Source organism: Sinohyriopsis cumingii, chromosome 14 (genome assembly GCF_028554795.1).
Source record: "Sinohyriopsis cumingii isolate HCF-2022 chromosome 14, ASM2855479v2, whole genome shotgun sequence".
Lineage (NCBI taxonomy): Eukaryota > Metazoa > Mollusca > Bivalvia > Unionida > Unionidae > Sinohyriopsis > Sinohyriopsis cumingii.
In genome coordinates this window covers 120783641-120905536 of record NC_142974.1, presented here as the reverse complement: position 1 = coordinate 120905536, position 121896 = coordinate 120783641, and the positions used below count along the sequence as shown (strand labels likewise).

Genomic DNA, 121896 nt, shown 5'->3' with positions numbered 1-121896 from the left:
AATTCCCGTTTGTCCTTACAACAGCCATATGTTAACCCATAAGCGAAATGTTAATTCCCGTTTGTCCCTACAACAGCCACATGTTAACCCATAAGCGAAATGTCAATTCCCGTTTGTCCCTACAACAGCCACATGTTAACCCATAAGCGAAATGTTAATTCCCCTTTGTCTCTACAACAGCCATGACATGTTAACCCATTGGCGTAATATTAATTCAACTTTGTCACTATAACCACAGGTGCTCGACGCGAGCTTGATGTTAAGGGGAAAAAAAAGCAATCACGTAAAGGAAATAATCATACAGAGTGACAAAAATACCTTAGATTACCCCCATGCTCCGTTCTGACATAGTACCCGCTCTATCTTATATATTATGATAGAGAAGGTCCTGTGTCAGAAGGGTCATGTGGGTAATATCAAGTATATTTGTCACTGTATGATTTTTTTTTCCTTTAGATGATTTTTGTTTCTTCTTAACATCAAGCTCGCGTCGAGCACCTGTGACTATAACGGCCCATGACATATTACCCCACGAGTGTTTTGTTAATTCCCGTTTGTCAAAGAACATTCCATGACAATTTAACCCGTAGGCGTAATGTTAATTCCCGTTTGTCCCTATAACAGCCATGGCAAGTTAACCCATAGGTGTAATATTAATTCCCATTTTTGCCTATAACAGCCCATGACACGTTAACCCATGTGCGTAATGTTAATTCCCGCTTGTCCCTATAACAACCGCTGACAATGTTCACACATGGCGTGATGTTAATATTTAGAACATAGTGTCGTAAAATGGTTTTGACTGTTTACGGTATGTTTATTTACGGACAGCTAAACTCACATGACTGAGCGTGATGTCAATCTCAGAACAAACGTCAAGTTTCATGCTGGACGATTACTTTTTGTTTTAGCGATATACGTCGTAGTAAGTATTATTTTCCTGATACTTAAAGCTGTTTTTTTTTTTTAAATTTTAGGTTTTCTTTATTGTATTGACGATGTTTGTCCATAACTTGTTCACAAAACGTCTGAAATCAGATGTTAAATAGGAACTTCTTGTAATTGGTTCATAGTGACAGCTACCTCTTACCCTTCCGACCCCATTTTATATATTTATATTTATTTAAAGATATAACGATTGGTATACTTGTAATTTCTGCGAAGATAAATCATCCTCATGTCCTTTTCAGGCAGGTAGGGCTATAGATAAGGTCATTAAAGTTTGCGAGGCCTGGGAGAATTTAGCCCTACAACGTAAGACGTATCACTTAATATTTTTGTTTTGGTACTACCCCAAAACAGAATTATCGGGTGATGCGTCTTACATTCTAGGGCTAAGGAGTAATCAGCTACCATATGTTGACACAGTAGGATGTCGACGAATTGCAACTTTAAAATAGAAAGAGAACTCTGGCCCCAAAACCCAACCTAAATGTCAAAATATCATTATGGGGTTGGAAGGGTCAGAAAAATCGGACAACATTTAGTTTTGCAGTGTAGCACTGTGGTTAAGCTGTCGGATGGGACCACCCACCCCACCCCCCAATGATCCAGCTGTCAGATGGGACCCCCCCCCCCACCAATGATCCAGCTGTTAGATGGGACACACACACCCCATGGTCCAGCTGCAGAATTTGTTAACTTGGAAAGGGAGGGGTGGGGGGCATTGTCAGTTTGATGTGGGAGAATGTTCACTGGGCTCAGTTGGCTTACAAGATTGTTTTGCACCTGTAATAAAGAAATTGAATTTCATTCAAAACAGAATTTAAAAATGCAATGATGCTACTATTATTTGAATATAATTTGTTTACTTTCTCTATTCTCACACCCTGGCCTCCACCACCATTTTTGTAAGAAGTAAAAATAAATATGATCTTGGTACACTTTTGATATCAGTTGTCTTTCATCTTGTAGATTTATTTATACACACATTCTTTTAAAAATATAGAACCGTAATGAGACAAACCTATATGTGGCTGATATTGGTCACTTGGGTTTATTAAAGTGCTTATCAGTGCCTCTGTGATTAAGGATTAGGATTTCAAATGCAAATTAGACATTTCACTTATAAATGAAGTATGCTACACCTGTAAGTGAAATGTGAGTCATTCACTCACTGCACATGTAAGTGACATGCATATGTCTTGGGCATTTCACGTATAAAATATAAATCATTTACTTACTACACTTATATTTAAGATAAAAGTGAATTCTGCTAAATTCAGTGAATTTGGGTTTACAGATTTAACTCCCACCTTCTGCTCTCTTGACATAAACTTGTGTTCTTATAAAGTCATCACTTTTTAAAGAATACATACATGTAAATGGGACCATAGGTTCGAACCCGGGCAGCTGAGTCATACCACAGACTAAATATAAAAATCATACTAGCAGCTGCCTCACTTGGTTCTCAGCATTATGAGGTTGGTGTTAGGACTGGTCAGCCTGGTGTCAGGATAATGTGCTTAGGTGGGACATAATGTTACATATCTGCAGCATGATGCCCCAGAACTAGACATTGCTATATACTGCCACACTGCAGACAATGTAGTGATATGACTTAAAAATTGTTAAAGCTATGTTAAAAATCCAAATCACAGACATGTATCATATAAATGACTATCAGTAAGTTCTGATAAAAAAAATCACATCCATTTCAATTTAATGACAATTTGAGAAAAGATTTCTAAATTATTAGCCTGCTGATTTGAGACACCACATTTGAAACGACATTTACAGTATCAGATTGTTATATGAACTAACACAAATAAGTGATAACCACGAAGTATATTTCTTCACCGAGTAATAAATACAATTTTTCTTCCAAACATACATTTTGGGCAGAGATCCATTATCATCCATACAACTGAATTTGAAAGCAGGTTTCAACTCATCAGAGGCAGTTAAATTTTCTTTCAGAATCAGATACCCATTCTATTTGAGCTGGTAAATAAAGACTGCCCCTAATTCAATTGTCAGGATGCGAATCTAGGACATTTGTATACACTGTACTCTAATAAAGACATTTGTATACACTGTACTCTAATAAAGACATTTGTATACACTATACTCTTATAAAGACATTTGTATGCACTGTACTCTAATAAAGACATTTGTATACACTATACTCTTATAAAGACATTTGTATGCACTGTACTCTAATAAAGACATTTGTATACACTATACTCTTATAAAGACATTTGTATACACTGTACTCTAATAAAGACATTTGTATACACTATACTCTTATAAAGACATTTGTATACACTGTACTCTAATAAAGACATTTGTATACACTATACTCTTATAAAGACATTTGTATGCACTGTACTCTAATAAAGACATTTGTATACACTATACTCTTATAAAGACATTTGTATACACTGTACTCTAATAAAGACATTTGTATACACTATACTCTTATAAAGACATTTGTATGCACTGTACTCTTATGAAGATTGAAAGCACAAAACAAAATCGCCATAGACAGCATGTCTGTGTAACATAATTCCATCATTGCAGACTGCCATGGTTTAAATTCTAGCATTAGTCAGAATTATGATAGTATTTGCTGACAAAATCTTTCAACTCCTGATTTGTGCCTTTAATAGCATCTTTCTATGTCAAATAATGACAGTCATAATAAAATATAATAATAAATAATAATAATAAAGCCCACAGCCTTTCCATTAGTAAAACTAATGGGTTCTCGCAGTCTACAGCCTTTTTATTACTGAAAATAATGGGTTCTCCAACAGCAGTATTTAAAGGTCTCTCTCTGTGGGGAGTTTGGGAGTCAAACATTGTGTTTCTCTAAATCGGGTTTGGGTGTCGAAAATAATTATTCCTGTGACATGTCATCTTCTGACAGCTATGCAGTTGGTTATTGTATATAATGTATTCCCCAATTCATGCAGGGGGCCCCCGAATGTCCGAGTGGTCTAAAGCGCTCTCCATTACAGATCACTGCCATCTCACCCCTGTGTTTGCCTTGGTTCGAGTCTTGAATTCAGCCAATGTGGGTATGTGAGAAAGCTTGCCAGTAACTTCTCGTGGGTCGGTGGTTCTTTCTGGGGTTTTCCCATGTTCTTCCTCCACCATTAATACTGGCCACCATGTATAGCCTATCGTGTGCTGAAAAATGCCATTAAACCCCACAGCAAAACAACAACAACCAATTCAGGCAAAATAAATGTACATGTAGAGTGATGTTCTAAATAGTTTTTAGCTCCATAGGAGGACTGTCATCTGTTGTCCATCATCTGTCATCTGACCATCCACTGGGACAAGTTGTTATTGCTACTCCTCCTGAATGAATGGTTATATCTACATAGGGTTTTTTCTTGCAGACTTCCTTTTTTGTCTAGTTGATTGTAAATGGTGCCAATCTGATGTCCAATATGGCCACGATGGCAGCCATGTTGAAAATCTTGTTATCGTTGGATTTCACTGAAAGACCTCTTATGATGTCTAGTTGGTTCTGAATAAAAATGGCAACAATGTTACATCAAATATGGCCAACACAGCAGACATCTTGAGACTTGTGTTATTGCTACTTCTCTTGAATGTATGGTCTTATCAGCAATGGTGCCAGTCTGACATCCAATATGGCCATCATGGGAACCACATTAAAAACCTTGTAATTGCAACTCTACTTGAACAGAAAGTAACATTGATATGGGTTTTCACCAGAAGACTTCTTGTGATGTTGGTCTTAAATGAAAATAGTGATGATCTGTCATCCAGTATGGCCACAACAGCAGTCATCTTGAAAACCTTGTTATTGGGCCTTAAGAATGGAAAGTTATATTGAAAATATTATCTTTACTCATGTGTAAATAGTCATGTGTAAATAGTCATGTGTAAATAGATGGTTACAGGCATACATCCAATATGGCTAACTCATCTTGGCAAAAACTAGTTCACTGTGACCCAATTTTCATGCTTGAATGACTTTTATATTTTCAGGTTTTTTTTGCTACACTGTCAGTAAATTGTAAAATTTATTATGCATTTCCGGCTCAAAGACAGTAACTTAATCATACCAAAACTAATTTAATGTAAGCTAATTTCAATGTTTCATTGCTTTTTTAATTTTTAACTCTTTGTTCATTAGATGCTCATTTCATTTGCTATGTGGATTTAACTTAAAAGACTAAGTCAGATCAATTTGATAAAATTTTCACACTTAAGTGACTTGCTGTATAGCTACCTGATGTTCATTATACACTCAGTATATTTATGAAAAATGCATTATGGATGCATGTAAAGATACGGAATCCTACTATATGAAAACTAGGTCATAGTGACCTAATGGTTTTGGTCAAGTGACATTTCAGTTAACTGTTTCATGTATCCTCATTATATTGGAATTTTTGAAAAATAAACAACACCAACAAGTAGAATTTGTGACCGGTTTCCTTTTATTGCTTCATCAGACTAATTCAATATCATTGTTTACAATAAAATTACATCATTAAATATGTTCTATTTTTAAGTGATCAATGATATAAACAATATGACATAAACAAGATGACATCATAGCTTACATTTATAACCTAACTGTTTTATTCTTTAACGAATAATTGACATCAAATTATATTGGAACCTATTTCACCAACATTATGAAAAACTTGAATAGAGGCATCAAAAGGAAGGTACTGTAATTCTGACATAGCAAAACAAGGTCACTGTAATCTAATTTTCATGCTCGAATGATTAGTATTATTTGGCTATGTGCCCATTACATCCTCAATAACTTGTAGCCTATTTCATCTACTCATGAAAACTGGTCTATGGCTGTATCTGTTGGAGAACAATAGCGTATAGGTCATGGTGATCTCATTTTCAGGCTTCAGTGAATCTGGTTCCAGTATACCAGTATGTATATAGTGCTTCTGTTGCTGAATCGATTTGTGTTTAAGAGTTGTTTTTAGTTTGGATCGAACCCACATCTTCCCGCATATGAGACGGACAATCTAACCACTAGGCCACCGGAGTAGTCTGTGTTGGTTACATATTTATATATTACAAAGTTATGACAACTGCCTTCTGTTTCACTCAGACTGTATGCTCAATGGCCATTTGTTAGTAATTATGGATTAAAGTTTTGTCCATAGCCTCCATGTTGTGTTTTGGAAGAGATGCCCAACCATAGCCCGACCACTCCAGTGGCCTTGTGGTTAGAGCATCTGCCTCGGATGCAAGAGGTTGTGGGTTCGATTTCTGGCCGAGTCCTAGCAAAGACTTGCAAAAATGGTACTAACAGCTGCCTCGCTTGGCACTCAGCATTAAGAGGTTAGTGTTAGGACTGGTCAGCCTGTTTTCTGGATAATGTGACTTGGTGGGATATCATGCTACATGTCTGCAGCATGATGCCTCAGTGCTAGACATCACTATAAACTGCCACACTGCAGACATCATAGCAGCATGGCTGAAAAATTGTTAAGGCTATGTTAAAAATCCAAAATCACACACCCCCACCCCCACTCCCAACCATATCCTCATTGTTGCTTTGGTTACAAAGGCCAGCACATTGCCCTCGAACTTCCTGGATATTTGTTGTACCCTTAAGTATTTTAATGCCACATTTACCCATGTGGTCATATGCACTTAATGTGTTAACAGTGAACAGCAAAGACCCAGGTCTGGCTGTCATAATGTGCTGGCAGATCAGGGTCTGTGATGCTTCTTCATTCTACATAACTATATATAATTTATAGGAATCCACTTAGACCCTTATGTGCTGGCACATCAGGGTCTATGCTATATCTTTATTGTATGTATTATATAATATTCTATGTACATGTGTTATAAAATATCTGTGTATTAGATCAGGGTCTATGCTATATCTTTATTCTACGTATTATATGTATGATTTATGGAAAGCCACATAGACTTTATTTGCTGTAAGCTTCATGCTGCATTATATTGATTTAGAATTTAAAGGAAACTGTGAAAACTTTTATGTGCTGGCAGATCAGGATCTATGTGCATTCAATTTATTTAGGAGATAAATTGCATAGACTCTTAAGTGCTTGCAAGTCAGGATCTATGCTGCACTGCTTTCTATACATATGATGTAAATGAAACTGAAAAGTCTATTCTATGCTGGCAATTAATGCAATGTCAGATCAGGGTCTACAGTGTGTGTTGTTGGGTGTACACATGTATATTACTTGTCAACTCAGTGCAGAACATGTTGGATCACTCTTTGTACCAGAAGAAGCAGACTGGTTACAGCAAATGTTTCTTGTTGAGATGATACAGCTTGAGATAAAGATAGCCATGTATCATTGATAACATGTACTTATAATGTGGCATTCATTTCATGTACACTGAAGTTTACTGTGCTTATATAACAATGAGATTTTTAATGACTCATCATCAAAACTGAAACTGCAATTGAAACTCTAGGAGATTCTGTATAAGGGACCAAGCATTTAATCTTGTGGGTGGGGTCTGGGATTTTCTTTCCAACCAGGATAGTTTGTTCCTTTTTCTCTCATTTTTTCCCTGCAAATATGTGGATAGAATAAGTTCTATTTTGCTACAAATCAGTGTAAGAGTATTACTTTTATTATATTTTCATGCTTTTTGGTCACCTGCTCTTTTTCACCTAGCTATCCTAGGTATTAGACCCCCTTCCCACAAAGTAAATGGTTGGTCCCTAATCCATAAAAAAATGATGAGATATAAGGTCAGTCAGTTTCAGAAGTCATGATATTATTGAGGTCCCTTTCTCAAATATATTTATCTTTATTACATGTATTTCTAACTGACTTCATGTTCATCTTAATTATAGGTTTTTCTTCCAGATTTCATAGCTATCTTATTTAAAGGTTTATCTTCCTGATTTCATATTCATCTTAATTTATAGGTGTATGTTCCTCATTTTATAGTCATGGTGAAAGCAGAGTTACACCCCAGCTGAAAACAGAAATACTTTAGCAAGAATAATAAGTAACCAGTCACAGCTAGATCTGTACAAGAATAATAAGTAACCAGTCACAGCTGGATCTGTACAAGAATAATAAGTAACCAGTCACAGCTGGATCTGTACAAGAATGGTAAGTAACCAGTCACAGCTAGACCTGTACAAGAATGGTAAGTAACCAGTCACAGCTAGATCTGTACAAGAATGGTAAGTAACCAGTCACAGCTAGATCTGTACAAGAATAATAAGTAACCAGTCACAGCTAAATCTGTACAAGAATGGTAAGTAACCAGTCACAGCTTGATCTGTACAAGAATGGCAAGACTCAGTGTCAGATTTTCTGCTTACTCTGTCCATCTCATGCACCAGGGAGGAATCAAAATACCCAGTCATTCAATCTCATGCACTAGGGAGGGATCAGAATACCCTGTCATTCAATCTCATACACTAGGGAGGGATCAGAATGCCTAGCCATTCAATCTCATGCACTAGGAAGGGATCAGAATGCCCAGCCATTCAATCTCATACGCTAGAGAGGGATCAGAATGCCCAGCCATTCAATCTCGTGCACTAGGGAGGGATCAGAATACCCTGTCATTCAATCTCATGCATTAGAGAGGAATCAGAATGCCCAGCTATTCAATCTCATGCACTAGGGAGGGATCAGTGTCCAGTTATTCAGTCTCATGCACTAGGGAGGGATCAGAATGCTCAGCCATTCAGACTCATGCACTTGGGAGGGATCCGAATTCTCAAACATTGTGCAATGGGGATGAAACATCATTCACTAATTGGAAAGCAAATATGACAAAACATTTTACCATGAAAGTGTCAAAAATTCATTTATGAGTTTTAGAGAGAAACTGAAAGATGGATTTATATATTGTGTCATGCCATCAAGTTGTAGAGAGAGAGAGAGAGAGAGATGGATTTATATATTATGTCATGCATGTTTTTAGAGAGTGATAGAGAAATGGATTTAGATGTCTCAGGCGTTCAGAATTTAGAGAGAGAGAGAGATGGATTTAGATATTGTGTCAGGTCATCATGATTTAGAGAGAGAGAGAGATGGATTTAGATATTGTGTCAGGTCATCATGATTTAGAGAGAGAGAGATAGATTTAGATATTGTGTCAGGCCATCATGATTTAGAGAGAGAGAGAAATGGATTTAGATGTTGTATCAGGCCATTATGTTTTAGAGAGAGAGAGATGGATTTAGATATTGTGTCAGGCCGTTATGTTTTAGAGAGAGAGAGATGGATTTGGATATTGTGTCATGCCATCATGTTGTAGAGAGAGAGAGAGAGATGGAATTAGATATTGTGTCATGCCATCAAGTTGTAGAGAGAGAGAGAGAGAGAGTGAGATTTATATATATATTGTGTCAATCAAGTTGTAGAGAGAGAGAGAGATGGATTTATATATTGTGTCAGGCCATCATGATTTAGAGAGAGAGAGAGAGATGGATTTAGATATTGTGTCAGGCTATCATGATTTAGAGAGAGAGAGAAATGGGTTTAGATGTTGTATCAGGCCATTATGTTTTAGAGAGAGAGAGATGGATTTAGATATTGTGTCAGGCCATTATGTTTTAGAGGGAGAGAGATGGAATTAGATATTGTGTCATGCCATCAAGTTGTAGAGAGAGAGAGAGAGAGATGGATTTAGATATTGTGTCAGGCCAATATGTTTTAGAGAGAGAGAGATGGAATTAGATATTGTGTCATGCCATCAAGTTGTAGAGAGAGAGAGAGAGAGATGGATTTAGATATTGTGTCAGGCCAATATGTTTTAGAGAGAGAGAGATGGATTTGGATATTGTGTCATGCCATCAAGTTGTAGAGAGAGAGAGAGAGAGATGGAATTAGATATTGTGTCAGGCCATCAAGTTGTAGAGAGAGAGAGAGAGAGAGTGAGATAGATTTATATATATTGTGTCAATCAAGTTGTAGAGAGAGAGAGATGGATTTATATATTGTCAGGCCATCATGATTTAGAGAGAGAGAGAGATGGATTTAGATATTGTGTCAGGCCATCATGATTTAGAGAGAGAGAGAAATGGGTTTAGATGTTGTATCAGGCCATTATGTTTTAGAGAGAGAGAGATGGATTTAGATATTGTGTCAGGCCATTATGTTTTAGAGGGAGAGAGATGGAATTAGATATTGTGTCATGCCATCAAGTTGTAGAGAGAGAGAGAGAGAGATGGATTTAGATATTGTGTCAGGCCAATATGTTTTAGAGAGAGAGAGATGGAATTAGATATTGTGTCATGCCATCAAGTTGTAGAGAGAGAGAGAGAGAGAGAGAGAGATGGATTTAGATATTGTGTCAGGCCAATATGTTTTAGAGAGAGAGAGATGGATTTGGATATTGTGTCATGCCATCAAGTTGTAGAGAGAGAGAGAGAGAGATGGAATTAGATATTGTGTCAGGCCATCAAGTTGTAGAGAGAGAGAGAGAGAGAGTGAGATAGATTTATATATATTGTGTCAATCAAGTTGTAGAGAGAGAGAGATGGATTTATATATTGTCAGGCCATCATGATTTAGAGAGAGAGAGAGATGGATTTAGATATTGTGTCAGGCCATCATGATTTAGAGAGAGAGAGAAATGGGTTTAGATGTTGTATCAGGCCATTATGTTTTAGAGAGAGAGAGATGGATTTAGATATTGTGTCATGCCATCAAGTTGTAGAGAGAGAGAGAGAGAGAGATGGATTTATATATTGTGTCAATCAAGTTGTAGAGAGAGAGAGAGATGGATTTATATATTGTGTCAATCAAGTTGTAGAGAGAGAGAGATGGATTTAGATATTGTGTCAGGCCATTATGTTTTAGAGAGAGAAAGATGGATTTAGATATTGTGTCATGCCATCAAGTTGTAGAGAGAGAGAGAGAGAGAGATGGATTTATATATTGTGTCAATCAAGTTGTAGAGAGAGAGAGAGAGAGAGATGGATTTAGATATTGTGTCAGGCCATTATGTTTTAGAGAGAGAGAGGTGGAATTAGATATTGTGTCAGGCCATCAAGTTGTAGAGAGAGAGAGAGATGGATTTATATAGTGTCAATCAAGTTAGAGAGAGAGAGAGAGAGATGGATTTATATATTGTGTCAATCAAGTTGGAGAGAGAGAGAGAGAGATGGATTTAGATATTGTGTCAGGCCATCAAGTTGGAGAGAGAGAGAGAGAGAGAGATGAATTTATATATTGTGTCAATCAAGTTGTAGAGAGAGAGAGAGAGATGGATTTATATATTGTGTCCATCAAGTTGTAGAGAGAGAGAGAGAGAGAGATGGATTTAGATATTGTGTCAGACCATTATGTTTTAGAGAGAGAGAGATGGATTTAAATATTGTGTCAGGCCATTATGTTTTAGAGAGAGAGAGATGGAATTAGACATTGTGTCAGGCCATCAAGTTGTAGAGAGAGAGAGATTTGGATTTAGATATTGTGTCATGCCATCAAGTTGTAGAGAGAGAGAGAGAGAGAGAGAGAGAGATGGATTTATATATTGTGTCAATCAAGTTGTAGAGAGAGAGAGAGAGAGAGAGATGGATTTATATATTGTGTCAATCAAGTTGTAGAGAGAGAGAGAGAGGTGGATTTATATATTGTGTCAATCAAGTTGTAGAGAGAGAGATATGGATTTAGATATTGTGTCATGCCATCAAGTTGTAGAGAGAGAGAGATGGATTTATATATTGTGTCAATCAAGTTGTAGAGGGAGAGAGAGAGGTGGATTTATATAGTGTCAATCAAGTTGTAGAGAGAGGGAGATGGATTTATATATTGTGTCATGCCATCAAGTTGTAGAGAGAGAGAGAGAGAGATATGGATTTAGATATTGTGTCAGGCCATCATGATTTAGAGAGAGAGAGAGAGAGAGAATGGATTTAGATATTGTGTCAGGCCATCATGATTTAGAGAGAGAGAGAGAGATGGATTTAGATATTGTGTCAAGCCATCATGATTTAGAGAGAGAGAGAAATGGATTTAGATGTTGTATCAGGCCATTATGTTTTAGAGAGAGAGGGATGGATTTAGATATTGTGTCAGGCCATTATGTTTTAGAGAGAGAGAGAGATGGATTTAGATATTGTGCTAGGCCATTATGTTTTGGAGAGAGAGATGGATTTAGATATTGTGTCAGGACATTAGGTGATGACAGCTGATACATACCATTTATTGAGAAAGACACCCATCCATTGCCACCTTGCTGCCACCCACCCACCCACCCAAATTCACCTCACTTCACCTTGTCCTAACCATACTTCATTATTACAGGCATATTCTTTCATGCTAAAATTGATGTTTGGGAATGGAATGGCATTCTTTAATATATGATTTCTATATCAACATGACATTTTTAGGACATTCACATTATGAGGTATGTTTATTTTGGTCAACACAGCCCTTTCTATTAGATCTAAATTTTGTATTTTCATTGATGCATGTTTTTATTGGTCTACACAGCCCTTTAAATGGATCTTAATTTAGTATTTTCATTGATGAGTTATGTTTTTATTGGTCTGCACAGCCCTTTAAATGGATCTTAATTTAGTATTTTGATTGATGAGGTATGTTTTTATAGGTCTACACAGCCCTTTAAATGGATCTTAATTTAGTATTTTCATTGATGAGGTATGTTTTTATTGGTCTACACAGCCCTTTAAATGGATCTTAATTTAGTATTTTCATTGATGAGGTATGTTTTTATCAGTCTACACAGCCCTTTATATTAGATCTTAATTTTGTATTTTCATTGATGTATGTTTTTATTGGTCTACACAGCCCTTTAAATGGATCTTAATTTAGTATTTTCATTGATGAGGTACGTTTTTATTGGTCTACACAGCCCTTTAAATGGATCTTAATTTAGTATTTTCATTGATGAGGTATGTTTTTATTGGTCTTCACAGCCCTTTAAATGGATCTTAATTTAGTATTTTCATTGATGAGGTATGTTTTTATTGGTCTACACAGCCCTTTAAATGGATCTTAATTTAGTATTTTCATTGATGAGGTATGTTTTTATTGGTCTACACAGCATTTTAAATGGATCTTAATTTAGTATTTTCATTGATGAGGTATGTTTTTTTTGGTCTACACAGCCCTTTATATTAGATCTTAATTTTGTATTTTCATTGATGTATGTTTTTATTGGTCTACACAGCCCTTTAAATGGATCTTAATTTAAGATTTACATTAATGAGGTATGTTTTTATTGGTCTTCACAGCCCTTTATATTGGATCTTGATTTAGTATTTTCATTGATGAGGTATGCTTTTTTTGGTCTACACAGCCCTTTATATAGGATCTTGATTTAGTATTTTCATTGATGATGTATGTTTATATTGGTCTACACAGTTCTTTATATTGGATCTTAATTTAGTATTTTCATTGATGAGGTATGCTTTTTTTGGTCTACACAGCCCTTTATACTGGATCTTAATTTAGTATTTTCATTGAAGAGGTATGTTTTTATTGGTCTTCACAGCCCTTTTTATTGGATCTTATTTTGATATTTTCATGGATGAGATATATTTTTATTGGTCTACACAGCCCTTTATAATGGATCTTAATTTGATATTTTCACTGATGAGGTATGTTTTTATTGGTCTACACAGCCCTTTATATTGGATCTTAATTTAGTATTTTCATTGATGAGGTATGTTTTTATTGGTCTATACAGCCCTTTATAATGGATCTTAATTTGATACTTTCACTGATGAGGTATGTTTTTATTGGTCTACACAGCCCTTTATATTGGATCTTAATTTAGTATTTTCATTGATGATATATGTTTTTATTGGTCTACACAGCCCTTTAAATGGATCTTAATTTTGTATTTTCATTGATGAGGTATGTTTTTATCGGTCTACACAGCCCTTTAAATGGATCTTAATTTAGTATTTTCATTGATGAGGTATGTTTTTATCGGTCTACACAGCCCTTTATATTAGATCTTAATTTTGTATTTTCATTGATGTATGTTTTTATTGGTCTACACAGCCCTTTAAATGGATCTTAATTTAAGGTTTACATTAATGAGGTATGTTTTTATTGGTCTTCACAGCCCTTTATATTGGATCTTAATTTAGTATTTTCATTGAAGAGGTATGTTTTTGTTGGTCTTCACAGCCCTTTATATTGGATCTTAATTTAGTATTTTCATTGAAGAGGTATGTTTTTATTGGTCTTCACAGCCCTTTATATTGGATCTTAATTTGATATTTTCATGGATAAGATATGTTTTTATTGGTCTACACAGCCCTTTATAATGGATCTTTATTTGATATTTTCACTGATGAGGTATGTTTTTATTGGTGTACACAGCCCTTTATATTGGATCTTAATTTAGTATTTTCATTGATGAGGTATGTTTTTATTGGTCTACACAGCCCTTTATAATGGATCTTAATTTGATATTTTCACTGATGAGGTATGTTTTTATTGGTCTACACAGCCCTTTATATTGGATCTTAATTTAGTATTTTCATTAATGATGTATGTTTTTATTGGTCTTCACAACCCTTTAAATGGATCTTAATTTTGTATTTTCGTTGATGAGGTATGTTTTTATTGGTCTACACAGCCCTTTATAATGGATCTTAATTTGATATTTTCACTGATGAGGTATGTTTTTATTGGTCTACACAGCCCTTTATATTGGATCTTAATTTAGTATTTTCATTAATGATGTATGTTTTTATTGGTCTTCACAACCCTTTAAATGGATCTTAATTTTGTATTTTCATTGATGAGGTATGTTTTTATTGGTCTACACAGCCCTTTAAATGGATCTTAATTTTGTATTTTCATTGATGAGGTATGTTTTTTTTGGTCTACACAGCCCTTTATAATGGATCTTGATTTGATATTTTCATGGATGAGGTATGTTTTTATTGGTCTGCACAGCCCTTTATAATGGATCTTAATTTAGTAATTTCATTGATGAGGTATGTTTGTATAGATCTACACAGCCCTTTAAATGGATCTTAATTTAGTATTTTCATTGATGAGGTATGTTTTTATTGGTCTTCACAGCCCTTTAAATGGATCTTAATTTTGTATTTTCATTGATGAGGTATGTTTTTATTGGTCTTCACGGCCCATTACAGTGGATCTTAATTTGATATTTTCATTGATGAGGTATGTTTTTATTGGTCTACACAGCCCTTTAAATGGATCTTAATTTTGTATTTTCATTGATGAGGTATGTTTTTTTTGGTCTACACAGCCCTTTATAATGGATCTTGATTTGATATTTTCATGGATGAGGTATGTTTTTATTCGTCTGCACAGCCCTTTAAATAGATCTTAATTTAGTATTTTCATTGATGAGGTATGTTTTTATTGGTCTACACAGCCCTTTAAATGGATCTTAATTTTGTATTTTCATTGATGAGGTATGTTTTTATTGGTCTTCACGGCCCATTACAGTGGATCTTAATTTGATATTTTCATGGATGAGGTATGTTTTTATTGGTCTACACAGCCCTTTAAATGGATCTTAATTTTGTATTTTCATTGATGAGGTATGTTTTTATTGGTCTACACAGCATTTTAAATGGATCTTAATTTAGTATTTTCATTGATGAGGTATGTTTTTTTTTGGTCTACACAGCCCTTTATATTAGATCTTAATTTTGTATTTTCATTGATGTATGTTTTTATTGGTCTACACAGCCCTTTAAATGGATCTTAATTTAAGATTTACATTAATGAGGTATGTTTTTATTGGTCTTCACAGCCCTTTATATTGGATCTTGATTTAGTATTTTCATTGATGAGGTATGCTTTTTTTGGTCTACACAGCCCTTTATATAGGATCTTGATTTAGTATTTTCATTGATGATGTATGTTTATATTGGTCTACACAGTTCTTTATATTGGATCTTAATTTAGTATTTTCATTGATGAGGTATGTTTTTATTGGTCTACACAGCATTTTAAATGGATCTTAATTTAGTATTTTCATTGATGAGGTATGCTTTTTTTGGTCTACACAGCCCTTTATATAGGATCTTGATTTAGTATTTTCATTGATGATGTATGTTTATTTTGGTCAACACAGCCCTTTCTATTAGATCTAAATTTTGTATTTTCATTGATGCATGTTTTTATTGGTCTACACAGCCCTTTAAATGGATCTTAATTTAGTATTTTCATTGATGAGTTATGTTTTTATTGGTCTGCACAGCCCTTTAAATGGATCTTAATTTAGTATTTTGATTGATGAGGTATGTTTTTATAGGTCTACACAGCCCTTTAAATGGATCTTAATTTAGTATTTTCATTGATGAGGTATGTTTTTATTGGTCTACACAGCCCTTTAAATGGATCTTAATTTAGTATTTTCATTGATGAGGTATGTTTTTATCAGTCTACACAGCCCTTTATATTAGATCTTAATTTTGTATTTTCATTGATGTATGTTTTTATTGGTCTACACAGCCCTTTAAATGGATCTTAATTTAGTATTTTCATTGATGAGGTACGTTTTTATTGGTCTACACAGCCCTTTAAATGGATCTTAATTTAGTATTTTCATTGATGAGGTATGTTTTTATTGGTCTTCACAGCCCTTTAAATGGATCTTAATTTAGTATTTTCATTGATGAGGTATGTTTTTATTGGTCTACACAGCCCTTTAAATGGATCTTAATTTAGTATTTTCATTGATGAGGTATGTTTTTATTGGTCTACACAGCATTTTAAATGGATCTTAATTTAGTATTTTCATTGATGAGGTATGTTTTTTTTGGTCTACACAGCCCTTTATATTAGATCTTAATTTTGTATTTTCATTGATGTATGTTTTTATTGGTCTACACAGCCCTTTAAATGGATCTTAATTTAAGATTTACATTAATGAGGTATGTTTTTATTGGTCTTCACAGCCCTTTATATTGGATCTTGATTTAGTATTTTCATTGATGAGGTATGCTTTTTTTGGTCTACACAGCCCTTTATATAGGATCTTGATTTAGTATTTTCATTGATGATGTATGTTTATATTGGTCTACACAGTTCTTTATATTGGATCTTAATTTAGTATTTTCATTGATGAGGTATGCTTTTTTTGGTCTACACAGCCCTTTATACTGGATCTTAATTTAGTATTTTCATTGAAGAGGTATGTTTTTATTGGTCTTCACAGCCCTTTTTATTGGATCTTATTTTGATATTTTCATGGATGAGATATATTTTTATTGGTCTACACAGCCCTTTATAATGGATCTTAATTTGATATTTTCACTGATGAGGTATGTTTTTATTGGTCTACACAGCCCTTTATATTGGATCTTAATTTAGTATTTTCATTGATGAGGTATGTTTTTATTGGTCTATACAGCCCTTTATAATGGATCTTAATTTGATATTTTCACTGATGAGGTATGTTTTTATTGGTCTACACAGCCCTTTATATTGGATCTTAATTTAGTATTTTCATTGATGATATATGTTTTTATTGGTCTACACAGCCCTTTAAATGGATCTTAATTTTGTATTTTCATTGATGAGGTATGTTTTTATCGGTCTACACAGCCCTTTAAATGGATCTTAATTTAGTATTTTCATTGATGAGGTATGTTTTTATCGGTCTACACAGCCCTTTATATTAGATCTTAATTTTGTATTTTCATTGATGTATGTTTTTATTGGTCTACACAGCCCTTTAAATGGATCTTAATTTAAGGTTTACATTAATGAGGTATGTTTTTATTGGTCTTCACAGCCCTTTATATTGGATCTTAATTTAGTATTTTCATTGAAGAGGTATGTTTTTGTTGGTCTTCACAGCCCTTTATATTGGATCTTAATTTAGTATTTTCATTGAAGAGGTATGTTTTTATTGGTCTTCACAGCCCTTTATATTGGATCTTAATTTGATATTTTCATGGATAAGATATGTTTTTATTGGTCTACACAGCCCTTTATAATGGATCTTTATTTGATATTTTCACTGATGAGGTATGTTTTTATTGGTCTACACAGCCCTTTATATTGGATCTTAATTTAGTATTTTCATTGATGAGGTATGTTTTTATTGGTCTACACAGCCCTTTATAATGGATCTTAATTTGATATTTTCACTGATGAGGTATGTTTTTATTGGTCTACACAGCCCTTTATATTGGATCTTAATTTAGTATTTTCATTAATGATGTATGTTTTTATTGGTCTTCACAACCCTTTAAATGGATCTTAATTTTGTATTTTCATTGATGAGGTATGTTTTTATTGGTCTACACAGCCCTTTATAATGGATCTTAATTTGATATTTTCACTGATGAGGTATGTTTTTATTGGTCTACACAGCCCTTTATATTGGATCTTAATTTAGTATTTTCATTAATGATGTATGTTTTTATTGGTCTTCACAACCCTTTAAATGGATCTTAATTTTGTATTTTCATTGATGAGGTATGTTTTTATTGGTCTACACAGCCCTTTATAATGGATCTTAATTTGATATTTTCACTGATGAGGTATGTTTTTATTGGTCTACACAGCCCTTTATATTGGATCTTAATTTAGTATTTTCATTAATGATGTATGTTTTTATTGGTCTTCACAACCCTTTAAATGGATCTTAATTTTGTATTTTCATTGATGAGGTATGTTTTTATTGGTCTACACAGCCCTTTAAATGGATCTTAATTTTGTATTTTCATTGATGAGGTATGTTTTTTTTGGTCTACACAGCCCTTTATAATGGATCTTGATTTGATATTTTCATGGATGAGGTATGTTTTTATTGGTCTGCACAGCCCTTTATAATGGATCTTAATTTAGTAATTTCATTGATGAGGTATGTTTGTATAGATCTACACAGCCCTTTAAATGGATCTTAATTTAGTATTTTCATTGATGAGGTATGTTTTTATTGGTCTTCACAGCCCTTTAAATGGATCTTAATTTTGTATTTTCATTGATGAGGTATGTTTTTATTGGTCTTCACGGCCCATTACAGTGGATCTTAATTTGATATTTTCATTGATGAGGTATGTTTTTATTGGTCTACACAGCCCTTTAAATGGATCTTAATTTTGTATTTTCATTGATGAGGTATGTTTTTTTTGGTCTACACAGCCCTTTATAATGGATCTTGATTTGATATTTTCATGGATGAGGTATGTTTTTATTCGTCTGCACAGCCCTTTAAATAGATCTTAATTTAGTATTTTCATTGATGAGGTATGTTTTTATTGGTCTACACAGCCCTTTAAATGGATCTTAATTTTGTATTTTCATTGATGAGGTATGTTTTTATTGGTCTTCACGGCCCATTACAGTGGATCTTAATTTGATATTTTCATGGATGAGGTATGTTTTTATTGGTCTACACAGCCCTTTAAATGGATCTTAATTTTGTATTTTCATTGATGAGGTATGTTTTTATTGGTCTACACAGCATTTTAAATGGATCTTAATTTAGTATTTTCATTGATGAGGTATGTTTTTTTTTGGTCTACACAGCCCTTTATATTAGATCTTAATTTTGTATTTTCATTGATGTATGTTTTTATTGGTCTACACAGCCCTTTAAATGGATCTTAATTTAAGATTTACATTAATGAGGTATGTTTTTATTGGTCTTCACAGCCCTTTATATTGGATCTTGATTTAGTATTTTCATTGATGAGGTATGCTTTTTTTGGTCTACACAGCCCTTTATATAGGATCTTGATTTAGTATTTTCATTGATGATGTATGTTTATATTGGTCTACACAGTTCTTTATATTGGATCTTAATTTAGTATTTTCATTGATGAGGTATGCTTTTTTTGGTCTACACAGCCCTTTATACTGGATCTTAATTTAGTATTTTCATTGAAGAGGTATGTTTTTATTGGTCTTCACAGCCCTTTTTATTGGATCTTATTTTGATATTTTCATGGATGAGATATATTTTTATTGGTCTACACAGCCCTTTATAATGGATCTTAATTTGATATTTTCACTGATGAGGTATGTTTTTATTGGTCTACACAGCCCTTTATATTGGATCTTAATTTAGTATTTTCATTGATGAGGTATGTTTTTATTGGTCTATACAGCCCTTTATAATGGATCTTAATTTGATATTTTCACTGATGAGGTATGTTTTTATTGGTCTACACAGCCCTTTATATTGGATCTTAATTTAGTATTTTCATTGATGATATGTTTTTATTGGTCTACACAGCCCTTTAAATGGATCTTAATTTTGTATTTTCATTGATGAGGTATGTTTTTATCGGTCTACACAGCCCTTTAAATGGATCTTAATTTAGTATTTTCATTGATGAGGTATGTTTTTATCGGTCTACACAGCCCTTTATATTAGATCTTAATTTTGTATTTTCATTGATGTATGTTTTTATTGGTCTACACAGCCCTTTAAATGGATCTTAATTTAAGGTTTACATTAATGAGGTATGTTTTTATTGGTCTACACAGCCCTTTATATTGGATCTTAATTTAGTATTTTCATTGAAGAGGTATGTTTTTGTTGGTCTTCACAGCCCTTTATATTGGATCTTAATTTAGTATTTTCATTGAAGAGGTATGTTTTTATTGGTCTTCACAGCCCTTTATATTGGATCTTAATTTGATATTTTCATGGATAAGATATGTTTTTATTGGTCTACACAGCCCTTTATAATGGATCTTTATTTGATATTTTCACTGATGAGGTATGTTTTTATTGGTCTACACAGCCCTTTATATTGGATCTTAATTTAGTATTTTCATTGATGAGGTATGTTTTTATTGGTCTACACAGCCCTTTATAATGGATCTTAATTTGATATTTTCACTGATGAGGTATGTTTTTATTGGTCTACACAGCCCTTTATATTGGATCTTAATTTAGTATTTTCATTAATGATGTATGTTTTTATTGGTCTTCACAGCCCTTTAAATGGATCTTAATTTTGTATTTTCATTGATGAGGTATGTTTTTATTGGTCTACACAGCCCTTTATAATGGATCTTAATTTGATATTTTCATGGATGAGGTATGTTTTTATTGGTCTACACAGCCCTTTAAATGGATCTTAATTTTGTATTTTCATTGATGAGGTATGTTTTTTTTGGTCTACACAGCCCTTTATAATGGATCTTGATTTGATATTTTCATGGATGAGGTATGTTTTTATTGGTCTGCACAGCCCTTTATAATGGATCTTAATTTAGTAATTTCATTGATGAGGTATGTTTGTATAGATCTACACAGCCCTTTAAATGGATCTTAATTTAGTATTTTCATTGATGAGGTATGTTTTTATTGGTCTACACAGCCCTTTAAATGGATCTTAATTTTGTATTTTCATTGATGAGGTATGTTTTTATTGGTCTTCACGGCCCATTACAGTGGATCTTAATTTGATATTTTCATTGATGAGGTATGTTTTTATTGGTCTACACAGCCCTTTAAATGGATCTTAATTTTGTATTTTCATTGATGAGGTATGTTTTTTTTGGTCTACACAGCCCTTTATAATGGATCTTGATTTGATATTTTCATGGATGAGGTATGTTTTTATTCGTCTGCACAGCCCTTTAAATAGATCTTAATTTAGTATTTTCATTGATGAGGTATGTTTTTATTGGTCTACACAGCCCTTTAAATGGATCTTAATTTTGTATTTTCATTGATGAGGTATGTTTTTATTGGTCTTCACGGCCCATTACAGTGGATCTTAATTTGATATTTTCATGGATGAGGTATGTTTTTATTGGTCTACACAGCCCTTTAAATGGATCTTAATTTTGTATTTTCATTGATGAGGTATGTTTTTTTTGGTCTACACAGCCCTTTATAATGGATCTTGATTTGATATTTTCATGGATGAGGTATGTTTTTATTCGTCTGCACAGCCCTTTAAATGGATCTTAATTTAGTATTTTCATTGATGAGGTATGTTTTTATAGATCTACACAGCCCTTTAAATGGATCTTAATTTAGTATTTTCATTGATGAGGTATGTTTTTATTGGTCTACACAGCCCTTTAAATGGATCTTAATTTAGTATTTTCATTGATGAGGTATGTTTTTATTGGTCTTCACAGCCCTTTAAATGGATCTTAATTTAGTATTTTCATTGATGAGGTATGTTTTTATTGGTCTACACAGCCCTTTAAATGGATCTTAATTTAGTATTTTCATTGATGAGGTATGCTTTTTTTGGTCTACACAGCCCTTTATATAGGATCTTAATTTAGTATTTTCATTGATGAGGTATGTTTATATTGGTCTACACAGCCCTTTATATAGGATCTTAATTTAGTATTTTCATTGAAGAGGTATGTTTTTATTGGTCTTCACAGACCTTTATATTGGATCTTAATTTGATATTTTCATGGATGAGATATATTTTTATTGGTCTACACAGCCCTTTATAATGGATCTTAATTTAATATTTTCACTGATGAGGTATGTTTTTATTGGTCTACACAGCCCTTTATATTGGATCTTAATTTAGTATTTTCATTGATGAGGTATGTTTTTATTGGTCTACACAGCCCTTTAAATGGATCTTAATTTAGTATTTTGATTGATGAGGTATGTTTTTATTGGTCTACACAGCCCTTTAAATAGATCTTAATTTAGTATTTTCATGGATGAGGTATGTTTTTATTGGTCTACACAGCCCTTTAAATGGATCTTAATTTTTTATTTTCATTGATGAGGTATGTTTTTTTTGGTCTACACAGCCCTTTATAATGGATCTTGATTTGATATTTTCATGGATGAGGTATGTTTTTATTAGTCTACACAGCCCTTTATATTGGATCTTAATTTAGTATTTTTATTGATGAGGTATGTTTTTATTGGTCTACACAGCCCTTTATAATGGATCTTGATTTGATATTTTCATGGATGAGGTATGTTTTTATTAGTCTACACAGCCCTTTATATTGGATCTTAATTTAGTATTTTTATTGATGAGGTATGTTTTTATTGGTCTACACAGCCCTTTATATAGGATCTTAATTTAGTATTTTTATTGATGAGGTATGTTTTTATTAGTCTACACAACCCTTTATATTCGATCTTAATTTAGTATTTTCATTGATGAGGTATGTTTTTATTGGTCTACATAGCCTTTTATAATGGATCTTAATTTGATATTTTCACTGATGAGGTATGTTTTTATTGGTCTACACAGGCCTTTATAATGGATCTTAATTTGATATTTTCACTGATGAGGTATGTTTTTATTGGTCTACATAGCCCTTTATAATGGATCTTAATTTGATATTTTCACTGATGAGGTATGTTTTTATTGGTCTACATAGCCCTTTATAATGGATCTTAATTTGATATTTTCACTGATGAGGTATGTTTTTATTGGTCTACACAGCCCTTTATAATGGATCTTAATTTAGTATTTTCACTGATGAGGTATGTTTTATTGGTTTTCACAGCCCTTTATAATGGATCTTAATTTGATATTTTCACTGATGAGGTATGTTTTTATTGGTCTACACAGCCCTTTATAATGGATCTTAATTTAGTATTTTCATTGATGAGGTATGTTTTTATTGGTCTACACAGGCCTTTATAATGGATCTTAATTTAGTATTTTCACTGATGAGGTATGTTTTTATTGGTCTACACAGCTCTTTATGATGGATCTTATTTTGATATTTTGAGGTATGTTTTTATTGGTCTACACAGCCCTTTATGTAGGATATTAATTTAGTATTTTCATTGATGATGTATGTTTTTTTTTTGGTCTACACAGCCCTTTGTATAGGATCTTGATTTAGTATTTTCATTGATGAGGTATGTTTTTATTGGTCTACACAGCCCTTTATAATGGATCTTAATTTGATATTTTCACTGATGAGGTATGTTTTTATTGGTCTACACAGCCCTTTATAATGGATCTTAATTTAATATTTTCACTGATGAGGTATGTTTTTATTGGTCTACACAGCCCTTTATATTGGATCTTTAATATTTTCATTCCAATAGTTAAATATGTTGGTCTAGACATCTTACAAAAAATCCTACTATATGACCATTTCTGTATCTGAAGATGTAGCTCAAAAAGAAACACTTGGTTAAGATAGAGGTAACACACTTGTTTTGCACATATACAGTCACAGGTTTGATGCCTTGTTCTGACATTCTCAGAACTAATTGTCTAATCCAGAACATTTGGGTTTTACCTGAGGTTTTTCTGCTTTCCTTCCTGTAAAAACTGACTCTTTCACTGATATCTGAGCCGTTGTGTGGTTGAAAAGAGTTGTATGTAAATGTTTTGTTACAGATTTTTCATGGTTCTGTTATGGAAATTAAAAGTATACCACCCATACAGATGATGACCTCTTTGTAAAACTTCTAATTCTGTTAAAGAAAAAAATAATTTGGACTTTGACTTTTTATTTTCTGTGGACAGTTGTCTGACCCACAGATAGCTTAAACATAACTTCCTTGCTCAGATTTATAGAAAAGAAGGACCTATGATATCCGAAGGACCTATGATATCCATTGAAGTAAATAATTTATCTTGAGATAAAAGAGAATTTCAAACACTATTCTGACCCAAAATATAATCCCAGTCCCCATCCTTCCAGAACAATAATCTATCAGCCACTAAATTGGAACACGGGTACTAATCAGTGATCTAGAAATCCAACTGATCAGAAATATTCTAAGAATTAAAACCATCCTTTGTTGTAATATTTGTATAGATTTTAAGTCTTTTTCTATTCTACTCAATCTATGTAGTTTTTTTGTGGCACTTTTCCATCTAACACAAAATGTAATATAAAACAATCACTCAAAATCTGTGTTAATTCTTCGCCAACACAATAAACTTGTATAAAAACCATTTACACTATTGCTTTTTGACAAATATTTTTATTTAAAACATGGACACAAACCATTGTCACCATTGCTTTTTTAATTATTTCTATTTAAATCTGAAAAAGTTGTTTGATTACAGGTATCCTCTTGGTAATTTGTTATCACTGCTATTTCATCATAGTGCCTGTCATCACAGTGGCAATGCATGTGGAGCCCCCTGTGGTACTTTGTTATGATCACTGCTATTTCAGCATAGTGCCTGTCATCACAATGGTAATGCATGTGGAGCCCCCTGTGGTACTTTGTTATGATCACTGCTATTTCATCATAGTGCCTGTCATCACAATGGTAATGCATGTGGAGCCCCCTGTGGTACTTTGTTATGATCACTGCTATTTCATCATAGTGCCTGTCATCACAATGGTAATGCATGTGGAGCCCCCTGTGGTACTTTGTTATGATCACTGCTATTTCATCATAGTGCCTGTCATCACAATGGTAATGCATGTGGAGCCCCCTGTGGTACTTTGTTATGATCACTGCTATTTCATCATAGTGCCTGTCATCACAATGGTAATGCATGTGGAGCCCCCTGTGGTACTTTGTTATGATCACTGCTATTTCATCATAGTGCCTGTCATCACAATGGTAATGCATGTGGAGCCCCCTGTGGTACTTTGTTATGATCACTGCTATTTCATCATAGTGCCTGTCATCACAATGGTAATGCATGTGGAGCCCCCTGTGGTACTTTGTTATGATCACTGCTATTTCATCATAGTGCCTGTCATCACAATGGTAATGCATGTGGAGCTCCCTGCGGTACTTTGTTATGATCACTGCTATTTCATCATAGTGCCTGTCATCACAATGGTAATGCATGTGGAGCCCCCTGTGGTACTTTGTTATGATCACTGCTATTTCATCATAGTGCCTGTCATCACAATGGTAATGCATGTGGAGCTCCCTGTGGTACTTTGTTATGATCACTGCTATTTCATCATAGTGCCTGTCATCACAATGGTAATGCATGTGGAGCCCCCTGTGGTACTTTGTTATGATCACTGCTATTTCATCATAGTGCCTGTCATCACAATGGTAATGCATGTGGAGCTCCCTGCGGTACTTTGTTATGATCACTGCTATTTCAGCATAGTGCCTGTCATCACAATGGCAATGCATGTGGAACCCCCCTGTGGTACTTTGTTATGATCACAGCTATTTCATCATAACATCAGTATCCTCATAATGACAACCCTTTATGGGGCCTCTCTGTGATAATTTGTTATCACTGCTCTTTCATCATACAAACCACTGTCCCTGTAATGGCAGCACTCATCAGGGCCCTCCAGTCTAGTACCATAAAGATAACATCATCATGTACTCCAGTCTAGTACTATAGACACTTACATCATGTACTCCAGTCTAGTACTATAGACACTTACATCACGATACTCCAGTCTTGTACCATACAAACTAACATGATAGTACTCCAGTCTAGTACCATAGACACTTACATCATGATACTCCAGTCTAGTACCATACAAACTAACATGATTGTACTCTAGTCTGGTACCATACAAACTAACATCACGGTACTCCAGTCTAGTACCATACAAACTAACATGATGGTACTCCAGTTTAGTACCATAGACACTTACATCATGATACTCCAGTCTAGTACCATACAAACTAACATGATCGTACTCTAGTCTGGTACCATACAAACTAACATCACGGTACTCCAGTCTAGTACCATACAAACTAACCTGATGGTACTACAGTCTAGTACCATACCAACTAACATCATGCTACTCCAAACTAACATCACACTACTCCAAAAACTAACATCATGCTATTCCAAACTAACATCATGGTACTCCAAAGTAGCATCTTACTGCAGTCTAGTACCATAAAAAACTAACATCATGGTATTCCTTTGCCAGAAATGGATAACCAATGTTTTGCTGATTTATTTTGGAATTTTCAAAGTATCCATTTATTAACATGAATGATTGATCTTTATTAGAATATTTACTGTACTGGGACATTCCTAATCAATATGCATGTATCCTGAAATTTTATCAATGAGGGTATTGAGATAAATCAGTAAACACTGAATCAGATGACTATCATTCAAGGGAAGATATATGCATGTATTCAAATCATGTGATTTTCTGAAATGCATATAATGGAAATGTTAAAGGATATATTTTAAATGAAAGTGCATTTTAAACTCATTCATCCAGACAATAGCTAATGTTATTTATTGGAGAAGGATTAATGTTTTTAGCACACCATACATGATATACTTGCCATTGTACAACTAAGGAAAACAGCCATTGTTGAAGTGTGCTATTTTCATAACTGGAGTGTGAATGTGAAATTACTGCCAGTAAAGTGCAATTATGGTAAGGAATTTTTTCTATTATATGAACAGATTTGTTGTTTGGTTTGATAAGATTTTTAGGTCACCTGACCATGACAAAATTTCTGCGATATGACCCTGTATTTATTATGCATATTGTATCTTGCATCCATGGGCAAATGTGTCTTGTCACTAATGAGGCCATATCACTGATCCAGTTTTGATCCACCCTGGACTGTGAACTTTTATCTCAAGCTTCTGGATGAATTGGTTAATGAGCTGATTTCACCATGATTTACTGAGCTTGTTACCAATATGGAGGCCATAATTTTCACTAGATTTTGATCAAACTTGGAATGTAGACTTGTACATAATCGAGTTTTAGCATGAGTATGATTATAGGCAGATATGTATTTATGAGGTAATCTATTTGGCTGAACTTGTTTCCAGTCTAGAGAGTATTTTTGTTCTGATTTTAAGTAAATTTGTTCCCAATGAAGGGGCTGTTTTGTTTTTTCTCTGAATTTGAGTAAACTTGTTCCCATTCTACACACTGTATTGCTTTTCTTTGGACTTTCAGTAAACTTGTTACCAGTCTAGAGACCGTATTTTTTTTATCTGAGTTTGAGTAAACTTGCTCCCAGTCTAGAGAATATTGTTTTATCTAATTTTGAGTAAGCTTCTTCACAGTCATTTTAATGTATTGTTTATTTTTGGATTTTGAGTAAACTTGTTCCCAGTCAGTAGAGGCTGTATTTTTTCTAAGTTTGAATAAACTTGTTCTCAGTCCAGAGACTCAGTATTTTTATCTGATTTTGAGTAAACTTGGTCAATAGACTTTAATCAACAAGATGTTCGGTGAGTTTTATTATGAGTAAGATTGGTGCATATTAATAGAATTAAGCAGTTATAAATAACTTGTAAGTTACTGTATATACTTGCTTATAAGTTAAGTCCAACTGTAGACAACAAAGATTCTGATCTGTCATAGCATAATGCACCTGAATATCAGGGTCAGTGTTGTTTGTTCAACTGGTTACTCTAACAAACTGCACAGGCCAAGATTGGTTAGTGCAATATGCAACAGCAGATATGGGTCTGTGCAGTTTGCAGTTGGACTCGTCTTATTAGCAAGTATATACAGTATATTCAGAACAATTTTTATCCCCCTTTAAAATGTTTGAACACAATTTATCCCAGTGTTTCATGGATCACTGTGAAACTTGGTAAATTATATGGTCTTTGTGAAAAACCATTGCTTCTGTAATTTTGTTAGTAATACCCTTTTGGACTTGGTGTACGGCATAATCTTGTGAATCCTCTGGCCAAGCAGTTTTTATTGGATTGCCATGACACTTTGTATATGGTATGGCCATTATTTGAATGTGTCAGCAAAATCCTAATGCTCTCACAGTTTGGTTAGAGTTATTGCCCTGTATGACCTGATGCAGTAATACAAGAATATTGTCAGTCCAACATTTCTTGCTGATTTTATTTTCACTGTGAAACTTGGTACAGATTATAGTCATTATCTAAATATTAATATATCAACACACCTTTATGCTCTGATATTGGTTATAAGAACTATTTCCATATTTATATTAGTTGCTTCCATAATGTTTAAAAGTGCTGCTTCTATAATGTTTAAAAGAGTTGAATCCATAATGATTATAAAAGTTGTTTCCATGATGATTGTAGGATCTGTTTCCATAATGTTTAAAAGCACTGTTTCCATAATGTTTATAAGAGCTGTTTCCATAATGTTTAAAAGAGCTGTTTCCATAATGTTTGTAAGAGCTGTTTCCATAATGTTTAAAAGAGCTGTTTCCATAATGTTTATGAGCTGTTTCCATAATGTTTAAAAGAGCTATTTCCATAATGTTTAAAAGAGCTGTTTCCATAATGTTTAAAAGAGATGTTTCCATAATGTTTATGAGCTGTTTCCATAATGTTTAAAAGAGATGTTTCCATAATGTTTGTAAGAGCTGCTTTTGTAATGTTTATAGAAGTTATTTCTAAATTGTTTAAAAGAAGTGTTTCTATAATATTTATAAGAGATATTTCCATAATGTTTAAAAGAACTGTTTCCATAATGTTTAAGAGAGATGTTTCCATAGTGTTTATGAGTTGTTTCCATAGTGTTTAAAGTAGCTGTTTCCATGATGTTAAGGAGAGCTGTTTCCATAATGTTTATAAAAAAAAGCTGTTTCCATAATGTTTATAAGAGTTGTTTCCATTTGTAACATTCAGCTGGATGCAAAACACAATAGATTTTGTGAACACAACTACTCCTGCAGTATATTGCTTTGAGACTTGGTACTTTTGGTGGTAAATCATCACAAATTGGATTGCATGTTGACTGATCATTATATTCACAATATTTTCAGAAGACCTATTCCCTTTTTATATGTCTGCTATTTTAGCGTGCATTTTGTGTTATAACTCTGTCTGTTAATCTGTCCAATAACTGTTTTAATTTGTCCAATAACTATGTTATAATCTGTCCAATAACTCTAAGTTTGAATCTGTCCAGTAACTGTTATAATCTGTCCAACAACAATATTTTAATCTGTCCAATAACTCTGTTTTAATCTACTTAATACCTTTCTTGTTCCACGCTATAACTTCTGTTCTAAGGCACATATTAACTTTATTTCTAGACCTCATCCTTGACCAGTTTGTGGATGAATTTCAATTAATTTATGGAAGAGTTCAGTTGATATTCAGGTCAAGAGGCCAAAGGTCAGGTCATTATGACACAAGGAAAATCATTGACCAAAACTTTGTGGATGACTTATACTTAGGGTAGATTCTGGACTTGTAAGGTCAGAGGTCATGATCATGGTGAATATAGTAAGAAAGTAGTGGTTTTGGCACATAGTCCAGTTCAAGACCACATATGTTACCCAAGAGTCTCAGTCATTGAGATCCATTGATCAGTAATTTCTAGTCAGCAACCCCATACCCAATTATTGCCTACATGGAGGACTATTAAACACAGAGAATGTGCCATTCACGGTACTTGTCTTGACTCTGGACTGGCCTCCATCATGGGGTAGAGGGAATATGCATGCCAGGTGGGAGTGTGTATGTGTGTATATATATATATTTATATATATATATATATATATATATATATATATATATATATATATATATATATATATATATATATATATGAGCAAATATCAAATTGTTCCTCTGATTTATTATTGATGAAAAATCTTTCATCATAATGGCAATAAATTTGTCAGTAAATCATTCTAACAAAAGCATTGGAGATTTTGGTGTCCACTGGCACCAACTTTTTTATTACAGTTCTTCCCTGTTAAAACACCTTGTTATAATGCTGTTCTGAATACAGTGTGGTACTACTATGGTCCCCATGACCAAAATCATACCAGTGTATGGCCGCATGGGTTGAAAGAAAACAAGGTTCAGCTTCATTTTATATCTTCATATCCATTTCAAAACACCATTATTTAAAAAAAAATTGGGAGTGCCAACTATAACACAGTTTGGTATATTATGTTAGTCTCAGTATATTACAATTTTGTATATATTGCAGTCTCAGTGTAACAAGTTTTAGTATATAACACAGTCACTGGTCATGGACCCTGACTACACATTGTAACAATGGAGAGCTTTATTACTGGTGTTATTTACTTATATTTGTAGACAGTATACTCTAGGACCACTTAGACTATCTTCAGTCTTTCATCAGCTTTGATTATACAAGTTATTTCCTAAACTTTTCCTTATTGTGATGATGTCATTTATAATTTGTTAGTTACCTATTAGCTTTGCTTCACAGTTTTCAAAATTGTGTATATCATAGGTAATGTTGAAACAACTTTTTCTTACCTTTATTTTGGTGTATGATTGATGAGTGTAATATGGGTTATAGTGTATACATCTTGGCCTTTCTTAATGTACACCTCTCAAAGATTGCTAGCTCCACTTGGTCATTTTCACTTCCTGGACTTCAAAAGTAGATTGGAAAAAATGGGATAAATTTTTTGTACTTATATATATATATATGTTATATTTCATGTATTACACTTTCAGAAGAAGTTGTTAAAATGACTTTCAGTTCCCTTTATTTTGGTGTTTAATTTGTGGGTGATATTAGAGTTATTTGGGTTATTAAGTCTATTCTGTCAAATTTATTTTTCCTTATTTTGATAACTGCTAAAGTTAGTGTACTTTGGAATAGTTCAGGCTCATTTTTAGCACATTAGGGAGTTCACATTTTGATGGCTGCCTGCTTTAGATTGTGTCTGGTTTTCATAAAATTGAACATTTAAAGAAATTTCAGTTATGTTACATGAAATTAGTATAAGGTACATGATAACTCTAGAGTGGAACCCTAACATGAACTTCCTGTCTTCTGACACTATTCTGTCATTTTATTGGTTGTATTATTTACACATGCACTTCAGTTTAGTTTAAAACACACTTCATTTTCAATCAGCCATTTTGAGAATGATAATACAGTTGGACACAAAACATACTAAAGACATTTTTTTATACCTTTTAATAGAAACTGACATGATTATATTTAAAAAAAAGCACATGACAAAGTTCACATCCATAGTTATAACTGGAAGGAATATTGGAGCCCTGTGCAGTTCTGTCTAGCTTCACCCTCCCATGCTATTAATGGGATGATTATAATTTTTTTCTTACCATGTTGATTTCAGTATGCTTCTGAGAATTAAAAGGGGATGAATTAAGCACCTCTTTGTGTTTTATTTTTCATTTCTTTTATTTATATTATGTTTATTTCCATTTCCATTTTGTTACCAGGCTGGAGGAGGGGAGAAGAAGGAACACCTTTATAAGATTCTTGTCATTGGGGAACTTGGAACTGGAAAAACAAGCATCATCAAGAGATATGTTCATCAGTTCTTCTCACAGCATTACAGGGCAACTGTATCCTTGTTTATTTAATTCACAAATTTAAACATGTTTATACTCGGAATGGAAGCTGCAGATGGCCTAGTGGTGTAAAGAACATGGATAAGTGCTTGCCAGTAGCTTTTCAAGGGTCATTGGCTCTTTACAGGGTTTTCCTGGGTTCTTCTTCAACCGGTTATACTGGCCACTATGTACAGCCAGTCATGTACCGAAAAATGATGTGTTATACTCCTTATTCAGTGTATGCTTTTAGTTACCTCCACATCTGTTGTCGCTTATATTTCTAACTGTATTATCTAATTGTTTTTTAAAAATCAGTTTACTTCTTTGTTTTCTGTCAAATCCATGCTATCATTTGTTATGCACAAGAATTCGGGAAATATTGCATTAAAGGTTTTTTTTAAAAAATGTCCCCACAGCATGCTGTTATATTTCTAAATCATTATAAGTAGCACATACATGAATATCAACCTTCTATCTGTTTATTTGGTTATGTGAAATGAAAATGTTCTTGGTGTTGCTTATCATTTTATGTCATATTCATGAAACATTTTCTTTTTTATGTATCCAACATAAGGCAAAACACATCATTTTATGATGTTTTCCATCTGACTTTCTGTCTGTCATTGCACCTCTCGACATTTTTGTTTCCAGAAAAAAAGTTGAGTTTTCTATATACTGCCTTTACCGGACTTTGTACGTACAGTAGTTTGTATATGGGATAATGGAGAATCCTGTCAATTTTGGGGTGAAAGGTCAAGGTCATTGTGACTGAAAGAATACAGATGGTTTACCAATCATGCAGGCATTAGTGTCAGTTTTGGAGTAAAAATCAATGAAGTCAATGCAAATAAAATAATTAATGCACAGTAACAATTGTTATCCATCATAGAATGGGACCAAAATTTTGGATTGCTTGTATTTGATATAACACTGTTCATTTTGGGGTCAAATGTAAAGGTCATTGTAACTGAAAGAAGAAAATGGTCTCCAAATAAAAGTCTGACCACATATCCACATATCTAGATTTCCCTAATGGCATTGTCTCTTCTCTATCTCTCTCTCTCTCTCTCTCTCTCCATGCATTGGTTTAGCCTTGTGTTTTTTGTGTAGCTTCATGATGTCATTGTCTTTGTCAACTGCGTTCTTAATACATTGTAATTAATGTGTTCTATTTTCTCTGCATGAAATCAATGTAGTTGTCTGCGTGTCTTGGTTTATTTTAATAATATATTCAATTATCAAATTAAAAATCACCAAGACTACTAAAGAAAAACCTCTGACTCAACAATTCAGGAAGGTGTAGCACATACTGTACCTTCATCCCCACTGCTATCAGGGGTTTACAGCCTGTATTAGGGTTAAAGGAATTCCTATTGTGAATGAGAATGATGCAAACCATGAGACAAATTTATATCTTTGATATACAACCATTTATAACTGGGATTCAAACTGCAGAGACTCGGATGGGCTATCACATATTATGCCATCAGATCTGGGTCTATCAAGTTTGTTAAGAGCAGTCAGAACAAAAAAATACAATATAGACCCTGACATGCTGGCACTTTGTCTAATGGCACATCTTGGTGGATGTTGTTCACAGTTAGAATCAACTTATAAGTGAATATGTGTGGTATATATGACTTGGTCAGGTCCATACAATGAAGAATTGCATCTCAGAACATTGTTGTGTAGATATACTGGAAATAATATCAATATATCTAGTTCATAGCAACTGATGAATACAAAATTATGTTGTTTCTCTTGCATGATTGTTTTCAGCAACTGTATGCTTCTCTCCAAAGGTCCGGTGGTGGTTGGGTTTATATGTGGCAACTTTGAACTCAATTGTCCCATTGTGCCCATCATATCTCAATCAGATCACAAATTCTGGTGGTTGTATATCATTTCACTGCACACATATATTCATTTTCAAGATAATTTTCCCACAATATACCAGTCATTTTGACCTTGACCTTGTCCAGATCGGTGTAGATTTTGCTTTGAAGGTTCTTAACTGGGATGCAGATACAATTGTTAGGCTACAGCTGTGGGACATAGCAGGTAAGGAAATATTGTAGACACAACCATATTATATATGGATTGTACATGGTCTGATGTGTGCAGACATTTTGAAGACTTTGAATCGGTGGGATCAAAGTCTTTCCCTTGAGTGCTTTGGTAAATATTTTCACAGATCAGTACACCCTCACTGTAATGCCATTCCAAAAGTCTTTCGCTTGAGTGCTTTGGTTAATGTTTTCACATATCAATACACCCTGACTGTAATGCCAATCCAAAAGTCTTTACCTTGAGTGCTTTGGTAAATGTTTTCACAGACCAACACACACTCACTGTAATGCCATTCCAAAAGTCTTTCGCTTGAGTGCTTTGGTAAATGTTTTCACATATCAATACACCCTGACTGTAATGCCAATCCAAAAGTCTTTACCTTGAGTGCTTTGGTAAATGTTTTCACAGACCAACACACACTCACTGTAATGCCATTCCAAAAGTCTTTGCCTTGAGTGCTTTGGTTAATGTTTTCACATATCAGTACACCCTGACTGTAATGCCAATCCAAAAGTCTTTACCTTGAGTGCTTTGGTAAATGTTTTCACAGACCAACACACACTCACTGTAATGCCATTCCAAAAGTCTTTCGCTTGAGTGCTTTGGTAAATGTTTTCACATATCAGTACACCCTGACTGTAATGCCAATCCAAAAGTCTTTACCTTGAGTGCTTTGGTAAATGTTTTCACAGACCAACACACACTCACTGTAATGCCATTCCAAAAGTCTTTGCCTTGAGTGCTTTGGTTAATGTTTTCACATATCAGTACACCCTCACTGTAATGCCATTCCAAAAGTCTTTCCCTTGAGTGCTTTCATAAATGTTTGCTCAAATCAGATCAGCCCACCCTCACTGTAATTCCATTACAAAAGATTTCCCTTGAGTACATTGGTAAATGTTTTCACAAATCAGATCAACCCACCCTCACTGTAATTCCATTCCAAAAGTCTTTCCCTTAAGTGCTTTGGTAATTGTTTTCACAGACCAACACACCTTCACTGTAATACCATTCCAAAAGTCTTTCCCTTGAGTGCTTTGCTAAATGTTTTCACTCCCTTGAGTGCTTTGGAAAATGTTTTCACAGAACAGTATACCCTCATTGTAATGTCATTCCAAAAGTCTTTCCTTTGAGTGTTTGGTAAATGTTTTCATAAATCAGATCAACACACACTCACTGTAATACCATTCCAAAAGTCTTTCCCTTGAGTGCTTTGGTAAATGTTTTCACAGTTCAGTACATCCCTACTGTAATGCCAATCCAGAAGTCTTTTGCCTTGAGCATTTTCATAAATGTTTGCATAAATCAGATCAATCCACCCTCACTGTAATTCCATTCCAAAAGCTTTTCCCTTGAGTGCATTGGTAAATGTTTTCACAAATCAGTACACCCTCACTGTAATGCCATTCCAGAAGTCTTTCCCTTGAGTGCTTTGCTAAATGTTTTCACTCCCTTGAGTGCTTTGCTAAATGTTTTCACAGGTCAGTATACCCTCACTGTATTGTCATTTCCAAAGTTTTTCCTCTGAGTGCTTGATAAATGTTTTCATGAATCAGGTTAACACACCCTCACTGTAATGCCATTCCAAAAATCTTTTCCTTGAATGTTTTCATGTATCAGTACACCCTCAGTGTAATACCATTGCTAGGTGTCATAAAAGTAGACCATCATATAGGTGAGGGTGCCTTATATTGAGGCGATTTATATATGTAATTGTACTATTAACGACTGAAATGGGATGCATGGCCATAATTGCTTTATAAGAATGACAACATTATAAAGAGGTCCCTTATAGTAAGGGATTTCTGTGGAGACATTTTTCATGATTAGGTACAAGTTACATAAGATATGTACGAGAGACAAGCAAGAAGGAGTTTTGAAGCACAAAAATGCTGTAGCTAATAGCATGTGCAGCTTCATTGTTTGAGTCTGGCTTCAAACTAAATTATGAAACCAACTGAAACTTTTCTATTCAGATAAAAATCTCTGATAATAAAAACTTGAATAATTTTTGTAGCATAAATATTTGGTGCTAAATTCATTTTGTATCTTTAAATAAAAATTTATATTAAAACTCCTAGAAAGATTACAATTGCTATTTTAAAAATTAAATATCTGTCAGTAATCTCATTTAAAGAAGACAGAAAATCATAATATCCAAACTCAAATATCATCCAATAATAATATCCAAACTCGAATATCATCCAATAATAATATCCAAACTCGAATATCATCCAATCATAATATCCAAACTTGAATATCATCCAATCATAATATCCAAACTTGAATATCATCCAATCATAATATTCAAGCTCAAATATTGTCTAATCATTGATTCAGAATCCAAACTCGAATATCATCCAATCATAATATCCAAACTTGAGTATCATCCAATCATAATATCCAAACTTGAATATCATCCAATCATAATATCCAAACTTGAATATCATCCAATCATAATATTCAAACTTGAATATCATCCAGATTGGAGTACAAATGTACTAGCACGATTGCCATTACATTTACAACAGGAAGGAAGATCTAAATAAACATGTCAAACCTGTCAATAATGGCCATCCATGGGAAAATGCAAAACTGGTTTTTGTACACAGGTACCCTGTGTACACAGGTTTACCTTTTAAAACTGGTTTTTGAACAAATACCATGCACCATATATTATCGTTATTATTAGTAATATTGTTGTTGATATTATTATTATTATTATTATTATTATATCAAGAATGTATATGTGCATCATTCGTAAGTCATGAAATACATATATATGTTGTTCTGTTCCAAATTTTGTTCCACACAAGATTACTGTATGCTGCTCACTTCAATCTCTCTGACGATTTCAATTGTCACTTAAAATAATCACTAACCTTGGTTTGTTTTGTGTACAATGACAAAACAATAGTTTAAATGTTTAAATGCTGTTTGACAAGTTATATATGACTGTAAAACAGAAAACTGACTCTTTGGTTAGCTAACTTGTTCAAGTTCCACTTGGGGCCTCAAGTGGACGAGTGGTCTAAAGCACTCACCATTACAGATCACTGCCATCTCACCTCCGTCTGCGTGGGTTCAAGTCTCTGGTTCAGCTAGTGTGGGTATGTGAGAAAGTTTGTCAGTAGCTTCTAGTAAGTCAGTGTTTCTTTCTGGGGTTTTCCTGGGTTCTTCCTCCACCATTTATACTGGCCACCATGTAGAGCCTATCTTGTGCTGAAAAATGGCATTAAACCCTACAACAACAACAAAAACAAGTTCAACTTGAAAATGGCTGTTTATGCTTTAAATAATATCTGGACTAGCCAGTTGCCCAACTCACTGAAATCAAAAGACACTCAGCTTATGCGAGATGCCCATGATGAATAGGAAGTCATATGTGACTATATTGTATGGCCCATTAACCAAAACTTGCCTTGCCTTTATTGACAAGTTTTAAATATTAAATGACCCCTGACCCAAATGTAAAGAGATGTAACTAGTATCTCTTCTCAAAGGTGAACTTTGTTGTACTTCATATATAGCTTTAATTCACAGGCAGATAGATGAAGATATCAAACTATACCAGTTACACTGTGACAATGACTTCCATTTTGGTGTGATAATGCAACTATTTTTCCCACCATCCAACAAATGAATTGCCTCAGACTTTTACCCTAAATGTAAAAATTACCTCCCTTTTTTCAAATTTGACATATTGACACTTTTGAGTTCCACTGTCAATGTGACTAGAGTACAGAAAGTACAGGTGAGATAAGAAATGTTTGCACATTGATTGACATGATATTTCTTTGTCTAAACAAGGCCTTCTTGAATCAAACATTTGACTAGAGTAGACTGAGATAAATGAATTACAGGCAGTAAACACCCATGTATTACAGACAATAAACCCATCTGTATTACAGGCAATAAACCCACCTGTATTACAGACAATAAACTCAGCTGTATTATATATAACTAATACACCCACCTGTATTAAGATAATAAACCTTCCTGTATTATAGACATTAAACCCACCTGTATTATACATCATAGACCCACCTGTATTAAAATAATAAACCTACCTATATTATGAACAATAAACCCACCTGTATTATAAAAAATATACCCACCTGTATTACGGACAATAAACCCACCTGTACTATAGATAATAGACCCGCCTGTATTATAGTCCATACAAAGAGTTCTTTCCTTTAACAGATAGCAACCTATACAACATCATTATGTTTTTATGCTATTGTATTCTGTCTCAAGAAGAGTTTGTTGTCACTAACAGAATAATTATTAATTGTTTTTATTCAAGATAGTTTTAACCTCCTCCTCTTGACTCTCACCTTACTCTCTGGAATAAATATTTTATTTTTTGTCATTAATGGTGGTCAAATCCCAACTGCATTAAATATTTTTTTAAATCCAAGTGTGCCAGCAGCAAACATTTGATTCGTGATATCTTTGAATAATACCGATTGCTTGTGTGTTTGTCACCCGGCCTAAAAGGCAGGTACACCAGATGCACTGGTTGCTAGGGGGTATATCAACCTAACACCAAAGTGACATGGTAATAACTTGAACCAATGTATCAGCTTAAAATTTTCCCTGGGGGGTGACTACACCAGCTCAGCAGATGGGAGGGAATGTCTCTGCTTTCCTTCAAGTAGTTCTTTTTTCTTTCTCTTAAGGAAACTGTTTTGTTTGTTAATATCACTTTTAACTCTCTATTGGCTATGTCATTGCAAAGGAAACAGAAGCTAAATACTTTTTCCAAGGACACACTGAGAAAGCTAATCCAGGATGACATGAGTGGGATTCAAACCCATGACCATGGATTACAAGTTTAGTGCTCTACCAGCTGAACTACCTTGGCTCATTGAACAAACGTGTGTGTGTGTGTGTGTGTGTGTGAACAAACACTACTATCTTTTTTCTTACGTACTAACTAAAATTTTGAACTTTAACTGCCAGTATAGTTTCATTGATGATATGAATGCCTCCAGTGCATTTTTGTAGTTTTTTATTTGATTAATTTTTTTTAAAACAAGATTATTGTGTTAACATTCATGTGGACTATGCCCTCACGAGCATATTAAATCATGTGATGAGTTGACACCATGCTATAAATAATCTAAGTCATGATTCTGCCCTTCTAAGTGACTGCCTGGAAGTTTCAACAAAAGAATTATGCCTGTTGTCAGTTGCTTTAAAAATTAGTCAAAATCAAAGAGTTAGCTTGGCACTGTAGAGATTGGCACTGGTCATGTAATGAGTTCATACACATGATATGGTGCATGGTCATGTAATGATTTCATTACACATGATATGGTGCATGGTCATGTAATGATTTCATACACAATATTGTGCATGGTCATGTAATGAGTTCATACACATGATATGGTGCATGGTCATGTAATGATTTCATACACATGATATGGTGCATGGTCATGTAATGATTTCATACACATGATATGGTGCATGGTCATGTAATGATTTCATGCACATGATATGGTGCATGGTCATGTAATGATTTCATGCACATAATATGGTGCATGGTCATCTAATGATTTCATACACACAATATTGTGCATGGTCATGTAATGATTTCATACACACAATATGGTGCATGGTCATGTAATGATTTCATACACACTATTGTGCATGGTCATGTAATGATTTCATACACAATATGGTGCATGGTCATGTAATGATTTCATACACATGATATGGTGCATGGTCTTGTAATGATTTCATACACATGATATGGTGCATGGTCTTGTAATGATTTCATGCACATAATATGGTACATGGTCATGTAATGATTTCATACACACAGTATTGTGCATGGTCATGTAATGATTTCATACACACAATATGGTGCATGGTCATGTAATGATTTCATACACACAATATTGTGCATGGTCATGTAATGATTTCATACACAATATGGTGCATGGTCATGTAATGATTTCATACACACAATATGGTGCATGGTCATGTAATGATTTGATACACAATATTGTGCATGGTCATGTAATGATTTCATGCACATAATATGGTGCGTGGTCATGTAATGATTTCATACACACAATATTGTGCATGGTCATGTAATGATTTCATACACACAATATTGTGCATGGTCATGAAATGATTTCATACACATGATATCGTGTATGGTCATGTAATGATTTCATACACATGATATGGTGCACGGTCATGTAATGATTTTGTGCACATGATATGGTGCACGGTCATATAATGATTTTGTACACATGATATGGTGCATGGTCATGTAATGATTTCATAGACATGATATGGTGCTTGGTCATGAAATGATTTCGTGCACACAGTATGGTGCATGGTCATGTAATGATTTCGTACACATGATATGCTGCATGGTCATGTAATGATTTTGTACACACAGTATGGTGCATGGTCATGTAATGATTTCATGCACATAATATGGTGCGTGGTCATGTAATGATTTCATACACACAATATTGTGCATGGTCATGTAATGATTTCATACACACAATATTGTGCATGGTCATGTAATGATTTCGTACACACGATATGGTGCTTGGTCATGAAATGATTTCATACACATGATATCGTGTATGGTCATGTAATGATTTCGTACACATGATATGGTGCACGGTCATGTAATGATTTTGTGCACATGATATGGTGCACGGTCATATAATGATTTTGTACACATGATATGGTGCATGGTCATGTAATGATTTCATAGACATGATATGGTGCTTGGTCATGAAATGATTTCGTGCACACAGTATGGTGCATGGTCATGTAATGATTTCGTACACATGATATGCTGCATGGTCATGTAATGATTTTGTACACACAGTATGGTGCATGGTCATGTAATGATTTCATACACATCATATGGTGCATGGTCATGTAATGATTTCATACACATGATATGGTGCACGGTCATGTAATGATTTTGTACCTTATGTAGCTGAGTATGATTCTGGATCAAACATTTAGAAAAAAAGAACAAAGGTTATTGGCTCAAAGAAGACAAATGGTTTCTAATCCGTATCAAGGTAGATGAAGAATAGTTTTTGCACACAGGTTTCGGTTATGTACATAGAGGAATGTTAAACATGGGGGTGAGTGTATAATGTGCAGTTGATGGTCTATTAATACTCACTTAATACTAGTGTCTTTTCTTTTTCTTTTGATACCCAACAATTGCTAGTGTCTTTTCTTTTTCTATTGATACCCAACCATCATTAGTGTCTTTTCTTTTTCTCTTGATACCCATCAATTACTAGTGTATTTTCTTTTTCTATTGATACCCAACCATCACTAGTGTCTTTTCTTTTTCTCTTGATTCCCATCAATTACTAGTGTATTTTCTTTTTCTACTGATACCCAACCATTACTAGTGTCTTTTCTTTTTCTCTTGATACCCATCAATTACTAGTGTGTTTTCTTCTGCTATTAATACCCACACATTACTAATATCTTTTCTTTTTCTCTTGATACCCAACCATTATTAGTATCTTTTATTTTTTCAGGTCAAGAAAGGTTTGGTAACATGACACGTGTGTATTATAAGGAAGCTGTGGGAGCTTTTATTGTGTTTGATGTGACAAGAGCTTCCACATTTGAAGCAGTGACAAAATGGAAGAATGACCTTGACAGTAAAGTACAGTTATCAGATGGAACCCCGGTACCATGTGTTTTATTAGCAAATAAGGTGAGCCAAATCTGCCTTGTACCGTGTGTTCTATTAGCAAATAAAGTGAGCCTGTTTATCCTGTACCATGTGTTTTATTAGCAAAGAAGGTGAGCCTGTTTGTCCTGTACAGGTGAGCCTTTCGGCCTTGTATCATGTATTTTATTAGCAAGTAGGGTGAGGTTGTCTACCAAGCACCATTATTGTGTTTTAGTAGCAAATAGGGTGAGCCTGTCCGCCTTATACCATGTGTTCTATTAGCAAATAAAGTGAGCCTGTCTATCTTATACCATGTGTTGTATTAGCAAATAAGGTGAGCCTGTCTAATTTTTGCCATGTGTTGTATTAGCAAGTAGGGTGAGCCTGTCTAACCAGCACCATGTGTTTTATTAGCAGATAAAGTTAGTCTGTCTGCCCAGTACCATGTGTTTTATTAGAAAATAAGGTGAGATTGTCTGCTGTAGACTTGTTTACAGAGGTAAACAGTTTGAAAATACTGACAGTTTAATGTCCATTTTAAAATTGTTTATCTTTATTAATGGATATATATTAACTTCATAAATTTGGATAATGGAGAAGCTAATGCTTACGGTATGGGAATATTTTAGTTCAGATCTGTGAAAATCTAACCTATCACTTAGACTAGTAGAAATCCAACATCTCTACCACATATTCAGACTTATGAAAATCTAACAGGTCTACCATGTATTCAAATGTGTGAAAATCTAACATGCCTACCATTTCTTCAGACTTGTGAAAATCTAACATGTCTATTAATGTATTGAGACTTGTGAAAATCTAACATGCCTACTACCTATTCAGACTTGTAAAAATCTAACATGTCTACCATTTCTTCAGACTTGTGAAAATCTGACATGTCTACCATATATTCAGACTTTTGAAAATCTGACATGTCTACCATATATTCAGACTTTTGAAAATCTGACATGTCTACCATGTATTCAGCACTGCCATATATTAGATATTAAAGGTATAATTGGCATGAAGGCATCAGAGGATCTCTGTTTGGTCTATTGTGTCACAAGCTTGGTTTGTGTACTGCATTGCCATTTTGCACTATAGCTAAGATTGTTTTTTGAAATATTAGGTTTGAAATTTGGTACATCACAAGAAGCTTTGTCATTGGGGCTCCTATGTTGAGGTCAAGGTCATGGCCAGCATTGTACACTTTCCTTTATGCCTTACTTGAAAGCTTTTTAAGATGAAACTTGATATACATGTAATTGTATATTATTACTACAGTAAAGATTTTTTTTTTGCATTCTTGGATACAGTGTTTTCTCCATTAGAATGTTTGAGTTTAATGTCCTTGTCCAGAATTCTAATTATTATGTATTTCAAAGGCTGTGTTATAACGTTCCATTCATACAACATTGAATTAGTATTTCATTTGTGTGGTAAAATGAGCTCATTTGTCATATCCGTATCACCTGATTGCAGAAGCCAGGTAAGCAATAATGGCTATTCACTGAAAAAAGAAATGTGTGATAACAAAGGTACCAGGTTAACAAAAGCATGATAATTATACATTCATAATTGGTAAGTAGGACAAAGGCTTAAGATAGGCTCCAGGTAAAAAGGCTCCAGGTAAAAACGCATGATAATTAATTCATAATCAGTACTTTACTGGTAGCTGTTTTAGTGCAATTAAAACATGAAGGGAAATGCTTTCGTTTTGATTTCTGACTGTTATGAAAATGACTGAAAATCTGCCACTCAGAAAAAAACAACGTATCTTTAGATATAAAATCTGAAATAACATGATGATTAAAAAATGGGCAGCTGTAAAAATTAAGCATGGAATATATGCATTGTCCACAATTAGTACAATTTATCATGCATGACGTGATGTTTCCACGCATTATGTTGCAAACTGTTTATGAAGGCATTGTTTAGCAAACACACAGATGTCATTACCAGTGATAGTGATGCTGTTGATGATTATATTCCCATTGCTATGGTGCATGATACATTGTGCCTCCGTGGTTTTGGTAACAAGAATGTTGATTTCTCAGATTATGTTAATTTGATCTGTGCTGCCAATAACTGAGGATAATATAGGTCGTTAGTTTATTATACAAAGACATTTTCACATAAAAGTTATTTCTATGATTCACTGGCTAGTGCTAGTCATACACTGTAAGACATCAACCCTGATAGTTATGTTTTGGTGGTAGACCCCCAAAGCATAAATACCAGGGTCAATGTCTTACATTGTATGACTATGGCTAGTACATGTAAGTTGACACTTTTCTTTGGATGGATGGTAATTTAAACTTACTGATTTATCATTGTTTTTATCTTATATCATGTAGCTAAATAAAAAATGTATGTTGCTTTATAATTTTTTTTACTGCTGTTACATATTTCTTCTGACACTAATCATTGCAGTATAAATTGCTTACTACATGTTTGTCCAGTGTCATTGAAGTAGTAATGATGATAATTACTTTCTAAATCGACCTTGTAACATATATAAGTATACATTAACTTCAGGGGGAGATAATTTGATATTTCGCTGTAGTATACTAATTACCATATATATTCCATTATAAGTCAAGTCCAGTTTTAAACTGCAAAGACCCAGAACGCTCATCACATAATGCACCAACACATCTGGGTCTGTACTGTTTTTTAGGACTTGTCACTTAATGAGCTAGCACATCAGGGTCTATACTGTTTGTTAGGACTTATCGCTTAATGAGCTAGCATGTCTGGGTCTATACTGTTTGTTAGGACTTATCGCTTAATGAGCTAGCACATCTGGGTCTATACTGTTTGTTGGGATGTATCACTTAATGAGCTAGCACATCTGAGTCTGTGCTGTTTGTTGGGACTTATCAATAGAACAAACAGCAAAAGACCCTGATTTGCTGGCACATTATGCAGCAACTGATTGGGATCTATATTGGCTCCAGTTGAAGTCAACTTACAAGTGAGTATAAATAGTACAAACATTTGTCATGTATAAAAATAAGGGGCAATTTTGAACCCAAGGAGGTTAGGGAACAATCCTTGCATACATTTTTATATGTCATTTGAAAATAATTAGTTAAAAATGTTTTCAACATATTAATACAAAGATGGGACAAGAGTATAATACTATATTGTGACTTGGTTGTAGTTGTGTCAGTGCAGATCTTTTCAAAATCGTGTAATACCTATTGACATTTGTTCTTTTTGGTGTACTCGAAAATCCCTTGCAGTTTCCTTTGGACTATCAGAAAATAAGAGTTTAGAAATCATGTTATAGGATATTATCCTTTTGCATAGATTTATATGTCATGCATATTTAGTGTACTGTTATCCAAGAAAAGAATATACTGTAAGTAAAGTGCTTGTTGCTCATTCTTCCATGTGTATTTACTCATAAAACATTGATGAATTTGTAACAATTAAAGCCTGTGGGTTTGCATTCTTCCCTTTTGATGTCAAATACCATAAGGTGCATATTTTGTAGGTGACATACATTATTTAATGGTTTATAGTTTAGTCATTGCAAATCTACAGAGGTTATAATATAAAACAAGGTGATAATATTTTAGATGATTTATTTTAAGTTAGAGAAATAGACTCCTAAATCACTCAACTTTTCTCCACTTTTAAACACCACAAATTACTGTCAAGGACCACAAAGTAATTACTGTCAAGGACCATAAAGAAATTACTGTCATGCTATAAAGTAGTTACTATCCAAGACTCACGAGTTGGAAAAAACTGCAAAAACATAAACCTTGATCTGACATTGCATAATATGCCAACAGATCTGGTGTAGCAAGATAACCAGGTGGGATTTCCGGATTCACAACAGAACACTTTAGACGATGTTATCAATACATTGTTTAATGGACTTGAATGGGCAATTAATTATGAATAATGTGTGCATATATATAATCCAAATATTGGATTAATTAACATAAGAACGCACAGACTTAGTAATGAAAAATACAAATAAATTACTTTACAAAATACAAAGTCAGAGGGTGAATGGTTCACAGCGATTTCACAATGAAAAGATGGATACAGTTTACTCAACTAGTAAACAGTGGAGAATTTTACTCATGTAGTAAAATGAATTCACTCATGGTGAAATTATACAACAAAAAGGGACAGATATACAAACTATGTTTACACGCCCAAAAGATACAGTGGGTTTTATGAACCCAAAATTAGCCAACGGCTAATTGACTATATGTAAGGAGATACACTCCGTCATCAGCACACTTTATTTCAGCTCCACGGCTGCTACAGTTCAGCTTCACAGCTGCTACGGTTAATTCCTGTGGTTGGCTTTACAGCTTGCACCACGTCGACCTTGATTACTCCAATAACTTTGAACGCTCGGGTTACTTTGGTCACTCTAGACACTCTAGCCACTCTGGACACTCTAGACACTCCAGACAGCTCTACACACTCCGGACACTCCGGACAGCTGAAATTATATCCAGAACCATGTACTATACATGACACAGGCATATAAGGTCAAACATAATGACATTATACATGGTAAGTTATACAGATTACATTACCGGTACAATAATTACAAAACAACAGGTTCAGAAATAAACCTAACCCTGCTCGATAAGTATCCTACTGTACTAAACATTTCTTATAAATATAGCCTTGTATTACTAATGTAAATCCCTTGATAAGCTGCAAATAAGAATAGAAATATGTGCATTATACTGCGTAAACCAAAGCTGCATAACAAACATACAAAAAGAAATGTGGTAGTACAATAGTTATAACTTGTATACAAGAAATTAATAAACTTAACATACCTCTACAGCTGAAGATGTGCAGGTCCTTAAAGTAGACCGCTTACTGACAAGACTATCCTCAATGTAAAGAGTTTTACCTACGGTGAGGTATTTGTACACAGTTATATTCTGTGCACTGAAAGCATTCGGTCCTTCCCATCGAGAACACTTCGCACATGCAGCATAGGATGAACCGAACTCACTATTTTGAAATACAACACAATATTCATAAATCACCCTCAGGTATCACTGTATGAAAAAACGAACCAGAGTACATGGATTTAAAAAATAAAGAATTTATACTATTCCATGACATCTGGGTCTATCCAATTTGTTAGGACTAATGAGTACAACCAAAAGCAAAGATCCTGATGAATCAACAGAGAATGTCATTGCAAATCAGGGTCTGCGTTGTTGGACCCAACTTATCAGTAAATATTGATAGTAGTTGGTGAAGTGAAAATAACAAACTTAGCACAAACAATTTTAAGTTTTCTTCTTGTTTAGTATAAATGGTTTTAACATTGTTTTTATGCTTTTCTGTAATTTTGCATCATTTTCGTAACTGAATTTTTCAATGCAGGATTATATTTTATGTTTTATATATGTTTATGTTTTCACTGATGCTTGTGCATGTGTTCCAGGCTTGATACTTTGAATTACTTAATTATTTAGTGTCAAGCCAGACTCTTCACATCATGTTGTATATACTGTATATATTGTACCTAACAGATGGAAGGCCTCAAGGTAGATTAGTTCTGTAACTAATTGAGTTACCTTCTCTAAGTAAAGTCTTTATTATTATTATTATTATTATTTATTACTAGTATCTAATATCAAGCATAAAAGACTTGAACATTGCTTTTATTATATAGTATCATCAAGCATAAAGGACTTGAAGTGTGCTTTCATTATTAGTATCACCAGGCATGAGGGACCTTAATATTGCTTTCATTAGCTAGTATCATTAAGGATAAGGGACATTAATATTTCATTATGTAGCATCATTAAGGATAAGGGACATTAATATTTCATTATATAGCATCATTAAGGATAAGGGACATTAATATTTCATTATGTAGCATCATTAAGGATAAGGGACATTAATATTTCATTACCTAGCATCATTAAGGATAAGGGACATTAATATTTCATTATGTAGCATCATTAAGGATAAGGGACATTAATATTTCATTATGTAGCATCATTAAGGATAAGGGACATTAATATTTCATTATGTGGCATCATTAAGGATAAGGGACATTAATATTTCATTATGTAGCATCGTTAAGGATAAGGGAAATTAATATTTCATTATATAGCATCATTAAGGATAAGGGACATTAATATTTCATTATGTAGCATCATTAAGGATAAGGGACATTAATATTTCATTATATAGCATCATTAAGGATAAGGGACATTAATATTTCATTATGTAGCATCATTAAGCATAAGGGACATTAATATTTCATTATATAGCATCATTAAGGATAAGGGACATTCATATTTCATTATGTGGCATCATTAAGGATAAGGGACATTAATATTTCATTATGTAGCATCATTAAGGATAAGGGACATTAATATTTCATTACCTAGTATCATTAAGGATAAGGGACATTAATATTTCATTTTGTAACATCATTAAGGATATGGGACATTAATATTTCATTATGTAGCATCATTAAGGATATGGGACATTAATATTTCATTACCTAGCATCATTAAGGATAAGGGACATTAATATTTCATTACCTAGCATCATTAAGGATAAGGGACATTAATATTTCATTATGTAGCATCATTAAGGATAAGGGAAATTAATATTTCATTATATAGCATCATTAAGGATAAGGGACATTAATATTTCATTATATAGCATCATTAAGGATAAGGGACATTAATATTTCATTATGTGGCATCATTAAGGATAAGGGACATTAATATTTCATTATATAGCATCATTAAGGATAAGGGACATTAATATTTCATTATGTGGCATCATTAAGGATAAGGGACATTAATATTTCATTATGTAGCATCATTAAGGATAAGGGACATTAATATTTCATTACCTAGTATCATTAAGGATAAGGGACATTAATATTTCATTTTGTAGCATCATTAAGGATATGGGACATTAATATTTCATTATGTAGCATCATTAAGGATATGGGACATTAATATTTCATTATGTAGCATCATTAAGGATAAGGGACATTAATATTTCATTATGTAGCATCATTAAGGATAAGGGACATTAATATTTCATTACCTAGCATCATTAAGGATAAGGGACATTAATATTTCATTATGTAGCATCATTAAGGATAAGGGACATTAATATTTCATTATGTGGCATCATTAAGGATAAGGGACATTAATATTTCATTACCTAGCATCATTAAGGATAAGGGACATTAATATTTCATTACGTAGCATCATTAAGGATAAGGGACATTAATATTTCATTATGTAGCATCATTAAGGATAAGGGACATTAATATTTCATTATGTAGCATCATTAAGGATAAGAGACATTAATATTTCATTATGTAGCATCGTTAAGGATAAGGGACATTAATATTTCATTATGTAGCATCATTAAGGATAAGAGACATTAATATTTCATTACCTAGCATCATTAAGGATAAGGGACATTAATATTTCATTATGTAGCATCATTAAGGATAAGGGACATTAATATTTCATTATGTGGCATCATTAAGGATAAGGGACATTAATATTTCATTACCTAGCATCATTAAGGATAAGGGACATTAATATTTCATTATGTAGCATCATTAAGGATAAGAGACATTAATATTTCATTATGTAGCATCATTAAGGATAAGGGAAATTAATATTTCATTATGTAGCATCATTAAGGATAAGGGAAATTAATATTTCATTACCTAGCATCATTAAGGATAAGGGACATTAATATTTCATTACCTAGCATCATTAAGGATAAGGGTCATTAATATTCATTATCTGGCATCATTAAGGATAAGGGACATTAATATTTCATTATGTAGCATCATTAAGGATAAGGGACATTAATATTTCATTACCTAGCTTCATTAAGGATAAGGGACATTAATATTTCATTACCTAGTATCATTAAGGATAAGGGACATTAATATTTCATTATGTAGCATCATTAAGGATATGGGACATTAATATTTCATTATGTAGCATCATTAAGGATATGGGACATTAATATTTCATTACCTAGCATCATTAAGGATAAGGGACATTAATATTTCATTACCTAGCATCATTAAGGATAAGGGACAGTAATATTTCATTACCTAGCATCATTAAGGATAAGGGACAGTAATATTTCATTACCTAGCATCATTAAGGATAAGGGACATTAATATTTCATTATATAGCATCATTAAGGATAAGGGACATTAATATTTCATTATATAGCATCATTAAGGATAAGGGACATTAATATTTCATTATATAGCATCATTAAGGATAAGGGACATTAATATTTCATTATATAGCATCATTAAGGATAAAGGACATTAATATTTCATTACCTATTATCATCAGGCATAAGAGATCTTGACATCGCTTTAATTGTCTGTACATGTTTTCTTTCAGTGTGATCAAGCGAAGGAAGGTCTAGTCAGTAACGCAGCCCATATGGATGAATTCTGTAAAGAGAAGGGCTTTACTGGTTGGTTTGAAACCTCAGCTAAGGAAAACATTAATATAGATGAATCTGCTAGATTTTTAGTCACAAAGGTAATTAATATTAGTGTCATACAGCATTACAGATGTATACCCCTCTACATGTATTCACATTTATCATTGGAATATCAGCTAGGTGAAACAGTATATGTCACTCAGCTGTCTGATTGGTTGCAGCCGAATAAACTGATCCAATAAGATTGCTCATGATATTTATCCTTGGAATATTAGCTAGCTGAAACAGTGTATGTCACTCAGCTGTCTGATTGGATGCAGCCCAATAAGCTTATCCAATAAGATTGCTCATTACATTCACATAGGTAGAAGATGGGAATAATAGTTTCAACAATAACCTGTCTCACGAGTTTTTCCAATTTAAACCATTTACAGACTAGTTTTTCATTTAAACTCAAGACATGTAGGCAGCATGAAAGTCACCATATTGAATGCCTAACATATGTATCAAGCAACTTAATTGTTATTGCTTGCTTGTGTGTCACTCTTTCATTGTTCAGATAATATTGCTTGCTTGTGTGTCACTCTTTCATTGGTTGAGTGATACTGCTTGCTACAGGGAGTAACTCTTCAGGATTGATATTGCTTGCTTGTGTATTACACTAGTCTCTTTTATTGGTCATTTGATATTACTTTCTTGTGTATCACACTCTTTCATTGGTCAGATATTACTTGATTGTGTATGACACTTTTTCATTGTTCAGGTGATATTATTTTCTTGTGTATCACACTCTTTCATTGGTCAGATATTACTTGCTTGTGTATCACACTCTTTCATTGGTCAGATGATATTGCTTGCTTGTGTGTCACTCTTTCATTGGTCAGATGATACTGCTTGCTTGTGTGTCACTCTTTCATTGGTTGAGTGAGATTGCATGCTACAGGGAATAACTTTTTCATCTGTCAGAGTACTCTTATTAACACTGTTGTGATTAACTGCATATGCCAAGAGTGAAATGGATTGATGAGCCTTGTTGTGCAGACGTCCCCTTATAGAGCTCTTGTTTGATTACTGGTACATACATTTTAAGAACACATCTTGACATCACAAAGCATGTCAGTGTATGGTGCCTATCTGACCCTTGGTCTGACATGTAACCTAATGGTGCCTATCTGACTCTTGATCTAAAATGTAATCTAATGGTGTCTATCTTAGTCTTCATCAAACATTTAACCTTATGGTTTCTATCTGACCCTTGGTCTAACATTTTACCTTATGGTGCCTATCTGACTCTCGGTCTAACATTTTACCGTATGGTGCCTATCTGACTTTTGGTCTAACAATTTACCTTATGGTGCCTATCTGACTCTTGGTCGAACATTTAAGCTTATGGTGCCTATCTGACTTTTGGTCTAACATTTTACCATATGGTGTCTATCTGACCCTTGGTCTAACATTTTACCTTATGGTGTCTGTCTGACCCTTGGTCTAACATTTAACCTTATGGTGTGTATCTGACTCTTGGTCTAATATTTTACCTTATGGTGCCTCTCTGACTCATGGTCTAACATTTAACCTTATGGAGTCTATCTGACTCTTGGTCTAACATTTAACCTTATGGTGCTGGTCTTACTCATAGTCTTATTATCATGGACAGACAATTAGAATAGCATTTGTGCATGCTTTTCTAGAGCACTCATGACATGCATTGAACACTTGAACTCTTTCCTCAAGTACTGGCAAACACTTGCACTCAGATAACCATGCATGACCCATAAAATATTTATGCTAATGTTGTAATTCCATTACAGGTTTTACAGAATGACAGAGCATTGAAGAGCGATGAAGAAAAAGATAGGGACAGGATTCAGCTTGATGGTAGTGGCCAGAATGGAACAAAATCACAAAAGAAATTTGATTGTTGCTGACAGAAAACCAAACCTTTAGGATTTAATCAATTTACATCAACTGTTGTTTTTATGTGATAAATGATTACAAGTACTTCCATTGATAAATTAATGTGAAAAACTCATCATCCTGATGCAGATCATTGGGGTTTGTTACATGTGAGAGCATTTGGTGAATTTAAATCCCGGTGAAATTCCTAGAATAAAGACAGTGGCAGATGTATGCTTTTTATCTCACATGGTCATAGGCAAAAGTGAGCTTATGGTCTGACCCTTCATGTCAGCAATTGCTACTATCAACTTGTGAAAAATCACCAGACCAGTTTCAACAACACATGGCACAGAGCATCTTCGTATAAAAAGCCTTTCAAGAAAAATGATGCTGATTCACCATCAAATATGGCCACTGTTACTAAAATTAGAAAAACTTCAAAATGACTTTTCCAAACTGCTAAACAGAATCTGAGCATCCTGGCTTGTAGTTATACAAGATATGCTTATACGCTAACATATTTGGCCACCATTACTAAAAATACAAAACCTTCAAAAACTATTGTCCAAAATCTCTGAACAAAATTTACCAAACTTGTCAGAAAACATCCTTGCATGAAGATCTTTCAGGTTTATACCAATGCTGCTGCTCTAGCATCAGATATGACCACTGTTACTAAAAGCAGAAAAACCTTTAAATTAATTCTCCAAACCCTCTGAATAAAATTTGACAAGGCTTGGCAGAAAGCATATTTGCATGAAGACCTTTGAGGTTTGTACAATCAAATATGGCCTCTGATACTAAGAATTGTCTAAAACTGCTGAACAAAATGACCAAACTTGACAAAAAGCATCCTGGTTTGCACAAATCATGCTGATCTCCCATCCAATATGGCCACCATTACTTAAAATAGAATGACCTTTAAACAACTTCTGGTACAGAACTCAAATTATGCTAATTTCATTGCATACACAATTTCATCATAGTCATCTTAAGACAAGAATCAGCAGTACTGTTTAACTTTATGAAGATGTACTCTTTTACGGGAAGAAAGTGACATAAATTGTTAAAAATTATTAATAATAATGGGGACAAACATGAAGTCCCTTTAAGTAATTGGCTTTGATTCATGGAAACCCAATTTGGTGGCTGACTTTGAATCATGAAAGCTCTTTTGGTGGTTGACAGAATGCTTCATTTTGTGGAAAATATTTCCATGTTCTATGCAAGAATAGTAAATAATAACAACAAGCAAGTTCAGCAAGAGAATAAATGTTTTATTTACAGCTAATCCTAAATTATATTTCTAAAATCTTTAGAGGCAAGGGGTTCTTTAAAATTAGACCTAGCATTTCTGAAAAGAAAACAATTCATGCAGATAAGACATACATTTTCTCTGCTGTCACTGCCTTCAATCAAAATGTTGACATTTTCTCAAGCTTGTTAATAGTGCAACACTTTTTAAGAACTTTAGTTAATAGGTTTAATAAATAGTTTGTTCACTTTACACTGATAATTGTATGCATAATCAAATATTTTATGATGGAGACTTTACTTCTTGGAAGTATCATTCCATAGGTTTTTTTTATGAGATAGTTTGTAATGTAATCAAGTACATATGAATTTGACTTTCATGAATTTTCATTTAATTACATATTTATCATCGAGTGTAATAATGCATGTTCATGGAATGTCATGACAAAAATGGGGTTGCATTCTTAAGGTTGGTGTTATGTATTGTTTTCATATTGCATTCATTAATGATGACATTATATATTGTTTCATATTGCACTCATTGTGGATGGTGCAGTATATTGTGTGGAAAACTAACAGGCTCAGATACATGGCTTGTTATGTTTTGGGAGTTGCCATCAGTGAACAAATGATCACACTGAGCTGACACAACAAGTAATTTTCTTATTTTTAAACTTTGTTCTCCAGTTCCCAAGTACACATTACTTGCCATTAAAAGAATGTACGTTTAACACACACACACACACATTAAATCTAGGTCACAGTAAGTTTACCCCTATTTTTTTTTCAAAAAGGGGGCTTTAAAGCCTGTACAAAATTTCTTTTAGTAATCATTTCCCATCAGAATTGTCAGTTATAAAAAAAAAATCTTGTGAAAATGATATTTCATTAAACTTGACTAAAAGTTTGCAATTTCCTTTGTCAGCAGTTTTGTTAGTGACGAATCTACAACATAAGCTGTGAGGTACCCATTATATATATATACATGGTACCCATTATGTATATACCGGGTTCCCTTATATATACAGGGTTTAGTTTCAGATTCAGGAATATTGGTCCATTGGCATTTTGATATTTTGTAAAGGAGCCAGGTTAGTTTGGATCGGCCAGTGTGTGGTTTCTATTCGTTTAAAATAGAAAAATAATTTTCCTTTCGTGATTATATTCACAAAGTGCAGTTTATAAAATTGAATGTCGATAAATTAGCATAGAAAATTATTTCATCATTCAAATCATTTTTTTTATGTGTATTATTCCCCCATTCATTTAAAGGGACGCCATGTGATTGACGCCAAACTTGTATATCTGTGACTATGAAACGTACTCAGATTTAATGAAGATAAGTAACAAGATTATTCAAATATTGCAAACTTTGCACAAAATTAAATTTACTTGGGGCTTCACTCCTGTGCCAGTAAGTGTGCTATTGTCATCTCTCATTAGAGACAAATTTTGTTTACATAAATGATAAATTTTAAATAGAAGTGTGAATTGTTTTACAAAGCAAACATATAATAATATGTAACTGAGAATAACTTGATGTGTATCTACCTATAGTGTGCTAATTTTTAAATCATCACTCATTCATGTTAAATCACTAGTGTGCTAATTTTTAAATCATCACTCATTCATGTTAAATCATTAGTGTGCTAATTTTTAAATCATCACTCATTCATATTAATCTATAGTGTGCTGATTTTTAAATCATCACTCATTTATGTTAATCATTAGTGTGCTAATTTTTAAATCATCACTCATTTATGTTAAATCATTAGTGTGCTAATTTTTAAATCATCACTCATTCATGTTAAATCATTAGTGTGCTAATTTTTAAATCATCACTCATTCATATTAATCTATAGTGTGCTGATTTTTAAATCATCACTCATTTATGTTAATCATTAGTGTGCTAATTTTTAAATCATCACTCATTTATGTTAAATCATTAGTGTGCTAATTTTTAAATCATCACTCATTCATGTTAAATCATTAATGTGCTAATTTTTAAATCATCACTCATTCATATTAATCTATAGTGTGCCGATTTTTAAATCATCACTCATTTATGTTAATCATTAGTGTGCTAATTTTTAAATAATCACTCATTCATGTTAATCTATAGCACGCTAATTTTTAAATCTCCTCTGCTTCATTGCACTATTCCAAAGGCTATTCCATTTAAACATTCATGGTACCCAAGTAAGGCACTTTTTAAAAAATATATGCCAGGGTACTCAGGTTTACCCAAAGAGTTCATATGAAAACAATACAAAATTCTAAATTGACATCTATGGGTGACTATTCTATATTAAAAATGCCTTCTCTGTGTTTGGATCAGTAATAAGCCTTGTTGACCTTGCTGCCTTGTTGACCTTGATGTCATGTTGACTTTGCTGCAGGCTTTATTACCAATAGTTCATTTCACTGTTCATTGGACTGTACAAACACATCTGAGGACAATCTCCATTGGATAGTATCACTCTGATTTATTGTCACTGGCACAAAGTTCTGCAAAAATGTGGCCTGCATGTTCTCAAAACACCTCTTGCAAAGATTATGTTTGCATATAGTGAGACAGGTTATTGTTTATCAGTGCTAAATATTAAGTGAGTAACATAGAGCAATGCAACCAGTCTTTGGAGCAGTGTAACCAGTCTTTGGAGCAGTGTAACCAGTCTTGCTAAATCCCATCAGTCTCAGTAAGTCATACCTCATCGATATGTTCCCTCAGTGGTCATGTACTTTGGAACCGAAAGCTTATTGGACCAATTCTATTTCTTTAGTTAAATTGTGTAAAATATGCAAATATACAGCATATCCAAAGCCGGGTAAAAAGCTGTTTTAATAATTTCTTACTCTTGGTCTACTCTCAATTTCTGTTAAAGTGAAAATGAAAGTATTAAAGGTCATGTATGTACAATTACTCAAATTAAAAATAAATTGTTGCTTTAAAATTTGATACTAACTTTGTTTAACCTAAGTCTATTCAGTCATGATTATTGAATGCTCTGCACCTCAACTGTCATCAAGAAACTTCCAGTTGAAAATCATCGATCCCATTTGACTTTTACAGTGGTGGTCAGGCACTAAACCTGGTCAAGAAAAGGGCACGTCAAGTCTATTCGTCACAATATAGCTTTCATTGTGACATCACAGTGCACGACATTCAATCCAGAATGGTAGGTTGAGTTCATCCAAACATTTCCATGTACTTTAACATTGATTTTGCCATAGGTACTTCTCAGGGGGTGTAAATGCTTACCATCCAAAGGAATATAGATGTTCGAGGATGTAAATAAAGTGATTAACTGACATTTAAATTTACTTCATGTGGAACCAAATCCTAAAAACTGATATCCAATACAAAAATAATTGATATTGAACACATACATGACCTGTATGACTTTTATTATACAGGTAAACATTATATTTAGGACTTCATGTTACCTGGATTGTCATTATAAACCCAGCCTAGAGTGGACACTTAAGGGACCACATCGTTTTGTCCTTTATAGACATTCCCCTTTATCTGGAGATATCATATATAAACCTTACATTTATGACTTGCATGGATTTTTATTATGAAACATGGTACTGATGGACACTGTTGACTACATAATTTTGTCCTTTATGAACAGATGTCCTGATCTGGAGATGTTTATTACAGTAGGTTCTCTTTAATTAGGTTGAAGTAATTAAGATTTCATGTTTGAACTTTTTAAACAAAAAGATCGTTTGTGAAATTTTGGAATATGTATATTTTTGAGATTTTTTAATTTTTACATATCTAAAAGCCCAAGAAATCCAGAAAGACTTAAAATATTACATGTTAATGTGAATTTCCTGTGCAAAACTTTGCTAAATATCCATCACTACATGTGAATCATTACATAGAATAATTGTAAATAAATTAATAGAGGAATGAGTATATAATCCAAACTTGCATGATCACCGATTCCATATAACATGTACATCAAAATAAGTGCATGTTGGCGAAAAAAAATTTTTCATTATAATACAGTTGTGTTCACTTCATAATTATGACAGAAAAGCCTGATGATGCCATTTTATAGGTTGTAAATCCAGCTGGCTGTAAATTACCCGAGATTTACTAAGGTGTCATATCATTCTCTTCAAATTTTTTGGCAGTATTTTTTGTACATTTATTAAAATTGTGTCAAAAGTTTTATTATTCAATATAAAGACAGAAATCACTATGATGCTATGTTACATCCAGCCTCCCTAGCACTGACAAGACTGAGGGGACAGTGATATCATCATGATATGGTGATCATGCCAATTCAAAGTGCATGATCAATGTTGATTGTACACTAGACACTGCCTTCATATTGAACCTGCCTTGGAGCTTTTATTTAACTGGTGTTGCACAGTTTAAGGTGATAATGTTTTGGATTTAACACCATATTTTGGTACATGAAAAATATCAGCCAGTATGACTGGTAGAGGAAGAATCCTGGAAAACCGGCAAGAACCACTGACCCATGGGAAGCTACTGGCAAGCTTTCTCGCATACCTACAATGGCCGAGCCCAAGACTCAAAGCAACATGGACAGAGGTGAGATGGCAGCAACTGGTAAAGATGAGTGCTTTAGACAACTTGGCCACCCAGGTTCCCCAAGTTTAAGATGTATCCACATAACAAGTAACATGACTCTTAAGACTAACTGTACTAGAGAAACTAACCACATACCACATAATGTGACTTTAAAAACTGACCACATAAAAACTTGGACACAGAGGTTAACATAGCGTAAGAATTTACTGATGTGCAGATGAACACACAGTTGTCAATGGAATTGATATGCCATGCCTGAAAAGTGCACTTAACAAAAAATTATTTTCTTTAAAAGTTAGAGAAAGTGGGTTGCATCAAAGCATGGTGAATAAACAAGACTTTGATGAAATCTTTTTTTTAATAAAGAATCTTCAAGCTTAAAATTCTCTTAGATATAATATCAATGTACTTTTAATTGCAAATTTACTGGATCAGTCAAGCACAATACAGTATATATTTTATTTCCATTGATTGTTTTTGATGTGAGCTCAGAATTTATTGTCTCAAAACCTTTTGGATTTTAGCAGTTAATATATAAGTAAGTTAGTTTTTATAGGACTCCAATAAAATCATTTGACATTTGATAATATTGGGATTTTACATACTCACTACTCCAGCTGCAAACAATAGACACTGTGACTTGCTAATGCATAATGTGCCAGTTGATCAGGGTCATTGTTCTACTGAATACACTTAACAAAACACTGACCTACATCTGTCAGCATATTACACAATGGCAGACCTGGGTCTTTGCAGTTTGCAGTTAGATGATCTAGAGGCAAATATACAAGGTAATGTAGTATTTGTGTATTATTTCAAACGTACTTACTTTGAAGAAGACCATTTCAATTAAAATATGCTGAGCACACAAGTTCTGATACAATTTTCCATGTGTTCATTTTCATTTTACAAAAGATCTTTATTATATAAATTCTGTATTAGGCAGACTGGAAACAAATTCTTACTCATATAACACAGGTATCTTTAAGTAGCAGTTATTGTTGCAGAAACTGTTTCCTTTCTTTGCTAACAAGGCAATACATCTATTTACTATGCCTTTTCTCCTTTGAATGCAGTCCCCAATCACATTATGTTAAAAATATAAGCCTGCTACCTCGTGAATCCAGCCTTATTAGAAGACAAAAATCGTAATTTTCTGTCTATATCAATAGTCAAAGGACAATAACTCTTGCCCATTACCCCTCCCCCATATTCATTTATTTATAAATGCATTCACACTCTCAGCACATGATCAAATTTGAATGGAGCACTGGTATGCTACACTGATTGTTATCTTTGTAAATTGTTTAAATTAAGCACAGATGTCAGTGAAAAGAAGACTCTTGTTCTTTTAGAAGTTATAGCAAAACATTGTGATGTGCTTGTATGATGAAGCCAAACACTGGTCATGATTTCTTAATTTTAATAATTACAGCAGCCTTTATATAGTATTTATAAGGACTGGATGCTTCATTTTCAGTACCAATGATTTTATGAAAATTATGGCTTGCTTTGCTTTTTTACCAAGTGTGCTTTAATTAAGTTTACATGTGAGCTTGTATGTAAAATACTGCATGAATATTCAAAAGTAGTTGGTTGCTTGCTTGCTTGAATGGCTGTTTCACCCCACTACAATAATTCTGAGGAAATTAGAGCCAGGTGCTTTTCCCAATGACACGGTGAGGCAGCCAATCTGGGCTGGTACCCAATTATGAATTGAGCACTTTATCAATGGAGTTTCATATCCCTAAATATCCATTTTGATGTTAGATTAATTTTTTAAAAACAGGTTAATTGCATGTCCAACTGAAAACATGAAAATCTGAGTTACAGTCAGTGCTAGTATCTGGATCCATCCCATGATTGTATTGATATCATTGGTCATTTTCAAAGGCATAGTTATAGATAGCAAACAATGTAGATAATCTGTTTTTTGTAAATTGATAATTGTTAAGAGGTTATCATTCAGTCATTTCAGCGATCTGCTTAACATTTGCTCATGTGGGATATTGTTATACACTGATTAGTCAACCTTAAATAAATTTCTGTCTTGAAGCTGGAATAATTGAAGCTGTATTACATAGCAACTGTTTTTAAAAATAATTTTAAATTTTTCTCCAAAATTTCTTAACTTATAGAGCCAAGGGAAGAATGACTTAAATAAACAATGCATGAAGAAAGGATAATATCAGAGAATAGCCAAACAATATACAGTCACATTGCATTACAGTTATAGAGTAATTCAGTTAAACGATAGCCTAGACTAGCTCCCAGGATATGTATGGATACATCTTTGTTTGCTAATTTTGAGGGAATTAAAATAAATCCTATTATTATCAGTTTACTCGAGCAACACAAAACCCAGAAATTAGAGAACATTTTGTAACAGACTTCGAATCCTTTAATGGTATCATACACAATTAATTAAGATATCTTGATCACCAGCCACAATACTCTGATGGTGTGTGTTGATTTTGAAGGCTGACAGAGGTGGTTGTGAAAAGAAATGCAGTTAATTATGTATTTACTTATAGATCATCCCGAGTCCTTTAATACTGCTGTAATACAATATGTTATACTCATTGCATTGCACATCATTTCGCAACTTTTTTTACTGCTATGTAAAATTTGTGCAGCATGTTGTAAAAGTTTGTAAATCGACATTCCATAGTAATTTAAAAAATTGGTACTTGAATAAATTAAGCTTTGTTTACAATTTGTATCTGCATATTTCATTACACAAGCCTTGTGAAGAAAAAAAATGTGAAGTACCTATTTAACATTGGTAACAAAAGTACAATAAAGGGATATTTTGAAACTCTTTTTTTTTGTTATGTATATGTAAACAATATTCTAGTGGTTAGTGTCCATCTTGGATGTGGAAGGTCACAGGTTCAAACCATGGCCGAGTCATACTAAAAGACTTATAAAAATGGTACTAACAGCTGCCTCGCTAGGCGTTCAGCATTAAGAGGTTAGTTTCTGGACTAGCTGGCCTGGTGTCAGGATAATGTGACTTGGTGGGACATAATGCTACGTGTATGTGGCATGATGCCCCAGTGCTAGACATCACTACAAACTGCCACACTGCAGACATCATAGCAATATGACTGAATTTTTTTATAAAGCTACATTATAAATCAGATCACAGACTTGTCACATTTCATGACACAACATGACCAGTTTCTTCTTCTAATTATCATCCTACCACTCCAAATTGCTTTATCCTTTTTGATATTTACCTTTTCCAGAATAATCATTTTTTGACAGAACACATGATTTGACAAAAGATTAATGACTGTGGTGGTACAAGTGTCGGATTCTTACACCATATTTATTATTAAATCTTGGTATTTTTCAACATTTTATTGAAAATGTGTTGCAACAACAGAAATCTGTATACAATACATTTAAAAACTTTTGTGAGTTGTTTTCACCTTTTGCTCACCATGGATTTTAAAATTATTTAACTTGGTTTTTAAATTTCACCTGAATTAAATAAACACCTTTTTATCGGTCAGCGTACATTCATTTAATCAGATATCATATGCAACTGTCATATATATATCAGGTATTTCCCACAGAAAGGGACTTAACTCTAATGTGTATACATGGTATTTCCCACTTTGTATGGATAAGAAGACAATCTAATGTGCATACATGTACATGGAATAATACAATTCGCAGATTGAAGACGATGCAATCGTGTACATAAATGTCATCACTGTCATTAGTCAAAGGACAAAAATATTTTTGTTCTCGTTTTTTTCATTTGTACAATTTACACCAACATGAACACTCATGGTAAAGCCCTATGTAAAACTTTGATGAAAAAAACATAAACACTGTCAAACTATTTAGAAAGTGAATCTTTTGAAGCAATGAGGATTTTTCATCATGAGCAATATACAGTTATGCTTATGTATATCTATCATTGTTACAATTAATTCATTATGAGCTTGCCCAAGTTTCACCCAAGAATTAGCATAGCCAAATTAGATCAACTCAGTAATCTGTACTCACAGAGACACTCATCAATAAAAGCCAATTTTCAGTTCATCTTGAGTTTCAATACAAGATGGGGGGGGAGGGTATTTTCAATCTAGACTTGGCTGTTAAAAAATTTGATTCAGCTCAAAATCTTACTTGAAAATTTGCTTACCAATCGAGTGGATGCATTTGTACACAATTCCAAAGGCTGTATTTGTACATATTTCCAAACACTGCATTTGTACACAATTTCGAATGCTGCATTGTACATATTCCAAAATCTGTATTTGTACACATTTCCAAATGCTGCATTTGTAAACAATTAATGCTGTATTTGTACATATTTCCAAAGCTGCATTTGTACACAATTTTGAATGCTGCATTTGTACACATTTCCAAAGGCTGTATTTGTACACATTTCCAAAGGCTGCATTTGTACATATTTCCAAATCATTGTGCATATTTCCAAAGGCTGCATTTGTACATATAGTGTGACCTGCTATAGCATACTTCATTACAACACAAATTTAGATATAGCATGATAGTAGTGTGGTTTCCAAAATTTCATATACTGTACATGTATTTTACTCCTGCACATTACAAATTTTTTCTTTCTTAAAAGTACAAAAAATAAAATGTAAAAAGTTTATCATCATTTTGGGGAAGAGATCACATTTGAGTTATACGACAATCTTGGCATGGCTTCTGAAATTTTGTATGTATTTTTCTCATAGATGAAAAAAAAGTTTTTTCTTCTTAAAAGTACGAAAAATAATGTGTAAAAGGGATCATGCAGGAATTTGCCTATAGTGTAAATTGTGACTTTTTTTCTTTCTTCCGACAAAATACCATCTGGTGATATTTTTGCAACATTGTTGGCTGTTTAAACTTGTATATACAACCTTGGGTTTGCAGTGGAGAAATTCAGAGGCACTATGAAAGGAAGCTGCAAACTTGATATAAAATGCACTTGAATCCATCTACTGTTACATAAACAAATTCTTTGTTCATATTGACAAACCATCCAACAGTGCATTATTAAATCATACTCTGCTTATTTTGACATCGGGCCTAAGTAATGCTTTGAGATCTCCACATTTTTATTTTTTTTTCATGATATTTTGGGTAGCAAAGATCATCCGGACGAGGCACTATCTCATAACAGCTCTTTTGAATACAATAGTGCCTGACTATTGACCACTCACTAGTAATTAATATATTTACTCAGACTGAACCTTAGGTGCAGTAACTGTTACAGCTGACCAAATGACAGCTAATTCCTTTGTTTTTTAAAATTTGTACCCAAGAAAAAATAGTTTCTGAAACCTCATGGAAAACTGATTACCTCTGAAGCACCAGTTGTTCTGTATTAATACTAAGCAAATGAAGAAAACAAAATTCAGTCTCCAGGGGTCGAGCTAGTCTTGAATTTTAGGGAAAGAAGTTACCCCCTTTTGGACAGAAGAGGGAGAAGTGAGAGCAAAGCAAGACATATATATATGTGTGTGTGTGTGTGTGTGTGTGTGTTGTTTTTGTTCTCATTTGAATTATGCCCTCTATTTCCCAGAAAGCATATTTGCACTGAACATTGGTTTTAAGCAATGATTTATTTTCAAGTAGAGTTCTATCTTATAAACATATTTGGTCCATGTTTAAAAACTATCATATTCATATTCAGTGTATTTTGGTAATATGACTTAAAAAGAGAACAACAAAAGCTATACACTGAGTAAATAGATTACAGTACATGTATTGTGATTACAAGTTAGTACAAATGCTTAATCAACTACCCTTAATCAAGAGTTTTTCTTTTTACTTTCTAAAAGTTCATTATGAAATGGCAGTTGAAAAGATTCCTAAACTTGTTTGAAACAACCCCTGTACCATGTACATTAGAGCAAATGCACACATCTTTCAGATCATACTGTTTGTCCTAATTTCTTTGTTGCCGATAAAACTTGACTGTAACTGTTCACAGACGACACATTAAAGAATTAAGTCAGTAAATGAATAACTAAACCCTTTTCAACAGAATTGACACAGCCAACATGTAAGTGCATCTGATTTTAGAAACAGGGATTGTCTTAATGTAACCACTCACTTTATAGCTTTGTTACAACAGTCCACTGATAGGATTGCAAACATAAGGTTTTATTATTTGTCTATGTACTTGGTGTAATGTTAGGTATTGATTAGTATTTGCTTTGCTGGTTTTTTTCTTTGTATTTTCACAAAATGGGTGAACTCCGAATAAAACCTTGACCTTACAGCATCTCAAGAATTCCACAACATAGCCTTGTCCCGTATGTTTCTGACCTACATAATAGCATTTAAAGCTAAATCTTCAATAACATAATATTTAGACTCTGCTTTCTACAAATTGTACATTTTCCTGAATCTATTTGCCCAATGGTTTATGAAAAGAGGCAAATTTAATAATGTGGTACTTCCCAGACACAGCGATGTCTGCCATTATTTCCCCATGACAGGTTCACTTTCAGTTCCAAACTGATTTTTAGAAAGAAAATAATGCACACACAGCAGTTAAAATATTCATGTTACTGATTCTATTCTTAAAATACAAATTGCTGTTTACATAAGTTTAAGGTTAGAAACACAACTTTGTATGTTTTTATCATCAAAGGATAACTTTTGGAAATTGGGCAGTAATAGTTGCTAACATAATCAGGAAAGGTTAATGGTCAATCAGCTGCCAAAACACATGCCTGTGAATGTGCAAGTTTGTTTATTGGTGCAATTAATATCAACACCAACTATGGCTTCAAGCCTACATTTCGCCTTGAGCGTGGAACTAACCTGGCCAAGGCAAGGGAGCGTCTCAGAAAGGACGGTCATTCAATTTTCCTCTTAAAAATCAGAGGGTGAAGTTGTTTATGCTTTCCTTACAGAAGAAGGCAAAGTTTACATTTTTTAGGCAGCTTATTCACCCACATCACCCGGTAGCAAGACCCCTGAATCTCAATGTTCTACAATTATTTGATGTTGCTGCCGCAACAAGAAACGGGCGTTTGTTTGGTACCCCAAAACTGTCCTTTAAGCAGGGAGTTTAATAACACATGCACCCTTCATCAAAGAAAACTAACTATACTCTTCAATAAAAACAAAGAACCTTTCATCAAAGGAAGTCAGCACCAGACTTAATTAAAAGTAACAGAATTTGATGGATTACTACATTTTCCAAAGTGACTGAACACGTATATTTTGCCTTGAAAGTTTCCTTTTTGCAGGAAAAAAGTTTATGCTTCCAGTTGCTACCAACAGCTGCATAAAACACAAATTCAATTTCCCATCTTTTCAAACCATAGATATCTGGCTGTCAAGATAACTGAAGATGGGGTGTCTTGCAAAGATGTTTGTTAAACTTTTGAAATTTTTCATGTTTTTAGTTGGCCTCAGCAAGATGATACCTGTCTCCAGATGACTAAAATTTAGGCCAATTTAAGTACATGTAGCATGAAAACAACCACGAGCTACTGGCAACAATATTTTTAGTGCATTATTTTGCAACAATCAGATATATATCAAACAATGACTACCAAAATTGTCTTATTTGTGTTTTCTAACTGGATATGACATACACCAATTTTATAACATGATCTATGCTCAAATTCATCAATTTTTTTATATACAAGCACAGTACTTAACAAGTTACGGATTGTACTACACAAATGTAGGTTGTCAATATACAAGTATATTTCAGACTAGTTTGTCTTCATGTAATGAAAAGCAAGTATTTTTGCACCTAATTTTATTAACACACCCTCCCCCATGCCATTTGTTAGGTACATTATTTTCTAACAGACTTGATTAGTTATATACAATCATCAACCTGGCACTCGTCTGTATAGCTTTGACAAAATGTACAATCATCAAAATGCTGTTTTTATTTTCAAAAGTCTCATTTCACATCATAATAAAATCCATTTCCCAAATTTTCTAAAGACAACTGACTAGGATTACTAGTTTCGCACCTGACAGGTAATAATGTAAGAGTAAAAAAAAAAAATTTCACCTACCAGTATGTTATAGTTATGAACTGTTCAAGAATGAATGCAATACGAACATGCTGTGACCAAATCAAATAAACACTGACATCTCTGGAATGTGCCAACTTAATGTCAACATTTCATTACAATCATTACAATTCATCATTTAACAAAATTAAGTGTCTGTCTGAGACAGCATATTTTAAAAAATAAAATAAATTGCAAACAGCCTTAATCTTTAGAAAAGACAGTCTAGATTTAAAAAATTACCAACACAAATGTGTCAAATCCACTTTAAACCCACAAACCTTGAATATAATTAAAAATACATTAAAATAATACTATTTCACAAGCAGTCTAAGTCTTTACAAATGTACCAGTCTGTTCATAAAATTAACTACAGAATATGTGTCCCAAAAAAGGATAAAATCCCTGATCTCTTATAAAAGTGTCTCGCACAAGGATAAAATTACCAATCTCTGTTACAAAGTGTTCCATACAAGGTAAAAATCCCTAACATCTTTTATAAGTGTCCCAAACAAGAATAAAATACCAGATCTCTTTAATGAAGTGTACCATTCAAGACTAAAATCTCCTGTTTTATAAATATGTCTCATACAAGAATAAAAAACCCAATCTCATTTATAAAATGTCCCATACAAGGATAACATCCCAAATCTCTTGTATAAAAATGTCCCATGCAAGGCTAAAATCCCCAATTTTTTTTATAAGAGTGTCCCATACATGGATAAAAGTGTCCCATATATGGATAAGATCCCTGTCTCTTATAAAAGTGTCCCATACAAGGATAAATCCCTGATCTCGTTTATAAGTGCCCCATACATGGATAAAAGTGTCTCTATCTCTTATAAAAGAGTCCCATACATGGATAAGACTGCTGTCTCTTATAAAAGTGTCCCATACATGGTTAAGATCCATGTCTCTTATAAAAGTATCCCATAAAAGGATAAATCCCTGATCTTTATAAAAGTGTCCCATACATGGACAAAATCCCTGATCTCCTTTATAAAAGTGTCCCATACATAGACAAAATCCCTCTCTCTTTAATAAAAGTGTCCCATATATGGATATATCCCCAGTCTTTTATCAATACAATAAATAAAACCAATCTGCCTGCAAAGTTTGTCATCTTTACCTGAATTGTCAGATAAGGAAACAAGAGGACAGGAAGTTGTCAGAAAATGACAAAGTTAAGTTAGCCTCAAAGAAAACAGCATATTTTCAATAAAAATTTAGAATAATTTCCATAAAAGTTTCACTGATAACTTGTATTATGTCCATGAAAGGCAGGGAAAAATGATTTAAATGGGCCTGCTGTGATGTGGTTATAACAAAAACACATGACTGTAGAGACAAACTAAACTTAAAAAGAGTATCAGGTTTAATGATGCAACAGTCTATGCAATGAGTAATATAGCATGTTTAATCTTTCTTATTATTTAATTAATCATAAGTAGTAAAAACACATTAAACTCCAGGTAGATTTAGGTTAAAAAAGTCATACAATCATTCATAAATTTGTTACTTTGTTAAGTGAAATGTAATTATAACAAACTGAGAATAAAAAAAACATTAGATTTGTATTAAGAGACAGTTAATGTCAGGTTGTTTTCAGTCAAATTTGGCAAAATTCTTTTGGGCCATATTTTTAGAAGTTTATTTTTTTGCTTTTATTTTATAAGGTCTTTCTAGTTTTAATAACAGTGGTTATATTGGGTGGCTTATTGAACAGAAACCATTTTTATTCTTCCAGTCAGTGATTTTGATCTTTGATCTTTTGACAACAAAATAAATAGGTTTCTTCTCTACCCAAGTGCTAACCATCCACACTAATTGGTTTAACAGAGGGAAAACGACTTAACTTATTGTTCAGACAGACAGTAACAGAGAGATGAATGGACATCATTACAGGATATTGCTACATCTTATGTTGGGTTCACTTTGAAAAAAATGATATTTGCATTAATATGAACTGCTTGCATGGTATGGTTCCCACATTTTCACTAACAAATGCAAACCAAAGAATAACTATCATAAACATAATGGAGTATATAAAAATATCAATTGGTCCTCATTTGAAAGCCATGACTGACAAAGATACTTAACATTCTGGGGAATCATTGACACATCCCAACATAAATGTTCTTCTATGCACAACAGCATTGTTTATCCAATACAACATAAGTCACTTTATTCCATCAAAATGCTAAGACATTTTATTCCTTTAAAAGTAGAATACATAACGGATGCAACCAACCCTTCTCTGTTTGAATGAGTTATGTAAGTATAAAAGAGCCATAACTTTGGCAGAATGTACACATTTGTATGAACATGCAAAAAACACATTCACAATGGATCAACAGAAAGGGACTTAACTCTAGAAAATTGTAAAAGTCGCAGATATAGTTGAACACACATGAATTATATGTGGAACTAGTTGAACATACATGAATTATCATATGTGGAACTAGTTGAACACATGAATTATCATATGTGGAACTTGTTGAACACATGAATTATCATATGTGGAAATAGTTGAATATACATGAATTATCATGTGTGTCACTTGCTGAACATACACAAACTATCAAATGTGTAACTAGCTGAACATACATGAATTATACATATGTGAAACTAGTTGAATATACATGAATTATCCTATGTGGAACTAATTGAATATACATGAATTATCATATGTGGAACTAGCTGAACACATGAATTATCATACGTGGAACTAATTGAATATACATGAATTATCCTATGTGGAACTAATTGAATATACATGAATTATCCTATGTGGAACTAATTGAATATACACGAATTATCATATGTGGAACTAGCTGAACATACATGAATTATCCTATGCGGAACTAACTGAATATACATGAATTATCACATGTGGAATTAGCTGAACATACATGGATTATCATATGTGAAACTAATTGAACATATATGAATTATCATGTGTGTCACTTGCTGAACATACACAAACTATCAATTGTGGAACTAGCTGAACATACATGAATTATCATATGTGGAACTAGCTGAACATACATGAATTATCATATGTGGAACTAGTTGAACACACATGAATTAACATATATGGAACTAGTTGAACATACATGAATTATTATATGTGGAACTAGTTGAATATACATGAATTATCATGTGTGTCACTTGCTGAACATACACAAACTATCAAATGTGGAACTAGTTAAACATACATGAATTATATGTGGAACTAGTTGAACATACATGAATTATCATATGTGGAACTAGTTGAATATACATGAATTATCATATGTGGAACTAGATGAACATACATGAATTATCATCTATGGAACTAGTTGAATATACATGAATTATCATATGTGGAACTAGTTCAACACATGAATTATCAAATGTAGAGCTAACTGAACATACATGATTTATCATATGTGGAACTAGTTGAATATACACGAATTATCATATGTGCAACTAGATGAACATACATGAATTATCATCTATGGAACTAGCTGAACATACATGAATTGTCATATGTGAAACTAACTTAACATATAGGAATTATCATGTGTGTCACTTGCTGAACATACATGAATTATCATATGTGGAACTAGTTGAATATACACGAATTATCATATGTGCAACTAGATGAACATACATGAATTATCATCTATGGAACTAGCTGAACATACATGAATTGTCATATGTGAAACTAACTTAACATATAGGAATTATCATGTGTGTCACTTGCTGAACATACATGAATTATCATATGTGGAACTAGTTGAACACACATGAATTACCATGTGTGAAACTAAAAAACACATACATGAATTATCATATATGGAATTAACTGAAGATATATAAATTATCATGTGTAGAACTAGTTCAACATACATGAATTACCATGTGTGGAACTAAATAAACATGCATGAATTATTATATGTGGAACTAGTTGTGCACACAAGAATATCATATATAGCATGCAAGTGGTGGAACTGTGTATGGACAAAAGAATGATCATACACAGTGTACACTTTTAAACTCAAAATGGGAAATAAATTAAAAAACATAAAACTATGACCAGAACAATATGCAAGAACATGTTCACCCAATTTCAACAATTTCTACAAAGCATCTTGAGACAGAACTTGAATAAGGGGGCAAGAAATCTATACTAGCAAGCTAGAATTTGGCTAGTAATAATTTTGAAACTGCCAGACAAAATTGATGCTAAGAAGCTAATATTTAACAAGTAACAATCCTGAAAATGCTAGATGTAAAAAAAATGAGCTACAAGTTTCTTTCAAGTGAAATTTTTTAAATATTAATTTTAAAATACAAGGTGTGCTTATGAACACTGAAAATAACATGAATTTTTCTAGCGAAAAATTTACAATTATCAAAATGCTGCCATTCTGAAAAAGGTTAAAATTCCAGCCCTGTGAGTAAGATTTATTAACAATAATGATACAGCTGATTTTAAAATATTTCACATTTATTGGACTAATCTGAATTAAAGGACTATATGTAGGGTTGGGTCAGAAGGCATGTAAAATATTGCTCTCAAGAGAAGCCTTTGGGACAGCCAGGGTCATATAATTTAAGAAAACTTGGAAAGGTAGATAGTTATATTTTATACAGCTAACAATAATTTTAAAAGAGCAGGCATGGTCCGAACATCAAGCATGCAGTTAAAGTGACTGAGTGAGGTACATGGCATTTTTACTGAGACTGGTGACTCTTTCAGTCTAACAGACTTTGTGGATTCATTAATAAAATACCTTTAAAAATACCCAAATTCACCCTCCAAGCTTTCCCTCCCCCAATGTACTTTTGTAACAAGTCTGACATGTTCTGGCATTCATTCTCATCATATAGTGTCTGGTCTTTGAATAAAAAGAAGAATCTAACTCCAACCTAAAGCATTTCAGTGCAGATAAATTTATCTTTTAAATCTATAAAAGTGCTAAAACACCATGAGGCCTGGGTGGGTCCAATATGACTCAAATGGTTAATATCTGACTTATAGGCAAAAGCAGAAACATTTGGAAAGAAATTTAGTGGGAAGTTTTGTAATAAAATGTCCTCAAATTATGAAGTTGTTTAAAAGTTTCTGTATTTTTAGTCTCCTCATAATATTTTGTGGTGGCAGATCAGCCGCATTTGTACAGAACCTAAAGGTCTTCAAACCAGACCCTTTTGTACAGAACTTGAAGGCCTTCAAACCAGCTCCATTTCAACAGAACATAAAGGCCTTCAAACCAGCCCATTTGTACAGAACTTAATGGCCTTCAAACCAGCCGCATTTGTACAGAACTTAAAGGTCTTCAAGCCAGACCCTTTTGTACAGAACTTGAAGGCCTTCAAACCAGCTCCATTTCAACAGAACATAAAGGACTTCAAACCAGCTCATTTGTACAGAACTTAAAGACCTTCAAACCAGGATGCTTTCTGTCAAAATATCGTCAAGTCATATTGAGTTCTGTCAAAGAGTCATCATATTGAATTCTGTCAAAATGTCTTCAAATTGAATTCTGTCAAAATGTCTTCAAATTATACTGAGTTCTGTCAAAGAGTCATCACTTTGAGTTCTGTCAAGGAGTCATCACATTGAATTCTGTCAAAATGTGATCGAATCATATTGAGTTCTATCAAAGTCATCATACTGAGTTCTGTCAAAGTGTCATTATATCAAGTTCTGTTAAATGTCATTATATTGAGTTATTTCAAATGGCATCAAATCATATTTTCTGTCAAAATATCATTATACTGAGTTGTCAAAGTGTCATCAAATCATACTGCGTCAAAATGTCATCAAATCATATTCAGTTCTTCCAAAATGTCATCAAATCATGACATTACAAACCTGAATGGCATTCATGCCATACTGGTTGGTACATCAGAAATAGGTGTCAATTAAAAAGCTAAAGGCAAGATGTTTTATATGAAATCTGGTCAAATATTAATGGGTTTTTTATACATAACATTTCCATTATTTGTTCTATTTTTAGTAATAGCAGCCTTATTGGATTTGTAATTAGACTAATTTGAATAACTTTAAAAAACCACTATACAAGGATGCCAATAAATCTGATCAAATTCTGCTGAGCAATTTTAAGAAGCAGCTTTTGTTTTTAATATTTATGTAATTTTAATAACAGTGGCCATATATTGGATGTTGGATTGGCATACTTGTACCATCCTGAAAGACCTTTTTGGCCAGTATGTCAAAATGGACAAAGGTTTTTCAATTCTTAATAATGGCAGTCGTCCAAGATTTTACAAATTTGTAAGGACTTTATATCAGGACGCCCTCTGCTGAATTCAACTCAAATAGTTTTTTTTTTCCCCCGCAATGTAGATTCATGATGCGCCATGCAAAACACATACGTGACGCACAGCCATACTATAAGCTTGATTGACCTTATCGTCTGATGAGCTAAAAATCTACAAACGTGATGACACATCAGCAGTCTTATTTTCCAAAAGGAATACATTGTGTGGAATTAATGACAGCATTGTATTTGGATTAAATATCCCAAAAGAAAAGTGTTCCTATTTTTTGGGCGCATCAGAGTCTAAATGTCTATATGGCTTAACAGCTGCCTCACGACTTGATAAACTTTTTAATCTGCACAGTTCAGGACTCTGAAATATTTCATTTGAAACGGACTGGTTCCTCAGCTCTTCTAATTCTCTTGCCCATGTCTGTACTCTTTCAGTCTGGAATTTACCTGTGGAAAAAAAAAATAACTGTCTGGAATTTACCTGTCAAAAATAAACAGTGTGAATCTGTGACTCTGTAATTATATGGAGAGATGTTTTAGAGAATTCTAAATTGGTAATTTCACTTACTGGCTGATACAGAAGCAAATGATCACTGGATATACGATATAAAATAACCAAATGGTTCTTTTTCTTGTAATAATTACTCTTTCATTTGTCATAACTAAAACATCTATTTTTTGGTCACCTTCTATCATTAACTGATATTTGCTCTAAATGTCCAAATTATTAGGGTTTGACATCTTAAAATTTCATATGGCTGCAAGATTCAGTGTCAAAAATCCTCTTGGTGTTAGAACTGGTGGTTACATTTAGTGGGGGAAAAAAAATCTTGGTGTTCAAATTGGGGGATAAATTAAAACTTCAAAGTTCTCTGAAGCACAAATGAGGGTAAAGGGTTATACTGGTGGGATACAGTATGGCTACTAAAGTGTGATAGGTACTTGGAATGCTGAAGAAACATATTTTGCAATAGTATTCCTCAGCAAGCATATATAAGTTGTTTCATGGTTGTTTGATTGGTGTTTAGCAACACATTAAAGTTGATTTGAGCTAATTGTTTGGTGTCTAACAATTTGAGCTAATTGTTTGGTGTCTAACAGCACATTAAAGTCAATTTGATGGCTAGTTGTTTGGTGTCTAACAGCACATTAAATCCAATTTGATGACTAGTTGTTTGGTGTCTAACAGCACATTAAAGTTGATTTGATAGCTAGTTGTTTGGTGTCTAACAGCACATTAAAGTTGATTTGATAGCTAGTTGTTTGGTGTCTAACAGTACATTAAAGTTGATTTGATGGCTAGTTGTTTGGTGTCTAACAGCACACTAAAGTTGATTTGATAGCTAGTTGTTTGGTGTCTAACAGCACACTAAAGTTGATTTGATAGCTAGTTGTTTGGTGTCTAACAGCACACTAAAGTTGATTTGATAGCTAGTTGTTTGGTGTCTAACAGCACACTAAAGTTGATTTGATAGCTAGTTGTTTGGTGTCTAACAGCACACTAAAGTTGATTTGATAGCTAGTTGTTTGGTGTCTAACAGCACATTAAAGTTGATTTGATAGCTAGTTGTTTGGTGTCTAACAGCACACTAAAGTTGATTTGATAGCTAGTTGTTTGGTGTCTAACAGTACATTAAAGTGCATTTGATGGCTAGTAGTTTAGTGTCTAACAGTACACTAAATGAAATTTGATGGCTGTTTGATTGGTGTTTAACAGCACATCAAAGTGAAGTTGATAGATATTGACTGGCATTTATCAACATTAAAGTTGATTTGATGGTGTTTGGTTGATTGGTTTTATCAACATATGAAAGTCAATTTGATGACTGGATGAAAGGTGTTTAACAGATTAAAGTCTATTATGTGCCAAGGGAATAGGAGTAAAGTACCATGCTGATATTATATTAATGCAGCCTGGTCTTAGCACGATGCAAACCAATAATCCACTGATTATGAATCTGATGTGCTAACCATTGTAATTAATAAATAAAAGCATACTATTTCTAAAAACTGAAAACAATTCTCTACTTTAAAAATATTTGGATCATAAAACCAATCTTTTTGATCTATGGATCGTCCAATGATTTAGTCCTGGTGATTGACACATTTATTATTTTAATCTGTTACCCACCTTCATTTTAGGATAAGTCTGAACCATGAAATGTGAGCTGTTTCGAATTGATTGGCAAGCTTACAACACATCCCTCAGGAGTCATTTTTTGCAAGATGAGTATTTTATGTACTGTTCACCCTTTACAAAAAACAGACTCATTAAGCATCCCCACACGTATTTGGATGAATCTAGTAATCATCACCAGGAGGTATATCAGATTTCTACTAATCAATAATGGAACAAGCTTAACATTATGAAAGTCTCTCACTCTGAATGAAAATGAAAGTACCCTAAGGGTGTGACCAGTGTGTACATTCTGAAAGCATGTGAGGCCATCATGATGATTTTAAACTAATATATTTGGTAATATTTCCAAATCTGTCTGATTTTATCTATATGAGATTTATTTCTAAAGTTCCTCCCTAAGTAATTACCCATAATCTTTATATTCCAAAGATAAATTCTTATGTGATGTCAAAATATTTTAAGACAAAGTCCAAGTGTTGAAAACAGAGATGGCTTCAAGGGTTTAAGTCATACTACATCACACATGATCCATGAGAAAAACATAACTAGCATAATTTTAATAGGTATGTTCTTTTGCATAAAAAAAGCAAATACAATTATTCCTTTAAATATATGTTTGGTTGGTTGTTTATCATGCTGAGGAAATCTGTGTGTGTGATTTAGATTTGTTATGTAGCTTTAGCAATTTTTCAGTCATACTGCTATGATGTCTGCAGTGTGGCAGTTTATAGTAATGTCCAGCGCCAAATCCACAATGTCAGGTGACCCTTAAAGTCACACCATAAAGAACTCAGTATTTGTCTGCCTACATTTGTTTTGTCAAAATGTGTCCAAATTCTTTTCAATGCCCTAAAATTACAGGTATTAAAAATATATTTTGGCAAAAACATGTGGTGTCTGAATACAAAAAGTATTATTATCATTAATTTTATCAACATAAGCATGACATTTTCAAACAGTCTGACTGCTCACATGGCCTAGTGGTTAGAGCATGTGCCTCGGATGCAGAAAGGTCGTGGGTTCGATCCCAGCCGAGTCATACCAAAGACTTACAAAAATGGTACTAACAGCTGCCTCGCTTGGTGCTCAGCATTAAGTGGTTAGTGTTAGGACTGGTCGACCTGGATAATGTGACTGGGTGGGACATCGTGCTACATATCTGCGTCATCACTATAAACTGCCACACTGCAGACATCGTAGCAATATGACTGATTTTTTTTAAAGCTACGTTAAAAATCCAAATCACATACACACTCAAACGTCCTGCATCAAGAAACCAGTTTGTACATACTGGCAGAATCAAGGAACCTTTCTTTCCAGCATCATAAGACTGGGATATTTTTATAATGCCAAATGCAGATGAGACAAAATCCATCATACATTTCAGCATGCTCCATGTTAGATTTTGTCAAAATCCATCATACATTTCAGCATGCTCCATGTTAAATTTTGTCAAAATCCATCATACATTTCAGCATGCTCCATGTTAAATTTTGTCAAATTCTATTGGGCAATTAATGAAAAAAAAGTTATTTCTCACTTAGAAATAGTCGAGGAAAGCCAAGGTAGATCAGTTGGCACAGTATTGGAGTCATAATCAGAATCTAGTGGGTTCAATACCTGCAAAGGCCAGTCAGGATCAGCAGCCTTGGTACATCTCTGGGAAAGGTACCTAGCTCCAATTTCTTTGTATGATATAGCCAATAAAAGATCTAAAAGTTCTACTTAAAACCAACCAACAATATCAGTGACTGCAAAGGTGGCATCATTGACACAAAACTAAAAAGGACTTCATTCTAAGTTGATCTGAAAAAATTTGGTTCAATCATTCAAGTGGTTTTTGAGATGACAATAATAAAATTCAATGAAAGACTGTCAATATGATGGATATGGGGCCAAACCATAAGCTTGAACTTAAGACAAGGTGACAATATGTGATGGACACAGGGCCATATCATAAGCTTGAACTTAGGACAAGGTGACACTATGTGATAGATACAGGGCCATAGCATAAGCTTGAACGTAGGACAAGGTGACAATACATGATAGACACAGGACCATACCATAGGCTTGAACTGAGGACAAGGTGACAATATGTGATGGACACATGGCCATACCATAAGCTTGAACTTAGGACAAGGTGACAATATATGATGGACACAGGGCCATACCATAAGCTTGAACTTAGGACAAGGTGACACTATGTGATAGTTACAGGGCCATAGCATAAGCTTGAACGTAGGACAAGGTGACAATACGTGATAGACACAGGGCCATACCATAAGCTTGAACTGAGGACAAGGTGACAATATGTGATGGACACATGGCCATACCATAAGCTTGAGCTTAGGAAAAGGTGACAATATATGATGGACACAGGGCCATACCATAAGCTTGAACTTAGGACAAGGTGACACTATGTGATAGACACAGTGCCATAGCATAAGCTTGAACTTAGGACAAGGTGACAATATGTGATGGACACAGGGCCATACCATAAGCATGAACTTAGGACAAGGTGACAATATATGATGGACACAGGGTCATACCATAAGCTTGAACTTAGGACAAGGTGACAATATGTGATGGACACAGGGCCATACCATAAGAATGAACTTAGGACAAGGTGACAATATGTGATGGATACAGGGTCATACCATAAGCTTGAACTTAGGACAAGGTGACAATATGTGATGGACACAGGGCCATACCATAAGAATGAACTTAGGACAAGGTGACAATATGTGATGGATACAGGGTCATACCATAAGCTTGAACTTAGGACAAGGTGACAATATGTGATGGACACAGGGCCATACCATAAGCTTGAACTTAGGACAAGGTGACAATATGTGATGGATACAGGGCTATACCATAAGCTTGATCTTAGGACAAGGTGAGCTAAAACAAAATGGATCCTGCAAACCAGATAAAGTAGTTCTCTTTCGTTTTTATTAATACCTACCACTTGTGCTATCAAAAAATTCTTGAAGAAATCCTGGTTTGTTGTCAATTTGTTCATATTCATATGCTTGGAATATCATGTCAAACTTGTCCAGGTCCATTACATAATGAGACTCAGGAGTTTTCTGTTCTTCATATTCCTAAAAAGAAGTCCCTGATTTGTGAATACAGGCATTTTTGGTAACGAAAGTGCTGAACACAAGCCAACATCTTTCCAAACAATCAATGATTTATTTTCAATAATTTTATTTTTTTTGACAATTATCATAATATTTTAATTGGTAATCAATATATACACTAATACATATAAAATCAATAAACAGGCATATAGATATCTCTTATTGGTAGAGCCACAACTTATTCTCAAACTTTAAAGGCTTGGTGTCAATCCTGGTCATTCAGAGATTTCTCATCAAGGTTTGAATTTGTACAAATGATAATGTTGAGCAGAAAAATCTTGCAAGCCATATTTTTAATTTTAAACAATACTCAACAATTTTAATCATGATGGTTAATCCTCCAAGAAAATCATCAAATTTGTTCTAGGTAAAAAAAAATTAATCATACATTTCTTGCACAGATACAACTCAAACTATGATAATGTCAAGCAAATTATGGCAACAAAGACACCTCATTCCAAATACATGGCAATCAACTGTCAATATTTTGTTTTCTTTTTAAATTCCCTCACCTGCCATAGACTCATTAGTTCTGCCCCAACGTCATCGCTTACTAGGCTACAAATGTGCATCAGGGCGGTCTGGAAGAAAACAACGACACATGTAGACTCAAGTCTTTTCTAGTCTCTTTATGACACTTTATCATTTTAATACCGTCTATGGGAGCCATACAGACAAACCACCTTATAATTAACTGCATTGTAGACATAATTAGTAATTAATAAGTTATTACCACACACATGATAGAAATAATAGCTCACATTTTATGCTATAATGGGCACAATGTTATGGTTCTTAAAGCATTCATACATATTGTTACTTTCAAGAAGTCTTATATTTGGCTTCTTATCCAAGGTGTATTATAGAATGCACAATTTTGGGTTTCATGTAAAAAGTTATCCTAACAAATCAACCAGAAGAAAATCAACACGTTGTATTTTAAGCCCTACCTTTATTTCTTCACCAAGTCTCTCCCATGTTCAGAAAATTCACCTACTGTTTTCAATTGATGGTAAGGCAGGGATTGCCCTGGTCTTCACCAATGTTGCAAATTGCGATTTTTTTTCATAATTGGCGACAAAATATACCATCTGGCAATCGTTTTGGCAACAACATTTTTGGCTGTTAAAAACTGTATATACAGTCTTTGGTTTAGAGATGCGAAATTCAAAGGTACCATGACAGGAAGCCACAAACTAGTATGTAAAATTGCACTGGAATCTATTGTTACATAAACAAATTCTTTGTTCATACTGACAAACCACCCTAAGGCGGCTGTAATATATCATAATCCACTTATGTTGATGTCTGGCCTTAGTAATCTGTGTGTTAAAATAGATTATGGTTATTTTAAACTATTTCATATTAGAATTATTAATATTTCTCTCAGCTTAGCTGTATTCTATATTTTTAGATTTATCGTGTTCATTGCAATTATTGTCTGTCGTATTTCCACTCAAATCACAAATTAAGACTATATACAGTTTCTATTTTAAAACTTGAATCTCTGTGTTCACAGACATACCTCTTTCATCAAAAATGATTTCATGATGAAGGCTTCTTGATTTGCCTGTATTAAGCGCCATTACAAGAGCTTGGGTTTTGTCAGCTGCTTGTGACCATGGAGCGCTCTCCCATTGCACGCAAATCAATATCCTTCTAGAATAATTTGCATTTTGCAAAGTTCTCTGAGAAAGATCTCATAATCCAAACTTTATATTTTTCTTCCTCTAGCCACCTAAGTTGGAATCAGCAGCCAGCCATGTTGAAGCGAATGATTCAAATTTAAACCACTGCTACATCTGGGCTTCTTACAATCGGAAGTTCAAAATATACAACTACGCAGTGGCCAGTTATGGAAAAATTTCCATTCCAGCACAAACTTAGCAAGAGATTTTTTTTCTTCCCCCATTTCTTTTTTTTAATTCTGTTAAACGAAAACTATTCATTAATTCCTTTTGGTTTCATTTAAATTAAAGCTCTTCAAGGTACCCAGACAATATTTTCAATTTTCAAGGTGTTTTGAAGGCTTTGAAGGAACAATTTTTCTGGGCTTTTCAAGGTCCCCTATGGACCCTGTAAATATCAAAGTGAATTGTTTCAGGAAATGTGTCTGTTGACAATGGGATAGAGATCAAATGAGGACTACCATTTTATATATATACGTTTTAGTTTTTGAACAAGATTTGACTGGTACATGAATTTTCTAACATATGATCAAATACATGATTTTCATATACATGTATATTATTTAACACATTGTGGAGTGCACTAAACAAAAGTAAGTTGTCAATATACAAGTATATTTCAGACAAATGTCTTCATTTAATTGAAATTTTCATTTTTTCTCTCTGCATAAATCCTAGTCACTGATGAAAGGTCATCTCTTAAAGTTTTTATTTGAATACAAAATTTCAATTTATTTTCAGACCCCTCTTCCCCAAATCATCTGCTTGTGTCAACAATATTACCTTGGTCCTGAGGATGTTGAGATAAATGGATAGTCCTATATTATGAAAATGATGATATTTAAAAAAAAAAAATGGCAACAAAATATTGAGGCTGGCAATTTTTGGGGCGACAACTTTTTTAAAGCCAGCACCATCCCCGTAAGGGGGTGTCTTTCCCCTTAAAATGTTCAGTTTTAGAAAATTCCCTTCTGATTGGGACATCCTAATAAATCCAACCCTAAATAGACCCTAACAAGTCATTAGCAAGCTCTTCTTAGTAAGAAAGTAAATTTTTTCCAAAAAGTCAAACCAATTTTCAGTAAGATCTAACATTATCTATGTACCGCTGTAGTCAAGTTGGAAAATATGCATTGAAACATTTCTGAAGTGTGACTGAAGACTGATGCAGCTACACTAAACATTACATTCAATTAAAAAGTTTATAAAATCCATTTTGACCTTAATTAACTTCATTACACTTTCACTAACTGCAGTCCTGAACCCTATGGAGCTCAACAGCCTCTTGATATCTCTCAACCTGATGTAATCCTTTACTTTCTTCAATTTCATATGGTGACGGCAATCATATCTGCACCATATGACATACTCTAATCAACACATTCCATCTAGTAAATGTAATTATTGCCACTGCAGTTTTTTTCTCCAAAGTAATATTCCTTTTTAATATTTTGTACTATATAGAGATTTTACAGAAACAACCATAATTCCGTTAGATATGCTTTCATTCCATAAGTCAGTATTTTAACACATTAACCCCTAGAGCTTTTTGTCATTTTTGCCTGAAAATCAAGTAGGAAACACATTTTGAAAGCCATTTCTGAATAGACTTGAAAACACCAAATCCCTGGTCATCTTTCAATGACATACTGCCTAGTTGTGTTAGAAACATCGTTTTTCATTGGCTATTTGACTCTCGCATGAGCAGAAGGGTAAAAGTTGGAGTTCTTTTTTTTCGGCTCAGCAGAGCCATTATTTTTGTATGGAGACCACTCTTTATTCCAAATGCCCATCTTATCCTACTTTTTGCAAAGGCTCATCTGTCTGTTTGCAGTTCAAACCAGTTTGCCTTGATCTGAGACCAAAAAGTCTCAAATCCGGACACAAAATCGGATTCCGACCACGGGTTAATTTTGGGTTAAAAAAAGTTGGGTAAAAAAAATGAGGTTTTTCTATCTGTATTTTGTAGTGCAGGTAGATATTCCAGATTATTTGGTATCATTGTAGAGCTACATCTCTCTGCCTTTCTATAATACCACCCACTTTAGTGCAACATGCATGACCATGATGCTACTGGGCTCAGCAGCAGGCTACTACCTCCTTCCCCGTAAAGTCGTCGCTTGGGGTTAATGTGTTAAGGGTCATTTCTTTAAGACTTATGGTTAAATTGTATGGGCTGGCAGGTCTATCTGCAGACAATAGTGGAATGTATTAAATACCACTAATGGATAACAGTAATTTACATGCATACAAATATACTTTTTCTCGTCTGTGTTTCTCCTCCTTATCCACACCATCAGAAGGTGTCAGATCTCCAACTATACTCTCTGCCATGTCGTGGACAAGGGACATCTTAATGCATCTGTAAGCAGTGAACAAGATGCCACTTATAAGTTTGGCAAATAAAAAAAAATATTCTTAATAAAGTCAAAGTTGAAATGGTGAGAACAAATAATCTCAAGTAATGGTTTATGAATTGTAATATATAAATGTGTTGAGTACATCAGGCCTGCCAACCCCAATGATACCCATCAAGGGAGATTTTGAGAGATTTTCAGACAGATTGCAGTTATTGTAAGGAGGATCATCGCACCCACCACTGGCAACAATGAAACTTGATTTGCATGTCTTGCAAAACACTGTATAACAATTACTTCCACAAGTCAGGCATGGAAACTCCAGGCTAAAAGCCTTGATGTCCTTTCTTTAAGTCACTGTAGATTATGTCACTGAACATAAGGATTCAGCTCTGCAACAACCTGAACACACATTTAATGAACTTCTGTGCACTTCTGGTTTTATTCACTGGGGAGTTAAAAATTGTTTTCTTTAAACAAAACAAATTTTTCTCCTGATTTTCTTTCTTGACCAAACTAAAAAAATTTTATAGGAGAAAAAATAAAAGTGCAGGAGTATGGGAGCAACAATCTGATTTTAGCAATCTCCCCCGCAAAAAAACAGGATGGAAGGCAGGTCTGGCACTTGTTTCTGTAGATTTACAAGTATGGAATTATCAAACATAAAGAAAAGAAGTCCTACATCTTTTCTCTCAATCTGATCATTAAAGGTAAGACAGGGTCATCTTATAAAATAGAAACAATCCACAAAAGTTACATGTGTAGTCAATTATAGGTCAAGTCAAACTGCAAATAATGCACTGGCAGATCAGGGTCTATGTTGTTTGTACTACTGCATACTCCTAACAAACAGAAAAGATCCAGACTTGCTGGAACATTATGAGACAGTGGACCTTGGCCTGAGCAATTTAAAGTTGGACATGATTCATAAGCAAGTATATATGGTAGTGATTAAAACCAATGATGGCTTGGTTTTGTAGGTTTAATGCCATTTTTCAACACATGATGGGCTATACATTGCAGCCTGTTTTAATGTTACAAGAAGAACCTGGGTGAACACCAAGAAGAACCACTGACCTAGAGGAAGCTACGGGCAAGCTTTCTCACATGATCACACTGGCTGAGCGGACTCAAACACATAGGGACAAGTGAGATGTTAGTAAACTGTAAAGGCAAGTGATTTAGATCACTCAGCCACCAAAATTAATGATACAACCTTAGTCCCTTCAGCCACCAGGGCTCCTTAAAACCAATAATACAAGCTCAGCAATGTCTAGGAGTGACTATTGCCAGTTGCAATTTTATTGTGTTACAAATTAATTCTGAATTGCTACCAGGCTTATCAATTAAAACCAATGTAATGCCAACTATCAACTTTATTTGCACATCATGTACATTTTTTAAATAATAAATAATTTGTTGTAACAGCTGTATTTCTCATTACTGAAAACAAAATGTCAAGAGCTCTGTAAATTTATTATCAGATAAGAGAAGGAACTTTGCAGCTAATCAATAAGTAACAACCAACTTTCACAGATGGACACATGTCAATGTTTGTGCTTGGCAAGATTACATGTCCTTCCTGTACGTTAAGTTTTTGAAGTATACATGGAATACTGCTAATAATCAATGTCACCATTTTGTTTCATATACATTTACTTCTGAACCTGTCATATCTACTGAACATATACAACTATATACCAAGTACGATCAAAAGTAAACCAAGCTTATGGCCTCCAGACAGGTAACAAAGCAAATGCTGGTAGATGAAGAATGGACACAGAGCCATACTACAACTCACATGACACTTATGGCCATGTAAGCTAACAAGTCAGATCAGCAATATGCTGCCTAGAGAATGTCTTATACTGACAGAGAATTAGTTGACTATTTTATCTCAATCGCTAGGGCATAGACTTTATGGAGGCAAAAACAGCTGGGGTCAGAAGGTTAAAAATGTTGGTCCTGGACCGTGGGCTTAAGGAATTTTCAGGCCCCTTAGAGAATGTGTGAAAAACACTTCTAGCAGACTAACTTCTCTTTACTGAGGCCACTTCCAGGATCAATAAGGAAGGCCATGACTCCCATTCTGTACATGTGGTCTGCTACACTCTCTGGGTCAGTGACTTTCCGCAGCACCCATCCTGTCCTCTTTATCCTCTGAAATATAAAGATTTTTTGAATGACTGTGAGAATCATAACTGCTGCTGATGTATCATGAATGTGTGTGTGTGTGTGTGTGTGTGTGGGTCAAACCCATGACCTCCCACATCTGAGGCAGACACTCCAACTACTTAGGCCACAATGATCTCATAATGAATGTGACAACAATCTTATCTGATGTATAATAAATGTGACAATGATCTGATCTGATGTATAATGACTAACAATGATCTCATCTGATGTATAATGACTGTGACAATGATCTCATCTGATGTATAATGAATGTAGTAATGATCTCATCTGATGTCTAATGACTGTGACAATGATCTCATCTGATGTATGACTGTGACAATGATCTCATCTGATGAATAATGAATATAGTAATGATCTCATCTGATGTCTAATGACTGTGACAATGATCTCATCTGATGTATAATGACTGTGACAATGATCTCATCTGATGCATAATGACTGTGACAATGATCTCATCTGATGTATAATGAATGTAGTAATGATCTCATCTGATGTATAATGAATGTGACAATCATCTCATCTGATGTATAATGAATGTGACAACAATAATCATCTGATGTATAATGACTGTGACAACAATAATCATCTGATGTATAATGAATTTGACAACAATCTCATCTGATGTATAATGAATTTGACAACAATCTCATCTGATGTATAATGAATGTAGTAATGATCTCATCTGATGTATAATGAATGTGACAACAATAATCATCTGATGTATAATGAATCTGACAACAATCTCATCTGATGTTTAATGAATGTTTCTGCTGATGTACCATGAATGCTAACCAAACTCAGGTGGAAGATCAAACTATTGAAATGTACTGCTGGAATTAACTGAATATTATGGTATAATGTTTTTCACTAGATATCACATATGAATTAAATAAAACTCAGTAATCCAAATAATTTTAATATATCTCACCTAAATGATGCTTTATATGTTCTTTATTTATTTTAATTTTTTTTAAAAACATTTCCTTGAAATTATTTATATCAAATATATACATGGTGTGCAATATCAATTTCTCACTTAAGATTAAATCAAATGTACATTTTAAAGCATCTGTCAAAACTTGTTTCATAAAATATGTTCATGATATGCAAGTAACTCCAGTTCTGAGTGACAATGTTTGAAACTGAATGAGGTTTTGAATTTAGCCTTGTTTTACAACTTGCTTTTTGGCAAGCAAAGAACATATCAAATTGCAAAATCTTATTTGTTCAAGTAATATTTGTTACCATTTACATGTACTTATAAAAAAATTATACTGTAAGCCAGGAGTCGGAGAGTAAGAAGGAACAACAACACTTTTCCATCATTTTCAACTGTAGGCTTTACAATCATTTTGAATTCAATATCTACATTTTAATTTTATTTTATAACTGAAGTCCAATTTTTTTTATTGGCCAGGGAAATTGAGCATGATACTCCACAAAATGCAACATAATGAAAATTACAACAACAACAAAATTAGAGCATGGACTTGAAATAACAATGCAAAATGAGAGAAGCCAGATTTGTTGCATCCAAGTATGACTACATGCCATTAAGTAAGATCTTAATGTTAAACAGGCACTAAAGGAACAGGGATTGCAGTATAAAAAACTGATAAATACAAGTTCCCAAAAGTCTGTTTTTTCCCAGACTAGGCTTTTTGTGAAAATATGATAAATCTATACATGTGCATTGCATATCTAACAATTAATGAAATAAAATGAAACAGATATCTCATCCAGAAACAGAATCATTTACGCAGACACAAAAGTCAATGGCTTAATTCAAAGAAGACATACAAGGATTAACTCAACAAAGTGTGCAACCTGGTTGCACTAACTTGAATAGATGAGAGATTGTTAACTGGGATGTTAACTGTAACATCAGGGAAAAAAAAAAAAAAACTTCACAAGCCCTTAACACCATCAATTAAATCCCTCAAACAATTCTCACTTGCTGGTTTAGACAAATAGCTTTTTCACTCACAGGTTATAAGGATTAACTCAAAAGACAAACAATATACACAACCATTACCTTAATTTTGGTACAACAATGGCAAATTCGCAACATGAACATTAGCCTGGTTTAGGGACTGTACCATCTGTCATTATATATAAACCAGTTGCCAGAATACTTTTCTGTTTTGTTCATTTCATATGTGTTTTTAATCAGAACAATCTTTACTATTCAAGCGATCGTTGTTACAAATGATTACGTAATTGTCAGTGGTGTCTATCTCTGTCCTCGTGATACAGTCATTCATAGAGCTGGATACTGGGTCCCACTCATACATATCAGCAGTAGCTACAATGATCCCGCTATGATAAGGTCGGGAACCTGGCTAAGCGCTGGAATACTCTATGGGTACCTTAGTCTCGTTTACAATAGATAATATGAAACCCTAAATGCATATCTACATAATTTCTGATACTGGCAGCCACCCTCTTTTTCTTTTTTTCCTTTTTTTAAAGCGTATAAGCAGTCATTGGATTAAATAAAGGTCGGTGGAGTTTATCCCCATTTTTGAAATGTGGCTGTTTGTAGAGTGTTGAAATGCATATTTTGTCAAGATATTGTGGTCGCTGGTCACGTTTAGCAGGTGGTCGCTCACAATAGAATGTTTATATAATAAAATCAATCCATGTATTACAATTGTGGTCAGAAATTACAGGTGGTCACTCATAGCAGAGGTAAATCATAACAGTTTTTACTGTAATAACAAAATTATAACTTAATCCAATATTTCATCAAATATATACATGAAAAAGTAATTCTACTAAGGAAAATATTACTGATTTATGAATTTTTTTTATATTATTATAGTTTTAATAGTACAGTGTATTTCATCAGTATTTTAAACATCTGACATTAAATTGTGAGAAAAAAAAAACGCAAGACGATTAAAGTGACAAGTTTCAGATAATATCATTCTGAAATTTCTACGCTCACTTCTCTATATTTTTTTATATAAAAAAGCAATAACCTGAAGGTATTTTAAAAAATCATACCAAGTGACAACATTTCTTCAGGTAATTTTGTCACTCAGTGTGATTTTTTTTTCCTTGAGGTTATTGCTTTTATTTTTTTATTTTTCAATATTAAGCTCGCGTCCAGCCCTTACATGAGTTGGTCAAGAGTTGAGATCTTTAGAACCATAGTTAAGAATATTCTCTCTGGAGGAAATATTTCACATTACGGTAACATGCATTAAATATTTTTCACTGATTTTCCACAATTACAATTTCTCGAAAACAAGAAACAGTCGTCGAAAACTGGGTGCAACGCAAAATTCTGCTTCGAAAATTCACCTTAAAACCAAAACTGCCAAAAATTATTCTAAAATTATTGAGACAAAATTAAAAACGTGTACTTTATACCTTCAATTGTCCGATTAAAGATATAAATTCAAAAAGTTTGCCTAATTTTCCTGCCATTCTGTCCCCTCGATTTTCTCAATTTCCGTTTTCTTCTCTAGCCAATCATGTACTGACTTTCTGTAAACCAATTGTTTATTGGTTTAAATTCCAATATGTCTGCCGCCATGAGGGTTATTTGTCGTTTGGTTGGGAGAAGGAATGGGTCAAAATGTGAAAATTATCGTACATGTCTGGATAGATCAAGGTGTTTCTCTTGCACAAACATTCGAACTAATTCCACAGGTAAATATTCAAGAGACGCGACAGGTACGATGAAGAATTCTGAGACTAAGGGCACTTCAGGAATCTCGGGATTGTTGCGAGTTCTGCAGAAGCTAAAAGTAAATCAAGAAACACCAGAAGTAGCTCCAACAAAACCTGAGAATGAATCTTTTGCGAGCATGTTGAGAAAATCCAAGCTGATGCAGATAGGGAAACCAGAGGGCAGCATCATTACTGGTGATGTGATTGATGTTGTTGGAGATGACCTTTACATAGACTTTGGAGGAAAGTTCCACTGTGTTTGTCGCAGACCTCAGTACAAGGCAGAGTATGACTGCTTTCATTTTTTTTTTTACTAACTCCACGGTACCCGATAAAAATTATTTAGTACCAAAAATGAGACTGAAATTTTTTTTTTATTATGAACACTATTTCAAGTAAGCAATCACTATAGTAGAAGTCACATGGGTCATGTATGCACATTTACTCATTTTCAATTAAATATAAATCGTTCTTTTAAAATCTAAACTACTTTTATTTAACCAAAGTCTATTCAATCCTGATTTTTTAATGATCTGCACCGTCACCTTAACTGTCGTCAAGAAACTTAAGATGAAAATTATGTTCTTTTACAATGGTGGCCATGTACTAAACTTGGGTCAAGAAAAGAGCACTTTGAGTGGAATCATCGCAGTATAGGGTAGTATGAATTCATTTGTCAATATGCATAGCATTCATTGTGACATCACAGCATGCAACATTCAATCCAGATTGTACTGGATCACACCTTTAGGTTCATTTCATCATGCCTGTGGCATGATGCCCCAGTGATTAACATCACTATAAACTGCTACACTGCAGACATCATAGCAGTGCTAAAAATATGATAGCCCAATGCCCAAGGCCCTTCTAATTTTAGATCAGGCCTGTCCTGTATTCTAAGTGAGATGCCCATTGGGCATGTAGAAGAAGAAAAAATTTGCCTGAGGAAACTTAGATTTGCACTGAAATGTGTAAATGTATTTTCAAGATGTTAACATACCTGATGCATCACAACCTATAAATCAGGACACCACTGATTTTCAGATCCAATTTTATTTAAATTGAAGCATCACATTCATGTACAGGGGCTTGTATCATTGCTTGCAATTCAACTGTCAGTCACACATTAGTATTAAATTATTGTATTCTATATGTATGATAGTTAAATATAAGCAATGATACAAGCCCTCGTGGTGTCATGTGAAATTTTTTGTTTTTACTCGCAATCCTTTTGACACAATCGTATTTTGAGAAAACACAATTTTCAGTAATCTTCAGGAGTAAAAAGCCCATTACATGTAGAATGTATAAACAGTAAACAGTCATGATTTGAGCTGATATAAAACTATCCCTAGGGCAGTTTAAATAGTGGCAATTAAAGAAAAAGAGGTCAGGTATAAACATTGTCACATATTAATTTGCTAACAATAGCTAGTGACATATTTTAAAGGTTGAAGTGGGTGAGTCCATTGTGCTAATTTACATTGGTAGGATTAATAATAATAATGATAATAATAATAATGTTTTATTTATAGACGGTGACTCGTTAGTCAAGGACTATTCTCCCTTGAGGCCCTCTTAAGGAGAGTATAACAATGCACACATTATGAAGATAGCAATAATTAGTGTTTATTTTAACATGTTTAGTATTAAAATACTAAATTCCATTATCTATTAGAAACACATACATGCTCATGATATCTTTTCTTAAATACTCTAATATTTTCAGCAGATTTTACATGTAGTGGAAGTTTATTCCACAGAACTGTACGCAAGTATTGAAAGCTTTTTTTAAATTGCTCTGTTCCTGGTTTTGGTACTTGAAGGTTTCCATGTGATATTGATCTCAACTGGTATTGTGTTGAAAAAGGCCTGAATAAGTCCTGAAGATACTCTGGTGCAGTTCCATATAGACATTTATATAAAAGAACTGCCTTGTGAAAATCTATCCTGTCATGTATTGTGAACCATTTGAGTTCTGTAAATAATGCTTTTGAGGGATGATCAACAGATGCATCTAAAATTACACATGCTGCTCGTTTCTGAAGTTAATAAATCCTGTCAGGCTCAGATTTAGCACAGTTTCCCCATAAATTACAACAATAACCCATTGTTGGAAGAATATATGACTTGTAGTATAGATTGCGAGTTTCCATAGGTAAATATTTCTTGATTCTGCTGAGAAGGGCAATTTTGGATGACAGTGTTTAGGATGAAGAACAACTCACAGGTAAATCAATGAGATGCTGGATGTATGTACAAGAACAAAAGTTATTACACATTATTGCCTTGAATATTAATGTTTAAGCCATATGTATTATATTTTTGACAAATTTGTGAACAGTGGCAAAGTTTCTTTGAAGTTCGATTTGTTGCATTTCATGATTATTTCAGTTGTCGGAATAGTGTTCAAGTGGAATTCATTTTTTTTAGCCGATTTGCGATGCAGTTAGCTATTAGCAAAGCCCAACAAAAATAAATTCCAGAACTGTTGGTTGACAGTTTTTTCTTTGACAAAGAGGGTATTATTCATTGCACATGCTGCAAACAATACATTGACATTCATCAAATTCAGTTCTGATGAGGATTCACTCAGACAATCCAACAGAGAAGTTTGAACACCAGAACCATCCAGTTCCTTGTGAGTGTAATGATAAACACGAATTATATTTGAATTGTAGCTACTGCAACATTGTGTGACAATATTAAAAAGGGGAAATTTTGGGCATATGCAAATTGGAGTCAGCTTGGGGTCTGTGTCAAATTTAGTTTCTTGATCACTGCATAATAGCAATATAACTGAAAATTTGTTAAAGCTACATTAAAATTCAAAAACATAAACACACATGCTCCAGTAAACAATCATACATGCTTTTGTGGCATCGATATTTTGGGTCTTTTCTGTATAATGCACCTATCATGTGCTCATTGATATTGGATGAATATAAGTTGCTAGTTGTGAATACACTATTTTAATAATGCACCCATGACTATCACTGTTTCCAAGATGTGAAGTTTCTTAATGTTTTTGTTTTCATAATTAACAGGTATTGACTTTAAAACGTTGCTTTACATGATTTATTATTTTTTGTTGGAACACCTGGAGTTGTTTGACAGTATGTGGCTGACATATACTTTCATGCTCATGTTGGTAGTCTGTTCCAGTGGCTAGAACATCAGCCTATGATGCAAGAAGTTGCAGGTTTGAACCCGGTCAAGTCATACCAAAAATGTATAAAAAATGATACATACAGCTGCCTCACTTGGCACTCTGCCGTAAGAGGTTAGTATAAGGACTGGTCAACACTCCGGTGGCCTAGTGGTTAAAGCATCCGCCTTGGATGCCTGGGGTCATGGTTTGATCCCTGGTCAAGTCATACCAAAGACTTATGAAATGGCACTAACATCTTCCTCGCTTGGCACTCAGCGTTAAGAGATTAGTGGTGTAACTGGTGTATGCAATTCGCAAAAACAAACACACAGAAAACATCCAGTTTTGTTGTGGATTTTTCGAACTTTGAAATTGAATTGGTAAACGTACATGAAAGCTGTGTGACATTGTTTTGTGAGCAGGACTAGTAAAGATTTGGCAGGAATAGAAAATATCTCAATATACTAGTCTGTCTGGCTACAAAGAAATTTGTGTTAAATTTGAGTCCTGCAATATAAACTGCCACACTGCAGACTTTATAGCAATATGTCTAATATGCAGAGTCAAAAATCTAACTCACTCATGTTGGTAGGCCCATTGTCACTGACAATACTGGCTCCACTCATCCATCACAGGTGGTTACATATGCTTTGCTTTAATTCTTATATCAGTTCTTTTGGATGGCACAAATGGAGGGCCATGGAAGTAGAATCCATTTTTCAAGTTGATTTACACTTTGTGCATCATATTCATTAGGATATGAATATGCCATCTTACAAGTATTTTTTTCAATATTACTGTGTTATTAGAGTAACTCCCCTTGCATGACCTTGAGTCTACATGGCATCTTTTTATTGATCATTTCCCACAATCATCCGATTTTAACTGGAAATTAAATACATATTATAATAACAAGAGATATGTCATTTTGGATAATAATGTTTTGAAGGTCATAGTCTTTTTATTAACTTAGTTTTGCTAACTTGGCTAAAAAAATGTATCATTGTGAGTTGCAGTAGGGTCTGTGTTAGAGCACCATAGCCAAGAATGTGATGCAGGTCATGAAACAGCACTTATGTAATATTTTCTTTGGCATGACAAATCATATTTTGACCTGAGTCCAACAAGTTTTCTACTGCCTTTTTATATTAACATTACTGATCGCAGAGAACAACTACGGCACACCTTTTGTTAGCGAGTTAGCTTTGTTGATCAGGCAGCGTATTGGACTGCTCGCTGCTAATTAAAACATTTATTTTGACTAACCTTTGTTCATAGACAGTTAGCATAATCCTTTTGTCTTAACCATATAGTAAGGGTGCCATCCATTTAGTACGTACGCATGGAGAGAGGTAACCCAAATAATAATGTACGTATGTATAGGAAACGGGGAGGGGGGTTTAAACCTTGATAATAATTTGTCTAATATGTAACCTGTTTGACTTTGGTTCAGTAGGTGTTTGAATTTTAGCAGACAGTACACAAACTTTTTAAAGTTACGCAGCTTATTTCTTTGATGCAGCCAGACATTCAATGTCGGTGGACTATCTGTTTTATTAAACATGTAATATTATTAATCCTTGATCGTTTCTGCATGGATTAAATATAGTCCATTCTATAGAATGGGGGGGGGTGAATCAAGTATACGTATGCAGGTGGGGGTGTGTAAAAAAGTATGCATTTGTACAGGGAGGGGGGAGGCGTCAAGCTTCGCCAGATTTTTATGTACATACATTACTAAATGGATGGCCCCTAAGGTCTAAATCACAAGGAACTGTGTGACTGCTGTTACAAGTTGCTCTAGCTTGGGGTGATGCTGCTTTCCATGCATGGATCAGCAATTTAAATCTGAAATCGGTACCCTCAGAATACACAGGTATTCTGTTCTGACAGGGATTAGCACTTCCAAAAAAGTCTTCTCAGTGATTTAATACTAATGGCCTGATAAACCATGCCGATACTACAGCACAAATCATGCCATAGCTACTTGTTGTCTGACACCATGTTGGGGTATTTTAACCCTGTTGAACAAGACCTGAATCTACCAGTGTATGACATGCTTTGATACCCAGTATCATCTGGAAAGATAATAAACAGCATGTAATGCAGATTTAAATATGGCGCATGTCAGTTTATATCCATAACAATCAAGGTCTAGTGACATTTTGGTAAATTTAGCTCAGATAAGATTTTAGAATTGATTATGGTTTGTTATGACCAATATAGTTCTGTTGTTTCAGTGCACATATCCAGCAGCTTTTGCCCCCACATGATTTTAAAAAGAAAAAGCATCAAGGTTAAAAAAAAATGTAGAAGACATACTCATTTCATTCATTGATTTATTATTTATAAATTCAGTGTCACCAAGCAGTCCCTAATGTTGTTATCTTCACGTTTAAAACCAAACTGAAGTATTCAGTGTTAACAAAGAGCCTGCTCACTGTCATTTTCAAATTGCACAAGAGTCCGTTGTTAGTGAAGTTGGCTTGCCTACACATGCATAGAAGGTGGTTGTTGTTGTTGTGGGGTATAACACCATTTTTCAGCACAAGATAGGCTATACATGGCGGCCAGTATTAGTGGTGGAGAAAGAACCCGGGAAAACCCCGGAAAGAACCACCAACCAACAAGAAGCTACCGGCTGAACCTGAGATTGAACCCATGCAGATCGAGGTGAGATGGCAGTGATCCGTAATGGTGAGCGCTTTCAGCCACTCGGGGCCCCTGCATAGAAGGTAGTTAACACCCTGTTGTCTGCATACAACATATGTAGGGCCTATATTTAATATTTTCCTAAAAAGTGAATAAAAGGTGGGGAAAATTGTCTCAACGTTATAGAAGTTTATGGAATTCTCCAGAGCTTACAGAGCACTTTGACCTAAACACTCCTGTTATGTGAACAACACATCCTCGCATATGCAGATATGGATGCCATGTAGGTGTTGAAGCTCCTAATGATTAGGTTTGAAATGGAAAGAAGGTCACATTGTCTGGACCACATGTGCATTTTTATTTCCTTGATGCTTTTGTTTTTAAAGTCTTTAGCGGCATTTAACATGCTAGGTGTGTTGGTTGAAATGTATATGACCTGTGGGTAGAAAAATACACGTATTTGAAAATCCATGGTTGTCCCTGGCCCACCTTTTTTCAAGATTTGGTTGCCCAGAAAATTGTTCTGGTTGCCTGATTAATTACTGCATTTCCCTTTTAAGATTGCTGTAAGCAAAATTTTTCACCATCTTTTGTCATATATGGTTAGCCTTAATTCTGGTAGTAGTACATCAGTTTCTTGTCTCAGTTACTCACAATGGAATATGCATGTAGGTGTTCTGGCAGTTGTACATATATTGATGTAGTAGATCATATCACAATGGAGACGAATAACTTCACAGAATGTGTCTTCATTTTATACTTGTTCTTTTTAAATCTGTTTCAGGAAGTACAAGAGGGGTGCCAGAGTAAAGTTACAGTTAAATGACCTGGAAATGAGCTCAGCATTCCTGGGGTCACCCAAGCATGTTACCCTTCTCGAGGCTGACTGTACGCTGCTGGGTCTTCACAGATGGGAGGAGTACTTGAAGGACCAACCCAAGAAGCATGAAGCAAAGGAGCCATCATTAGCTCAAAGACTTATAGAAAAGAAGTTGGGTCAAAGCTCATGAGACATTATTTAATTTAACCTAAAGTTATACAGGCGTAATTGGTGAACAAGTATTAAATCATGTTAGCAGGGGAAACAATTTGCCATAATGCAAGATAGAAGAGAGGGAAAAGGCAAGGTTTTTGAATCATTGTCATCAGATTCTTTCATGAGTCACAAATAACAAATATCTTTACTTAGTTGTATTTAATTGGCTTACCAGTTACTTGAATGTATGTAAACATTTGTTGTGTTTGTAACACAGCAACACAATTATCATATTTAGTGCCAAATGTAATGTGTGAATTGCCTTGCACAAAAACATGCTACAGTAGCGAACCACAGCTGATTTGATGGTAGGATTTGAACCCACACCCTTTCTGTGGTTATGTACAGTGTTGGTATTTAGTAATACAGTAGTCCCCCTCTTATAAGGCAGGGAAGTGGTCCTATAATGCGGGTGGCCTTTCTAGAGGGGGATGACAAATGCGAATAGTAAATACATATGAAGAAAGTCACAACCACATTTAATATTTTCATTTAAAAATCATGTTGTGAAATCAATGAAACAAACTTTCATCATTTTCAAAAAAATGTTATGCATAATCATTGATATAGTTTTAAAACCGTCTCTATAAAAATGTTACAGATCACATCAGCTGTCACCAGCAGCCACTTAGATACAATACAGATGTTCCTAAGAATTCTTATGCTTGAAAAATTTGCTTTCCACAGCTTTTCTTTTATCTTTTTAAGAATGTCTTGTGTTTTCATAATTATGTCCACAAGTTCAACTTTGTTTGTTGCAAGGACATAATCCATCAATTCTGTGTAGTATAACTGTGCAGTATACAATGTAATGCACTCTTTGGCTGGGTTTGGATTGTCACATGTTGTGTCACTGTCACAGTCGTTTCCCTCGTCCTGGCATGTTTCACTAGAATTTCTAGCACCCTCTATCATTAATGACTCGCAGTAATAACTGATTGTGTTCTCTGTAGCTAATGCATCATCACACTGAACATAATCCTTAAGGATTGTACAAAGGTGGTATAAGTAGAAGATAGTCCTCTTCATCCCAGTTTTCCTCCTCTGCCTCTGGTACACCCTATACCTCGTGGGAAAACCCACATTTCTGAAAAAGGGGCCCCAAGTGGACTGAAGCGCTCAATGTCACGGATCACTGTCATCTCACCTCTGTCTGCATAGGCTCGAGTCTCGGGCTCGGCCAATGTGGATATGTGAGAAAGCTTGCCGGTAGCTTCCCATGGGTCGGTGGTTCTTTTCGGGGATTTCCCGGGTTCTTCCTCCACCATTAATACTGGCCGCCATGTATAGCCTATCTTGTGCTGAAAAATGGTGTTAAACCCTATAACAACAACAACAACATTTCTGAAAACACTTTTGAATCGTCTCGGTTGTCAGGACATACCATGCTGATGTCAGCCATCGGATGCATCCAGCAGTCACCTTCTGTGCCATCTCCGATGCAGCTGATATATTATCCATCAGGTACAAAACATGTCTCAGCAGCTTTTTCCTGTAGTTCATTTTGACCATCTGGATTATCCCTGCATCCAGGGGCTGAAGTTTTGAAGTTGCATTTGGATGAAAGTTTGAAACCTTGACATTAAACAAATCCAGTTTTGGTTGTACAGCACAGTTGTCAAGGAAAAGCAGGATCTTCCTGTTCTTCACTTTCATCTGCTGATTAAGTCTTTTGATCCAGGTCTCAAATATCTGTCCTGTCATCCATGCTTTTCTGTTTGCCTCGTATTTAATTCTCCACTAAGGACAGAACACTTAATATTGTGTCAGACTTGAAATCTGTGCAACCATCCGTTACTTGCGGTAAAGTTGTCATATTCCATTTGAAATGACAGAATTGCTGCTTTTTCTTGGATCGTTTGACTGGTAAGTGAATATTCTTAGCACATGCAGTGCAAAACCATTTAAAAACCTTGTCATTCAAATCAGCATTCAAACATCTCCTGGCTCTAACAATCTTCCTTTCTTTGTCCATTCCACCTTCCCATTTCTGCAGATGTGTTTCCCTATCTTTCACGATATTATCTGAGTCTTTCCGACATCAGATTTTTTGGCAAGGATCCTTGAACTCTCCCCCTTTTGGTCAGTTCAGTTACTTTCACTTTCTCTTCTAAACTGAGAATTTTTCTTTTACTTGATGACATGTTGATCATTGTGCAGTAAGTTATTCCAATGTTACCAACTACAAGACTGATAAAACAATTTTTCTTCATTTAAGCAAATTGCCATGTGTTTTTAAAGGAAGTGATCTTGTCACGTGATTCATTAGTCACAGTCTGATACCCTATTGTTTTTATACAATTCTTTACACTAAGTGAGAGAAGCCAAAATGGCTTCAATATGTACCATTCACAACATGCATATTTGACCTCGCGGTCATTATGATTTGTAATCTTGACAATTATTGTCAGATGTAATAGCCACTAATTATCAAAGTGAACAAGCTCAACATCTTACTTGGGGAAGCCATAAAGGCTATCATACCATTTTCCTGCTGACTTGGGTATTGTACATCGATACTGCCACTTCTAAGCTGTTACTACTGTTCGATAATTGTAATCTTAATAGTTATCAGAGTGACTAAACCGGACATCTCATGATAACACAGCAGTAAGGCTAATCGGATTACATGTACTTACCCTTTCGTATGGATGAAAATTGGAGTCTTTCTTGGCTTTATGGAATAAATGTGGCTTCTCATGAGGCGTAAATGAAATAATATTAACCTTAGTGGTTCATGTACTTTAGTCAATACTTCTTTTAGTAACGAAAACCTGACATCAGGAAATAGAAATTTGATTACTTAACGCACATTATGAATAAAATACTGGTTCTGGATACATATTAAAATAAAATGCGACCGCTTGTGAGGATAAATTTTATATTATTGCACTAATATGCTGGTTGAGTTAGCGGGGTGGCCTTTTGTGAGGGGTATTTTTGAACACAAACTCGTCTGTGCCAACAGATTCTGGCCACAAGGAGCAGGTGGCTGCTGGTCAGGGGGAGGGTGCTGTTCAAGAGGGGGACTACTGTACATAATTAGGCTCTGAATTTCTTAAAATAATATGTGCTTCAGTAGAGTAAATGATCTTTTTAAATTTTTATTGGTTAACTGGAACCAAAAGTACACATACTTTGAAAGGAATGATTTTTTTGTTGTGTGAATGTTTTTATTACAAGTGCAGTTTTAGTGAAATATCTTAACCATTCTTTTATTTATGTCTGTGTAGTAACATCACTTTCCTTTCTTCTTTTGCTCAGTTTCTGTATTTGTATCCATCTGTTTACTTAAATACTTAAAGGTCTCACTAGGAGTCCAGGACTCCTAACTTGGTAAAAATTGTAGTTCCACCAGCAAAAGTTGCAGTCCCCTCCCAGAAACATGCTGAAGTGGCTAAATGTCCATTAAAATGGCCAGGAATAAACAGACACTAAACTTTGTCAATTTATTTGTAATCATTTATTCTATTAAAAAAATATATGTATTAAAATTGATATCATGTACAAATATCATATTCTTTAATTACAATATAGTTCACTTTTGTCTATGTCGCATTTTGCAAAATTTTCTGATGGTTGGCTTTGGATCGTTTTCCTCCACACTAGGTCCCTCTTTTTTTACTTGCATCATTTGTGTTAAGGTCTCATATTTTATTCTGGACCTTCACTTAATCTTGATTTTGTTCTGCACTCTGAAGCCTCTCTTGTATGCCACAGATGTCACTGGTGACACCAGCACAATCACAGCCAGGACTGCAAAGTCTGGAAATCTCTGTCTCTTGAAGTAGAGTTGTACAGACTTCTGTCAGTGTGCGGTTCAATGATTTTATGACTACCTACCAATTAGGTGGTCTCATGCCTAGAAAATGTGAAACTTTGCAGATTAGAAGAACCGGTGGTTGCCACTGAGTTTAATTTCCACATTCTTTACACCACTGGCATATAGCTCTTGTTTGTCAATCAGTATGAATTTTGTAAATCCAAGAAAAGTTTTTATTCCAAACACTAAGCCAGGCATCGCATACTTTCTTACACTTGGCTACTGTCCGGTCCGAACTATAAGTTCTGGCAGCTATAGCAGAGTTCTAAATCTCATTAAAATCTTCATCAGTTTTCCGTTTAACCCCAAAATACTTATCCAGATTTGCACACTGCATTTTGTCCAAGTCTCAACATGCCTTGATTTCAAGGTCGCATGCAATATTTATATGGCTACAATCAGAAATGAACACAATAACAGGGATCGCGCTGGGCTTTGCCAATGTCGGAAATTGTGAAAATAATTTTACTAATTAGAAACAAAATGTACCATCTGGAGATATTTTTGGTGGCAACATTTTTGGCTGATAAAAACTGCTTTGTAGTGTAGAAATTCAATGGCACCATGACAGGTCCCCACAAACTTGGATATAAAAATGCACTGGAATCTATTGTTACATAAACAAATCCTTGTTTCATATTGACAAACCAGCCTTACAGTGCATTGTTATATTATAATCCGCTTACGCTGGTGTCTGGCCTTGATACTGTATGCTGTAATGTAGCCAAAATAGCCATGCAACTGACTAGCTACAATCGACCAGTTCTGAAAGCAAGAATGGGAAATGACTACAGTCGACCAAAGGAAAGCAATTTTAAAAAACAAATTTTACAGACAAAAAATAGTTTTCCTGCAAGTTCAAAGAAACTGATTACCTTTGAAGCACCGATATATACCAAGCAAATATTTTTAAAAAATCTGTTTCAATGTTCTACAATTATTTGGTGTTGCCGCAGCAATAACAAATGGGTATATTTTGGTCCTTCAAAGAGGGCCTTTAATTACACATGCACCTTCATCAAAGCAAGCCAGTAACCTTTGATCAAAGGAAGTCAGCAACAAACTTAAATAAAATTATTGTTTCATTTTTCATAGTGATTAAAACATACTTATTGTTCTGCGAAACTTTCCTGTTTGCAACAAAAAAGTGCGTATGGAGGACTCCTGCGTGGGTGATTTTCTACGTCACAGATCAGAAATTTGCGTATAAATACACACAAGTAAGCGTTATGAGATCTCTGTGCATATCCTTTCTGTTGTATCTCTCTAATAAATTGAAGCCTGTGCAGATGAAGTTTTCATCTAAGTTGGACCAAGAGTGAAGAATATGTTTTTATGGCCCAGGTATGTGTAATGGGGCCAAAGAGTATTACCCGTGTCATTTTTTCACCCTGTCCCTGTGGCTTAGTGGTTACAGTGTTGGACTTGAAACCAAAAGAAAGAAGTTTTGATTCCAGCCCTTCGATTATCAACTTTGATGTATCTTTGGTTAGGTACTTTGCTTGGCATGCCACTGTAGTTATGAACTTCAATAGTGAACTCTGACTTGGGACAATATCCTTCTTCATATATATATAATTTCCTCTCACAGTAACCCTTAAAGTAGTTGATGGACTCGGGTATTGCACTCAACATTAATAAGGCCTAGTCCAAGTTTGATTTTCAAAATTTTCTAACAGACTAGTTCTGTCCCCTGTTTAACATTGAACTTTGGCCTTCGCTTACTTTAGAACTGTTTTTCTTAATTAGGACAGTTTGTACATCATAATAAAAATAATAATAATGAGGACTTTGTATAGCGCTTAATCTTTAGAAGCTCTAAGTGCTTTACAACATTAGACAACACCTGTAAGATAAAAAACATATAATGATATGATTACAAAAACAAACACCATGAAATTAGAAAACATAAAAAACATGCTGAAAATATTTAAGGTAGGAAACATTATTAGGTCTTTAAGTTTGTTCTTGCAGTCGAAATAAGTGAGTTTTGAGAGCACTCTTGAATGGGATTACTGTGTCTTTGTGTCTAAGTTCAGTGGGCAATTTATTCCACATTGCTGAGCCCTGGTATGCAAAAGAACGCTGTCCATATGACTTTGTTTTCATAGTGAGAATAATGAGTATACGATTGTCAGATTGCTATGTTGCAAAACAAATTGTTCTCCAGCTTGTTCATTTCACTATAATAGATAAGAAGTACAAGTTCTAGTTTCATTTTTCTGTTTATTAATTCCAACTGATCACATATCATTGATCAGGACTTGTAAATTTAAATTCTGTCTCTGTGTAATTTTACTTTGGCTCTGTATTTATCACAAAATTTTATTTCTGTGTTTGTTTGGTTTACAAAAATGTTTATGTAAAATAATTATCTGCAGATAATTGAAACTATATAGGACCTGTTATGCTAAGAAAAACGGGATCTATCTACTTAATTCTTTATTGTGCTAATTCTTAGTGAGAGCATAAATCCGTTATTCTTTAACGCAGTATTGGTAGTGAGTGATGTCATATTTTCAGATAATGGCATTACTTCATATTGATGGGGGAATATTTTGAGTTTTGCATTGTACATCCATTAATGAGTGCAAAAAAATTGTATATGATCCATATCATTCAGAACACATCCGTGAGTCATATAGCCTTTTACCAACTTGAAACAATAATACTTTTTATATTACTGTCAATAAAAAGCAGTTTTCATCAAGTTGAAAAATTGCAGGAAATATCTTAATTTTCAACATGGTAAGATTGGCAGCCCTGTTTCAGTTGATTACAACAAAAGACATAAAAATTAATCTTTTCTCGGTGCTAATTCTGATTTATTCATGTTCATTAGAGGGAAAATGTGTTTTTATAAACGTTTACTGCTTAGATGGATACATAAGATTTTAGAATTTGGGTCTTTATTTAATGAGTTTTCAGTATTCAATATAAATAGGCATTTTCTTTGAATAGTATTCAAATTTTGCCTTTTATGGAAGGGTCCACTGCATGTGTGTATATATATATATATATATATATATATATATATATATATATATATATATATATGTTTGCATTTCCTTCAAAATGTATTCAAGTTTTGTCCATCTCAGGAGAGTTGAGTATATATCTAGGGGTGCGACCACTGCTTCAATAAACTCAAATGAGCATCATTGTTTTGGAGTTACTTCCCTTCTACTAACATTTCTCAAATGGAAGTTTTCAGAAAACTACATGGCAGAGAAAAACTCAGCTCTGCATCAATGTGTTCTCAATTTGTAAAAAATAATGATTGAAACAAAAAGTCTTAAATGGGGTCTGTAATTTTAGTTTCTTTGGTAATTCAAGATGATCTTGTCTGCAACATCATCACAGGACACATTCCTGGGCAACATCATCATGGGACACATTCCTGGGCAAAATCATCATGGGACACATTTCTAGTCAATAACATCATGGAACATACTCCTGGGCAGCAGCATTATGGGACAAAATCATCATGGGACACATTCCTGGGCAAATGATTGCCTCTGTTAGTTTCCTTTCATCAAATGCAGCAGGATCTATTGGGGATATACAGCATACACATTGAAATAAATTTTTACTTATTCCCCAAAACATCCAATGCAGAGTTATGTGTAAAATATTTGACCCATTGACTACTGAAGCATGTTATCATTTGCCCACTGAAAGGTGGCAATTTACTTCATCTTTCTAACAAATCCTCACAAGTCCCATCTCTGTAAAAAAGATTTGTATTTCTAGTCCCCACCACAGAACTATTAAGGACATGTGTCATACTTGTCTGTCTGGTCATTCATATTCGTGTATTTGTTTTGAATATTTGTCAGTTTTCAGGTACTGTGGTTAATTATATATGCATTGCTGACCTATGGATATTGGAAGACATTTTTAAACAACTTTAAATTTGCTGTACTTTTGATGTATAATGGTTGATTGATCAGAAAGTAAAATTAAAGACACGTTATTCTATTCAGTAAATAAAAAAAACAATTTTGATCTGTCTAGATCGTTTTCTTTTCTGCTATTTTGAGTTTTGACTCTTGTCTTTTTGGTTGTGACTTAGCTTGGTTTCATGTTTTATGTCAACTGATCTAGACTTTAAAATAAAGTTCTTTGTAGTCTTAAGGACTTGTTGAGTCAGAAGATTGACTAAGAGATTAAAGATGAACTAGATTAACTTGGAGATTGAGAAATTTACTAGTAATTGGAATAGGTCAGTTAATAGATCTTGGTCTCATAAACTGAAATGGAACCGCAATCATGCAAAGTACTATCAAATAGAAATGCAGTTATTTCTGACAGATAGTATTGTTTTTTGTTGTTAAAAATTATTTTGTATGATGTCCCAAAGATTGTCATTAACAATTATTTCCAGACAATGATCTTATGCCATAACTGTTATGTACAAATAGTTTTCGCAAAAGCAAGCGTTTGTGCCAAAGACAGCTGACAAACAAATTTAAGTAGTCATATATTGTATTTGTGGTAGAGATGACAGATAGAGGATGAAATGGAATGAAATCAAGAACTGTTCAATGATGTTGTTTCATCTTCAGTGTGTTAAAATGAAACAAGTGCCTAACAGAACACGACTTTGTGTTGAATGTAAAAGCTAAGTATTCTTGAAATACTTTTTGAAATATAAAAGGACACTATATATTAAACTTGAACAATACCCAAATGATCGATATCAGTCCACGAAAATTTAAAATTATGACATGTCTCTATTTTATGTATCCATTTGTTTATGCATCTGTTTATTGATGGATCGATTTGTTTATGAAAGAATGACAAAGATGTCTCAAATTTCAATGTTTTATTTGAAGAAATAAAAATCATGAATCTCGTGATGATAAGGATATCCTTACGCACAAAATGAGACATACCTTCACAATTATGTGGGAAGAACTGTTGTTGGGATTGCATGGCTTGAGAATCAGATTGGAAGATACTGAAGTGCACGATTTGTGATGTCACATGAAAACCGATATGGAACGCAAAACACTAACTATCTTGAAAGCTCTGTTTTATAGGACTTCAAAATAAAATAAAATACAAAGAAAAAAATCACATACATCTGTCCATATTGATCACTTTGTACTATAAATATGCAAGAACAGAAAAATATTGTTTTTCTTTTGCTGTTTTATAAACACTAAAACACACTTTATCAACAAATATATAACATATTTACATTAACCCTGTACAGGCATGAAAGATTATTGCAATATTGCAAAGAAATAATTACATGAACCTCTGCTTCTTCATTTGAAAGCTGGAATGAATGGGTATCTATAAATATTTGTCAACACACCTCGTCTGAAAAACTGATCAGCTGCAAAAAACTTATCTCTTGGCCTGAGCACCAGATACCATGCATGCAAGGAAGACATTGATATTATGCTGCCGAGTATCAGTTTTTATGGTTTTGTCAGCACTTGTTATTTTCTTAGACAAAATGTTTGTTGTTGTTGTTGTAGGGTTTAACGCCATTTTTCAGCACATGATAGGCTATAAATGGCGGCCAGTATTAATGGTGGAGGAAGAACCCGGGAAATCCCCAGAAAGAACCACCAACCCTCGAGAAGCTACTGGCAAGCTTTCTCACATACCCACATTCACCGAATCCGAGACTCAAACCCACACAGGGGTGAGATGGCAGTGATCCGTAATGGAGAGCGCTTTAGGCCACATGGGCCCCCGACAAAATGTTTGTAAATTGGATATAAAATGGTTCCTCTAATACAAGTTCACCCCTTATGCAATGAAAATCAGGCCTTATAAATGAGGTGGCATTTCTTGAAAACAAAATGGTAAAATTAAACTATTTTGGTGCTAGGTATGGTGGTCTCTGAAGAGGGGTACCACTATACTCATCCATGAAATTTATGAATTGTATCAGTTATGTGTTTACAACCACATGTATATTCAGTGTTATGTATCGAGAGACAAAACATTTTTGAGGGTTGATTTTTTTTAGTTTGATGAAGTCTCATGTAATAAGGTGCTGCTTGAAATTCTGTGCCATAATGAGTCCACTGTAACTTGCATACTGTGCCTAAATTAGTCAATTGCAACTTGCATAGTGTGCCTAAATTAGTCAACTGCAACTTGCATAGTGTAACTACATTAATCTATTGATTACATTGGTCCTTGATTTATTAAATCTTCTGCTTCTGCTATTTTAGATAGCATAACATTCATAATCAATTTAAGTATTGCAATCTCATCTGCCCCAAAATATGGAAAACTGCAAAAGTAACTCCTATTCACAAATCTGGTTCTAAGGATGATGCTGATAACTACCTACCAATCTCAATACTACCAAACTTTTCAAAATTGATTGAAAAGCACGTTTATATAAATATTGTTCTGTCTGAACCTGGAACAATTAGATATGGAGTGCCACAAGGCTCAATTCCTGGTCCATTACTATTTATTTTATTTATTAATGACCTACCACTTTTACTAAGGGTCTCAATATCATCTACAGATGTCTATGCAGATGACACAAGATTGTCAGACAGCCAAAACACAAAGCATGAACTCAAAATTTCTTTACAAAATGCCCTAAACAAACTGGACAACAGGTGCACATGCAATGGCATGGTGGTAAATACTGGTAAAACTAAAATATTACTTATCTCAACACTGCAAAAAAGGACAAATCTTGACAGTGATGAACTATGACTGACATGAAAGGATAAAAATTTGCAAATGGTCTGTCATGATAGACTACTTGGTGTTTTGGTAGATAATAACCTATCATGGACTGAACAAATCAAGCATATCAGTAAAAAAAAATCATTCTCATTAGGATAAAACATTTTCTCCCAGAAAGGCACAGAAAATTATTTTATAACAGTTGCATACAAACCTATTTAGACTATTGTAATACAGTATGGGGTAATTCAAATGATAAAAACATAGCAAAGCTGGCACATCTTCAACAAAGAGCATTAGGGCTAATATCAATCCAGAAAGAAAGCAAGGAAAATTTAGCTGGTAAGTTAAAAATATTACCTATTAAAGACCTAATCGTTTTGAGAAAAGCCAAATTAATGTACATGATATCCAATAATAGTGCTCCTGAATATTTACAATCACTATTCCAGTATAGGCTACCTGGTAATACTCCCCACCTGCAATCCATGTCTACCAAACAGTATAAAATTCCCAAACCCAATAAGGAATTGTTCTAAAAAAGTTTCCACTACTCTGGAACTTTGCTCTGGAATAGTATTATAGTTGAGATTAGAAATGCCCACTTTATTTCCTTTTTCCAAACCCAATATATCCAGTGGTTTCAGAGATGCAGCTAAGATAAATAAATTCCTTTGTATGATGGCCTCAATGTATATTAGTTCTTAGCTAATTGTGTTACCCTATTTAAATAAAGTCATTATTATTATTGTAACTTGCATAATGTACCTAAAATTGGTAAATTGTAGCTTGCATAGTGTACCTAAATTAGTCACATGTAACTTGCAGTGTACCTAAATTAGTCAATTGCAACTTGCATTGTGCCTAAATTAGTCAATGGTGTCTTGCATAATGTACCTAATTAGTAAATTGTAACTTACATAATGGACCCAAATTAGTTCTAACTTGCATAGTGTGCCTAAATTAGTAAATTGAAACTTGCAATGTACAAAATTTAGTCAATTGTAACTTGCAGTGTGTCTAAATTGTATCTTGCATAATGTACATAAATTAGTCAGTTGTAACCTGCCTAATGTGTCTAACATAACCTATTGCAACTTGCATACTGTACCTAATCTAATCAGCTATATTTTAGTGCACCTTAATTAATCCACTGTAACTTAGTGTACTAGAATTAATCGACCAATATGATGTCAATACATGTAATGGCATATTGCTATCATAATAAATAGATCTGACAGGGACTAATATGATGTCAATACATGTAATGGCATATTGCTATCATAATAAATAGATCTGACAGGGACCAATATGATGTCAATACATGTAATGGTATATTGCTATCATAATAAATAGATCTGACGGGGACTAATATGATGTCAATACATGTAATGGCATATTGCTATCATAATAAATAGATCTGACAGGGACCAATATGATGTCAATACATGTAATGGCATATTGCTATCATAATAAATAGATCTGACGGGGACCAATATGATGTCAATACATGTAATGGCATATTGCGATCATAATAAATAGATCTGACAGGGACCAATATGATGTCAATACATGTAATGGCATATTGCTATCATAATAAATAGATCTGACAGGGACCAATATGATGTCAATACATGTAATGGCATATTGCGATCATAATAAATAGATCTGACGGGGACTAATATGATGTCAATACATGTAGTGGCATATTGCTATCATAATAAATAGATCTGACAGGGACCAATATGATATCAATACATGTAGTGGCATATTGCTATCATAATAAATAGATCTGACAGGGACCAATATGATATCAATACATGTAGTGGCATATTGCTATCATAATAAATACATCTGACAGGGACCAATATGACATGTTTCTACAATAAATACATCTGACAGGGACCTATATGATATCATGTTTAATAAATAAATGTCAGATACCAATATGGCATGTTCTGTTCACCTTTTGATTTACTAATCAAGTTACAGCTTACACATTTGTAACAGTGAAAAATGTCAATTTAAACTTACTAAATTTACTGAATATAAGTGTATAAACAAAATTTTATACAAAAAGAAGCATTATTGAAATCCTGTTTGAGCTGGCACTTATAAATGGAAATATTCTTTTTCATTTATGAACAAAGAATGTTTGTTTTTTTGTTTTATTAGATTCTCATATTTTCTCACATTTAAATTGTGTATACATGTACAGTAATTATATTTTGTTTACTAAAGCAAGAAATATAGTGATAATTCCATTCTGATTAAAAAAAATGATGTACATTACAAAAATTTATAAATGCCTAAAAAGACAAAACTGTAAAGGGAAAAACAATAAATAAAAACCAACAAAATAATATATAGATGAGGATCATTGCAAATAGGAAATTATCTTCCTGTATTGCAGAAGCACTTTCTCCATGAATGTGTAGTCCCATGCTCACATTATGTACATGTAAAATGAAAGTGGATCATATCACACTTTTAAATTCTTGGACTGGATAGGGTTCACTTAAAAGCTGAAATAAAAATTGAAATTGCACTCATAATTCAAAACTGAAATTTAATTTACCTATAAATTTTTATTCCCAAACAAATTTCGCTTTTAGTTTGTTTTGAGTTTTTGTCACCAAAAGCCTTTGTCAATATGCAATCTCCCCACCCCATGGCCTGTAGGGTTTCATTCCACTTGTATGATTGTTGTAAGGATTAGAATTATTTGGGGACATTACTGAATTGACATTAAATGACACTGGAAACTCTGAATGTAGCTGGGATGGGAGAGCTGGTAGGAAGTTTGTGGAAGATTGCTGGCTTGAAACTGTGTTCGTAGATGGCATTTGAGAAGATCCAGACATGTTTGATGATGCTGGAAAACGCACATGAGAAGGAAGAGGTGATACAACATCTGACTGATTTAAGCGATGATCCATTGCGAATGCCACAGATAATAACCCTGAGTGTGATGACAAAGTGTGTTCTGGTGTCGAATGTGATGGAAGAATTGCACACATGGAAGACACAGTACTAGTATTATAATGTGGATTTTCAGTACTTATTGCTTGGTGAGAAGGCATGGGATTCCACGACGAATTCTGGTATGAAACTTTTGCACTTGTTTCTCGTTGTGCAGAATAACACTGTAAATGACTCAAAAGACGTAATCGCATTGGATCTTGTAGATCAATCCCTTCCACTGTGACCAGATATCGGGCAACTTCAGCAGCACACTCTCTAAAGCCAACAGAATGATAATCTGTGGCGACTGCATGTGGGTCAGGATAATTACATCCATTGATTCCTGAAATAAAGAAAACATTACAAAATATGATGTGTCCATGTCATTTTATATTGCTGTAGTGAATATAATAATTTAAATACACTTTACAGTTTAGTAATCTTTTGTATATTTTTATTTCTTCATGTATACTGTAGGTAACAATAAATTTCTTCTAATAAGATACCTTTATATTTTTTAAAAACTTCAAAGCAGTCTCTGCCAAAAATTGGAGGACAAAGACAATAATTATAACTTTTGTATGGACTACTTGTGTGTGGCAAACACACATACACACACACACACACACACACATATATATATATATATATATATATATATATATATATATATATATATATATATATATATATATATATATACTGTTGCTACAATGATGTTCCTCTTTTCCCATCTACTGTATATAAATTTCAACAGCTAGCTACCCAAGTTAAATATTCACACCTGAATCTAAATGACTGCATCCAAGAGAGTGATTTTGTTTCTTTATATAAATGTAATCTACAGTTGATGGAATCTTGCCATTATATGTTCTTCCAAATCATACTGAAAACTGCTGTAATTTTTTTTGTAATTTGGTCTAAAATTGTCTTCTAATATTTAGAAACTGTAAACACCATACACTAGAATCAATTTCTACAGTTTGGTTTAGCACTGTCAAAAGTAACAAAATAGTTTCAGTTATTTCCAAATTGACAAGGAGGCAAAATATAATTCTCCTAAAATTACAATCAAATTAAAAAGATAAACAAAATATCTATTATAAAGACGGTGCTAATCAATCTGTTGAAAAGACACTTTTAAAAACAATAATCTGAAACTGACTTGGCTCAAATCAATAAATTTAATACCGCCGACTATTGTAAGATGATTATTATATATAATATATAGTAAAGACTTGCGGATGTAAATTCGTATGAATATGTTGAAGTGTACGGTTGCGACTATCTGGAGAAAGTCGGCAGTTATCAACATCAAAATTGAAGTGGTAATTTGCAGTTTCTCACCATTAACTGTTGTGCAAATTAATCAAGATCGGTTGATACATAGACAAGTTTCATTTCCGGAGTCGGCAGGCTTCAAACAAATCGCAAGCACTGGAAGAATATATTCCAGCTCAACATAAACTTGATGGGTTCAAGCAGCATTGTCTGAAGCTTTCTTGAAACTCTCTTAAAATTTGTTCAGCTCGATTAGCTAGGAATCGCCAATTGACCATTAATGGCGCGAAAACCATTCATAACGATTCTGTTCTCGCTCGAATTCCTGTGAGGTCTACAGAGTGCGTTTATTCTTTTGAATTTGTGAGAAATGTGTTTGCTGTATTAAATTAGTTTGGAGAAATGAAGATAAAAAGAACGAAGTTTCGTCAAGTTAAACGAGACTGTAACATAACTAAATACTACTGATGTTTGTAATTTAGGCAATGAACCTAACAATAAAATAGGAAAGTCATCGTCGCCGTCACCATCATCGTCATGATCATCGCGTGTTGGCAAAAAGCCATATAATTTTAAGATCTGCAAATGTATTCAACCACAAAAGAGCAATTTAGAAAAGAGGCCAAAACACGAGGTACAATTTTTAATGTAGAACTGGAAAGAAAGAAAAAACCTGGTAAGTTTACAAATTTTGTCCTCCATCTTTTTTCCACCCATAGCAAACCACTTCCTTATAATCTTTCAATATCGGTAGACCTATCTGGGTTTAACGCCATTTTTAAAGTACGTGATGGACTATACAATGGTGACCAGTATATTTGGTGGATAAAAAGCCACCATTAAATGGGAAGATACTGCAAGATTTCTCACCCCCAAACAATCGAACCTCCCAATGCTAACAAAGGCGGGTAGTCCGATAAATGAGACCTCTAAATCTGTGTTGATACAGATAGATGATTTTGGACCCATACATAATCCATCAGTACAAATACAGATTTGGGCACTGTAAACCTTGCTCCCCCACAAAAAAAATCGTTTGTAAATTTTAATAAAAGCATAATTACAACATCAACAGTATAAAGTAACACATAATGTTTATTAGTTTAAATAAAATCATTTATTGCAGTGAACGAAGTAATTTAATGCCGTTTATGATGTGTGTTTTAATCTCATTTTCTCCCTCTCTCTTTCATTCTATCTTGGTGTAATGTGATACGAATTACAACTCTTACCCTTTGAATGAAGAAACTGGAGGTGATCCACTGTCATTTGTAAGATTTCTGCCTTCTCCAATTTCGATGAACCCTAAAAATAGAATATGTATTTAAATCAATACGATAGGACCCAATTATGGACCAAGAATTTCATATTTGAAGAAGGGGGGTGAGGGTGTCTTCAGAATCTGGTCATTTTCTTTTCTTTTACCTCAACATTTCTTCCGGTTTTTTAATATATATATATATATATATATATATATATATATATATATATATATATATATATATATATAAGAATATTTTCTGAAACTATTTTGAGATCCAGAATAGCTTTCTCCCGAAAAATCGCACCACCCACTCCACACTAATGTTTGTCTCTAAATAGAAAAGATTGTATCAGGTTTAAATTTTAAAAATTACTTAGTAATATATATATATATATATATATATATATATATATATATATATATATATATATATATATATATATCTTTATTTCTTTTTTCTTTCTTTTCTTAGCATGAATATTTAAGAAGAAAAATCGGACCACACCAACCTGTTTTTCGAATGCCGAAGGTACAAGACGTCTTAATTCTGACAGACTTGCGTTGATACGATCTCTCCTCCTTTTCTCGATAACCTTAGAAAATAAAATAAAAAACATAAAAATATCGCCTCATCATAGATTATACATTCAACGGAAATTTTTATTCATTAATAAAATGTAATATAACTAACATTAAAATCATACATAACAAATTCATTCATATACGTATCAATTGTTTCTACTTGTGAAAATTACTTTGAGAAATTGTGATGAAGAAACAAACAGAGTAAAGCTATAGGCTTGTGAAAATAAAACCTAGCGTTGAATGCAGTATTTTCAGTGTAATTTGATGATAATGAAATATTCTTTTATCATAATGTATTAGAAAATAAAAAGAACTCACTCCTCTCCTTTTCTTCCTATGCGTCATCTGACAACTCTGGGAGGGCGACCTAAAATAAAATTCGAATTGTTGAAGAAGAAAGTATAAAAATTCTAACACACACACACACACACACAACATCCATCAATATTTGGACATGCTCTTATTAATAGCTCATGACAGTAAGTACCGTAAAGTTATAGTTTGTTAGATTCACAATTCTTGTGTTATATATATATATATATATATATATATATATATATATATATATATATATATATATATATATATATATATATATATATAACACAAATTCAGATAAATGAACCTCTCCAGAGGTACTTCGTATATATTCAGTATAACATTGTCATCAACAGCACAAAAGAAAATGCGAGCTGTTCCTAACGCAAATGAAAGATTAAAGATAATTTGACATGGAAGTTATTATACGTTTATCGCCGAATCTCGCACTGATGTCACTACAACAACGTCTGGTTAGCACGTGCCATGACGAAGCACCGTAATCATCTCAATACACATCAAACAGTGGCCCTCGTGCAGGTCTAGTGCGTGTACTTACCCCGACTTGCGCTCGTCATCAAACACATCGTCATTGTCGCTTTCACTGAAACTTCGCTTCATTCTTTACGAACGGATGACTTATTAGGTTGGGTTTTTTTAATGTCTAGCGAACGGATGCCGGATTCCAGTTTTTCCCAAACGGATGTCAGCACAACTCTGTCATACTTTCTCACGCCGCTCGAAATATAAAATTAGTCGATTTCGGCATTAGGCTCCACCCACCTGATGTTAAATTCACATAATTGACACAGGCACACTGGCAGCTGTAGTTTAATTGGCTGACGTTGCCAGTCACACGCACGCCGGTTGGTCCATTGATCAGCAATACACCAGATGTGTGCCCGTGCAAGTGAAACTGCTGTCAGCATTTGTGACGTACTCTATTTACATGTTCTGACACTTAGCGTTCATTTTACAAACTTTGCATGTTTCATCAAATTAATGCCAATATAATTTATTCACAATATTTATAAAAGTATTTCCCATTAGCAATTGGTTTTTACTATTCAGATCGTAGATTCAGAGGAAAAAAAATTGCCTTGTACTGTATGGCATTTCACTGATGTCTGTTTCAGTGGCACTTACTACTGCTGCACCCGGCTTGCAGCTGATTCCACATAGCGCTGAGCAGGCGGCCAACACGCGCAGGTCGTGGGAAACCCGGTGTCGATATAATTAATCTTCACTTGAATGAGTTTAGTGTTTAGGGACCCCGCAGGTTAGAGTTTGTGTAACATTGGATCCCGTGTGAATCTCAGCACAAGGTCTTACTCGGAGATAGGTTAACTGTTATATTAATTATTTACACGATATTTAACAAATCGTAACTCTATGTGTAAATGGCAGAAGCAATTTTGCTAATTATCCCCACATTTTTTAAAACCTCGAGCTGGTAATCTGACTGCCGACATATCCTGTTATATAACTTACGTTTGTTACTAATATTCGTGTAAAAGACCTGCTAAAAACGATTGAACGAATTGTTACTTGAGCGTACCTTCATGAAAATTCTTCCATTCTAGATTCATGAAGAAAGAAAAACCTTGATTATATAAGACAGTTTGCCTTCAAGTTGAAAACGCACATATTTCGAAATTCAACTGAACAAAATTTCTCATCATTTAATGCCTACATAATTTTGAAGCAAAATTTTAAAAAAAAATATTCGAGAAAGTGTATTATGCATAAAATGTACAAGAATCTGAGAGAGAGAAAAAAAAAACATGGTTCCGAGTGAATTACATTACTGTCATATAAAATTGAATATATACGGAACAATGCAGGTATATATATATGATCATGTCGATATTGAATATAATAACAATGAAGAAACATAATTGTAGTGCTTTTAACACTTTGCTCGATATGAATTATGACCATCTCATTGCTATATCAACGACTACAAGACAAATTTTAAATGAGCTGCCCTCTCAGTACAATCAAAGTGGGACTGTCTTCTTCCACATTCATCTGAAATACGGCAGGAATAATTTACCCTCTCAAAAACATTGCGTCTCTTTCACTCTCTATACTTTACCATAATATAATGATATATTACACGCAGTTATTTGTACTATTTTCGGCGTGACTTTCATGCCCTGTGATCTTCTCATCCCCTTTTTAGTGGCTTTTTACCTGCGTCATTGTAATCTCTTTCATAAATCTCCTTCCAGTTTCCATTTATTCATTTCGTTTGAGTTAGGATAGCACCACTTCCTGTGCAGAATCCCTCTGAATCGAATTAAGCATACTAATTCATGTTCCCACGGTCAGAATTTAGTTCACATTTAGCCTTTTGGTAAAACCACGTGATCATTCGTGTTCAGCAGACGACAAATTCGATACCGTTAATGCAATGCTATGGAGCAAAAAGTCCGTGGTGTTGATACGCCTGGGTGAGATATAATCAATGCGATGATTTCCAGACACGTGTTGTAGATAACATGTATGCAGTCAAGATGACCCATGGCATATATGATATCATAACTACCAGCAACATTCTTAATAAAACAGACTATTTTATTATTTAAAATATGTTTTCCACAAAATTCGTTTGCATGTCGTGCTACATTTATTAAAATCGAGATACTCCATTTTCCTAGCATGAAGTTATGTTTAATTTTATCGTGTATTTTGGGGTGTTGTTTCTCTGTTGGTTTTTGTCTTTTGTCAGCTGTAACATCAGAGCATATCTACCTTTCATAGTTTTTACATCGACTGTATGAATATTATAATTTCCTACATTTTAAGGAAGTGGTTAGCACATAAGTTGCACCCAAGATTACATCATCGATGATAAACGGCGCAAGAAACATAACGGTAAATACTATGCAGTCAATACGGATCTGCTTAAGGGTATCTGTGTGACAGTATACAATACTGAACACTTTTAATGTAGCAACACAATATCATTGGTAAACTTGATCCTATGTGGAAGAATAAAAAACAACACATATAAAAAGGAGAGAGAGAGAGAAGCAAATAATAATCTGGAGAGCTGCGCAACTACTGCTCTCTCTCTCTCTCTCTCTCTCGAATTTCCGACTACATTATGCTTGCTACCAACATTTATTTGCGATTTGAAAATTTCTCACGGCAGCCGTCGCTAAACGTTTTGACAAATAAAGTGCGTCTTGAAGTTTTCAGTGCTAAATCCCAGCGTACCGACAAAAGATAGCAGCGAGTGTGATGTACGACCCTTGCAAGGTTTGCGTGTCAAACGCGTCTGTCTCTATGCATCCTTCGCCAACCGGACAACAAGCCCCTATTGCAATAACCTGTGATTTTGTTAGTATGTTGGAAATTTCCGATCTGAGATTGGATGAGCGTGTATGTTTTGGTGTTTTATAAGCGTAACGCAGTGATTATACAATCTCATTCACAATCTTGGCATTAACAATAAAGATAAGCCTATGTTTTGACGGATTTGCAAAAGATCGTAGAAATTATTTAAAGATCGCCACTTGGCTAAATTACAATATGTATATCGCCAGTATCTTACAATATATATATATATATATACGTATGTATGTATGTATGTGTGTGTGTGTGTGTGTGTGTGTGTGTGTGTGTGTGTGATCCATTTAGATGACTAACGAAACTTATGACTATAAGCCAGTATTTTGGGAACTTGAAAGAAAAATTCAGTTTGACGATGCAAATTTAAATCATGACAAAACTGTGCATTATTTGCATCATCTGTCCAGTCATCCTGAACAATGACATATCTGGAACATGTGGAAATAATCTGTACATATGGTCATTAGATCAATGCAAGATGATATTAACAAAGGACTTCCAAATGACTGCCCCAAAAAAGTAAATAACTAAAACAGTCACATGGACGCAAGCAATTCATCTTGCCAATTCAAATAAAATTTTCACCCGTTCCAATTCCTCATTTGCTACTACGCGGCAAGATAGGATCAAATGGTCCGGATCTTCTTTTCTACGAATCGTGTTTTCCGTTAAATCAAATATGATCTCATGTATTTACAATTTTTCATTAATAGTGATTTCCAAAATGGAAGTCACTGATATGATTACTTTCATGATGCCTTTTCTACGAATCGTGTTTTCCATTAAATCCAATATGATCTCATGTATTTACAAACAACTTTTGCCTCGGATGCGGGAGGTCGTGGGTTCGATCCCCGACCGAGTCATACCAAAGACTTACAAAAGTGGTACTAACAGCTGCCTCGCTTGGCGCTCATCATTAAGAGGTTAGTGTTAGGACTGGTCGGCCTGGTGTCAGGATAATGTGACTGGGTGGGACGTCATGCTACATGTCTGCGGAATGATGCCCCAATGCTAGACATCACTATAAACTGCCACACTGCAGACATCGTAGCGATATGACTGAAAATTGTTAAAGCTACGTTAAAAATCCAAGTCTCACACACACACACACATACACACACTATTTCATTGATAGTGATTTCCAAAATGGAAGTAATTGATTACTTAAATGACGCCCCATCCTTTTCAGCGTATAAGTGTTTAGAGCTACATTCCACCTTAAACCTTTTACGGACTGACCATTTAATTTCCAGGTGCTCAGTGGTGGGGGTCAGCACTAGCTCGCTGGTATATTTTCGAACGGAATATTTTTTAAAACGATCCCAGGATCCCCCACCCCTGCCGGAAAATTAAATGGTCTGTCCCTTTTTGTTGCAATTACAAATAATTATAAATAATTAATCAACTTTTAAGAGCATAAACCTTACAAATGTTTCCAGGGTTGCCATGAATCTATCAACACAAGTTTAAATGTGTGCAAAGTAATTAGGTATAAAAGCAATGCAATACCTGTCTGGTCTTTTATTCTAATTTTCAGCAAATTGGTACAAAAACTAATGTACAATTGATAACTTATTTGTCCTAGTAGAATTCATTTTAAATTCAATGTACTTTTACAGAGCTAGATCTTGTATGTATATGACACCAAGCTCACAATGCAGTCCAAAAGTCCAAGTCCAGAAAGAGAAAACACTCATATGATACACAGGGTGAAAGTCTAATCGACTCATTTATGTGTGCATAGATACACGCTAAGTGAATTTAATTTGCACAGGGCAAGCAGTTTTCGTATAATCTGCTGCAAAGGTTTGTTCTACACAAAATTATAAGTAAATGAAAAAGTTCAGAGTTTAAAAAACAAAAACAACAACAACAAATTTGTTTTTATGGCAAGAAAGTTTAATTAGAACATCTTCATGACAGACAATTATTTCTATCAAATTGATTTGTCTACATAAGGTGACTTTTGTTGTTCTCATGCTAATAAACTTCCTTGGACAGACAGAGAAGAGAGAAGATGGAAAAGATCGGGTTTTGTTTGTTTTGTGTGTGAGAGGGGGGGTGGGTGAGTTAGGGTATTAAAATATTAGAAACAATGGTTTAATATACTTTACGTTGTTACTGTCATACCATACCCCAAAAGGCGTAGTTTAAAACACTTTTCAAAAGGAATGACGGGGGTGGGGTGGTGTTTTACGCCACAGCAACACATGTAGGTTATGTAGTGCCATGGCAATCCGAGTACCATGCCTTGCCCAAGGACACATCACTTTAGCTAAACCAGGCTGGTCCTATGGTTGGATTCGAACCCGCACCCTTTCGCTCGTGAATCCAACACGCTAACCTCTGGATCCATGGAGGAGGGGTGCAGAAGGCAGTTTGCGACTGTGGTCACGCACACATGCAACTATTATTATTTTTTCTTTAAGCTAATTCCAACGTTTCCCTTGTGCTACGTTTAAATAATATTTTATTATCATCATTTTGTTTTCAGAAGAAGACCAAGGTTTCAGTTATTTTAGAGTTGCGTAAAACTACTAAACGCCTCTCTTGTTTTGAAAGACATACATATGTATTCATATCTGGAACTTTCTCACATTTTTAAAACTGTTTCATTGTCCAAATAGTTTACCAATATTTACGTCTGTTTGAAAATCACAACAATATAACTGAAATTGGTATTCATGTAAATATTTGTAATACGTACCCATTTCAATACGATTCCTGTGTCGTGTCTTTAATACTATGTATGTAAATTGATTTTATAAATATTATTGCACAAAACATATCTCATATTTCACCAGAAAAGCTTACAGAGAGAATACAGATTCTTATGGGAGTGTAGTTTGGTAGGCGTGCCGGCATTACCAGTATTTTTTCAGTATTTGTATGAAGAGGCAATTGCTGGAAGTTTTTTACTGGGTTTGATTGTGATAAGATGGAAATTAGTTTTGCTTAAAAATAAATATTTATACTTTTTTGTTTTAAATGCTTTATGTATCATTTTGACTAGAAAACGAGGTAGTGGAAACCCCAAAATCGTCTCAAAATTATATATATATATATATATATATATATATATATATATATATATATATATATATATATATATATATATAGGGAGAGAGAGAGAGAAGACTAACTGACTGGCCGACCTACCGACCGAATGAATGAATGAAGGGCAATTCTCAAGCAGTGACCTCTACCCCTATGCTGAGAAAAATGTCTTATCTGAGGACATGTTTGGTAATGCATGCACATAACCAACCGATAAATAAGTACATGTACATCTCAAGAACGTCGCTTTATTGTCTAGTGTTCAGAACGACAATGTCTTTATAAAAAAATATATGTAAACGAGAGTCTATATTATAGAGCAAAACCATGCGTAGCATCCGTTGATAACAGATTCATATTTGTTTATCAAACTTTATCATGATAAATCTATCATCTATCTTGTACACAAATCTTTATTTGGATATGAACATATAAAAGACAATATCCAGTACTTGCTTCCCTACACCAATACACGCAATAAATAAATAAACCCAAAAATCTGTTAAATTAGACTGCTTCAATATAACGGTAAACCATAGATTATCTTTAAAAAAAAACAAACTTTAATTGATGATCTAGCGTGACACCAAACACCTGTTTAGAGGACGCATCTTCCACATAAAGTCGAATTTCCTGCTTTAAGTCATACATGTGACAAGTGACATTTCATTCAGTCTAAAGACGGATAGCACGGTTTTCCAATTGTATTAGTTTTGACACGTCTCAAAATGACCATATTTTCGCGTTTGTAACCCCACCCCCAAGCATATTATACGCAAAAAGATCGATACAAATCCATATGGCAAAATCCATGACATCCTTTCACGCGCTACTGCCTGTAACTATTTTAACTGACATAAACACCTGCTTTCTGGCGCGTGGCACTGTCACGTGACTGAAATGAAGCATTACTTGTCGCGTGGCAGTTTGATAGGAGACAATAGAGTGAGTACATGTCAACTGTCTCACTTTAGCATATTTACCTCACAAGCCAGGACGATGAATTACTAAAGCTTAAGCAACCGTTTATTGTATTAGATGCGTATTCATTCAAAGCAAAATACAGGTAAACTCAGGGCGTTTGTTATGTTTTGTGTATTTGTGTTGCCACAGTGGTACAGTTACCACGATGTAATGCATCGAATTTCATTACATCAACAAGGACTCTCTCTCTCTCTCTCTCTCTCTCAAATCTGACCTAACAGAACCGCATCAGAATTTTAATGTTTCTCACTTGTACTGCTATATTACAAATATTCCTAAAGTATTAGAGATTTTATATCTAATAGAAATAATTATATATAGCTGGTCAAAGTTCCTTCATTTAGAGACATGCTATCTCTTAATAATTTAATTGATTGAAAAATGATCTTTAAAGAATCTAAAACATTTCAGTCTGTTAATTGTGTTAAGGTATATGGTCTGGTGATACAAGTAGATACTATATCTGTTACAACAGTGGTCAATATTTTCAGTTTCACCTCTTGTTTCAACATACTTCGGTCAATATTTTTTTGTGATTTACTCCTCGTTGCAAACACAATGTGGTCAATATTTTTCTGTTTCACTCCTTGTTCCGTGTCGTTTGGACTGCTTTATTTCATAATTTGCTCAGAATTTTGTGTTATCGTCAGAAATATGCTGCTATCAATTTTATTTATTTAACTGAACATTATCTCTTTTAAATTCTCTTCTTTTCTTTCCCGGTGGCGGAAGGATCTCAAGCGCTTGCCTTTACTGATCACTGCCATCTCACCTCTGTCTCCGTGGGAGTTAAAGCGTCCGCCCCGGATGCGGAAGGTCGTGGGTTCGAACCCCGGCCGAGTCATACCAAAGACTTCTAAAAATGGTACTAACAGCCTCCTCGCTAGGCGCTCAGCATTAAGAGTTAGTGTTAGGACTGGTCGACCTGGTGTCAGGATAATGTGACTGGGTGGGACATCATGCTACATGTCTGCGGCCCTAGTGCTAGACATCACTTTAAACTGACACACTGCAGACGTCGTAGCGATATGACTGGAAAATTGTTAAAGCTACGTTAAAAATCTAAATCACACACACACACACACACACACACACACGCTGTCTGCGTGGGTTCGAGTCTCGTGAGAGTGCTTAAAGAGTAAATGTTAGGGTGCTTAAAGAGTAAATGTTACGGTTCTTACAGAGTAAACGTTACAGTTCTTAAAGAGTAAACGTTACAGTGCTTACAGCTTAAATGTTACAGTGCTTAGAGAGTAAATGTTACAGTGCTTACAGAGTAAACGTGACAGTGCTTACAGAGTAAATGTTACAGTGCTTACAGGGTAAACGTGACAGTGCTTACAGAGTAAATGTTACAGTGATTACAGAATAAATATTACAGTGCTTATGGAGTAAATATTACAGTGATTACAAAGTCAATGTTACAGTGATTACATGGTAAACGTCACAGTGTTTATAGAGTAAATGTTACAGTGCTTACAGAGTAACGGTTACAGTGTTTACAGAGTAGACGTTACAGCGCTTCTTGTATAAATGTCACAATGCTTAGAAGGTAAATATTAAGAGCTTAACAGACGTCATAGAAATTTGAAAATAAAAAATGAAAGGGCAATCAAAACTATCTCGAAAGAAGCCTAACATATGTTAGCACTTATAATAATAATAATAATAATGAGGACTTTGTATAGCGCCTAATCTTTAGAAGCTTTAAGCGCTTTACAACATTAGACAACACATATAACATAAAACATATATAATGATATTATTACAAAAAACAAACACCATTAAATTGAAACACAAAAAAAACATGCTGAAAATATTTATGGTAGGGAACATTATTAGGTCTTTAAATTTGTTCTTGCAGTCGAAATAAGTGAGTTTTAAGAGCACTCTTGAATGGGATCACTGTGGCTTTGTGTCTAAGTTCAGTGGGAAATTCATTCCACGTTGTTGGGCCGTGGTACGCAAAAGAACGTTGTCCATATGACTTCGTTTTCGTAGTGGGGATAATGAGTATACAATTGTCAGAAGAGGAGCGTAAGTATTTTGCTGGTGTGTACACATGAATGAGGTCGGATAGGTTTGTTGGACTGGAGTCTGTCAGTGAAACGTAGCACAAAGAACAAATTTTGTGTTTGATTCTGGATCGAATGGATAGCCAGTGTAGGGTACAGAGCAGCGGGGAGGTTTGCTCTGATCGTGGTACTCTAAGTATGATCCGAACAGCTGTGTTTTGAACTTTTTGAAGTTTCTGAAGTAGATATTGAGATGAACCAGACAGAATTGAGTTACAATAGTCCAGTCTTGAAAGTACTAATGAATATACAAGTATTTTAGTGGCATTAACTGAAACATATTTGCGAATGGAGCTGATGCGTCTCAGCTCAAGATATGCAGCCTTGCATATGTTCATGACATGTTGGTGCAACGTGAGAGTACTGTCCAGAGTGACATCTAGGTTTCGTACTGACTGTGTGAATTTAATGTTGGTGTTACTTATATTTATTGTTTGAGGTAAAGGATGTGACTAAGAAAGTCTGTGTGATGTGATCAGAATAGCCTCAGTTTTATCATCATTCATCTGCAGCTTGTTACATGCCATCCATGATTTCACATCAGAAATGCACCTCTCTACATCTTGGATGGTAGCATCAACTTCAGTTGGGTGTCTAGATTTGTATATTCGGGTGTCATCAGCGTACAATTGGTGAGACACTGGATGATGATCTATGACACTTGAGAGCGACTGTCTCTACTTTAAGATTACGTGGACCAATTATTGTCATACTATTATGTCTCTAACACTATGTTGACATATTACTGTAATACTATTATGTCTCTACTTTAACACTACGTGGACAGATTACTATAATATTATTATGTCTCTACTTTAAAACTACATAGACAGATTACTGTAATAATATTATGTCTCTACTTTAACACTACGTAGACAGATTACTGCAATACTATTATGTCTCTACTTTAACACTATGTAGACAGATTACTGTAATACTGTTCTGTTTCTTCTTTAACGCTACCTAGACAGTTTACTGTAATACTATTATGTCTCTACTTTAACACTACGTAGACAGATTACTGTATATTGCTGTAGTTCTATTCTGCCTCTGTTTTAACAGTACGTAAACAGACTTTACATATTTACACAGTGTATTCGTATTACTGGATATTAAAGACTGAATTGAAACATGGATGGACAGTGTGTTCCAA

The 121896-nt window shown here is 34.0% G+C and overlaps 4 protein-coding genes across 7 annotated transcripts; 2 read left to right on the top strand and 2 right to left on the bottom strand.

Moving 5' to 3' along the window:
* Window positions 1–789: 789 nt before the first annotated feature.
* LOC149784721 (ras-related protein Rab-32-like) lies at window positions 790–60817 on the top strand. 3 transcript variants are annotated; one of them, XM_089932748.1, is made up of 7 exons: window positions 790–925; window positions 7902–8069; window positions 31934–32059; window positions 34030–34108; window positions 41662–41843; window positions 50225–50368; window positions 52082–60817. In XM_089932748.1, exons 2-7 carry the CDS (start codon window positions 8067–8069, stop codon window positions 52196–52198), a joined length of 651 nt encoding a protein of 216 aa, XP_089788874.1. In that variant the 5' UTR covers window positions 790–925; window positions 7902–8066; the 3' UTR covers window positions 52199–60817. The 3 variants fall into 3 exon arrangements, with proteins under 3 accessions (XP_089788874.1, XP_089788875.1, XP_089788876.1); XM_089932749.1 differs by having other exon boundaries at window positions 825–925; window positions 7880–8069; XM_089932750.1 differs by lacking the exons at window positions 790–925; window positions 7902–8069 and adding an exon at window positions 26904–27167.
* Window positions 60818–61350: 533 nt separating this feature from the next.
* LOC149784720 (5'-deoxynucleotidase HDDC2-like) lies at window positions 61351–87336 on the bottom strand. The gene is made up of 6 exons (XM_089932746.1): window positions 87213–87336; window positions 83674–83798; window positions 81541–81643; window positions 78106–78174; window positions 77416–77554; window positions 61351–72757 (listed from the first exon to the last, which is right to left on the bottom strand). The coding sequence occupies exons 1-6, from the start codon at window positions 87267–87269 to the stop codon at window positions 72579–72581; spliced, it is 672 nt and encodes a 223-aa protein (XP_089788872.1). The 5' UTR covers window positions 87270–87336; the 3' UTR covers window positions 61351–72578.
* A 14-nt stretch (window positions 87337–87350) lies between these two features.
* Window positions 87351–102314, top strand: LOC149784719 (small ribosomal subunit protein bS1m-like). Its single transcript, XM_089932747.1, has 2 exons — window positions 87351–87801; window positions 94103–102314. The coding sequence occupies exons 1-2, from the start codon at window positions 87365–87367 to the stop codon at window positions 94326–94328; spliced, it is 663 nt and encodes a 220-aa protein (XP_089788873.1). The 5' UTR covers window positions 87351–87364; the 3' UTR covers window positions 94329–102314.
* A 4692-nt stretch (window positions 102315–107006) lies between these two features.
* LOC149784718 (hairy/enhancer-of-split related with YRPW motif protein 1-like) lies at window positions 107007–113655 on the bottom strand. Of its 2 annotated transcripts, none has more exons than XM_089932745.1 (5): window positions 113461–113655; window positions 111265–111313; window positions 110871–110954; window positions 110330–110402; window positions 107007–108159 (listed from the first exon to the last, which is right to left on the bottom strand). In XM_089932745.1, exons 2-5 carry the CDS (start codon window positions 111289–111291, stop codon window positions 107501–107503), a joined length of 843 nt encoding a protein of 280 aa, XP_089788871.1. In that variant the 5' UTR covers window positions 111292–111313; window positions 113461–113655; the 3' UTR covers window positions 107007–107500. The 2 variants fall into 2 exon arrangements, with proteins under 2 accessions (XP_089788871.1, XP_089788870.1); XM_089932744.1 differs by lacking the exon at window positions 113461–113655 and adding an exon at window positions 111824–111990.
* Window positions 113656–121896: the final 8241 nt, after the last annotated feature.

Bases quoted from the DNA above. Each gene is read 5' to 3' on its own strand.
- LOC149784718 (XM_089932744.1), bottom strand. From the start codon at position 111,885: ATGAAGCGAAGTTTCAGTGAAAGCGACAATGACGATGTGTTTGATGAC. The intron at 110,403-110,870 runs GTTGGTGTGGTC...TTCTATTTTTAG, and splicing joins CTTCGGCATTCGAAAAACAG to GGTTCATCGAAATTGGAGAA. The intron at 108,160-110,329 runs GTAAGAGTTGTA...TCTTTATTTCAG, and splicing joins CCAGTTTCTTCATTCAAAGG to GAATCAATGGATGTAATTAT.
- LOC149784720 (XM_089932746.1), bottom strand. From the start codon at position 87,269: ATGGCAGGAAAATTAGGCAAACTTTTTGAATTTATATCTTTAATCGGA. The intron at 81,644-83,673 runs GTTAGTCTGCTA...CACTGCTTACAG, and splicing joins AGTGGCCTCAGTAAAGAGAA to ATGCATTAAGATGTCCCTTG. The intron at 72,758-77,415 runs GTAGGTATTAAT...TTTTTTCCACAG, and splicing joins ATTTTTTGATAGCACAAGTG to GTAAATTCCAGACTGAAAGA.
- LOC149784721 (XM_089932748.1), top strand. The intron at 41,844-50,224 runs GTGAGCCAAATC...GTTTTCTTTCAG, and splicing joins GTGTTTTATTAGCAAATAAG to TGTGATCAAGCGAAGGAAGG. The intron at 50,369-52,081 runs GTAATTAATATT...ATTCCATTACAG, and splicing joins CTAGATTTTTAGTCACAAAG to GTTTTACAGAATGACAGAGC.
- LOC149784719 (XM_089932747.1), top strand. From the start codon at position 87,365: ATGTCTGCCGCCATGAGGGTTATTTGTCGTTTGGTTGGGAGAAGGAAT. The intron at 87,802-94,102 runs GTATGACTGCTT...AATCTGTTTCAG, and splicing joins AGACCTCAGTACAAGGCAGA to GAAGTACAAGAGGGGTGCCA.